At 45.8% G+C, this 121419-nt stretch overlaps 1 protein-coding gene across 2 annotated transcripts; it reads left to right on the top strand.

The window, feature by feature from the left end:
• Positions 1-28043: 28043 nt before the first annotated feature.
• Positions 28044-102860, top strand: CSDC2 (cold shock domain containing C2). Of its 2 annotated transcripts, none has more exons than XM_069231257.1 (4): positions 28044-28510; positions 51889-52121; positions 72159-72281; positions 100229-102860. In XM_069231257.1, exons 2-4 carry the CDS (start codon positions 51946-51948, stop codon positions 100392-100394), a joined length of 465 nt encoding a protein of 154 aa, XP_069087358.1. In that variant the 5' UTR covers positions 28044-28510; positions 51889-51945; the 3' UTR covers positions 100395-102860. The 2 variants fall into 2 exon arrangements, with proteins under 2 accessions (XP_069087358.1, XP_069087359.1); XM_069231258.1 differs by lacking the exon at positions 28044-28510 and adding an exon at positions 41080-41189.
• Positions 102861-121419: the final 18559 nt, after the last annotated feature.

The following is a 121419-nucleotide window of genomic DNA, read 5'->3' on the forward strand; positions in this document are numbered from 1 at the left end:
TATTTAGGGTCTCTGCTTTGGGGAATTCCTTAGATAACGAATGCAAGAGCTCATCAGAGTTCCTCTGCATCTCTCTCTTCACCTTCTGCCAAGGAATCGACTGCTGACTGTGCTGGAAGCCTGCAAAACTGCAACAAAGTAGCGAAGACGACTACTGCAACTCTGTAACGCTGATCCTGCCGCCTTCTCGACTGTTTTCCTGGTGGTGGATGCTGTGGGGGTAGTCTGCCTCCTCTCTGCACTAGAAGCTCCGAAGAAATCTCCCGTGGGTCGACGGAATCTTCCCCCTGCTACCGCAGGCACCAAAGAACTGCATCACCGGTCCCCTGGGTCTCCTCTCAGCACGACGAGCGAAGTCCCTTGAATCCAGCAACTCTATCCAAGTGACTCCCACAGTCCAGTGACTCTTCAGTCCAAGTTTGGTGGAGGTAAGTCCTTGCCTCCCCACGCCAGACTGCATTGCTGGGAACCGCGACTTTTGCAGCTACTCCGGCCTCTGTGCACTTCCGGCAGAAATCCTTTGTGCACAGCCAAGCCTGGGTCCACGGCACTCTAACCTGCATTGCACGACTTTCTAAGTTGTCCTCCGGCGACGTGGGACTCCTTTGTGTGACTTCGGGTGAGCACCGTTTCACTCCTCTTCGTAGTGCCTGTTCCGGCACTTCTGCGGGTGCTGCCTGCTTCTGAGAGGGCTCCTTGTCTTGCTCGACGCCCCCTCTGTCCTCAGACGCAATTGGCGACATCCTGGTCCCTCCTGGGCCACAGCAGCATCCAAAAACACTAACCGCAAGATTTGCAGCTAGCAAGGCTTGTTGGCGGTCTTTCGGCGGGAAAAAACTTCTGCACGACTCTCCACGGCGTGCGGGATCTATCCTCCAAAGGGGAAGTCTCTAGCCCTTGTCGTTCCTGCAGAATCCTCAGCTTCTACTGTCCAGTAGCAGCTTCTTTGCACCCACAGCTGACATTTCCTGGGCATCTGCCCATCTCCGACTTACTTGTGACTTTTGGACTTGGTCCCCTTGTTTCACAGGTACCCTTGACTGGAAATCCATCGTTGTTGCATTGCTGGTTTGTGTCTTTCCTGCAGAATTCCCCTATTACGACTTCTTTGTCCTTTGGGGAACTTTAGTGCACTTTGCACTCACTTTTCAGGGTCTTGGGGTGGGCTATTTTTCTAACCCTCACTGTTTTCTTACAGTCCCAGCGACCCTCTACAAGGTCACATAGGTTTGGGGTCCATTCGTGGTTCGCATTCCACTTTTGGAGTATATGGTTTGTGTTGCCCCTATCCCTATGTGTCCCCATTGCATCCTATTGTAACTATACATTGTTTGCACTGTTTTCTAATACTATACTGCATATTTTTGGTATTGTGTACATATATCTTGTGTATATTTGCTATCCTCATACTGAGGGTATTCACTGAGATACTTTTGGCATATTGTCATAAAAATAAAGTACCTTTATTTTTAGTATATCTGTGTATTGTGTTTTCTTATGATATTGTGCATATGACACTTGTGGTACTGTAGGAGCTTCACTCGTCTCCTAGTTCAGCCTAAGCTGCTCTGCTAAGCTACCATTATCTATCAGCCTAAGTTGCTAGACACCCCTATACACTAATAAGGGATACCTGGGCCTGGTGCAAGGTGTAAGTACCCCTTGGTACTCACTACAAGCCAGTCCAGCCTCCTACATCGGTTGTGCAGCGGTGGGATAAGTCCTTTGCAACTACTTACCACATTTGTCATTGTACTTTTCATAAGAGAAAAATAAACAAAACAAGTTCAGTGTATGTACACCTAACCAAAAAGTTTTGCATTTCCTCTTTTCACTCTTTTCTAAGTGCTCAAAAGTACCTCTAAACTTTCTAAAAGTTCTTAAAAAGTTTTAAAAGTTTTTTTTTCTGTCCTCTCAAAAGTTCTAAAAAACTTTTTCTCACTTTTTCTGTCACTTAAACACTTTCTAAAAATGTCTGGTACAGGCCAAACTGTTGATCTGTCCAAAATTGCTTATGATCACCTTAGCTGGAAAGGAGCAAGGAGTCTCTGCATAGAAAGAGGTTTAAGTGTAGGGAAGAATCCCCCCAGAGAACTATTGGTTAACATGCTTATAGAACAAGATAAGGCCAAGGATGCCCCATCTGTTGAGAAAGTAGCTAATGGTTCACAATCTGATCCAGGGACTCCCCTAGAAAAAGAGTCAGGAAAGAAACTTCCTAGCCTGCCCATTACTAGACAGCCTAGCATAGTTGGTACTGATGTAGAGTCACACCATACTGATAGTGTTGTCTCACATCATAGCAAGAGTATTCATTCTCACCACAGTAGAAGTGATATTTCTGTTAACCAAGCTGTTAGGATGCCTTCAGTAAGGGATGGGTCTCCTTCTGTCCATTCTCACCATACTTCTGTTTCCAGGAATGTCCCTCCCACCCACCCTGATGACAGATTGTTAGAAAGGGAGCTCAATAGATTGAGAGTGGAACAAACCAGACTGAAGCTCAAGAAGCAACAGCTGGATTTGGTTAGACAGTCCTTAGAAGTAGAGAAGGAGAGACAGAAATTGGGTTTAGAAACCCATGGTGGCAGCAGCAGTATTCCCAATAGTCATCCTGCAAAAGAGCATGATTCTAGGAATCTGCACAAGATAGTTACCCCTTATAAGGAGGGGGATGACATTAACAAGTTGTTTGCTGCACTTGAGAGGGCCTGTGTTGTACAGGATGTCCCTCAAAGGCAGTGGGCTGCTATCCTATGGCTATCATTTAGTGGAAAAGGTAGGGATAGGCTCCTTACTGTAAAAGAAAGTGAAGCCAATGATTTCAAAATTCTAAAGAATGCACTCCTGGATGGTTATGGCTTAACCACTGAACAGTACAGGATGAAGTTCAGAGAGACCAAAAAGGAGTCTTCACAAGACTGGGTTGATTTCATTGACCATTCAGTGAAGGCCTTGGAGGGGTGGTTACATGGCAGTAAAGTTACTGATTATGAAAGCCTGTATAACTTGATCCTGAGAGAGCATATTCTTAATAATTGTGTGTCTGATTTGCTGCACCAGTACTTGGTGGACTCTGATCTGACCTCTCCCCAAGAATTGGGAAAGAAGGCAGACAAATGGGTCAGAACAAGGGTGAACAGAAAAGTTCATACAGGGGGTGACAAAGATGGCAATAAGAAGAAGGATGGTAAGTCTTCTGACAAGGGTGGGGACAAAACTAAAAATAAGTCTTCATCAGGCCCACAAAAACACTCTGGTGGGGGTGGTGGGCCCAAATCCTCTTCAAATCAAAACAAAGAAAAGAAACCATGGTGCTATTTATGTAAAATAAAAGGCCATTGGACAACAGATCCCAGTTGTCCAAAGAAAAGCACCAAGCCTCCTACCACTACAACCCCTACTGCTACACCTAGTGTCCCTACTAATAGCAGTGGTGGTGGGAGCAAACCTACTAATAGCCAATCTAAGGGAGTAGCTGGGCTCACGTTTGGTAACTTAGTTGGGGTTGGTCTTGTTAGGGAGACCACAGAGGCTGTGTTAGTCTCTGAGGGGGCTATTGATTTAGCCACCTTAGTTGCTTGTCCCCTTAACATGGATAAGTACAAGCAACTACCCCTAATAAATGGTGTTGAGGTTTAGGCCTACAGGGACACAGGTGCCAGTGTTACAATGGTAATAGAGAAACTGGTCCTCCCTGAACAACACCTACTTGGTCACCAGTACCAAGTAACCGATGCTCATAACAACACCCTTAGCCACCCCATGGCTGTTGTGAATCTCAACTGGGGGGGGGTTACTGGCCCAAAGAAAGTTGTGGTTGCCTCAGATTTATCTGTAGACTGTCTATTAGGGAATGATTTAGAGACATCAGCTTGGGCAGAAGTGGAGTTGGAGGCTCATGCAGCAATGCTGGGCATTCCAGGGCATATTTCTGCTTTGACCAGGGCTCAGGCCAAAAAGCAAAAAGGACAGGGTGACTTGGATCCTGGAACAATGGACCAAGTGCTCCTTAAAGCTAGGGCTAGTAGAAGTAAAGCACTACCTACTATCCCTCCCTCTACAGTGGATTCTTGTTCTGAGGAAGAAGAATTTCCACCCTGTGCAGAACCTACACCAGAGGAGCTGGAAGCAGACACTGCTGAGCTTTTGGGTGAAGGGGGGGCTGCCAGGAAGGAGCTGAGTGTGGCACAGGAGACCTGTGCCACACTAGAGGGTCTAAGACAGCAAGCTGTCAAACAAGCAAATGGGGATGTCAGTGACTCTCACAGAGTTTACTGGGAGGACAACCTCTTGTACACTGAAGCAAGGGATCCAAAACCTGGAGCTGCCAGGAGATTGGTGATTCCTCAGGAGTACAGAAAGTTCCTCCTAACTCTTGCTCACGACATTCCCCTTGCTGGACATTTGGGGCAAATGAAAACTTGGGACAGGCTTGTTCCCTTGTTTCATTGGCCTAGAATGTCTGAGGACACAAAAGATTTTTGTAAGTCCTGTGAAACTTGTCAAGCCAGTGGCAAGACTGGTGGCACCCCAAAGGCACCCCTTATTCCACTGCCTGTGGTTGGGGTTCCCTTTGAAAGGGTAGGGGTTGACATAGTTGGCCCCCTTGACCCTCCTACTGCTTCAGGCAATAGGTTTATCTTGGTGGTAGTGGACCATGCCACAAGATATCCTGAAGCAATTCCTCTAAGGACCACTACAGCTCCTGCAGTGGCAAAGGCCCTTCTGGGAATCTTTTCCAGGGTGGGCTTCCCAAAAGAGGTGGTATCAGACAGAGGAAGCAATTTCATGTCTGCTTACTTAAAGGCCATGTGGAAGGAGTGTGGTGTGACATACAAGTTCACCACACCCTATCATCCACAAACAAATGGACTGGTGGAGAGATTTAACAAAACTCTCAAAGGCATGATTATGGGACTCCCTGAAAAACTCAGCAGGAGATGGGATATCCTCTTACCATGCCTCCTTTTTGCTTACAGGGAGGTACCCCAGAAAGGAGTGGGCTTCAGCCCCTTTGAACTTCTTTTTGGACACCCTGTGAAAGGTCCTCTAACACTTGTTAAGGAGGGTTGGGAACAACCTTTAAAAGCTCCAAAGCAAGACATAGTGGACTATGTACTTGGCCTCAGATCCAGGATGGCTGAGTACATGAAAAAGGCCAGTAAAAACCTTCAGGCCAGCCAAGAGCTCCAAAAGCAATGGCATGACCAGAAGGCTGTTTTGGTTCAGTACCAACCAGGGCAGAAAGTGTGGGTCTTGGAGCCTGTGGCCCCAAGAGCACTCCAAGATAAATGGAGTGGACCCCACACAATTGTTGAGAAAAAGGGTGAAGTCACCTACTTAGTTGACTTAGGCACTGCCAGGAGTCCCCTTAAGGTGCTCCATGTCAATCGCCTGAAACCCTACTATGACAGGGCTGATCTCACCCTGCTCATGGCAACTGATGAGGGGCAGGAAGAAGACAGTGATCCTCTTCCTGATCTCTTCTCTTCCACAGAACAAGATGCTCTAGTGGAAGGTGTTGTACTGGCAGATTGTCTTACTGCTGAGCAGAAAGACCACTGCATAAATCTCCTGGGTCAGTTTTCTGAACTCTTCTCTACTGTGCCAGGTACCACTTCTTAGTGTGAGCACACTATAGATACTGGAGACAGCTTGCCTGTCAAAAGTAAGATCTATAGGCAGCCTGACCATGTCAGAGACTGCATAAAGCAAGAGGTGCAGAAAATGTTTGAACTAGGAGTGGTTGAGCACTCTGAAAGTCCATGGGCCTCTCCTGTGGTACTTGTACCAAAACCTCATTCCAAGGATGGAAAGAAGGAAATGCGGTTTTGTGTAGACTACAGAGGTCTCATCCAGGTAACCAAAACTGACGCTCACCCTATACCCAGGGCAGATGAGCTCATAGATACACTGGCTTCTGCCAAGTATCTAAGCACTTTTGATTTGACTGCAGGGTATTGGCAGATCCAATTATCAGAAGATGCTAAAGCCAAAACTGCATTTTCAACCATTGGAGGCCATTACCAATTTACAGTAATGCCTTTTGGATTGAAAAATGCACCTGCCACTTTTCAGAGGTTGGTGAACACAGTCCTGCAAGGGCTGGAGGCTTTTAGTGCAGCATATTTGGACGATATAGCTGTCTTTAGCTCCAGCTGGGATGATCACCTGGTCCACCTATGGAAAGATTTGGAGGCCCTGCAAAAGGCAGGCCTCACTATCAAGGCTTCAAAGTGCCAGATAGGACAGGGAAAGGTGGTTTATCTGGGACACCTTGTTGGTGGGGAACAGATTGCACCACTTCAGGGGAAAATCCAAACTATTATAGATTGGGTTCCCCCCTACTACTCAGACTCAAGTGAAGCCTTTTTAGGCCTCACTGGGTACTATAGGAGGTTCATAAAGAACTATGGCTCCATTGCAGCCCCTCTTAATGACCTCACTTCAAAGAAAATGCCTAAAAAGGTATTATGGACAGCAAACTGTCAGAAAGCTTTTGAGGGGCTGAAGCAGGCCATGTGCTCTGCACCTGTCCTGAAAAGCCCTTGTTACTCTAAAAAATTATATGTCCAAACTGATGCATCTGAATTAGGAGTAGGGGCAGTCCTATCACAACTTAATTCTGAGGGCCAGGATCAACCTGTTGCTTTTATTAGTAGGAGGTTGACCCCTAGAGAAAAGCGTTGGTCTGCCATTGAGAGGGAGGCCTTTGCTGTGGTCTGGGCACTGAAGAAGTTGAGGCCATACCTGTTTGGCACTCACTTCATTGTTCAGACAGACCACAAACCTCTACTTTGGCTAAAACAAATGAAAGGTGAAAATCCTAAATTGTTGAGGTGGTCCATATCCCTACAGGGAATGGACTATACAGTGGAACATAGACCTGGGAGTACCCACTCCAATGCAGATGGACTCTCCAGATATTTCCACTTAGACAATGAAGACCCATCAGGTAATGACTAGTCTTATTGTCCTTCGTTTGGGGGTGGGGGGGTTGTGTAGGAAAGTACCATCTTGCCTGGCATGTTACCCCCAATTTTCACTGTATATATGTTGTTTTAGTTGTATGTGTCACTGGGACCCTGCCAGCCAGGGCCCCAGTGCTCATAAGTGTGCCCTGAATGTGTTACCTGTGTTATGACTAACTGTCTCACTGAGGCTCTGCTATCCAGAACCTCAGTGGTTATGCTCTCTCATTTCTTTCAAATTGTCACTAACAGGCTAGTGACCAATTTCACCAATTTACATTGGCATACTGGAACACCCTTATAATTCCCTAGTATATGGTACTGAGGTACCCAGGGTATTGGGGTTCCAGGAGATCCCTATGGGCTGCAGCATTTCTTTTGCCACCCATAGGGAGCTCTGACAATTCTTACACAGGCCTGCCACTGCAGCCTGAGTGAAATAACGTCCACGTTATTTCACAGCCATTTACCACTGCACTTAAGTAACTTATAAGTCACCTATATGTCTAACCTTTACCTGGTAAAGGTTAGGTGCAAAGTTACTTAGTGTGTGGGCACCCTGGCACTAGCCAAGGTGCCCCCACATTGTTCAGGGCAAATTCCCCGGACTTTGTGAGTGCGGGGACACAATTACATGCGTGCACTACACATAGGTCAATACCTATGTGTAGCTTCACAATGGTAACTCCGAATATGGCCATGTAACATGTCTATGATCATGGAATTGCCAACTCTATGCCATCCTGGCATTGTTGGCACAATCCCATGATCCCACAGGTCTGTAGCTCAGACCTGGGAACTGCCAAACTACCTTTCCCGGGGTTTCACTGCAGCTGCTGCTGCTGCCAACCCCTCAGACAGGTTTCTGCCCTCCTGGGGTCCAGCCAGGCTTGGCCCAGGATGGCCGAACAAAGGACTTCCTCAGAGAGAGGGTGTTACACCCTCTCCCTTTGGAAAAAGGTGTCAGGGCTGGGGAGGAGTAGCCTCCCCCAGCCTCTGGAAATGCTTTCATGGGCACAGATGGTGAACATTTCTGCATAAGCCAGTATACAACGGTTCAGGGACCCCTCAGCCCTGCTCTGGCGCGAAACTGGACAAAGGAAAGGGGAGTGACCACTCCCCTGACCTGCACCTCCCCTGGGAGGTGCCCAGAGCTCCTCAAGTGTGCTCCAGACCTCTGCCATCTTGGAAACAGAGGTGCTGCTGGCACACTGGACTGCTCTGAGTGGCCAGGGCCAGCAGGTGACGTCAGAAACTCCTTCTGATAGGCTCCTTCAGGTGTTGCTAGCCTATCCTCTCTCCTAAGTAGCCAAACCCTCTTTTCTGGCTATTTAGGGTCTCTGCTTTGGGGAATTCCTTAGATAACGAATGCAAGAGCTCATCAGAGTTCCTCTGCATCTCTCTCTTCACCTTCTGCCAAGGAATCGACTGCTGACCGCGCTGGAAGCCTGCAAAACTGCAACAAAGTAGCGAAGACGACTACTGCAACTCTGTAACGCTGATCCTGCCGCCTTCTCAACTGTTTTCCTGGTGGTGGATGCTGTGGGGGTAGTCTGCCTCCTCTCTGCACTAGAAGCTCCGAAGAAATCTCCCGTGGGTCGACGGAATCTTCCCCCTGCTACCGCAGGCACCAAAGAACTGCATCACCGGTCCCCTGGGTCTCCTCTCAGCACGACGAGCGAAGTCCCTTGAATCCAGCAACTCTATCCAAGTGACTCCCACAGTCCAGTGACTCTTCAGTCCAAGTTTGGTGGAGGTAAGTCCTTGCCTCCCCACGCCAGACTGCATTGCTGGGAACCGCGACTTTTGCAGCTACTCCGGCCTCTGTGCACTTCCGGCAGAAATCCTTTGTGCACAGCCAAGCCTGGGTCCACGGCACTCTAACCTGCATTGCACGACTTTCTAAGTTGTCCTCCGGCGACGTGGGACTCCTTTGTGTGACTTCGGGTGAGCACCGTTTCACTCCTCTTCGTAGTGCCTGTTCCGGCACTTCTGCGGGTGCTGCCTGCTTCTGAGAGGGCTCCTTGTCTTGCTCGACGCCCCCTCTGTCCTCAGACGCAATTGGCGACATCCTGGTCCCTCCTGGGCCACAGCAGCATCCAAAAACACTAACCGCAAGATTTGCAGCTAGCAAGGCTTGTTGGCGGTCTTTCGGCGGGAAAAAACTTCTGCACGACTCTCCACGGCGTGCGGGATCTATCCTCCAAAGGGGAAGTCTCTAGCCCTTGTCGTTCCTGCAGAATCCTCAGCTTCTACTGTCCAGTAGCAGCTTCTTTGCACCCACAGCTGACATTTCCTGGGCATCTGCCCATCTCCGACTTACTTGTGACTTTTGGACTTGGTCCCCTTGTTTCACAGGTACCCTTGACTGGAAATCCATCGTTGTTGCATTGCTGGTTTGTGTCTTTCCTGCAGAATTCCCCTATTACGACTTCTTTGTCCTTTGGGGAACTTTAGTGCACTTTGCACTCACTTTTCAGGGTCTTGGGGTGGGCTATTTTTCTAACCCTCACTGTTTTCTTACAGTCCCAGCGACCCTCTACAAGGTCACATAGGTTTGGGGTCCATTCGTGGTTCGCATTCCACTTTTGGAGTATATGGTTTGTGTTGCCCCTATCCCTATGTGTCCCCATTGCATCCTATTGTAACTATACATTGTTTGCACTGTTTTCTAATACTATACTGCATATTTTTGGTATTGTGTACATATATCTTGTGTATATTTGCTATCCTCATACTGAGGGTATTCACTGAGATACTTTTGGCATATTGTCATAAAAATAAAGTACCTTTATTTTTAGTATATCTGTGTATTGTGTTTTCTTATGATATTGTGCATATGACACTTGTGGTACTGTAGGAGCTTCACTCGTCTCCTAGTTCAGCCTAAGCTGCTCTGCTAAGCTACCATTATCTATCAGCCTAAGTTGCTAGACACCCCTATACACTAATAAGGGATACCTGGGCCTGGTGCAAGGTGTAAGTACCCCTTGGTACTCACTACAAGCCAGTCCAGCCTCCTACATCGGTTGTGCAGCGGTGGGATAAGTCCTTTGCAACTACTTACCACATTTGTCATTGTACTTTTCATAAGAGAAAAATAAACAAAACAAGTTCAGTGTATGTACACCTAACCAAAAAGTTTTGCATTTCCTCTTTTCACTCTTTTCTAAGTGCTCAAAAGTACCTCTAAACTTTCTAAAAGTTCTTAAAAAGTTTTAAAAGTTTTTTTTTCTGTCCTCTCAAAAGTTCTAAAAAACTTTTTCTCACTTTTTCTGTCACTTAAACACTTTCTAAAAATGTCTGGTACAGGCCAAACTGTTGATCTGTCCAAAATTGCTTATGATCACCTTAGCTGGAAAGGAGCAAGGAGTCTCTGCATAGAAAGAGGTTTAAGTGTAGGGAAGAATCCCCCCAGAGAACTATTGGTTAACATGCTTATAGAACAAGATAAGGCCAAGGATGCCCCATCTGTTGAGAAAGTAGCTAATGGTTCACAATCTGATCCAGGGACTCCCCTAGAAAAAGAGTCAGGAAAGAAACTTCCTAGCCTGCCCATTACTAGACAGCCTAGCATAGTTGGTACTGATGTAGAGTCACACCATACTGATAGTGTTGTCTCACATCATAGCAAGAGTATTCATTCTCACCACAGTAGAAGTGATATTTCTGTTAACCAAGCTGTTAGGATGCCTTCAGTAAGGGATGGGTCTCCTTCTGTCCATTCTCACCATACTTCTGTTTCCAGGAATGTCCCTCCCACCCACCCTGATGACAGATTGTTAGAAAGGGAGCTCAATAGATTGAGAGTGGAACAAACCAGACTGAAGCTCAAGAAGCAACAGCTGGATTTGGTTAGACAGTCCTTAGAAGTAGAGAAGGAGAGACAGAAATTGGGTTTAGAAACCCATGGTGGCAGCAGCAGTATTCCCAATAGTCATCCTGCAAAAGAGCATGATTCTAGGAATCTGCACAAGATAGTTACCCCTTATAAGGAGGGGGATGACATTAACAAGTTGTTTGCAGCACTTGAGAGGGCCTGTGTTGTACAGGATGTCCCTCAAAGGCAGTGGGCTGCTATCCTATGGCTATCATTTAGTGGAAAAGGTAGGGATAGGCTCCTTACTGTAAAAGAAAGTGAAGCCAATGATTTCAAAATTCTAAAGAATGCACTCCTGGATGGTTATGGCTTAACCACTGAACAGTACAGGATGAAGTTCAGAGAGACCAAAAAGGAGTCTTCACAAGACTGGGTTGATTTCATTGACCATTCAGTGAAGGCCTTGGAGGGGTGGTTACATGGCAGTAAAGTTACTGATTATGAAAGCCTGTATAACTTGATCCTGAGAGAGCATATTCTTAATAATTGTGTGTCTGATTTGCTGCACCAGTACTTGGTGGACTCTGATCTGACCTCTCCCCAAGAATTGGGAAAGAAGGCAGACAAATGGGTCAGAACAAGGGTGAACAGAAAAGTTCATACAGGGGGTGACAAAGATGGCAATAAGAAGAAGGATGGTAAGTCTTCTGACAAGGGTGGGGACAAAACTAAAAATAAGTCTTCATCAGGCCCACAAAAACACTCTGGTGGGGGTGGTGGGCCCAAATCCTCTTCAAATCAAAACAAAGAAAAGAAACCATGGTGCTATTTATGTAAAATAAAAGGCCATTGGACAACAGATCCCAGTTGTCCAAAGAAAAGCACCAAGCCTCCTACCACTACAACCCCTACTGCTACACCTAGTGTCCCTACTAATAGCAGTGGTGGTGGGAGCAAACCTACTAATAGCCAATCTAAGGGAGTAGCTGGGCTCACGTTTGGTAACTTAGTTGGGGTTGGTCTTGTTAGGGAGACCACAGAGGCTGTGTTAGTCTCTGAGGGGGCTATTGATTTAGCCACCTTAGTTGCTTGTCCCCTTAACATGGATAAGTACAAGCAACTACCCCTAATAAATGGTGTTGAGGTTTAGGCCTACAGGGACACAGGTGCCAGTGTTACAATGGTAATAGAGAAACTGGTCCTCCCTGAACAACACCTACTTGGTCACCAGTACCAAGTAACCGATGCTCATAACAACACCCTTAGCCACCCCATGGCTGTTGTGAATCTCAACTGGGGGGGGGTTACTGGCCCAAAGAAAGTTGTGGTTGCCTCAGATTTATCTGTAGACTGTCTATTAGGGAATGATTTAGAGACATCAGCTTGGGCAGAAGTGGAGTTGGAGGCTCATGCAGCAATGCTGGGCATTCCAGGGCATATTTCTGCTTTGACCAGGGCTCAGGCCAAAAAGCAAAAAGGACAGGGTGACTTGGATCCTGGAACAATGGACCAAGTGCTCCTTAAAGCTAGGGCTAGTAGAAGTAAAGCACTACCTACTATCCCTCCCTCTACAGTGGATTCTTGTTCTGAGGAAGAAGAATTTCCACCCTGTGCAGAACCTACACCAGAGGAGCTGGAAGCAGACACTGCTGAGCTTTTGGGTGAAGGGGGGGCTGCCAGGAAGGAGCTGAGTGTGGCACAGGAGACCTGTGCCACACTAGAGGGTCTAAGACAGCAAGCTGTCAAACAAGCAAATGGGGATGTCAGTGACTCTCACAGAGTTTACTGGGAGGACAACCTCTTGTACACTGAAGCAAGGGATCCAAAACCTGGAGCTGCCAGGAGATTGGTGATTCCTCAGGAGTACAGAAAGTTCCTCCTAACTCTTGCTCACGACATTCCCCTTGCTGGACATTTGGGGCAAATGAAAACTTGGGACAGGCTTGTTCCCTTGTTTCATTGGCCTAGAATGTCTGAGGACACAAAAGATTTTTGTAAGTCCTGTGAAACTTGTCAAGCCAGGGGCAAGACTGGTGGCACCCCAAAGGCACCCCTTATTCCACTGCCTGTGGTTGGGGTTCCCTTTGAAAGGGTAGGGGTTGACATAGTTGGCCCCCTTGACCCTCCTACTGCTTCAGGCAATAGGTTTATCTTGGTGGTAGTGGACCATGCCACAAGATATCCTGAAGCAATTCCTCTAAGGACCACTACAGCTCCTGCAGTGGCAAAGGCCCTTCTGGGAATCTTTTCCAGGGTGGGCTTCCCAAAAGAGGTGGTATCAGACAGAGGAAGCAATTTCATGTCTGCTTACTTAAAGGCCATGTGGAAGGAGTGTGGTGTGACATACAAGTTCACCACACCCTATCATCCACAAACAAATGGACTGGTGGAGAGATTTAACAAAACTCTCAAAGGCATGATTATGGGACTCCCTGAAAAACTCAGCAGGAGATGGGATATCCTCTTACCATGCCTCCTTTTTGCTTACAGGGAGGTACCCCAGAAAGGAGTGGGCTTCAGCCCCTTTGAACTTCTTTTTGGACACCCTGTGAAAGGTCCTCTAACACTTGTTAAGGAGGGTTGGGAACAACCTTTAAAAGCTCCAAAGCAAGACATAGTGGACTATGTACTTGGCCTCAGATCCAGGATGGCTGAGTACATGAAAAAGGCCAGTAAAAACCTTCAGGCCAGCCAAGAGCTCCAAAAGCAATGGCATGACCAGAAGGCTGTTTTGGTTCAGTACCAACCAGGGCAGAAAGTGTGGGTCTTGGAGCCTGTGGCCCCAAGAGCACTCCAAGATAAATGGAGTGGACCCCACACAATTGTTGAGAAAAAGGGTGAAGTCACCTACTTAGTTGACTTAGGCACTGCCAGGAGTCCCCTTAAGGTGCTCCATGTCAATCGCCTGAAACCCTACTATGACAGGGCTGATCTCACCCTGCTCATGGCAACTGATGAGGGGCAGGAAGAAGACAGTGATCCTCTTCCTGATCTCTTCTCTTCCACAGAACAAGATGCTCTAGTGGAAGGTGTTGTACTGGCAGATTGTCTTACTGCTGAGCAGAAAGACCACTGCATAAATCTCCTGGGTCAGTTTTCTGAACTCTTCTCTACTGTGCCAGGTACCACTTCTTAGTGTGAGCACACTATAGATACTGGAGACAGCTTGCCTGTCAAAAGTAAGATCTATAGGCAGCCTGACCATGTCAGAGACTGCATAAAGCAAGAGGTGCAGAAAATGTTTGAACTAGGAGTGGTTGAGCACTCTGAAAGTCCATGGGCCTCTCCTGTGGTACTTGTACCAAAACCTCATTCCAAGGATGGAAAGAAGGAAATGCGGTTTTGTGTAGACTACAGAGGTCTCATCCAGGTAACCAAAACTGACGCTCACCCTATACCCAGGGCAGATGAGCTCATAGATACACTGGCTTCTGCCAAGTATCTAAGCACTTTTGATTTGACTGCAGGGTACTGGCAGATCCAATTATCAGAAGATGCTAAAGCCAAAACTGCATTTTCAACCATTGGAGGCCATTACCAATTTACAGTAATGCCTTTTGGATTGAAAAATGCACCTGCCACTTTTCAGAGGTTGGTGAACACAGTCCTGCAAGGGCTGGAGGCTTTTAGTGCAGCATATTTGGACGATATAGCTGTCTTTAGCTCCAGCTGGGATGATCACCTGGTCCACCTATGGAAAGATTTGGAGGCCCTGCAAAAGGCAGGCCTCACTATCAAGGCTTCAAAGTGCCAGATAGGACAGGGAAAGGTGGTTTATCTGGGACACCTTGTTGGTGGGGAACAGATTGCACCACTTCAGGGGAAAATCCAAACTATTATAGATTGGGTTCCCCCCTACTACTCAGACTCAAGTGAAGCCTTTTTAGGCCTCATTGGGTACTATAGGAGGTTCATAAAGAACTATGGCTCCATTGCAGCCCCTCTTAATGACCTCACTTCAAAGAAAATGCCTAAAAAGGTATTATGGACAGCAAACTGTCAGAAAGCTTTTGAGGGGCTGAAGCAGGCCATGTGCTCTGCACCTGTCCTGAAAAGCCCTTGTTACTCTAAAAAATTATATGTCCAAACTGATGCATCTGAATTAGGAGTAGGGGCAGTCCTATCACAACTTAATTCTGAGGGCCAGGATCAACCTGTTGCTTTTATTAGTAGGAGGTTGACCCCTAGAGAAAAGCGTTGGTCTGCCATTGAGAGGGAGGCCTTTGCTGTGGTCTGGGCACTGAAGAAGTTGAGGCCATACCTGTTTGGCACTCACTTCATTGTTCAGACAGACCACAAACCTCTACTTTGGCTAAAACAAATGAAAGGTGAAAATCCTAAATTGTTGAGGTGGTCCATATCCCTACAGGGAATGGACTATACAGTGGAACATAGACCTGGGAGTACCCACTCCAATGCAGATGGACTCTCCAGATATTTCCACTTAGACAATGAAGACCCATCAGGTAATGACTAGTCTTATTGTCCTTCGTTTGGGGGTGGGGGGGTTGTGTAGGAAAGTACCATCTTGCCTGGCATGTTACCCCCAATTTTCACTGTATATATGTTGTTTTAGTTGTATGTGTCACTGGGACCCTGCCAGCCAGGGCCCCAGTGCTCATAAGTGTGCCCTGAATGTGTTACCTGTGTTATGACTAACTGTCTCACTGAGGCTCTGCTATCCAGAACCTCAGTGGTTATGCTCTCTCATTTCTTTCAAATTGTCACTAACAGGCTAGTGACCAATTTCACCAATTTACATTGGCATACTGGAACACCCTTATAATTCCCTAGTATATGGTACTGAGGTACCCAGGGTATTGGGGTTCCAGGAGATCCCTATGGGCTGCAGCATTTCTTTTGCCACCCATAGGGAGCTCTGACAATTCTTACACAGGCCTGCCACTGCAGCCTGAGTGAAATAACGTCCACGTTATTTCACAGCCATTTACCACTGCACTTAAGTAACTTATAAGTCACCTATATGTCTAACCTTTACCTGGTAAAGGTTAGGTGCAAAGTTACTTAGTGTGTGGGCACCCTGGCACTAGCCAAGGTGCCCCCACATTGTTCAGGGCAAATTCCCCGGACTTTGTGAGTGCGGGGACACAATTACATGCGTGCACTACACATAGGTCAATACCTATGTGTAGCTTCACAATGGTAACTCCGAATATGGCCATGTAACATGTCTATGATCATGGAATTGCCAACTCTATGCCATCCTGGCATTGTTGGCACAATCCCATGATCCCACAGGTCTGTAGCTCAGACCTGGGAACTGCCAAACTACCTTTCCCGGGGTTTCACTGCAGCTGCTGCTGCTGCCAACCCCTCAGACAGGTTTCTGCCCTCCTGGGGTCCAGCCAGGCTTGGCCCAGGATGGCCGAACAAAGGACTTCCTCAGAGAGAGGGTGTTACACCCTCTCCCTTTCGAAAAAGGTGTCAGGGCTGGGGAGGAGTAGCCTCCCCCAGCCTCTGGAAATGCTTTCCTGGGCACAGATGGTGCCCATTTCTGCATAAGCCAGTCTACACCAGTTCAGGGACTCCTCAGCCCTGCTCTAGCGTGAAACTGGACAAAGGAAAGGGGAGTGACCACTCCCCTGACCTGCACCTCCCCTGGGAGGTGCCCAGAGCTCCTCCAGTGTGCTCCAGACCTCTGCCATCTTGGAAACAGAGGTGCTGCTGGCACACTGGACTGCTCTGAGTGGCCAGGGCCAGCAGGTGACGCTAGAGACTCCTTCTGATAGGCTCCTTCAGGTGTTGCTAGCCTATCCTCTCTCCTAAGTAGCCAAAACCTCTTTTCTGGCTATTTAGGGTCTCTGCTTTGGGGAATTCCTTAGATAACGAATGCAAGAGCTCATCAGAGTTCCTCTGCATCTCTCTCTTCACCTTCTGCCAAGGAATCGACTGCTGACCGCGCTGGAAGCCTGCAAAACTGCAACAAAGTAGCGAAGACGACTACTGCAACTCTGTAACGCTGATCCTGCCGCCTTCTCAACTGTTTTCCTGGTGGTGCATGCTGTGGGGGTAGTCTGCCTCCTCTCTGCACTAGAAGCTCCGAAGAAATCTCCCGTGGGTCGACGGAATCTTCCCCCTGCTACCGCAGGCACCAAAGAACTGCATCACCGGTACCCTGGGTCTTCTCTCAGCACGACGAGCGAGGTCCCTTGAATCCAGCAACTCTGTCCAAGTGACTCCCACAGTCCAGTGACTCTTCAGTCCAAGTTTGGTGGAGGTAAGTCCTTGCCTCCCCACGCCAGACTGCATTGCTGGGAACCGCGACTTCTGCAACTACTCCGGCCTCTGTGCACTTCCGGCGGAAATCCTTTGTGCACAGCCAAGCCTGGATCCACGGCACTCTAACCTGCATTGCACGACTTTCTAAGTTGTCCTCCGGCGACGTGGGACTCCTTTGTGCAACTTTGGGTGAGCACCGTTTCACTCCTCTTTGTAGTGCCTGTTCCGGCACTTCTGCGGGTGCTGCCTGCTTCTGAGAGGGCTCCTTGTCTTGCTTGACGCCCCCTCTGTCCCCAGACGCAATTGGCGACATCCTGGTCCCTCCTGGGCCACAGCAGCATCCAAAAACACTTACCGCACGATTTGCAGCTAGCAAGGCTTGTTGGCGGTCTTTCGGCGGGAAAACACTTCTGCACGGCTCTCCACGGCGTGGGGGATCCATCCTCCAAAGGGGAAGTCTCTAGCCCTTGTCGTTCCTGCAGAATCCTCAGCTTCTACTGTCCAGTAGCAGCTTCTTTGCACCCACAGCTGGCATTTCCTGGGCATCTGCCCATCTCCGACTTGCTTGTGACTTTTGGACTTGGTCCCCTTGTTCCACAGGTACCCTCGACTGGAAATCCATCGTTGTTGCATTGCTGGTTTGTGTCTTTCCTGCAGAATTCCCCTATTACGACTTCTTTGTCCTTTAGGGAACTTTAGTGCACTTTGCACTCACTTTTCAGGGTCTTGGGGTGGGCTATTTTTCTAACCCTCACTGTTTTCTTACAGTCCCGGCGACCCTCTACAAGGTCACATAGGTTTGGGGTCCATTTGTGGTTCGCATTCCACTTTTGGAGTATATGGTTTGTGTTGCCCCTATCCCTATGTGTCCCCATTGCATCCTATTGTAACTATACATTGTTTGCACTGTTTTCTAATACTATACTGCATATTTTTGGTATTGTGTACATATATCTTGTGTATATTTGCTATCCTCATACTGAGGGTACTCACTGAGATACTTTTAGCATATTGTCATAAAAATAAAGTACCTTTATTTTTAGTATATCTGTGTATTGTGTTTTCTTATGATATTGTGCATATGACACTTGTGGTACTGTAGGAGCTTCACTCGTCTCCTAGTTCAGCCTAAGCTGCTCTGCTAAGCTACCATTATCTATCAGCCTAAGCTGCTAGACACCCCTATACACTAATAAGGGATACCTGGGCCTGGTGCAAGGTGTAAGTACCCCTTGGTACTCACTACAAGCCAGTCCAGCCTCCTACATTCCTTAGCTGGAAAGGAGCAAGGAGTCTCTGCATAGAAAGAGGTTTAAGTGTAGGGAAGAATCCCTCTAGAGAACTGTTAGTTAACATGCTTGTTGAACAGGATAAGGCCAGAGGTGCCACTTCTGTTGAAAAGTTAGCTGATGGTTCCCAATCTGACCCTGGGGCACCCCTAGCAAAAGATTTAGAAAGGAAACTTCCTAGCCTGCCCCTTATCAGACAACCTAGCATAGCTGGTACTGATGTAGAGTCACACCATACTGATAGTGTTGTCTCACATCATAGCAAGAGTATTCCTTCTCATCATAGTAGAAGTGATGTTTCTGTTAGCAAGGCTGTTAGGGTGCCATCTGTTAGGGACAGGTCTCCTTCTGTTCATTCTCACCATACTTCTGTTTCAAGGCATGTCCCACCCACCCACCCTGATGACAGAGTGTTAGAAAGGGAGCTCAATAGATTGAGAGTGGAACAAACCAGACTGAAGCTCAAGAAGCAACAGCTGGATTTGGATAGACAGTCCTTAGAAGTGGAAAGAGAAAGACAGAAATTGGGTTTAGAAACCCATGGTGGCAGCAGCAGTATACCCCATAGTCATCCTGCAAAAGAACATGATTCTAGGAATCTGTACAAGATAGTTCCCCCTTATAAGGAGGGGATGACATTAACAAGTGGTTTGCTGCACTTGAGAGGGCCTGTGTTGTACAGGATGTCCCTCAAAGGCAGTGGGCTGCTATCCTATGGCTATCATTTAGTGGAAAGGGTAGGGATAGGCTCCTTACTGTGAAAGAAAGTGAAGCCAATGATTTCAAAGTTCTTAAGAATGCACTCCTAGATGGTTATGGCTTAACCACTGAACAGTACAGGATGAAGTTCAGAGAAACCAAAAAGGAGTCTTCACAAGACTGGGTAGACTTTGTTGACCATTCAGTGAAGGCCTTGGAGGGGTGGTTACATGGCAGTAAAGTTACTGATTATGAAAGCCTGTATAACTTAATCTTGAGAGAGCATATTCTTAATAATTGTGTGTCTGATTTGTTGCACCAGTACCTGGTGGACTCTGATCTGACCTCTCCCCAAGAATTGGGAAAGAAGGCAGACAAATGGGTCAGAACAAGGGTGAACAGAAAAGTTCATACAGGGGGTGACAAAGATGGCAAGAAGAAGGATGGTAAGTCTTCTGACAAGGGTGAGGACAAATCTAAAAATGAGTCTTCATCAGGCCCACAAAAACACTCTGGTGGGGGTGGTGGGCCCAAATCCTCTTCAAATCAAAACAAAGAAAAGAAACCATGGTGCTATTTATGTAAAATAAAAGGCCATTGGACAACAGATCCCAGTTGTCCAAAGAAAAGCACCAAGCCTCCTACCACTACAACCCCTACTGCTACACCTAGTGTCCCTACTAATAGCAGTGGTGGTGGGAGCAAACCTACTAATAGTCAATCCAAGGGAGTAGCTGGGCTCACTATTGGTAACTTAGTTGGGGTTGGTCTGATTAGGGAGACCACAGAGGCTGTGTTAGTCTCTGAGGTGGCTATTGATTTAGCCACCTTGGTTGCTTGTCCCCTTAACATGGATAAGTACAAGCAACTACCCCTAATAAATGGTGTTGAGGTTCAGGCCTACAGGGACACTGGTGCCAGTGTTACAATGGTAATAGAGAAACTGGTCCACCCTGAACAACACCTACTTGGTCACCAGTACCAAGTAACCGATGCTCATAACAACACCCTTAGCCACCCCATGGCTGTTGTGAATCTCAACTGGGGGGGGGTTACTGGCCCAAATAAAGTTGTGGTTGCCTCAGATTTACCTGTAGACTGTCTATTAGGGAATGATTTAGAGACATCAGCTTGGGCAGAAGTGGAGTTGGAGGCTCATGCAGCAATGCTGGGCATTCCAGGGCATATTTTTGCTTTGACCAGGGCTCAGGCCAAAAAGCAAAAAGGACAGGGTGACTTGGATCCTGGAAGAATGGACCAAGTGCTCCCTAAAGCTAGGGTTAGTAAGAGTAAAGCAATACCTACTATCCCTCCCTCTACAGTGGATTCTAATTCTGAGGAAGAAGAATTTCCACCCTGTGCAGAACCTACACCAGAGAAGCTGGAAGCAGACACTGCTGAGCTTTTGGGTGAAGGGGGGCCTGCCAGGGAGGAGCTGAGTGTGGCACAGCATACCTGTCCCACACTAGAGGGTCTAAGGCAGCAAGCTGTCAAACAAGCAAATGGGGATGTCAGTGACTCTCACAGAGTTTACTGGGAGGACAACCTCTTGTACACTGAAGCAAGGGATCCAAAACCTGGAGCTGCCAGGAGATTGGTGATTCCTCAGGAGTACAGAAAGTTCCTCCTAACTCTAGCCCACGACATTCCCTTAGCTGGACATTTGGGGCAAATGAAAACTTGGGACAGGCTTGTTCCCTTGTTTCATTGGCCTAGAATGTCAAAGGACACAAAGGAATTTTGTAAGTCCTGTGAAACCTGTCAAGCCAGTGGCAAGACAGGTGGCACTCCAAAGGCACCCCTTATTCCACTGCCTGTGGTTGGGGTTCCCTTTGAAAGGGTAGGGGTTGACATAGTTGGCCCCCTTGACCCTCCTACTGCTTCAGGCAATAGGTTTATCTTGGTGGTAGTGGACCATGCCACCAGATATCCTGAAGCAATTCCTCTAAGGATCACTACAGCTCCTGCAGTGGCAAAGGCCCTCCTGGGAATCTTTTCCAGGGTGGGCTTCCCAAAAGAGGTGGTATCAGACAGGGGAAGCAATTTCATGTCTGCTTACTTAAATGCCATGTGGAAGGAGTGTGGTGTGACATACAAGTTCACCACACCCTATCCTCCACAAACAAATGGACTGGTGGAGAGATTTAACAAAACTCTCAAAGGCATGATTATGGGACTCCCTGAAAAACTCCGCATGAGATGGGATATCCTTTTACCATGCCTGCTTTTTGCTTACAGGGAGGTACCCCAGAAAGGAGTGGGCTTCAGCCCCTTTGAACTCCTATTTGGTCACCCTGTGAGAGGTCCTCTAACACTTGTTAAGGAGGGTTGGGAACAACCTTTAAAAGCTCCAAAGCAAGACATAGTGGACTATGTACTTGGCCTCAGATCAAGGATGGCTGAGTACATGAAAAAGGCCAGTAAAAACCTTCAGGCCAGCCAAGAGCTCCAGAAGCAATGGCATGACCAGAAGGCTGTTTTGGTTCAGTACCAACCAGGGCAGAAAGTGTGGGTCTTGGAGCCTGTGGCCCCAAGAGCACTCCAAGACAAATGGAGTGGACCCCACATAATTGTTGAAAAGAAGGGTGAAGTCACCTACTTAGTTGACTTAGGCACTGCCAGGAGTCCCCTTAGGGTGCTCCATGTCAATCTCCTGAAACCCTACTATGACAGGGCTGATCTCACCCTGCTCATGGCAACTGATGAGGGACAGGAAGAAGAGAGTGACCCTCTCCCTGATCTCTTCTCTTCCACAGAACAAGATGCTCTAGTGGAAGGTGTTGTACTGGCAGATTGTCTTACTGCTGAGCAGAAAGACCACTGCATAAATCTCCTGGGTCAGTTTTTTGAACTCTTCTCTACTGTGCCAGGTACCACTTCTTGGTGTGAGCACACTATAGATACTGGAGACAGCTTGCCTGTCAAAAGTAAGATCTATAGGCAGCCTGACCATGTCAGAGACTGCATAAAGCAAGAGGTGCAGAAAATGCTTGAACTGGGAGTGGTTGAGCACTCTGAAAGTCCATGGGCCTCTCCTGTGGTACTTGTACCAAAACCTCATTCCAAGGATGGAAAGAAGGAAATGCGGTTTTGTGTAGACTACTGAGGTCTCAACCAGGTAACCAAAACTGATGCTCACCCTATACCCAGGGCAGATGAGCTCATAGATACACTGGCATCTGCCAAGTATCTAAGCACTTTTGATTTGACTGCAGGGTATTGGCAGATCAAATTATCAGAAGATGCAAAAGCAAAAACTGCATTTTCAACCATTGGAGGCCATTACCAGTTCACAGTAATGCCTTTTGGATTGAAAAATGCACCTGCCACTTTTCAAAGGTTGGTGAACACAGTCCTGCAAGGGCTGGAAGCTTTTAGTGCAGCATATCTAGATGATACAGCTGTCTTTAGCTCCAGCTGGGATGATCACCTGGTCCACCTATGGAAAGTTTTAGAGGCCCTGCAAAAGGCAGGCCTCACTATCAAGGCTCCAAAGTGCCAGATAGGTCAGGGGAAGGTGGTTTATCTGGGACACCTGGTTGGTGGAGAACAGATTGCACCACTTCAGGGGAAAATCCAAACTATTATAGATTGGGTTCCCCCTACTACTCAGACTCAGGTGAGAGCCTTTTTAGGCCTCACTGGGTACTATAGGAGGTTCATAAAGAACTATGGCTCCATTGCAGCCCCTCTTAATGACCTCACTTCAAAGAAAATGCCTAAGAAGGTATTATGGACAGCAAACTGTCAGAAAGCTTTTGAGGAGCTGAAGCAGGCCATGTGCTCTGCACCTGTCCTGAAAAGCCCCTGTTACTCCAAGAAATTCATTGTCCAAACTGATGCATCTGAATTAGGGGTAGGGGCAGTCTTATCACAACTTAATTCTGAGGGCCAGGATCAACCTGTTGCTTTTATCAGCAGGAGGTTGACCCCTAGGGAAAAGCGTTGGTCTGCCATAGAGAGGGAGGCCTTTGCTGTGGTCTGGGCACTGAAGAAGTTGAGGCCATACCTGTTTGGCACCCACTTCATTGTTCAGACAGACCACAAACCTCTACTTTGGCTAAAACAAATGAAAGGTGAAAATCCTAAATTGTTGAGGTGGTCCATATCCCTACAGGGAATGGACTATACAGTGGAACATAGACCTGGGAGTACCCACTCCAATGCAGATGGACTCTCCAGATATTTCCACTTACACAATGAAGAGCCATCAGGTAATGACTAGTCTTATTGTCCTTCGTTTGGGGGGGGGGGGTTGTGTAGGAAAGTACCATCTTGCCTGGCATGTTACCCCAATTTTTCACTGTATATATGTTGCTTTAGTTGTATGTGTCACTGGGACCCTGCCAGCCAGGGCCCCAGTGCTCATAAGTGTGCCCTGAATGTGTTAACTGTGTTATGACTAACTGTCTCACTGAGGCTCTGCTATCCAGAACCTCAGTGGTTATGCTCTCTCATTTCTTTCCAAATTGTCACTAACAGGCTAGTGACCAATTTCACCAATTCACATTGGCATACTGGAACACCCTTATAATTCCCTAGTATATGGTACTGAGGTACCCAGGGTATTGGGGTTCCAGGAGATCCCTATGGGCTGCAGCATTTCTTTTGCCACCCATAGGGAGCTCTGACAATTCTTACACAGTCCTGCCACTGCAGCCTGAGTGAAATAACGTCCACGTTATTTCATAGCCATTTACCACTGCACTTAAGTAACTTATAAGTCACCTATATGTCTAACCTTTACCTGGTAAAGGTTAGGTGCAAAGTTACTTAGTGTGTGGGCACCCTGGCACTAGCCAAGGTGCCCCCACAATGTTCAGGGCAAATTCCCTGGACTTTGCGAGTGCGGGGACACCATTACACGCGTGCACTACACATAGGTCACTACCTATTTGTAGCTTCACAATGGTAACTCCGAATATGGCCATGTAACATGTCTATGATCATGGAATTGCCCCCTCTATGCCATCCTGGCATAGTTGGCACAATCCCATGATCCCACGGGTCTCTAGCACAGACCCGGGTACTGCCAAACTGCCTTTTCAGGGGTTTCACTGCAGCTGCTGGTGCTGCCAACCCCTTAGACAGGTTTCTGCCCTCCTGGGGTCCAGTCAGGCTTGGCCCAGGAAGGCAGAACAAAGGACTTCCTCAGAGAGAGGGTGTTACACCCTCTCCCTTTGCAAAAAGGTGTTAAGGCAGGGGAGGAGTAGCCTCCCCCAGCCTCTGGAAATGCTTTCATGGGCACAGATGGTGCCCATTTCTGCATAAGCCAGTCTACACCGGTTCAGGGACCCCTCAGCCCTGCTCTGGTGCGAAACTGGACAAAGGAAAGGGGAGTGACCACTCCCCTGACCTGCACCTCCCCTGGGAGGTGCCCAGAGCTCCTCCAGTGTGCTCCAGACCTCTGCCATCTTGGAAACAGAGGTGCTGCTGGCACACTGGACTGCTCTGAGTGGCCAGGGCCAGCAGGTGACATCAGAGACTCCTTCTGATAGGCTCCTTCAGGTGTTGCTAGCCTATCCTCTCTCCTAAGTAGCCAAACCCTCTTTTCTGGCTATTTAGGGTCTCTGCTTTGGGGAATTCCTTAGATAACGAATGCAAGAGCTCATCATTGTTCCTCTGCATCTCTCTCTTCACCTTCTGCCAAGGAATCGACTGCTGACCGTGCTGGAAGCCTGCAAAACTGCAACAAAGTAGCGAAGACGACTACTGCAACTCTGTAACGCTGATCCTGCCGCCTTCTCGACTGTTTTCCTGGTGGTGCATGCTGTGGGGGTAGTCTGCCTCCTCTCTGCACTAGAAGTTCCGAAGAAATCTCCTGTGGGTCGACGGAATCTTCCCCCTGCTACCGCAGGCACCAAAGAACTGCATCACTGGTCCCCTGGGTCTCCTCTCAGCACGACGAGCGAAGTCCCTTGAATCCAGCAACTCTATCCAAGTGACTCCCACAGTCCAGTGACTCTTCAGTCCAAGTTTGGTGGAGGTAAGTTCTTGCCTCCCCATGCCAGACTGCATTGCTGGGAACCGCGTATTTTGCAGCTACTCCGGCCTCTGTGCACTTCCGGCGGAAATCCTTTGTGCACAGCCAAGCCTGGGTCCACGGCACTCTAACCTGCATTGCACGACCTCCTGAGTTGTCGTTCGGCGGCGTGGGACTCCTTTGTGCAACTTCGGGTGAGCACCGTTTCACTCCTCTTCGTAGTGCCTGTTCCGGCACTTCTGCGGGTGCTGCCTGCTTCTGAGAGGGCTCGTTGTCTTGCTGGGCGCCCCCTCTGTCCCCTGACGCAATTGGCGACATCCTGGTCCTTCCTGGGCCACAGCAGCATCCAAAAACCCAAACCGCACGACTTGCAGCTAGCAAGGCTTGTTTGCGGTCTTTCTTCAGGAAAACACTTCTGCACGACTCTTCACGACGTGGGACATCCATCCTCCAAAGGGGAAGTTTCTAGCCCTTGTCGTTCCTGCAGAATCCTCAGCTTCTACTGCCTAGTAGCAGCTTCTTTGCACCCACAGCTGGCATTTCCTGGGCATCTGCCCACTTTTGACTTGATCGTGACTTTTGGACTTGGTCCCCTTGTTCCACAGGTACTCTAGTCTGGAAATCCATCGTTGTTGCATTGCTGGTGTTGGTCTTTCCTGCAGAATTCCCCTATCACGACTTCTGTGCTCTTTGGGGAACTTTAGTGCACTTTGCACTCACTTTTCAGGGTCTTGGGGTGGGCTATTTTTCTAACCCTCACTGTTTTCTTACAGTCCCAGCGACCCTCTACAAGGTCACATAGGTTTGGGGTCCATTCGTGGTTTGCATTCCACTTTTGGAGTATATGGTTTGTGTTGCCCCTATCCCTATGTGTCTCCATTGCATCCTATTGTAACTATACATTGTTTGCACTGTTTTCTAAGACTATACTGCAAATGTTTGGTATTGTGTACATATATCTTGTGTATATTTGCTATCCTCATACTGAGGGTACTCACTGAGATACTTTTGGCATATTGTCATAAAAATAAAGTACCTTTATTTTTAGTATATCTGTGTATTGTGTTTTCTTATGATATTGTGCAAGTGACAGTAGTGGTACTGTAGGAGCTTCACTCGTCTCCTAGTTCAGCCTAAGCTGCTCTGCTAAACTACCATTATCTATCAGCCTAAGCTGCTAGACACCCTATACACTAATAAGGGATGCCTGGTGCAAGGTGTAAGTACCCCTTGGTACTCACTACAAGCCAGTCCAGCCTCCTACAGCCTGTCACTGCTGCCTATCACAGCAGTCTTCTCCTTTCTACAGCCCGTCACTGAACGAGCTTCTCATCCTGTTGTCTCTCACTGGAATGCCATGTCACTGTGTGTCCCTTTAGCAGTTGCTGAATGGACAAACTGCAAGCTCCAGGTACAGGCTGAACAACAGTCATCAGAGTCCATCTCCTGTAGTCTTTCAGTGACATCCACCTTCTTACAGACTGTCACTTCCACTACCCGAAGGCTGTCATTGAGGCCTTCCCCTGCAGACTGTAACTGGAACAGGCTCTCCCATCATGGCCTGTCAGCGGACTAGCCTGTTAATGGCCATTCCCCGGTGGTCTGTCGGTTGACCCAAGAGTCTGCAGAGCGTGAATAGGCTGTCACAGGAGCAAGCTGTGTTTAGCAGCCACTCTCCGCAACTATTCCTGTTGCAGCCTATCTATCACTGGGGAAGCCTGTCGTCGAAGCAGCTTTTGCAGCAGCCTCTCCCCTGCTAGCCTCTCCCTGAAGCCTGCTAGTCCTTAATCCTACACGCCGTGAGTGAAGCAGGGCGTCCCTGGCAGTCCCTCCTTCACTGAAGCCCCTACCAATGCAAAAACAGATGATGGACGGAATGCAGAGCAAATCAAACATTCACCCCCAGTCACAAAGATCTGGCTTGAATCCATTGTTTTTTGCTCACCACCCCAGTTTGGACCCAGCCATATGCAAATCAGTCTTGACCCTGTTCCTCCTAATGGGAATAGTCCAGCCCGAACTACCAAGCCAGGTCCTCCCTGGACCGGAAACAAGGAAACAAGCATCAGGATATCACCCTTCATCAGCTAGGCTAGCTTTAATCCAGTGGTGCAGTGAGCACGGGACCCACGTCTGGGCATACCCTTCCCACTTGGGGCAACAAATGCAAAAAAAACAGATGATGGACGGAATGCAGAGCAGATCAAACATTCACCCCCAGTCACAAAGATCTGGCTTTAATCCATTGTTTTTTTGCTCACCACACCACCCTAGTTTGGCCCCAGCCATATGCAAATCAGTCTTGACCCTGTTCCTCATGGGAACAGTACAGCCCAAACAGAGAAGCCAGGTCCTCCCTGGATTAGAAACAAGCATCCTAGGACTGGTTTCAGGGTATCACCCTTCATCAGCTAGGCTAGCTTGAGTCTAGTGGCGCAGTGAGCACAGGACCGACGTCTGGGCACACCCTTCCCACTTGGGGTGACAAATGCAAAAAAAAAGATGATGGGCAGAATGCAGAGCAAATCAAGCATTCACCCCCAGTCACAAAGATCACGAAGCACCTACCAGGCAGTCCCTCCCTCTGCAGCCTGCTACTAGGAGCAGACTGTCCCTGGAGCCCCCCACCCCCTGCAGCCTGCCACTGAGTACCCCACCCCCTGCAGCTTGCCACTGGGAGCAGACTGTCCCTGGAGCCCCCTGCAGCCTGCCACTGAGAGAAGACCCTCCCTGCAGCTTGTCACTGGAAGCAGACTGATGCCCTGGTACCCCCCACCCCTCCGCGCGGTCTGCCACTGGAAGCAGACTGTCCCTGGAGGCCCTCCCCTGCAGCCTGTCCCAGTGCCCCCTGGCACCGGAGCCTACTTCATACAGAGCCAGTTGCAGTCTCCTGAAACCCCTCCCCCAGAGGCTGTCACTGGAAACCCTGGACTGCAGCCCGTCGCTGGAGCAAGCTTAGTGGTGGCCCTCCCCTAAGTCCGCCCCCTTGCTGCCTGTCACTCCAGTAGGCTGTCATTGTAGGCCCTCCCGCGTAGCCTGTTACCGGAGGTGCCTGTCCCTCCCAGACCCTCCCCTGCAGGCTATCCTCGGAGCAGCTTGTTCTCGGAGCCCACCGAGCCCGTCCCCTGCAGTCAGTGACTGCTCCTGGCAGCACCTCTTCTGTTCTCTGTTACTAGAAGCTTCTACCCTGCTGCTTGTCACTGGCGCCCCTCCCCTGCTTCTTGTCTCCTGAACCCCTCTCTTTCAGCCAGTCACTGGAGCGGGCTGTCACTGGCGCTGCTGATGTCAGCGGTAGGGGGAGGGGCCGAGGGCTGTGAGTCTGACCAGGAGGCAGAGGGAAGCTGAGCAGGCAGGAGGAGCGCCAGCGGAAAAACAACCCCCTTCCCTGCGACTGCCCCCCACCCCAGCTCAGAGAGACAGTCATTGCTGGGCGGGGGGTGCACAGAGCCCCCTCCCAGTGCTGGGGTACACTCCTCTCACCCCACCTGTCCGGGAGCACAGGCAGGTAAGAGGCAGCACCGCTTGCTGGCACGCCAGCTCTCAGCGGTGGGAGAAGATCGAAGCGGCGGGGGCGAACAGGCATTCATATGGTTTGCTATATGGTGATCTCTGCAAGAGGGGGGTAGCATGGGAGTGACAGCATGAATGCTAAAACAACCCCATTGTGGAGGTGGGCACATAAAACACCCCTTGCGCAATGTCTGAGCACCTCCCCCGTCACAGCAATGTGTTTATATACGTTCTGCCTGGCCTGCTTGCCAAACCTTTCTGCCTGTGTTATTATCATTAAGAGTCTGCTGATCGCTGTGTATCGATTGATTCGGGCACCCAAAGAAACACCCCTCTGTCTGAAATGTAAGCTCCCTCCTTCATGCAACCAGACATTGAAGCCCTCCACGTCTATGCCTCACCCTAAAAATAATGCTACCACCCTAATAATGACCCGCCGATAGTACTGTTCCTTAGCTCCGTATGATATGCCCCCTCCTCACCCCCGACGATATAGCTATCCACTTTGAAATGCCTCCTTCCTCCCCCAGACAGTGCGCCCTCCTTTGGGAAATGTCCCTGTTTTTTTTCTTCCAGAAACGTGTCCCCTCTTAGAGGCTTTGATCCGACCCACAATTTAGTTCCACCCCCTTAACCTGCCCCATCTTCCTCGCCAGTATTGCAGTTTGATCGCAGCGGAATGTCCCCGTTGTTCCCAATGACAGATTGAATTGCTCCTTCTCGTTTGTAGTGTAGTTCCTAACCTGAAAACATTCGCCGCTCGTCCCACTAATGAAGCTCCCATGAGAAAACGTCTCCCTTTCTCCCCATCAGTATGAGTCCATTAGACGTGATCATCTGCTCCATTTTGAAAGAACCCCCTTTCCTCCACAATAACTGCACTGACCATGAAATGTCCGCTCTCTCCTCCAATCGTACAGTTCGCTAAAATTGTACACACTTTTCTAAAGTACGGTTCAGCTTCTTGAAAAGCCCCCTGTTTTCCCTCTAAAGGCCTCAATTTCTTCCCAGTTATGTCATTCTGTACCTCTGAAATTACAGTTTACTCCCCGATGCGTGGATCCTGTCTTCCTGGGCAGTGACTGGGCACGGGGGTGTGTCCCTGCTGCACCAGTGTCCGCTCACTCACTGCCTCCCCAGTGCCATACTTTGATTAGACAGTAGGTGTCACTGCTGGCCAATGTCCTCATTTTCATGACCTCAGGTACTGCTCTATACCGAGGCTTGACACTGGGTGCCCCTACTGCACTATCGCTTGCTTCCTCCGGGACCTCACCCAATGCCATACTATGGACACTGGCAGTCACCGCTACAGACGCATCCCACGAGACTTCACCCACTGCCATACTGCTTTTAGACACAGGGTGTCGCTGCTGTTCCGGCATCTGCTCCCATCAGGTTCCTCCCCCAGCTTGTGCACCTTTCTGCCTTCACCCTGGATGTTACCACTGCACTTGTGTGTGCGCTCTCGATCCGTAGGGAATGCTGTAGTGACTGGAAACTGGGATATATCCCGCTGTCCGCTCCCTCCAGAATCTCATACAATCTCTTAATGTAACAGGACACTACAGATCCCCAGAAAGGACAACTTACTCGTGAATGAAACAATATTTCGGAGGACCCCCAGCTCTGAGCACCCACAGTCAGTTTATGGGAAACATAATTACTGGATTAAAGACAGCTAAAACAAGCACAGGCTAAGCCAGGGCCCGAGCTTTACAAGCCTGCAAGGCTTTTTTGGATCGCGTCTAGAGACAGCTTTAGTGGTATCGCCAACTTGTTGTAAAAGACAATCATGAATAAAAAACGCATATAAACATATAGGGGCTTTGGTTCAGCCCTCTTCATCCATTGGTTTGTTCATCTACATTCACATTTTGCTGATGACAAGCGGAGCACACAGCATGGAATGGCTCGCTTTTATTGTGAGTGACAGTATTTTGCCTCACACCCGGATAGCTACCTCAACAGAAGTGCATGTTACTGCTAAAATCGGTGGGCCAGCACTTTGCCATTTTTGTACTGTCCATTCTTTCGTTTTTAATTTTTTTAATCATGCCTGTGTTCAACGTGAGAGGATTACAGTAATTCAAAGCCAGTAGTATATTTTCTTTATACCAATAAAACTCACCGTCTTGACAGTTATCTGGATAGACTTAGAACCGTGAGATCAATAAATGCTTCACTTTAACTCAAACTGTTTGTATTAAGCAGTTTTCACCATCAGCTGAAATGTTTAAGTGGACCGATTCTTACCAAGCTCACAAAACGTGGCCTTTCCACTGAAACCAGACGCGCACATACTCCGCCAGTTCTGCTTGTTAACCAGAGGACTTACAGAAGTATTCTTTGGATTTTGCCAGGTGGGTGGGCCACCGTGTACCACTGGTGTATTCGCAGGCCCTTAAAAGCGCAAACAAGTAATTACAGTAACAGGGAAGGTAAAAATACAAAGCATATACATATGCATGCAAAATACAAGTGCGTTAAGCGTGAAATGTGTTTAGAGGAGAATGGTTGGTATACTGAGAAGGACAGAGAGCCGAGCAGTAGGAGAGTAATTTAAGAGTTACTCAGTTTGGGTATCCTGAGACTTGGCCAGTCGACAGCTATCTTTTCTTGATTGAGTCAAGGCAGTTGTCTAGTTTTTCTTTAGGTGTTTTAGTAAATGAATCGCCTTTGTGTGTAGTGGCAAAGCATGACATGTTTATATTTGTTGCTTGTGCCTTGTCCGAGGCACCTCCTTCCCCTTTCTCTCGAGCTATGCGGAAGGTGCAATGTTGATCTCGTTTTGGCTGAGGGCCCTCAAATTATTTTTATTTTTTTTACAAGTCAGTTTAACGAGTAGAGCAAAACGAGTTGAAACATGCACCCACTCGTCAATCCTGAACTATGAGAAATACACATTCCTCTTTGTAGCTCGGCCATTTCAAAATGAACCTTTTTTTTTTTTTTTGCAAACCAAAGTAACCTCTATCTTCTCAGTCTGTACGGGTTACTGCCGCGTCCGATCCACTGTGACTTTTTTCAAGCTTTATTTATACTTTTTTTCAATTTGTACTTTTAGGTCCTGTGTTGCTCGATCTTCCCTGCATCCGTTTGGTGGCTTTGCCTCCCTCCAATTTTTCCCTTTAGATGTCTTGTTTTGGCGTCCCGTTTAGAGCCCATCTCCCTACGCCGGCAGGCAGCCGTAAGAGACACAAACAACACTACAGACGCACAAGCAAATGTGAAGGGCTTGAATGTAGCCAGTGCTTGATTTGTTTAAAAAATTGCAGGGCACAGAGTGTTTCTTAATGGATGTGAGTGAGCCTCCGAATGCTCGAGGATGGTCGAGCCAAAAGCCTTCTCTGGCTTAGCTTGAGTTCTTCTTGGAACCTTCAGCCGAACAAAGCTTTCACTTGGCTTCTGCCTGCCACCCATGCACTATCCTCATGCGCCAAGGTTTAGAGACTAAGGGACCGATTTAGATATTGACGGAGGGGTTACTCCGTCACAACAATGACGGATGTCCTGTCCACCGAAATCTAAATCCCATAGGACATAATGGGTTTTAAGTTTCAGCGAATGGTATATCCTTCACAGTTGTGATGGAGTAACCCTTCCACCAGTATCTAAATCAAGCCCTAGAGTTTGGCAGAGGGGTTACTCCATCGCCAACGTGATGGCTATCCCTTCTACCGTAATGCCCGTAGGCTGTAATGGAATTGTATAGCAGGTGGGGTATCCATCATATTTGTGACAGAGTAACCACCTTCATCAAACTCTTAACCAGGTCCAAAGTTTTAACAGTTGATGTAAAAGGAGAGATGAAGGAATAGCCATTTAGTTGCTGATTTGCACAAAGTGAAACCAGAGAACCTGGGATCATCCCTGGCTTCCCTGCATTATCAGATTGTGTGATACTAGGCAAATGTGTTATTTCACAGAGCATCCGGTTTCTTCATTATCACTCCGGAGAGTGTGGGTACCAAAAACATTTGCTTTTGATTAAATAGACTATCTTGTTGCTCCACTTAGAAAAAGAAACTAGTCCCTAAACAGGGGGCACGTGAAAACTGACTTGCCTCTAAGTTCACTAATGGCATATTTCTCAGGGAAGGGGGTAAGGAATATATAAAAGTCGATGTTTAGAAACCATCACTTTCAATAAAAGCCTCTCTATGCCGTTAGATAATCTGCTGTTCTAAGGTGAGATGTTTTTGCTTGTGAAAAAAAAATACTCTTTTGAATTTCCAACAGAATTTATTATATTTTTACATAATGTTGCATGATTCCCTTGCCGAATATTTGCAAGGCCTAGCTTTTGCACAGGCTCCTAGAACCAAGCCAGGCTTGTTGGCTCGCCCACCACTATATCTTAGGAGCGAGCTGCCCAGCCTTGAGTCTACCTCATCTCGCTGTCTTCCACCCTATAGCTTCTATTTATCTCACCCTTGCAGGTTGTTTCTGCCTTGCTTTGTCCCTTTTTCACTGTTTTCCTGTCGTTCTCTTTTGACTTCCTTCTTCCTTTTATGCCGTTTTCTCTCTCACCCTGGGTAAAAGTCTGATGATGAAAAAAAAAAATCTCCGGTCCTTAAACGTGAGTGTTGGTACCTGCAACCACCGGCACAAAATAAGCACTACTGCTCCTCTCTTTACCCCCCTTTGTCCCTATCACTTTCTATTTCCATAGCTGTTTCCCAGTTTCATTCCACCCTTTCTCTCTCTTCCGTCCCTCTTTCTGTCAAACGCCTTTACCTTCCCTACTTCATGTCTTTCTCACCACTTCTCAAGTACTCTCTCTATGGTGACTGCGTCTTGACCGCTGCAGACTTGTTGTGGGAGTATTGTTTTCAAGTCTCCCAGATTCACCACAGACCAGGGGAATGGGCCACGTTTTCAGACATGGGTAAACCGATTGCTGCACTTTGGAGCCATAATTTAAAACTTAAGGCGTTCAGCCCCCGTCCCATACCTGGGATATGAGCTGTCATTTCAAAGTACTCATTATGTTTGCTAATTTTGTTTGGGAATGTAATCTGCGCAACATATTTTTGGGAGTATGTTACGCAATCTCCTATTTAAGTTTGTTGTACTACTTGTTCTTAAGTAACATTATTCTTCCTGGAGTGTAGTAAAACTCACCAGGGCAAAAATACGCTCAAACAGAGGGCTCTGCACTGCAAGTCATGGAAGGGCTATTGTATGAAACCTAGATTTAGAGCAGAATAACTAGCTAACTCGGGAATCGTCAGCCTAACACCAGTGCTTAATTTTCATGAACAAAATAAGTGCATGCTCCTAAATGGGCTATGCCACCTTATGCCTCTTTCTTCCACCACGCGACACTCCCTGTCTTTTTCTTTCATTTTGCAGTTTTTTCATTCCTTCTCTTTCTTAATATGCCACTCTTTTCCCACCTTCCTTTTCCTCCTCTGTTCATTCTGCTCTGCCTTTCTTGCTTTTGCTCTGTGTGAAAGTCTTATGGTGCAAAAGTAAGGCGAAGTCAACATAAATGAGTGGCGATGCTCACTCCCCGCAACCACAGCACAAAGTAAACACCGACTGATACCTCTGAAGGTGAATGTATCAGAACTCACTGGGTTTGAACACATCCAAGACCGAAGTCCTCTACAGTGTTCTGTCAACCTGACTTCACTTATGGTTGAGTGCACACCCTCTTACAGAAGTCCACCACGTCCTTCTCAGAAGATGCACAACCTGGAAGTCATCTCAAACTGAAGCGTACCACTGATCATTCAAGTTAGCATCATCTTCAAAGTGTACTTTACCTTCTGCCTAGCCTTCACCGCATCCTTCCTTAGCTACCACTGATTCAAAAGATCATCCTTATTCTGTCATCGGCCATCTTCAGAACTGAGTTGTTCAATGGACTTCAGGGAAGCTGATTTACCAAGTTCATAGAAAAGCTTCAAGTAGTCCGCACCTTGCCCCATGCCTTGTTCTTGGCTGATATACACATGTCACATCGTAGCATTCTCTAATGTATCTCCACAGGCTCCTGAAGAAGAAATATACTGATTACAGAGCTTTGCGGCTTGTTTGCAAGGCTCCTCAGTGTAATGTACTCCTGGATGTGCCCAACCAGGTGCTTAAGGTCAGCCAAACAAAAGAGACTGTCCACCTGGTGAGTATTTGGTGGTTTGTACATGGTATTAAGCGCCCAAGAGATGTATTCCTTTACTTTTGAGACAGTGGGCAGGTGCCCTCTGTGTAGCTGCATGTTTATGGTTTGGGGCCATTCCCGTTGGGTGTGGTGTGGTGATCCAACAGGTTCAACAGTTTCGCTACACCCTGTCAGCCAGTTGGCTTTACAGACCTCAAGGAGGTCAGCCTGAGTAATTTGGAAACAGCTCTGATCTCTGGAGGGCAGGTGCTCCTGGGGACGAATCATTTACACATTAGGTTTTGAGTACTTATACCTAGGCAGTGAATATGGCCAGTCCCTGCGTTTTTGAGCAGACCTGCAATACGTTTAATGGGAGAGTGAGATAACTAAGAAGGGATTCTGTACTAGTAACGGACTACAGCAGTACTTCTCATTAGAACTGATACACTTGTTACAGGCCCTATTTTACCTTCTCAGCAGGGGTGACAACTTCTCCATTGGGGTGCTTTACTGCTGATGGACACTAGCTACATATGTCAGCAGGAATGTTGTATTAGGCAGCACCAGCAGCTCTCATATGTTGCAATATGTAACTGGACCCTTCTCTATGACCTCATGCAACACGCAGCTGTTTCATGGCTGATGCCCTATTAGGAAATCCCTATTTGGGAAATGCAAAACCAAGGATGGCTATGGGCAAATGGCACCCCTTGCTGCTCCCCTAAAAAACATGGTTCACATGTAAAGTGCACACGTGCCCTAGGGGCATGTTTGCGCTTTTTTGCACTTTAAAAAAAGCATTTTCGGGTGCTTTTAAAAAAAAATCCACATGGTTACCATGGACTAGTAGACAGTAATTGCATTTCCTAAATCCTCATTTTGCATTTAGGACATGTTTTGTACATGTGCCGAGAAATCGTAAATAGGAAAACACTATTTGCGATTTCCTATTTAGGGAATTGCAAAATTTGATTTGTACAGGGAATAAACGCATTTTGCGATTCTCTAAAGTCCTTTGTACATAGTAAAAGGTTGGTTTGCATTTCTTAAGGGGCTGAAATTGCGATTCGGCCTGTTAAGAAATACAAAAGGCCTTTGTACATCTGGTCCCTTGCACCATTACTTAAGCCATTCTGTATCCACTGGTTGATGCCTAAATTGTAGTCCCACTTCTTTGTTTATAGAGTGTCCCAGTTTTTGGTTTTCGAAATATGGACATCCTATTCCGAAGGCACATTGTGCTGTAACAGATAGGTTTTGCCTTGTCTTCAGATGTGTATTCCAGAAGCCGAGAGCAACAGTATTGAATCTCCTTCCACCTCTTCTTTTACAACAATACTTTTGAACTGTCAATTAGAAGAGTCGAACAACAAACTCAGGTACTGGGGAAGAACCACTTTATTCAGGTGCGAGGCTGCCTCCGTGAATCCATGTGTCGCCGGTCTTTCTAGTCAGCAGTCAACATTGACCATTGCAGCAGAAAAAGTGGGAACCTGCTTTTCCCCTAACTATAAGGTGCAGAACAGCATTGTGAATGTTATGGCATCTTTCCAGCTCAAAGTCCAAGTAGTCATGGAGCAGTATTTGTGAGTATATGCTCAGATGACTGCCCCCCAGGACTTCTAAAGTTATTACCTTGGTGTCAGAGGGGCTCCTGAGACCCACAGAAATGGGTGGAGTGGCTACTCTCTAAACACAGGAATTCAGCAAGTTGTTACATCAGTAAGTAAAAGTTTCAAGTAATTGTTCAGCCATTTTATTCAACGCGTGCAGTGGCACACTAAAGTTCCCAGAACACTACGAAAAACCTCTGCTCAGGAGTGCTGGTGCACAGATGAACATGTAGAAATGGAACCGTGTAGTCTGCGTGCCGGAGCTGCCTTATTAATGAAGCATCCGCACCATTGAAAGACAGAGGAGAGTGCTGCTGGTGGACTGCAGTTGAGGTTTGTAGATGAAGATTCAATGTTTTCCTTTTACTAGGTGTTCCCTTTCAAGAATGATTATAACAATTTAAAGGATAACTGAACTCACAGATATCTGAGAACTTAGCCAAAGAGATCTTCAGGGTAAGGGGAGACTGCAAGATCTTCACAGGGCTACCCAATGCACATCTGCAGGGAGTGGATTGACTGCAGGTTTTCAAGGTGCACAGATGAGAGAATTTTAACTGAGAGCCATGTGCCTAGTCTCATCAGTGGTCCCGCAGATTTTGAGACGAGCCACCCTTCGTGGATGAAGGTTAGCACCCTTGTTTAACATAAGAAGTGGCGGATCACTTTCATGCCTCTGCCGGGGTATCATTGATCATTGCAAACAGGGGCTTCTCTGTGCCATTGTTACAGCAAACTGATAATGGTTAATATGACGTGCTGTTCCACAGAACTCTACTAGACGCTCTTCAAATTCAGCAATTTGCAAAATGTCATTCGGAATATTTGGATCATAGGAAAGCTTTTTTTTAATAGCTGTGTCATAAGAGATGTGTTAAAACTTATTCCACAACTTTAGCACATATATAATCAAGCAGTGATTGGTACATAGACGTTCTAAAAATAAAAATAAATGGTCATGACTAAATGTTAGCGTCGGTGATGAGCAGGGGAGGGTCTGAAAGATTTATCTGGGTCGTATATGACAAGATAGTGACAAGTCTGTCAAGCGCTGGGACGCCAGTGATGCTTATGAGTGATAGACAGATCCATTGCAGGAGTGTGAGGCAGCTTGACGACTGAATACCAGTTTTACATTAATCCTTTGCTTTAGCCTAATTTATATCTGAGGAGGCTTTGTTGTTTATTTTATCTGGATATTTTGGTGGCTTTGGTGCAGTCATCTGATGCCTACTCAAAGCCCTTGCAGAGAAATGGGAGTCTGGTACGAGCTAGATGTCCCGATTTTTCAGTAGCATGTGATGTGATAAAGGAATACTATGGAAATGTCGAGTCTTGTGGACGGATAGGACACCCAGTGTGGAGTGTAAATGCACCCTTGCGCAGAGGCTGACACCATCCCCTTGGTGAGCTGTAACAAATGGGGAACAGCAGATTCCACACTATCAACCTCAGTAACAACCTCTTGTGAGAGTGACTGACCGCTCTCAATTAGCAGCTTAACAGTTCAATAACTAGTCAACAAAGTGAACCCAGAGCACTCGGGTGCAGGGTTTATAAAGCAGTTTTATTTTAATCCACATTACAGGAACATAAGAATTATATTACGCAAAGAAAAAGTACCATTGAGTTTGAATTACTGTAACCTGAAGAAGTTTGAGAATGACTAAAATACATTTAAATAAAAGGTTTAAAAATGGAAATAAAAAAAAAACACATGGAAAGTAAAATATTGCACCACCAGCCCAGCCGCTGAAGTACACTTCTTTTTAGGTGGAGATACTCATGTGATCTGGAAGGGCTCGGGCAACAGATGAGCGGGAAACAACAGGGAGTTGGCGGGAGGAGGGGAAAAGCATCACACCAGGGAGAGAATGGGACATGTGGAGAAGTACACAAGGAAGAGCAACATGGATCGCAGGGGAGAAAAGCACGTGGGTGAGATAGAGCAACACTGGGCGCTGGGGGAGGGGAGCTCATAGATGATGAGAGAACATGGAGCACACGGGACCGAAGCACACAAGGGAGATGGCTGGAGATCACGTGGACTCTAATGGAGTGCTTATGCAAAAAAAAATAGTTCTCTGAAAGTGAGCCGGTAAAGGGCACAAGTAAATATGCTAAGCACCTGGGGAGGGACAAAAACAAGATGGACAAGGCAAGTCATCAAATTATAAGTAAGCAAATTAGAGTGACAATGAAGCCAACCAATTGTATGTAATGAATACGCTTGAAGCCAACTGTAAATTCTTGGTAAGCTGACAATACGTCTTTCAACCACACAGCTTCACTGTCTGGTAGGGTTGACCAAATAACTCTCTTAGCCGTAGTCCTGCCCCTAAATCTAAATCCTGCCCGTCGTCCTAACTGTAATCCTACCTTTTACACTAACCTGATTACCAATACTTATCCATTTTTACAGAATATATGTATTTTTTTACAAAGTGTTATATTATTGGTGTCTACCTAACTTTCCACTTTTCTATTTCTTCCTTTTATTTTCATAAAAGTATTTCTTCATTTAGGTTTCTTCAGTTTGCCAGATTTGCCTTATTTAAGACACACTGTTAGTGGTAATCTTTCTCCACGCCCACTGCTTGCCACTGAGTCATGTTTTCCTATCCGCCCGCGTCCCATCGTGCCACTACAGTTGTGATATAAATTGCAGATTTCACCCCTCTTTTAGGCTCATATGTCTCTATTTGTTTCCTGCTGAGCTGCCATCAGAGGTCTTCTGTTTTGCTTTTCTGCCTTGTCAGGCAAGGTTTTAATTGGGCGTCTTTCCAAAAGTGACTCAATTCCAAAGGGTGTCTATCTTGCATAGATCTATATAACAAACTTGTCTAGTATTTCAGTGTCTCTTAAGTGTGCCGGTCTCTCCATGCCCTTTTCTTCAAGGTGTGCCCAGGTCATTACTAGCATCTCTCAACAAGACTCAGATTTCTTTCGTAGGACAATAGTCACATCAATCAGAAGGACTGCCAGACTTTTAATGGCAATAGGCGCACTTCTTAGCAGGACTGCTGTGTTATTAACGGGCACTGGATGTATTCCTGAAGCTGAATGCCACACTTGGAATGGCATTACCAGCAGCTCCAAACAGGGTGCTACACTTCAGTTACTTTGTATTTATATAGTGCAGTGTCTGCACGTTACTGTGTCTTTTTACACTTTTTGCAGCCATTGGTCTGCGGTTGATTCATCCAGTGGGGGGGTTCTTCACTGAAGCATTTTCTTCTTAAATCCCACAGGTGTGCCAAGATAGTTTGGAGTCTGCTGATTCTTCTCAATGAGCTGTTCTATAAAGGGGTCAGGGGGGTGCAGGTCTTGTGACCTTCCATCCTAACCCATGACAACATTGTGTAAAATGAGCGGCCTCTGCATGGTGGTGGTGGGACATGTGCGCTTGCAAAGACCTAGGTGGTTGCATGTCAGAGCTTTGGAGTGCAGTGACTCCAGTTCTTCATCGGGATTGTATTGCTACTTATTTGGGTTTGGATCAGGGGCGTAACAAAGGCCCCCGCAGTGCGGTGGGGGCGAGCCTCAGGGGGCCCCCTCAGCACAGCACGCAGTGTACGGGCGACAGGCCCCTGACTGGATCCAGGAGAGTCCCCACAGGTACTTTGCAGGGGGTCCCCTTAAGTTTCGTTACGCTACTGGTTTTGATCTGGGTTCTAATGGAAACATTCCACCCCTGTCGCCTTGTAGTTAAATTAGTCCTGCCCCTGTTTTGCAATGATTCTGTTGTTCTTGGGTGTAACCTCTGTGTTTGTGTCTGATGGCTCCCAGCCTAATGTTGCTCCGTTGTGAGAATTCCACAGTCGCATGTTCCCAGCACACGTCTCTCTGTCACCTTCTTTTCCCTGTCTCTTTAGTCATCTCTAATGTCGATTTGTGACCAAGGCCACCTGCTCCGAAGTTCCCTGTCCACCAACAGAACAGGTAGTCAGACAGTCAGACAGGTATGCGCCTGTAGAGGAATATCTCAGCGGAGCAACGCATAATTCTGCTGCCTGTAACCTCACTGCAATTGCTCTGCTATCTGCAACAGGTAAGAGGTAGCGCTGCTGTCTTGAGACAGGCGATGGACAGTTTCGTTTCTGCACTGAGCATGAGGGCAGCAAGCAGAGCACGGGGATGATCTGCCAGATGCGAGGGGTCGCTCTAAGGTCTGTGGTATGTGAGGGACAGCCATTCTGACTGTGGCAAGTGAGGTCATCTCTGTGTAAGGTTGGTGAAAGTTCTGCTGTCAGTGCTGGCTGGACTGAGGAATAGTTCCGCTGACTAGAGGAGAGTGGACAAGTGGGGGTCCACTTTTCTCTGGACAAGGGATACTCTGTTAGCTGTCCCAGTGATGACGGTACCACGGAAGCATGCTCCGGAGGACAGGAGGACGGACCGGCCTAACTGCGCCCTGTCACTGGTTGATACATTCACCTGCAGACTCAGGCAGGGCCTTCCTGTCTCTTCTCTGTAACTGATACATTGATATATGCAAGTCAGAGTTGCAGAGATTTGTGCCAAACTGTGGTTTGCTTTAAGAGGTTGAACAGAGCCGAGGAGAGTGTCAGTTGTCAGAAGAGAGGCGCAGGCACACTCTGATCCAAGGGTAGCGGGCCGCCATACCTTGCACGGCTGGAACCTGACCCAAAATGGCCGTTGTCACCGTTCGCCAAGTGGGCAGCTGTCTAGCCCCGACCAGGGATGCTACAAGGGTTATGGCCGTGTTGGGACACAATAGAGCTCAACTCTTCCCATTTAATTCCAGGATTTTTGGGACAGGCAATGTGCCAGTAGCTGCGAGCGAGCAGCCCCCACGGCTTAGATACATGTACAAGTGCCGTTCTTCGGGTCCAGGCTTCCCTCCAGTGGCCAGTATTGGGACACTATTAACAGCGCGCTGCGGGGCTGCTACACTGTCGGGGGATGGGGATTCTGGCACGTCTAAGGTGGGTTTCTATATTTTTAACTGGACATTGTCTGCACTTTTCAGGACAGCTGCTGCACTTTTAATGGGACACGGTCACATTTCTCAGCAGGGGCGCTGAACAGCCCCACTCTTGCCTCCCTCAGGTAAACGTCAGGGGCCAGTGAGCTGGGGCTTTTGGCGGGGGAGTACTGTGTGTGCTGTACCACGAGGTCTGTCTGTAAACACTGGTGCAGGGCGGTGCCCTCTGGGAGTCGGCCAGGGTGCGTAGTTTCACAATGTTATGGGTTTGCACAATACTAGGAAGCTGGGTCTGACTGGGCCACTGCTCGGCGCCAGGAAAGCAGGCAGGGCAAAGGGGCGCTCTGGCCCTGCCTCTCTGGGTCTTGTTTAATGTTTTCCTAACGTCATTCTAGTCTTTAGCCGTCCTCCTGTTTTCATTTGTATTTTTCCTTCCATTTTTCCAAGTGTGTTGCAGGTCACGCGCACCGGTGGGTCCAGTCCTGGTGTTCAAATTACTGAGCAGCACAGTGTTCTGGGTCTCCAGGACAGAGAACTCAAAACCACTAGAACAGGCCGGGCTAGCCCCAGTGTTGAATATCGATAGGGGCGCAAAGCTCCAGGTCACTAGCACAGGTGATTCCAGTCCAGGTATTGAGCAAGGAAGCAGCATGCAAAAGTCCAGGTGATTAGTACAGTCCAGTCCTGGTATTAAAGAGGGTGGAAAGCAGAGGTCGAGGACACTAGGACAGTCCAGTCCTGGTATTAAAGAGGGTAGAATGCGGAGGTCCAGGACACTAGGACAGTCTAATCCTGGTAATAAAGAGAGTGGAATTATGTGGTCTATGACACTTGGACAGCCCAGTCCTGGTATTAAAGAGGGTGGATTGCAGAGGTCCAGGACACTAGGGCAGTCCAGTCCTGGTATTAAAGAGAGTGGAGTTCAGAGGTGCAGGACACTAGGACAGTCTAGTCTTGGTATTAAAGAGGGTGGAGTACAGAGGTCCAGGACACTAGGACAGTCCAATCCTGGTATTAAGGAGGGTGGAGTGCAGAGGTGCAGGGCTCTAGGGCAGCCCAGTCCTGGTATTAAAGTGAGTGGAGTTCAGAGGTGCAGGACACTAGGACAGTCTAGTCTTGGTATTAAAGAGGGTGGAGTACAGAGGTCCAGGACACTAGGACAGTCCAATCCTGGTATTAAGGAGGATGGAGTGCAGAGGTGCAGGACACTAGGGCAGTCCAGTCAGAGTAATAAAGATTGTGGAACACAGAGGTATTAAAGAGGGTGGAACACTAAAGTTCCAGGCAACCAGGACAGTCCAGTCTTGGATTTAAAGATAGTGGCGTTCAGAGGTGCAGGACACTAGGGCAGTCCAGTCAGGGTATTACAGAGAGTGGAGTACAGAGGTACAGGCCACTTGGACAGTCCAGTCCTGGTATTAAGGAGGGTGGAGTTCAGAGGTGCAGGACACTAGGACAGTCCAGTCTTGGATTTAAAGAGAGTGGAATGCAGAGGTCCAGGACACTAGGGCAGTCCAGTCCTGGTATTAAAGAGGGTGGAAAGCAGAGGTGCAGGACACTAGGACAGTCCAGCCCTGGTATTAAAGAGGGTGGAATGCATGGGTCTAGAACACTAGGATAGTCAGGTTCTGGTATTAAGGAGGGTGGAGTTCGGAGGTGCAGGACACTAGGGCAGGCCAGTCCTGGTATTAAGGAGGGTGGAGTTCAAATGCGCAGGACACTTGGGCAGTCCAGTCGGGGTATTAAAGAGGGTGGAGTGCAGAGGTGGAGGACACTAGTGCAGCCCAGTCGGGGTATTAAAGATTGAGGAACACAGATGTATTAAACAGGGTGGAACACAAAGGGCCAGGCAACTAGGACAGTCCAGTCTTGGTATTAAAGAAAGTGGAGTTCACAGGTGCAGGACACTAGGGCAGTCCAGTCGGGATATTAAAGAGGGTGGAGTGCAGAGGTGCAGGACACTAGGACAGTCCTTTCTTGGTATTAAAGAGAGTGGAATGCAGAGGTCCAGGACACTGGGACAGTCCAGTCGTGGTATTAAAGAGGGTGGAGTGCAGAGGTACAGGACACTAGGGCAGTCCAGTCGGGATATTAAAGAGGGTGGAGTGCAGAGGTGCAGGGCTCTAGGGCTGTCCAGTCGGGGTATTAAAGATTGTGGAAAACGGAGGTATTAAAGAGGGTGGAACACGGAGGTCCAGGTCACCAGGACAGTCCAGTGTCGGTATTAAAGAAGGATTGCAGAGGTGCAGGACACTAGGGCAGTCCAGTCCTGTTATTAAAGGGGGTGGAGTGCAGTGGTCCAGGACACTAGGAAAGTCCAATCCTGATATTAAGGAGGGTGGAGTTCAGAGGTTCAGGACACTAGGGTAGTCCAGTCGGGATATTAAAGAGGGTGGAGTGCAGAGGTGCAGGACTCTAGGGCAGTCCAGTCGGGGTATTAAAGATTGTGGAACACGAAGGTATTAAAGAGGGTGGAACACGGAGGTCCAGGTCACCAGGACAAGTCTTGGTATTAAAGAAGGAGTACAGAGGTCTATGACACTAGGATAGCCTAGTCCTGGTATTAAAGAGAGTGGAGTGCAGAGGTCCAGGACACGAGGGCAGTCCAGTCGGGGTACTAAGGGGGGGGGGGTAGAGTTCAGAGGTGCAGGATACTAGGGCAGTCCAGTCGGGGCATTAAAGAGGGTGGATTGCAGAGGTGCAGGACACTAGGGCAGGCCAGTCGCGGCATTAAAGAGGGTGGAACACGGAGGTCCAGTTCTCCAGGTCAGTCCAGTCCTGGTATTAAAGAGGGTGGAGTGCAGAGGTCCAAGACACTAATGCTGGTTGGTTCTATGCATTAAAGTTAGGGTCACACGGCTCCTGTACTTCTGGCTCCTCCGAGGACTTCCACCACTGTCACTACAGGTCCAAGGCCTATGCTTGCCTAGGGGCGTTCACCTCCCTTTGAAACATCTCATCGGCTCCAGAAAGAACCACCCCGGTCACCACAGCCGTGCCAACACTGCCTTTATTCTTTTTTTCTACCTATACATGAAGATTGGCAGAAGAACACACCCAGTGTCCTGCACCATTAATTTCTACCAAATAGAAGCAAAGCAGACCTGACTTCTTCAGCTGTAATGCCTGTTAGATTCTTCGCGAAAAATAGCACCTTCTGTGTACATATTCGTTTGTTTTGGTTTTGTTTTGCCTCTAATCTGTGAACTTCCTCTCATACCGATCACGGTGCCTCTGAAATGGCAGAAGCCAGCGGCCAGGGCGGAGTAAGTCGTTGCCAGGCAAAGGCAGAGTAGTGGCAGTCTCTGTCCTGGCTGTCCCCGCCATGGGTACATATATTTTAGAGCATAGCATCTTCCATGAATACGAAAACCTTGGCGCCTAGCGGTAGTTCAGTTTGTAAAGTAGTTACTATTCTATTCTAACGGGCTCTGGGAGCAGGCAGGATGGGGTTGCAGATCTTCCGTGGCTGGCAGAAGGTCTTGCCAGAGTCAAGCGAAGGTCTGTGCAGATTGGCAGAGAGAAAGAGGGCAAACTAAGAATTTCAGAAGGTTAAGTAAGGGTAATTTGGATCGCTTGCGTCAGCAGTCGGCTTCGGGGGCAGAGATCAAGTTGTGTGTGTGTGGCGGGGAGGGGGGAGGCAGAAACCCAGCAGAGAGGCTATTACAGCACTGTCAGAGTGAGTTTAACAACTGTCAGAAGGGGCCTGAAAGTCAGTTGAGGGTGACTGATGGAGGCCAACTGGGGATCACCGGCCTAAGCAGAAGGCCTCTGACACCCCTTCCTTACTCCGTAGACTTTTCGGAACAAACAACACCATAGTATGCCCCTACTCGCTCTCACGACTCACACCCTCCTTCCAACATGCAGTTAGTAACATAAAGGCCCCGTAGCAGATCACGTGCCTGCATGCACTGTTGGCGTTAGGATGTCATCACGGTTGGCCCTTTCGCCCACATTCACCTTGCACATGCTACACTGATCTGTCAGGTAAACTTACATAAATGCTGCCTCTGCTACACCTTTTGTGTGCAGAGGAAGCTTGCGCTCCTGTTACCTCTTATACACACACTCTGTGTTTGTAAAAGCTGCATAAGCTTCTGTTACTTGGTTAGCACCGCTGAATATCATGTTTGTTCTGAGATTTTTGAGTGTAGCTCCAAAGACTTTTTTATTTTTAACTTGCTGTGCCAACAATATTCAGAATATTACCATGTTGTGTCACTTGTAGAGTAGGATGAGCCTCTGAAAGCTTGAGCTGGATGTCCGGGTCATCTCGAGGTCTTCTTGCAACCTCAAACACAAAGCGAGCCGAGCTTTCATGTCTTCTGCCTGCCACCTATGTTCTAATCTCAGGTGCCAAGAACTAAAGACAAAGCATTACCCTTTGATCTAAAACATGATAGAGAAAGAGATAGTCAATAAGTGGCTGAACAGCACACAAAGTGAAATAAGAAAACCTGAGATCAACCCTGGGTCCTCTGCTTGCAAAATGTGTGGTCCTATAATAATGTAGACCACACATAGGGCACACTTGACTGATGACGTGCCTCTTAATTCACTGAAGCATTGTCATCGGGGCAGGGGGGATGCAGGAATGTTTCTAAGTTCATGTTTAGAAACTATAAATTTTGATATATACTTCTCAATGCTTTGAAATCCATGATATGATTTGATGTACTAAAATGACACACTTCCGCGTGTAATATAAATGCACTTTTTTAATTTTGAAGGGAAGTTGTGATATATTTGCATGATGTTTATTGCATAATTCACATGCAAAATATTTTCAATTCTTCGCTCTTGCGCATGCTGTTGGAGCCTTTGCTCGACTCGGCTCTTCCTGTTAATTTGTTGGCTCGTCTACCTATACTTTTATGCAAGAGAGCGAGCCTCGCAGTAACAAGGCTCCCCTCTTGTGTAAAGGACAGTAATACCAAAGGGAGGCTGAGGGTGGTCCTTTTTTTTGATTGCTTCTCTCTCCCCCCAATGACTTTTTATATCATCTACCTGTAGTCACTTGTGGTTTCCCACAGGCCCAATTCTAGTGGGTGGGCCAGGCCCACCCAAACATGACATTTGGCTCTTCCAGTCACGGCAGAAGAGGCCATGGAAAAAGCCCCTGTCAAGTGCTTCCTTCATCTGGAAGGCCAAACGGTGTGATTTGTTTTCACTTTGCGTACCTTAATTATAAGTCGGAGTTTTTCAAGGAACTTCTAGAATACATTTTAAAGTTCACTGTGTTAATAATAGCTGCTTTAATTATGTACTAATAGGGAGAAAAATACAGTCTTTAGACCACTTTCCCTATTTCTGTACTGGTTGAGACATTAAAATCCAAGGCAAACTACAGTGGGGAGGTGTGTTTTGGGGGAGAAGGCACAGGGGTTTCCCTGCTAATGATGCAGCAGGTGCAGGGCTGTGAACAGCCTTTGACACCTCGATTGTGGCTGTTTCTGTGTGGGGGTACTGAGAGTGTTATGAAGTTTAGTCTGTGTAGGATGCACACAGTAATATACTGTAGAATGGGGCATGTATTATACGATTCAGATAGTGGCAGGTTATGCCTCTTTTGATGAGCAGCTATAATGTGGAATTACAGTGCCTACTGGAAAACGTGCATTTGTCTGCTCTCTACAAGATGCTGCGGATAAGTAAATAACCTTTTTATCTCAAGTAAGACCTTGTGCTGGGCTAACTTTATTCTCACCAGTGTGGCAGGGTAAAAACATGCATTTCATATTGTGAAATCTTGTAACAGTACATCGCACATTCCCAGATTCTAGTCGGGACACCAAAATTATGCAATTTTGTGGCCACAGTGTGTTCTGCATAATTATGGATTTGCATCATTTGCCACATAATCTCCTACCTGATGCATAATCTGCTGATTTAAAAAATAATTGTAGCTCAAATGGATCAAAGGTTGGTAAAAATACTGCAACATGTATAGTTACACAGTTAAAGGCCCTTCGCAAAGGCTAACTGGTCACTTTTATGTTGCTTATTGCTATACTTGGGTGGTAACCTTGTACTACTGTGGTGCAACCGACGCCCAGATAGCGACAAGTGTTAAAATAGAAATTACAAAGTAATGAAGTAATACTAGCACAAAATATGAGGTGCCTCATAACCCCACATTATTTGTCTTTCCTTGCTGCTTAATTTAGTCAACCCTGTCACATAATTTGGTCCTTCCCACCGCATAATTTCAGAGGTCCTGCTTATAGCAATCTTAATCGTCATATGTACAAGTAATGGTACTGATCAAAATTCAATTCAATAAAAAGCTACCAAGAGTTATGTAATGTGGCACGATATACACATGGTGGCATTAAGGCTAATTATCCAAACGTACCGCAGAACTAAATAATTAATTCCACAGGAACATTTTAAAACTGATAACGCTAAAGGTTTGCCACAAACACAGTATGATTTTTCAGATGGATAGTCTCTGCGTACACTGCAGCATATACTTTATAAAGCTATGTTAAAACCAAATACGTACAATTTTTAAGACAAAATTTCATCTGTTCTGTTAGGTCACATTTTCTAAATATTGTTTGTATACTTATTTGCGTTTCACTGTGTAACACTAGGCTTAATAAGGTTTGATGTTACAGTGAGAGGTCGCACAGCTAATGATTCATGCACAGAAGCTGCAGAGCTTGTGGCATAGATTATATGGCATCGCATACACATTCTGAATATACATGCTGTCTGCTTGCCTCAAATAAGTTATTATGTAATTTTATCAATATCATTATGCACACTGATCCATTGTTTAATGAGCAACCAACACACCACACACAAGCACCCACCACATGCATAAACTCCATATTTAAACCCATACACAGAACACGTAAACACACTAATGCTAGGCTCAAATGAACGCTGCACAAGGAAACACCCACAGCAGAATGGCCATGCCCCACACACGAAAACACCACAGGCACGCACACACATACAATACTAACTCAAACTGCGCATTTACATACGTAGATCCCATATACTAAAGATACACAAGCACAAACAAACTGAAAGCCCCACAAGCTGCCAGTGCTTCTCTCCCCTTTCCTGAATCTGCCTAGAATATATATATCACAATAACCAATAAAAGATGGATGAAGTCCAGCTGCCGGCAATTGGACACTGAGAAGAGTGGCTTTTGGGAGAGCTCTTCTCCATGCAAATTCACTGGTGGCCAACAGAGCTAGGACATACTCCTACCCCAATCACCCATGCCAAAAACCTCTGGATTGTTACTGGCTGAAAACTTGACATGAAAGGCCAAGTCAGTGCTGTCACCACCTCATACTTCCACAACCTGAAGACAGATCAACTCAAGGAGCTACATTGGTGCCGGTATTGCCACCACTTGTGAACTAGTGATGATTATGCTGAAGTTTTTTCAGTACTTCATGAAACGTCTGTATCTGCAGGTGTTTTAGAGATTGCAGCTGCAGCCTGTGAGAAAACGTTTTCAACACTATCTCCTGTCCTCACACTTTTCCGTTGCACAGTGAGTTGAAACTGAATTTGACCCGTTTAGCGCATGAGATGTGGCTCACAGGAAACTTATACATAGGTGAGTTTGTAATAGAGTTTTCAAAGAGCAAAAGGGCTTGTATTACAGGCAGGAAGCAATGTCCCTGTGTGCATCACTGTGCACCTTTAAACAGGTGCTCTAGGATCAAACAGTGACAATGCACCCTGTTACAATTAATGCGCTATCCTCAGGGCAGATGAGAACCTGTGGCTGCCTTGGGGGTAGCACTTTCAGTGAAATACAGAATGGCTGTTCATAAGTATAGAAATCATGTGTTTCACAATGCAGGCCGCATGCTGCTTTCAATTTAAAGAGTGTAGAGGGATCCCTTTGAAGGCAGGTGCAGTCAGTGCCAGCACCTGGGTGGAGGGCGATGTCTGGGAGGTCCATGGTGGCCCTTTGGCACCTCCCAGATGGTTGGCCTAAGGAGGCACACAGACTGTGCACCACCTTTTTGTGGTGTATTGTCAGTGTGAATCCTGAGGGTCTATTTGCTTCTGCGTCCACATCCATGTGGCGTGCACAGAGGCAAAGTCATTCTCTCGTTTGCATGGGTCAATGCTCCCATGAAAACAAGGGTATACACTCTGAAGATAGTGCTGGTGCTACATGTGTGCCAGCGCTATCCGTATCACAGAAGGGGCTGCACAAGTGGCTCCTTTCTGTAATACCATAGTACCCCTTGGTGCAAAAAGCAGACCGATGCACCCTTAAGGCTTTCTATGTGGTGCACCCCAGAAGGTTACATCTTTGACTGCAGTACCAGTTTTACTTTTGCTAGGGTTGAAAACTGCTTTCCAGTATTAAGAATACTGCTTTCTTTTGTTCCAAACATTTTACTTGTGTTTTTTTTTTAAAGTTTATCAATGAAAGCAAAAGAATGACATGAAAATAAACAATTACAAAGATCACAGTGTGCAAAGAAATAAGTGTTGGACACATTGCAAGGAGTGAAAAGCAAGTCTTCCTAGTGAAAGATGCAGAGGGTTGCATGTGGTTACAGGGACCTCCTTACATTTGAACTACTATTACACTCTGCTTAGTATCCAGATGCTTTTATTGAAGCCTGGCCTGCTGGAAATTAAGAGGAGTGGGTCTGGCACACATAGACATATGTTTTTACTTTAAAATGAGTCTCCACATGCTCTATATGACTGGAAGAAAATATAATGTAAATCTAGCACTTGTCGGCTACTTGCAGAATTGCCAAGAAACTGGGCACATATTGGCCCGCCGGAATGCACTCATGGCCCAGCCAGATACAAATTCCTGGAACTGGACCTGGTTGCCCGGACAAATAGGTTTTTGACTCAAGGCGGTGGGGGTCGACAGGCATAAAAATGCAAATGTTGTGGTCCTAGAGTCAGAAGTGAACACTCCGTGGTTTGTCAAGGAACATTCTAAAGACAGCAAATGAGCGGCCGGCCGATGGTGAGCTCATGAAACTGAGTGAATATGAGGGATTCACAAACCTCCTTTCAAGAGGTTCTAGCTTGCGCTTCTCTTCCCCTGCAGAGTAAACCCAGAACCAGTTCCTTTTCTACAGATGCTCCAGCGCTAAAAGAGGGCAAGGCAGACGATATGTTCAAAATGACCTCAACTCTAGAGACGTGGTGTGGCAGAGCTGAGGTGCTGATGGTTGTACCTTAATAGAGCTAATGATGTTGATACATCTCTGTAGAGTGACGCTGTGACTGGAAAATTGATCGGTATTTGCAGTTGCTCCAACCAGCCCAGTGCGCTAAGTTGTGCAGTGCCTGAAGTAGAAGAATGGTAACCACCACCACCGAGGTAAAAGGCTCCCACCCTTACACGTGCCACATTCCGGAAGATAACCTTCAAAACTAAGACTGTGGCTAGAAGGCACCCTTTATACACGAAGCTTGCACAAGGTCACATCACCTGTCCGTTTTCATTTACTCGGAGCTTGCAAGTCACAACGCTTGTCGGTTTTCAGTTACTCAGCACTTGTTCAAGGTCACTTCGCCCATCAGTATTGAGGTACTCAGCTGGCTCAAGGTCACTCCGTATGTCCTCGTACTTGCACAAGGTCACATTAAGCCCTACCTGTAGAGCTTCGCAGAAGGCGTTGGGAAAACCAATAGGTATCAAGGGCAAAAGGTATTGGCTTTTGCCAATGCTTGTTTCAGTTACCCAGTACTCGCACGAGATCATAGAAGCAGTCTGCTTTGAATAATTCGACTCTTGCTCAGCGCTTGGCATGTCTGTTTACTGCTTCTTGGGTCTTGCTTAAGATCGCGTGACCTGTCGGTTTCTGTTATTGACTTTGGCACTAGTCACACGGCCTCTCAATATGGTTTACTCCGAGCTTGCTGAAGGTCATGTAGCCAGGCGCCTTTCAGTTTCACGGAGGCGGGACAAGGTCACACAGCTGGACAGAGTTCTCTTACCCAAATGTTAAAATCCACACATTTTACTCAGAGTTTACTGAAGATCACATAGCTTGTCAGTTTGTCCGTTTCTAAGCTCGCTTATGGTCACACGTCCGTCTCCGCGGACTTGTTCAAAGTTAGAAAAACTGTAAGTTTACAATTTACCCAGAGATTGCACAGTGCGTAAAGCCATTTCTTTCAGAGTTGCTCGACAGAACCTGCCAGTTTTCTGTTACTCTCAGCTCACTGTGTCACTGACTTGCAATGCAGTTTTGCTAGTTTTCAGTTACCTTGAGGTTGCAAGTCGTCCTTCGAGGCTAAACTGAAGAAAGCATCAGCTGCCTTTTTACAAGATATGGAGGGGTGTGGTGAGGCCGCCAGGGATACACGGGGACCCAGAGTTGCTGCCTCACATCATAGAGGGGCTTCCATCCACAACGTACATGTCTGCCTCAACCGAGGAAGTTGTTTAGAGGGTACACAATTTGGAAGAAGTCCTTACCTGAATTGTACATTTCCAAAGAGAGCTGGATCTGAGGCTAGCATGTTGCACCTGAGGAACCTGAAGACATGAGTACAAATCTTTGCTTCCGCACTTTACTTTATGTTGTGATCTTGGGCAAATGACATGTTTGGAAATTGAATAGATACCAGCATGAAAATATGTATTTCAACACGAGCACCCCTTTCTGGGTTCATTTGGTTTATTTTCAGATAGTTTCTTCGAGCCTATTAAAGTCTCTTTTTTATTTTCCTAGGTGGCAGTGTCATATTTGACAGCATCTACCGCCCTGGCTTCGTGGCCAACCTGAGCCATGTCTTCGAACCCTACAACCCCCACCTCCCAGCAGCCGGTGCACTCTCCCAAGTCCCCCATCTCGCCCTCTTTCCCGTTCCACAGGGAAGGGAGTCGCCTGTGGGAGAGGGGCCACCTACACTTTGGAGACTTGCCGAGCCCTCTCCCTACCAAGAGGAACCGGACGTACTCAGCGTAAGTAACATGATGATGGTGGAAAGGTAAAGCCAACTGGTTCTCTCTAGCCACAGTTCCACGACTCACGATCACAGGCCGTCGCTAGAACATTTGTAGATGGGGTTCGCACCCTTCTCTCCACCAGGGGGAGCACGATAAAACTCTATACTGCAGGGAGCTGCAGTCCCACTTCTGACCACCTGGAGACGGTAGCGCGAATTCATACTGCAGGAGGAGCTGCGAGATAGTCTGTAGCTGCTTCCCCACTTCTTACCCATAGATTTTGCGATATCTCCCTCATTACATGCAGAAGGCGGGCGGAGCCGAGGTAACCTGTAGCTGCAGTTCTTTCAGCCAATGGGTATCATGGCATATGAATGAAATTAAAAACATGTATTGTAATCGGAATCAAGCCATTATACAAATCACACAAAAGACGGAATTCAGCAGACTAAATAAACTCAATCGAATTCAGTTAGATTTTATTTTAGGGCATTTTATAGATACTGTCAGATGTGTGTACGTTCATGGTGAGCCCTTATTCTGAAACAAAAAGTCATTACTGGCGAGAAAAAGATTTGATCATTGTTCATTAACTCACTAATCCATCAACCCGGCTACTCTAAAACACCATTGCTCATTATAACCCCTAAACATTTCGAACTTGTTTTAATTCTAATCGGCCTTAATATAAACTCATTAACAACTGCTCGTGAATTTTGTGATCAGCTTGGGGGGACTTCTCTAAGACCCAGTATATAAATAAAAGAGAATAATCACCATAGAAATCTGAATAACATACCACTATATACATAAATTCAGGCAGTTCTAGTGCACTCTGGTAGTGTAGTGTAGGGTAGATAGTGTAGTGACTTTCCTTGGAGAGGTATGCACCAGATCAAAAACTTTTGTAGTACTGTGACAATCTGATTGTTCCCCCGCCCCACCTCCCTTAAACAGATTTGTACATACATTATCCATACCCCATTTATTAAATGTAACCATCAATATCCCCCAACCATGCCAGAGCATAATCTATTACAATGATGCACACACTCTTTAGCCAATGTGATTGGCATGGGGTGGGTCGCCATTTGTCAGTATGAGCTAAAATATTGTAATCTCAAGTACGAGTGACCTAAGCTTCCCAGCAGTTAGGACCGAAACTTATGCAACGTAGTGATTCACCTAACCATCTCGCTTAGTTTATTGAGGTCTTCAGTCTAGCTCCTTGCATATTATTCCCCTGTATTTGCCTTTGATAAAAAGTAAGAGATTAACAGCTGACCGAATTCCTTTACTCTTGTACATTGCAACCAGGCTATCAAAATGGAACAATAATGAATATGTTTTTGTGATATTAACTTAGTCGTAAGGACTTCATTGAGCAATGAGCGGAAATGCCTGCTGTTTGTAACCTGAAAAATCAGCTCAGTTTGGTCTTCCAGTTTGCTTATGGCCACACATCCACACTTCAATCTACTAAGAACTTGCGGAGTATAGATTTGGAAAAAAGGTCCTTGTTACAGATTACATTCTAAAATATCCACTCTGATGACATTTTCAGTTCAAAGTGGTAGCAGGGCAAAGCAGTACATTAGAGATTTTACTTAAACAAAACCAGTAGAACTGGATCACTCAGACACCTTCAGAGGGTAATTTAAAAGGAGAGAGGGCCAGGCTGGAATGACACATTTCTAGTGAGGTCTCCCCCCATTTTAAGTTTTCGATGCATAGTGGAACTAAAGATCAGTCTCAGATGAACATATTGGTGTACAATGTCAAGCTTTCTATAATTCACATACCTGTTTCCTTTCAGCATCTACATTCCAATGTCATAAGTTTAGTTTTTGAAATAGTCATGGTAAGATGATTTGCCTTGTTCTAGTGGCAGTTCAGTGGGTAGTTAACAACTTTGCAATCCAATGAGAGCCTTTTGAAATAACTCCAAATTAATGAATGATCATGCTCAGAGGAGTATCCTGGTGTTAAATAATGAACACATGGAAGAAAAGTAAACCTTTCCTTACCTAACTTTGGAGAAAAACAATTCAGTTATTGAAAGGCATGCACATATTACTGTATTTGAGGAGCTATGACATCTGTTCTAATCACTAGAGGGCAGTCTCTCTCTCTCTCTCTACATATATATATATATCTATATATATAGATATGTATATATACATATCTATATATATATATTCACTTAAAAAAACAAAGGTTATAGGGAATGTTACTGTTAGGTTCTGAATTTACTCGCACAAAACCGTAGAAATTCAGCTGTTATAGATGGAATTATTTCGAGTAACTCAGTACTTTAAATGGGCCAGTACTGTCCGGTACTGAGTTCCAGCACTTTTTTATTTTGGGAGGGAGTGTACCTGCTCTTCTCTAGAAAAATGTAATACTTTTAATTGCAGAGTACCGGGACTTATCAGAAATAAGCGGGTACTCTGATGCAGAGTACCTGCACTTCTATTTTTCTATTTCAAGCCCTGGAGTAACTATAACTCATACCCCAGTTAGGCACGTCTGTTTATGTTCGGTGTTTTATGGTTCACTTATATACAAATTTTCCTACAATTTTGGAAAGAAGTTTGCTTTGACCTCTTCCTCTATCCACATGGTGTCTTCTTTATTTTTGACTTCATTGATAAAGGTGCTGGGTCGCTTTGATCTGAGAAGATTTGCTAAGGGTTTGGCAGGTTTATTCCCTAAGTCATAAAAACGTTGTTCCATTCTTGTTATAATGTAGTTTGTTCTGTTTGTTTCCACCAATTTAATTTCCCCCCTTCTAGTGATTAATCTTCCTCCAGATCTTTTATTATTGTGCAGGTTCTGCAAATCCTTTCCTGGAAGACCTTTATTAGTATTGGTAGAGCAGTGCACAAAAGGATTTTATATAAAAAAGCGCTGTAAATCCATCCGCACATGCCACCTTGGAGGGTCGCAAAGTAGAGAGAGCTTTCAAGGCAAGCACTCATCATTCTTTATTAGTCGCTTCAATTTACCACTTTCACTTAGCGAAATCAGAGTTAAATGCGCTTCAGCCAGGCAAGTGTGTTCGTATTCAGTCTCTGAAGGTTCACTATTATACACATCTTCAAATAATTCATGGATACCTTTTGTTTTGCCCTCTTCCTCTGTTCTCACCATGCCTTCTCTGTTTTTGACTTAAGTGACAAAGGTGCTAAGTTGTTTTGATCTAAGAAGATTCGCTAAGAGTTTGTTTTTTTGAAGAAAAAAAATATTGGTGGGTGCCGACAGTACAGTAGCATCCCATTTTAAGAGAGTTTGCCTGGTGTATTCATTACGTTATAAAATATTAATTTCTTGTTATAAGATAGTCTGCTGTGTTTGTACCAATTTAATTTGCTTGCTAATAGCGATTATTTTTTCTCCAGATCTTTCAGCATTGCGTACGTTTATGGGTTTCTTCCAGGCTGCTCAAATCAGCTCTCAGAGTGACATGCAGGGGATCCCTAAGTTTGTTAATGCAGGCAGTCTTTGCTGTAAAGTGGCCCCTCATGACTGTCTTTAGGACATCCCAGGGGGGGAAGCACTTACTTCCCCGTTATCACTAAGGTCACATAATCCACAATGCCCTGATTCATGTTTTGGATAACTAAAGTGTCTTTTAACAGGGTGTCATTAACACCCCAACGGCCACTTCTCGGTTTGCACGAGTCTTAAGGTGTTTGTGAATACACATGAGGGGAGTCTGGCTGTGCCTGACTTCCTGTATATCTTACAAGAGTCATTTATCTAGGAGGAAGTAATTAGGTCTTGGATAGTTGTGTGCACTGCTGAGTAGTGTTTAGCCTGTCTTTAAAGCTTGCTGGTAACGCCAAACATCCACAAACCCCAGCTCTTCCAGATGGGCTCTTCCATCTGGCGAGATGACTACTTCCCTTGCTTTTATTTTGCATCCTATCTAAAGAGCTATCTACTACTAGGTTGAGATCACAACTTGTCGCGGCTGGCGACAGGGCAAATCAAAAGCACAAAAAAAACTTACCTTGACCCTGCCACACTTCTGCTCTCTGCTGCACTGCAGGCAGAGATAGGCTCCCAGCCTGCCCTGCGGCCAATCCTGGCACTGCTGATAGCATTGTTAGGATTGGCCTGATCGTCCTCGCTTCGTACTCCCAGGCACACTGGGAGCCTGTGCCTGCTCTCTCCAGCATGGCAACACAATGCTGGATTAGAGAGAGCTCAGTGCGCATGTGTGTTTGGCTGTCCTGAGATAGCCGGTCAAACACATGCTCACTGAGGGGAGTGTACACCAGTCCCCTCCATGGCTGTCATCCTCCCGTGGCCTGACCCTTTAAAAATAAAACGATAATAAACATCATTTATGATTATTTTATTTTTAAAGTTTTGCAGCTGCTGCTGGTGGCGGGGGATGGGAAGGCGATGCTCCTCTGCCATAGCAGAGGAGCCTGCGCTGATCACCAGCACTTGCTCTCCGGCCCTTTGCCCATGCAGTTAGATTTTGTGTTACCAGGACAAGGAACTGTTCTTGCCCCTGACTTGGACTGTAAACTGATGTTGTTGTTAAATGACCAACCTCATGCATTTTCCCCATTGCTACCCACCTACACACCTTGTCCTTAAGACAGCCCTCAACTTTGAAATCCTTTTTTTTTTTATTAACACCCCTACTCTTTTGATTTTTTTTTCTCAGTTGAGGAAATAAATTGCCCCTGGAAATCTCTGGATTTGAGGGGTTTCAGATCTGACTACAAATGGTTAAAGTCTGCATGTGGAATTGTGAGCTTGTGCAGTGCCCACTTTGCTTAGTGGGGCTGTTGAGTCATGTGCATTGTAAATGCTGATTGACGAGCTGGGCATCAGCCGGGCCAAACCTAGAGGACAGCAACATGTAGTAAGACTTGCATCAGTGGTGTACCTCCAGGGATACACCGTCCCACTGTTCCCCTACCTCCTTGAATGGCAACAATGCCTACTCTAAACAAGGACGAGCATTCTAAACAAAATGGAACCCTTGAAACCCTGTACCCTGCCCCTCTGTAATAGTATGATACCGGTTCCCATCTGGCCTGTACGTGGGGTGCATCTCTGTCCAGATGACGTCTCACTGTGATGTTGGAACCTAGCAGCATTCTTTCACATTTTCAGTTTGCTCCCCCACCTCCTGCTTTGCTCTTATCAAACTGGGCCCTCTTCCTTCTCAGTCCCCCTCCCGTATTACCTCTCGTCACTGCGTGTGATTATTATGGCTCAGTAGGGCCTCCATACCTGATACCTTGTGTATGAATTTTCCCGCTGTTGGTCTTTGCTGTCTTCTCGCCATGGGCTCAGTCCTAGTACGTTGCAGGCCTTTTCTAGTGATTGTTTTGTCCATTGTTTATCATCCTGCTTTAATATAATCTAAAATGCATGACCCCACCTAATTTTTATGCCTTTGTCTCATGGGAGAGTCGTAATTCATTTGAATGCTTCAATTGCGTGATAACGGAGAGGTTCTGGAAAATCTGCAGCTCTGCTCCATTTTAGGTTGAGTGTAGGCAGTGCCCAAGTGTTGTCTCTCAACATGTTGTAATCTACATCTGTGGGCTAGCAATACGCCCATCACTTTAATTAGTTCCTGGCCTGCCTTTCAAAATTCCCTTGATTTTGTAGGTAAATGCTTTACGTTTGTCCCTCCTTTAGGCTCCTTTGTTACAGCCTTGGAGACCAACCCTGTTACATGGATTACTGCATGATCGGCTATATACCTTAGTGTGGTGCACTGCTTTTTTCTTTTGCCTCACCGCTTTGCGCTGTGTGGCCGTATGTTGTTTCTTTGTCTTCCATGTTTCGGATATGCCACTGTTTCTTGGAGGTGTCTGTGCACAAAGGCTGGAAGCTGGAGGGGGGCTCTTTTTAATTTATTTGATCATTTAAAAAAAAATAAAAGCTTCATATAGCAAATTTGATCGAAGGAGCACTTTGCATGAGGACGTGAAGTTTTATAAGGTGCAAACTCAATCAGCGGAGCGCTTTACATGACTGCGTGAAATTTCAAACAGCGCAACCTCGATCTGAGGGGCCCTTTACATGAGTACCACTTAACAAGTTTAGCCATTGAAAAATATACAAACTGGATTATTTAACAGAGAAAAAAACACAGAAATCTTCAAAGCGGCTCTCCTGGCACAGCGGGAGAGCTGATACTACAATATTCACTGCACTCGGGAAACTTGCCCTATTATGCTTTGCAGGACATTTCTTTTTCAAAACATTTTTGCCCATAACTCAGCCTGTGGTGGTCCTACAACAGTAGGACCACCACCAAACTATTCAGCATGACAAACTCTTTCTGTCTAGGTCATCTCTGGGTCCCCCACACTAGGTTGGGGGGGGCAAAATAGTAACAACTACCACCATTCAATGTCTTTTTAAGCTCTCTCATGGCTGCAACTTTTGTTCTATAGCTGGGAATATTTTTTGTTTTAAGGGCTTTGTTTGTAATAGTATTCCAGGAGGCCTGCTAGACCTGAAATGTGTGAGTCATTATGTCCTCTAGGGGTTACATTACTTTCTGCCATTCTGTTTTCATGTTGTTATGTCCCCCAGGGGCTGACTATATAGTTACATGACCATGTTTCTTACAAATACTATTTTTTATTATAGTATCCTCTAAAGGTGGTTCTGAGCATTATAATCAAGATACTACAATATTTGCTGCACTCAGAAACTTGCCCCATAATGCTTTGCGGTGCATTCCTTTAACAAAACATTTTTTGTCCATAACTCACCGTGTGTTGGTCCTAGGGCAATGGGACCACCATCAAAATGTTCAGCACCACACACTCTTTCTGTCTGGGCCTCTGGGTCCCAACACTACGTCGAGGGGGCAAAATAGTAACCTCTCCCACCATTTAATGCCTTTTTAAGATCTTTCATGGCTGGAACATTTGTTTTTCAGCTGGAAATTGTTTGTGTTTTAAGTGTCTTCTTTGGAATATTATCCTAGTAGGCCTGCTAGGCCTGAAAATGTGTAATGCACTACACTCTCTAGGGTCTAAATATATGGTTGCACTGCATTACGTTCTGCCATTCTGTTTTCATGCTCTCTAAGAGCAGTCAGGCTTAACGTAGAAGGCAATATGTGAAGTATTTGTGCAACAACTCATACAGTAACACAGTGAAAACACCACAAAAATACAACTCACAGGTTTAGAAAAAAAGATAATATTTATCTGAATAAAATAAGGTAGAACGGTGAAAGTCCAATGTACACAAGTAAAGTTAACATTTCTTAAAGATTAAATCCCATTAAAGCGCTTAGAAACTCAATAGCTCCAACTGGGGCTATTATGGCATCGTTGATGGAGTCGTTCTCAATAATCTGATGTCACAGGCGCCGGTCACGGAGTCACATGGACCCCCAGGTACAGTACCTCTGAAAACAAAGAAACAAAGATGTCGCACAGAGTCGTGGAGATAAAGCGTCGCTTGAGCTGGTGTGGCGTCAGTCCCTTACAGCGTCCGGGGAGGTGAGGCATCCATTCCGCACTGCTTGGCAGGGGAGGCGAGGTGTCTGTTCCGTCCGGTTGCAGGGGGAGCTGGTGGGGCGTCAGTTCCTTGTGACCCAGCGGGGTCGATAAATCCAGTCTGTCAAGACATGATGAGTCCACTTCACAGTGTTGCGATCACACTGCGTGACCTCAGAGGCATTGCGGCAATGTCAGACTTGCGTTGCAGGCCGTGGTTGTTGCGTGCAGCGATGTCCACAGAGCGGGAGCCAGCTGCAGCCTTGTTGCTGGCATCGCTGAAGTCGTTCCTGGCATTGCTGAAGTCGGAAAACTAGCTAAAAGCTAGTAGATGACGTCTTTGCTGTCCCTTAGATTTAAGAGCACTTTGGGGAAGGCAGAGTCCTTCCAGCAAAGTCTGAGGCCAGCAGAGCAGCATTTCTTTTCAGCAAAGCAGGCCAGATGAGTCCTTTGGGCAGCCAGGCAGGTCCTCTGACAGAGTGTAGGTGTAGATCGAGAAGTGTCTGATTTGGTGGGGTCAGAGCCCCAGTTTATATACCCAAAAATGCCTTTGAAGTGGGGGATACTTCAAAGAGTTGTTTTCGAAGTGCACAAGTTCCCCTTTCAGCCCAGTTCTGTCTGCTAGGATCCCTGTTGGGGGTTATCAGTCCTTTGTGTGAGGGCAGGCCACTGACCTTTTTAAATTTAAGAGAGAGGCCCTCCACCCTTCCTGCCCAGGGAGACCCATTCATTATGCAGATGAATGCAGATGTGACTGAGTGTCCTCTGTTTATGGCTGTCTGGGTGTAATGTGCAAGGGGAGCTGTCAACCAGCACACACCAGACATGGATTGGAGACAGGCTGTAAGGCACAGATGGCAGTAAATGTAGAGAAATGCCTATTTTCTAAAAGTGGCATTTCTTAAATAGTAATATTAAATCCAGCTTCACCAGTAAGCAGGATTTTCTATTACCATTCTAGCAATACTAAACCTGACAGGTCACTGCTTCCAGATTGGAATCTACCACTCAAACGTATACGAGGGTAGTTCTAATGCTAGCCGATGAGAGTAACGGGCCTCACAGCAGTGGAAAACGACTTTATGAGTGTTTAACTACAAGGACATGTGAACTACACGAGTACATGTCCTGTCTTTTACCTACATAGCACCCTGCCCTATAGGTTACCTAGGGCCTATTTTAGGGGTGACATATACGTAGAAAAAGGGGAGTTTAAGGCTTGGCAAGTAGTTTTAAATGGCAAGTTGAAGTGGCAGTGAAACTGCACACAAATGAAACAGCAGGCCTCAGACATGGTTAAGGGCTTCTTATGTGGATGGCACATGTAATAATTTACAGGTCCAGGGCATATGTAGTGCACTTTACTAGGGTCCTACAAGTAAATTAATTATGTCAGGTGGGTAGGAACCAATGTTACCATGTTTAGGGGAGAGAGAGTATGCACTTTTGCACTAGACAGCAGTGGTAAAGTGCTCAGTGTCCTAAAACCAGCAAAAACAGGGTCAGAAAAGTGGAGGGAGGCAGGCAGAAAGTTGGGGGATAACACGGGGCCACTGGAATTATGTGGCAGAGAGGACCAAATTATGCGGCAGAGTTGACTAATTTATGTGGCATGAAAAGTCCATTTGTGCATTTGCAACACCAGTAGCTCTAACTCAAGCAAATGCGAGACATATTACATTACAAATGCTTGTTAGAAGATTTGTCCTCCTCTACAGGCAGCCTGCATTCCTTTCTCCTTATCTTCATAGCAGTGCAGGCCTGTATATCTGGTGGGGTGAGCTTTATCTTGTGAAGTCACCATCACTTCTGTCCGGAAGGGCATCCAGCAGGTCCTGCACATAGGTAGTTGTGTTGTTACCCTCCACCCCCTTTCACACATCTCTGATGCGGATATTGCAGTGCCTTCAATGATCTTCCAAATACCTTGCTTCTGTGAACAAGATTAGCTTTGATCCAAGGATATGAGTCTGATCTGTGCTCCTCAAACTCCAGCGCTCAATCATCACTTTATTGTCCAGGTCATCTGTCTCTTCTATCACTTCTGCCAGGCCTTGTTTGTTATCAGCTTTGACTGCACTTAGATCGCCCTTTCATTTTTGAAGGAATTGTTTCATGAAGATTTGGTAACCTTCTGTTCACCCTCTCTTATAGGGTCCACAGTATCCAGAGTCTCACTGTCTCCCTGACTTGTTGAATGTGTTGGAGTCTCATCTTTGTTGCTGGCCCCTGCTGGAGCAACACTTTGATTTAATTGTCCCTCTTCCTTCTCCCCTTTGCCATGTCTGAGTGTACAGAAAGAAATTGGGTGCCGCTCAGTGCACCGGTCTCTGGTTAGGAGGGGCGTGGAGGTGGCTCGTTCCCATCCAACACCTGCCGCCAAGCTCCGGCGGTCCCTATACTGTCAGGGTGGCCTTCTGGAGGACCAATGTGTACTTTGAGGGACCTGCTATCATGTCTCTGGCGCGGGTCAACGGATCGGGCTACATGTGTCGCCATCTTGACCCAGGCCCAGCACCCGGCCATTGATTTTAAAGAAATTATCTTCTGATTGTGCCTCATCGTCATGGATGCTGTGTTTATCCGGGTGAAGGTTTTCATATAAAGCAGTAACACCTCACTGTTTATTTCAGAAGAGGGATGTCTGCAGGTTTCTCCTGCAGGGTTCACCTTTCTCAACATCTCAGGTGCAGAATCCCAAAGGGAACTCATAGGTAGCTCGATACTTCAAGACAGTATGCGAGCTACTGGTAGCCCATAACATAGTCCATGACCTATGAGATGCAGACTCCTGCGCTGTAGTGTCTTTTCCATTACCCACCATCATAGGCCTAAACAAGACAAACTATCAGATCCCTGTCCAATCCCTCATAGTTGCAGTTTCACGTCTCCCCACCAGAGGAACATAAAACGTTCCCACTGTAGCAGAAGCTAGGTACATTTTCACATCTCACCAATAGGATACAGAAATTTTTACCCTCCCCACTGCAAGATCAACTGTGAACGCTACTTTAGCTGCAGTTTATTTAGAATCTCACCGCCAGAGTGCATCGCACTCTTCCCTTGGCAGGTGAAACTGCGGGCACCCCTTTTTTCGCATCTCCCCACCAGAAAGAAAAGCAGAAGCTGCGAGTGCTTCTATAGCTGCACTTTGACATGTCACCACAGGATGGCAGAGCGTGCAATCTCTCCAAAAGGAAGAGAAGCTGTGTGATAACTGCATTACCAGTTCTCACCATCAGAGTGAAGAGCATTACATCTTTTCCACCACAGCAGCAATTCGATAATCTATATGGCTGCACTTTCATATTCCGCATCCCGTCAACAACAATGTTCCACTTATTGAGAAGCTGTGATATTCCCTGTCGCTGTAGTTTTAAATTTCACCATCAGAAGACATAGCAGACACTTCTCTCTCCGGGTTGCCAAGACCAACTACAGCTGGATTTTCACTATTTCTCCAGCAGAAGTCAGGTCATCACCCCCGTCCCACTGCGCCAGAAGCTAGGATTGTCTACAGCCCCCGTTTCACTCCTCGCCGCTACAGAAGAGGGCATGGACCCTCTCCCACTGCAAGAAGAGCCGTGGAACTCTGCATAGTGCAGTTTCACTCCTCATTACCAGAGGGCAAGGCTTACACTCGTCTCACTTCAGTGCAGGAGACATTGTGAGAATATTTTCCTTGCATGTTCTTGGTTTTTTTCACTTTACATTCAGAGCTCAACAGGGTGATAATATGACATTTTTTTGCAGGGTTTGTGCCTGATGTATATTGAGCTACAGTGCCTAGCTTGTTCCTGGTAGTAATAATGATATCATCGTGTGAATATTTATTCAGCTATACTGCCATAAAAGCACATAAAACACGACGCTATATAAAAAACATAAAATCTATTAAATACTAATGCAATAAAAATAAGTACAAAAAAAACTATAGTTTTTATCTGATTACAATCCAGTGTGCAAATCCCATGCAGTAGTCCATAAGGATTGAAAATTCCCCTGCTACACCAATGGTGACCCGCAACCAGTACATGATGCTAACCTGGTCTATAGACCAGTACACTCTTACAAAACTAGAGGAGGCGGAAGACGAGGGCAACCCTTCAGCATGCAAGCCTTTTTTGCCTAACCCTCCACATATGCAACAGGAAATGTGAAACAGGGAATACAGTAGATTTTCTGACATTGCTTCTCACAATTCTAATTGCTGCTCTGTAGTCCTTATTCCTAAATTGCGACCTAACAGAAGGACCTACTTCCTTCTGAACCCTTGATATGTTGGGCAGAATGAAACTATTGAACATGCTGTAATAATCACCTGAGAACAAAAGGGACAGAACCCATCAGACTCCTTTGGAACACACTGCCATTTTGCCATAACAGAACAGAGTGGTAAGATCCCTAGCTGGAATTTTATTTAAAGTGTCGTGTCTTTGGGTTGAGGGGGGATTAAATCTCGCCAAAGAAGACATTTACACTGCATTTGTCTTTAAGCTCAAGAAAAGAGGCTGTAAGGGTATCTACCTTGGAGTGCCCTAAAATTGAGTCATCAGTATGCCGCCAGTTTAGGCCCTTTAACATTGCTTCCGATACCCCAGAGCATTCCGCAGGATGGACCATAGGTTCCCGCACCCGATCTGGAGCAGGCGGTGATTATCATATCTAAGCCAAGAAATCTTAGATGTCCCCAGGCAACCAGAATACATCCTCCAGACCCCACGATAGGGTAAGAGTTCAAGAGTCGCCCAAAGTCTTCACCTTCCAATAAAGGTCTCAATTCCCATTTTGTCAACAATGGATCTAAGGTAAGGTTAAGATCGAGCCATAAGGGGACCAGCTTGGTACTAAGAGGGAGAATGACTATCAGTCATATAAAACGATTTTCCTCTTTCTCCAAAGATCTTACATCTTTATGATCCCATAACTCCCCACCATATAGGACCACCCAAGAGCTTGGAGGTTATACATTTGAAGGGCTGGAGAATAGTCAGACGAATTAAAGAACCTCATTGTGATCTCACATTTCCCCCTTACTACTGTTCTAATTTTAGACTACACAGCAGAATTTGAAGTAACCAATCAAACTGCTCAGTGTGGACTACCCCTCGATAGTCAAATACCTGAACTCTCTCCTTCGGAACCCCATTAAGAGTCTGATTAGATCTGGGCGATGCACAGGGATTAAAAACCATATACTTTGTTTTACTGATGTTGATCTCCAAGCCCCTCAGTTTGGCCAGACTGGTCAAGAAGCTCCTGCAACCCCGTAGTTGTTCTTGAAATCAAGAGTGTATCGTCTGCAAACAAAAGGGCCGGATCTTTCCAGTCGGCTTGGGGCATCATTCTCAGACTTCTCTTGAAAGGTCACCAGGTAATTGATGAATAAGATAAATAGGGTTGGGGCTAGCATGCACCCTTGCCTCATGTCCTGTTCAACTGGAACGGGGACTGTCCGCTTACCCTGGGACGCACATCCGACTGGAGCAAAGTTATTAGCGTGCAGCCTGATAATAACACTCAAAAGGTACTTGAGGATCACAATTCCCGGTAGCACTTTCCACAAAGACTCCCTGGGTACTAGGATAAAAGCAGATCGTAGGTCCACAAAGATCACATATAGATGATCACGCCCAAAGTAACATATTTCCAAAAAATCAGCTGGAGTCGGAACACCTGATCAATGGTACTAATACCATCCCTAAAACCAGCTTGTAACGATGTCAGCATTCCGGAGTTGGCGATCCAGTCAAGCAATCTATCCAAGATAATCCAGCTAAAGAGTTTTGGGGAACTATCATGAAGGCTGATGGGCCTATAACTTGATGGAAGTGCCCTAGAACCCTTTGTGAAGATCCTAATTATCTCTGCCCCACCCTGTGTAAGAGTCGGTGCCCCTCTCATTATGGCAATTAAAAAAACCAATACGAAATAAGGACACCAATTATCTTGTCCAACATAGGGGCTTTGTTGGGGTAATCCAGTGTATTGCCACACTCCTTTCAACGCTGGAAATATAACTAACATCTTGGCCTTGCACCACACTGAGAAACTATATCCTGCAGCTCAGTGGTCCCACTCTGGAAAGATTCCAGCCCTGTGGTGCAAGAGCACAGCTTTGAGAAGTGGTCCAACTAGCCAGCAGCGGAGAGGTGGTTATTGATTGAAGAATGATCGTCAGGGCCACCACTGGCAAGAATGCGCTAGAAGGAACAATAGCCCTTTCCTTAAATGGCGCATAACATAGATTCCCACCTTGCATACTCCCAGCCTCTTTTAGCAGCTTTGTAGGAGAGCCTGGCTTCTTGGATCGAGTTCCTGTTCTGACCTTTTATGGCTTTGGATTGTGAACGCCTGGCAATTCTACACAGTTTGGAGTACCAGGGTCTTGTTTTTCCCTTTTAGGAATGCTCTTTGACTCCACCAAGAAAAGATTCCTTAAGGAGATAAACCTAGAGTTGTGAATTGTGCTAATTCTCATCAGGAAATCAGCTTGCCTCAGGGACACCTCCCGCAACCTGTACAGCTTTGAGACCAGCAGTTACTGCCTCGTAGACCTTCCTCAGAGCTGCCAGGGATTCTATCAAAGAACTCTATTCTAACCTATGCCGATTGTTAGAAGGTACAAGCCCTCTATCGAAGGGTTATGCCAGGGAGTTACATAATGAAGTGCATTCAAAGCATTATGGTCACTATCCTGCTGGGGGTCACACACACATGTCGACCAATATATGCAAGACTCTAATGTCCAGCAAAATGTAGTCAGGTCTCCTATTGCAGGCTCGAAGTTCATTATTCAGAATGAAAGCATTAGGTTGGGTTACAGCGGCTGTCCATTTCTTATGGGGGGGAAGTGTAAACCCAGGGACTGAACAAACCTGATCCTCATCACCTGTAAGGGCTTCAAAATTAGTGCCAAGTGCCTCAAATTTGTAGTTGAAATCACCCGCCGTAATTTTATAACATCCAGCAAGGAGGGCTGCCATATGAGAATCTATTAGGCCTGTAATTGCTAGTTCGACTCTATTACCCCCTGGCCTGCCATAGACCTTATATATTTACATATAATAGATATCATTATTAGGTAACCGCAAACTAACACACAATGCATCAGGCGTTGAGGGAATAGAACCAGCAGTAGTTGTAAGAGCTGGCGAAATAGAAGAGATACCCGATTCCTCTGACCCATTTGTATCAGGCTCACTAACAACTGTTGTGGTTTGGCGTCAGTCAATGGCATACAGGTATGCCAAGGGGGAGGAATCTGTTTGAAGTAGGGATAGAGAACTCGTTTGCTACAACAGCCCTTAATGACGGGGGTCTGCGCTCAGCCATCTGCCTGGGTATCAGGCGTTTGTAGAAAAAGCCTAAAGGGACAATGTGAATATCAGCTCCCAACAGATACCCCCTGGCACCGCATTGGATTAAGCGGGGGGCCAGACCTGTTTTTTTACAATTAATAATAACACAGTTCCCTCTCAAGTGCATAGCCAATGGACCAACCCACCCAACCCTTCTTACAATCAAAATATTGGTATATTCAGTGATATTAAAATAAGTATGCAGAGTCTACCATTGACAAACTTTGTTTTCAAGCTAAAGAGTTGATTCCTCCCCAGGGTGATTTAGATATGGGACTCCAGTCAAGATGGCCACATACGGGCAACCGTCCGGAGGAAGATTCAAGCTAGACTGGTTAGCGAGCAGCTGGGCCTTCAGGATAGGTCCTTGGTTAGACAAAATATACGTGACTCCTCGTCTCCCTCGTAGGCCTCCTCCATCTCTCGCCACAGAACAAAAGGCACACACAGCTTGCAGGAAGAGGACTGGACACTCTTCGCAGGCGTCACTCTGTGTGATGGTAATAGGTTTGAGGTAGGGTCAGTGCTTGGGACTAGAGTCCTGTCATGGTTAGACATAGTTGGATGGACATAGCCTGGTGAACTAACGAATTTTAGTAATGTGTGGCTAGCTGGGTTATAGTATCTTCAAAGCTACGAAGACTCTCTACCAAGGGGGTAATACACACTATCACCAGAGAGTTACATTTCTCGAAGACACAATCCCAGTCAGTATTCGAGGCTTCGGAAATCACAGTTGAGAAGTCCAGACTAAACTGCAACAGAGTGGGCTCAACAGCTTCAGTAGATCTATCAATGAGCCTTTGGGCTTTGGATAATCCGGGTCTGGCCCCTTGCTTGGGTTTGCGTTTCGGTTTGGCGGAAGGACCACTGTCGCTAGCATTCATGAGGTTCGAATTATTAAGCAAGCTAGTTGTAGGTGATGAATGAGCTAGCTCGACAGACATGGAGGGTTGTGAGCCACAAATTACAGAGGGGTCCTTTCCAACCACTCCAAAGTGAGGCTCCATCAGTCTCAGTGAGGGACTACTAGAGCCCTCTCTCAAGTCTAAAGATAAGCACCTTTCAGCGAAACCAATTTATTTGGCAATTACACCGACCGTGCAGGCCAAAAAAGAATCAAGCGTGGTTCCTCCAAGCGGCTTGTAAGTGGCATTGTCTCTGTCCTCAAGCAGGTTACCTTGCCCATTGTTCCCCCTAAATAACTCTATCAATAGTGACAAAAAGGGATATACAGGTCCAACAGCAATAGGGGTGGCCCAGCCTCTTCTGGGTGAAGATGGGCCCAGTCTTTGCCCCGGCGCGCACCCTCCTGGCACTGGAATAGTCGTTTGTGGCACCTGCCACTTCTGAAAGTTTCCTCGGGCCTCAGGTCCGTAAACATACTTCCCTGTGCTGCAGGAGCTGGCGTGGTCTCCTCAAGAGCTCTCCTGGCACAGAAAGGCTTGTTTGATATCACTCAGCCTGGTATGTATGATATGCCTGATTCTGGTATAAGTGATGTTAATATAGTGCAAGCCTTGCATTGAGTATTTATGATAGTATTACACTTGGTACCTCGCTGGTGTTGACCTAGTACTTTGTGTTATTACGCTGACTGGCTTCTGTTTTAAGACTAATGGTATTTAACTTCATGGCTTCGGCCTGGTATCTAATCACACTTCTTGGTGCATGAGTGAATTCATTAGTGAGTGGGTTACTACTCCTAGGTAGGATACTACACCACCTGAAGGGTCCCTGGTCACTGGTGCCAGACCACCACAGACTAGATTAAAAGTGTCAGATTTAGGTTTTCACTTGGCATCTGAATGACCGGTAGGAAGGAATTCACCAAACGTGAAATGAGGGAGGGTTCCATGTTTACACCTTCTGAATCCCACATTGTTTCTTCCCTACAGAGACCCGTTTGAAAGGAGGGACGGTGAGGTTCATGTTGTGACAGCCTTTGAGCACATAACTTGGGAGTTTTATAAAATAAGGGGGGGGTCGAGGCACGGAGACATGTAAATGCTTACCTAACTTACTTATGTTTCGGTGACTTTAAGATGTCCTAGATCTGGAGATGTCATCTGTCTGAGCCCAAGGGCTGGGTTTGGGGCTAAGATGCCCTGCCCAGAGACCACTGCAAGAGTCCAGAAGGTAACTCCCACCACCTTTGCAGGGTTCAACACGGGTCTAAAAGGCTGCTTAAGCTTTTCAAAAAAACAAAATCATGTACTATTAACTGTGATTACCTCAGAGCAAATGTGCATACCAGCTGTGAGGCCTCTTCTCTGGGTCATAAGACATTCAGAGGATACTAGCTAGTATCCCTAGTCGGGACTGTCAGCTATCACGGGTTCCTAAGGATCGTGCATGCTTTTGCATTCCAATTGAACCACGGAGCCAGACCACTTGGGTGCTTGACCTTGTAAGGAAAATGAGTGAAGCTTATTCTAAGAGGTAGTAGAGTCCAGCATGTAAAATGGTGCAGCACAAAATGACTGTAGGAATTACATTGTCCAGCCACGTCGACAGAATATATTGTTAGTGGCACAGCATAACCATCCACAATATGCCTTGGCCCTGAGCTAAAAATAGATATTTCATTATATGTAGGGCAGTTGAAATGATAATCACCAAAAGAAACTATAAGATTCTAGCAACTATCTACTGAAACAGTTTTAAAGCGCTTATATCATAAGGTGAGATAATTGACATGGGGGCACATGGACATAATTACCCATTGGGGCAGAGATAACATGCCATTTTCAAACTTCAAAATTCTTCTGGTTTTAGTATTTTTTCAGTTGTAATCTTTCTCAGAGTCCAAAGACGTAGAATGTGACGAGACAGCAAGGGTACGTTGATAGGTCTGACCTTAGTTCTGATTTCTCAGCAGTCCAGGGTGCAAGAAGGGACTACTGTGTGAGTTTATACCTATGTGCCTGAGAATCTACAAAATATTTTAGAATTCCCCAAAACACATCACCCAAAAGTGAATTTGGATTCCAAAACATACACCAGATTAAGAAACCTGAAAAACGTGTTTCTAAGTCAAAGTTCAAGTATCCGGTGAAACGGGCTCCCTGGTGATCAGGGGCTGCTGGACGCAGCTCAAGTGTGACCAGTTACAGCCCTAACTGGGCCCACAGACAGTGTTTGAAAAGGGGACTACAGAAGCGGGAAATGTGGTTTCTCCCAAGGTAGGCCAAGGGCGGTCTTTTTGAGAAAAACAATGTTGGACCCTAGGTCTGATTAACAGCTGGCTACAGTTTAAATTTTCTGGTAGCAGAGTCACCCACTATTTTCCACTCTCAGGTGTCAAACTGATATTTATGTTATTAGTTCTACTTCACTTTTAAATTGCACTTCACAACCTTAGGCTGTAGAGAGATTGCACAGGCAGTTTCTTAATCAGGATAACTTGTTTGAGCCAATGGGATCCAACTCTAAGTCCCTCTGTGTAAGGTAAAAATGTTTGTGTCCTTCTCAGGTGTGTAATGGGAATACACCTTACCAAAACGTCAGTGGGGTTACAAGTAAATGCAGACTTCCGTCCAGGGGCAATCAATACCTAGTCCAACCAAGCATGCTATCACCCTTCAGGTGAAGTATATTTTTTGGGCAACGGCATGATGAGCTGGCTGCAGATTCTCCAGAGCTTGCGCCATTCCTTAAGTCATTCTTCAGGCCAATCAAGAGCGCTGGGTCTGGACCTTATGCAAATTTCAGACAGCTACTCTTTAGAGTAGTGCAGCTCCAGTGTTTTCAGCAGAGCCCATAAGGGCTCCTCTGAATACCTAGTTGTTGGCTCGCAGGCAGTAGTACAGGGTGTGCTTGCTCTGATCAGACAGACATCTATCTGTGTTGGTGTTGCAGAGCCTCTTCTGAAGTCTAGACGAATAAATAGAACTCTTGCTGGATTGCCAGCAACCTATTCAGTTCAGAGGGGCACTGAGGGAGACCAGGACCCATGAACGCTAGCGCAGTCATTAAAATCTAGAACTGTGGGCGTGGTCACATCTTCACAGATGTGTTTTTAGTAGAGAAGGGGTAGGCATCAAATGGTTCAATATATATATATATATATATATATATATATATATATATATATATATATATATATATATATATATATATATATATATGACGGGAGAGACCAGCCAGCTTTCCCTCATTTCTAGACAGCTACCGCCACAACTTTAAAGACGTCAACATATAGAGCCGCAAGGAAGTTCAATGGTGCCTGACAGACCAAACACCCCAAAGAGGGATGAGCTGTTTGTGGGCGAATCTGCTGGCAGAGCTGCTGTGTTCGCCAAAGATGTTTGGTTTAGCCCTTGGTCCTCAGGATAGCAGAAGCCTGCAGTGTCGTTGTGGATTCCTCCAGGCAGGTCTCCGAGATAGGCTACAAGCACTTTATAGGAGCAACCCACAATGTGGGGTGTGAAGGGTCTCCTACCTACAGGGGTAACATGGAGGAATACCACTGATGCACTGACTATTGAAAGCACCGTTGCAGATCTAGCCAAAAAACAGAGTCGTACTGGCACAGAAAGTAGGCTTTCGCAGTAAAATAAAAGTGGCCCCATTGGTGAATTAGAAATAAAAAGTAGCCAATGTTTGCAAATCGAGGCAATTTAGAACTTGTAAGACAAGCTGTATAAATGTTTTGCGAGACATAGAAGAATGCATAGATTTCAGCTTACTATAAGCAATATTTATTTTAATATCGGGGAAATTAACAGTAAAAAATGACCCGGAAGACCATAAAAGCGACCCAGAAACAGACAGACAATCAGCCCACACACTGATCTGTCAGACCAGCCCATCGTCACTGCCTGATTGCCCTATAGGCCAGTCCGATCGTGTAAAATAAGTTTGGTTGATCGGTCCAGAGTGTGAGAGGCAGAGCAGAAGGGGTGCTCCACGTAAGTAGTGTTTACCAACCACAAACAGGGACTGCTTTCGGGATACCCACCCAACAACTGTGGGGACATGTCCATGAGGTTATTACATTGTTTCGTATCAATGATGTTATTACACTGCCCAACTATAATGGTGTTATTATTCTGCCTGGCCTCTGAATGGTGTCTAATATTACGGAGCCCAGCTTGTGTGTAGTCTTTCTGATGTTTTTTCAGCCCCTAGCACAATGGTGTTATAACACTCCCTGCCCCTGTATGACTTCCATTCTCTCTCGCCCACAGCACTGCCCGGGCCTCCGCCGGACCCCTGTACAAGGGCGTCTGTAAGCAGTTCTCTCGCTGCCAGGGCCACGGATTCATCACACCGGAGAATGGCGGAGATGACATCTTTGTCCACATCTCAGAGTGAGTACTGAGTCGGGAGAGGTGGGCGAGGTGCCCAGGATGTCTCCCAGCGCTGAGGATGGAATGGCTGAAAAGACGCCTTGGAATGGGCTGTCAGCACAGTGGAGGGACAGGCATGAGAGGGACTAGCTTAGAAGAGAGTGTGCTAAAGTCTAGGACGGCCTCCTGAAGAGAACATCGTGTAAGGGGGGAAAGACTGCCTGTCTGTAAACTGGACAGTAAAAACTCAGTACTGTCCCGCCTTCTTCGAGAATATGTCACCTCTGAAAGCAGTCCAACAAGCTGCAGCTCACCTAGTGCCAGGGCCCTGCCACTCTAATCACTTAACGTCTGCCCCTGTAGCCTTACACTGGACGCACATCTTAGCTTGCGCCATATTCAAACTAGCCTGTTTAACCGTAAAGCATCCACCATTAGACAGCGAGTTAATCTGGCCAAAACATTTTGTAGTAGAGAACTTCAGAAGAAATACCTGTCACCCTAAAAAATCACGAAGGTCTGGAAATTAGAAATTCATAACCAGTCCTTCATTGGCTCTGCTCCAGAATCTGAAACATACACCGACCCCTGTCTTCTACAGGCCGAAAGGCAAGATCTGTCCTGGATCTGTTAATTTTAGAAAAGAACTACAAATTCACCTTATCAGGCAATATGTCACCTAGAAGTGGTTTAGTCTTAGATACATAAAGCCGCTACGGGACGTTTCCATTTTTGTGCCTTCCGTGTGTTTATTTGGGTGAAAGTAGTTTCTTTAGGATTAATCTAGGAAAGGTAATCTTGCAGAATGAAAATGTCACTTACCCAGTGTACATCTGTTCGTGGCATCAGTCGCAGTAGATTCGCATGTTCTGCAATAGCTCGCCATCTGGTGTTGGGCCGGAGTGTTACAAGTTGTTTTTCTTCGAAGAAGTCTTTCGAGTCACGGGACCGAGTGACTCCTCCTTTTGTCTCCATTGCGCATGGGCGTCGACTCCATCTTCGATTGTTTTTCCCCGCAGAGGGTGAGGTAGGAGTTGAATTGTAGTAATAGTGCCCATGCAATGGAGTGACTAAGTATGCACCTATTTAAGGTTGAGATGATACATATATAAATAATTGAAGGTAACTTCCAAACTGCTACAGGCTCCCGGGGAGGCGGGTGGGCACATGCGAATCTACTGCGACTGATGCCACGAACAGATGTACACTGGGTAAGTGACATTTTCAGTTCGATGGCATCTGTCGCTGTAGATACGCATGTTCTGCATAGACTAGTAAGCAGTTATTTCCCCAAAAGCGGTGGATCAGCCTGTAGGAGTGGAAGTAGTCTGAAATAATGTCCTTAATACGGCTTGACCTACTGTGGCTTGCAGTGCGGATAACATGTCTACACAGTAGTGCTTGGTGAATGTGTGAGGCGTAGACCATGTGGCTGCCTTACATATTTCTTGCATTGGGATGTTTCCTAGAAAGGCCATGGTAGCACCTTTCTTTCTGGTTGAGTGTGCCCTTGGTGTAATGGGCAGCTGTCGTTTAGCTTTAAGGTAGCAGATTTGGATGCATTTAACTATCCATCTGGCTATACCTTGTTTTGAAATTGGGTTTCCTGCGTGAGGTTTTTGAAAGGCAATAAAGAGTTGTTTAGTCTTTCTGATGTTTTTTGTTCTGTCAATGTAATACATCAATGCTCTTTTGACATCTAATGTATGTAGTGCCCTTTCAGCTACGGTATCTGGCTGTGGAAAGAACACTGGAAGTTCCACTGTTTGATTTAGATGGAACGGTGAAATAACCTTAGGCAAAAATTTAGGATTGGTCCTTAGGACGACTTTATTTTTGTTTATTTGTATAAAAGGTTCCTGTATAGTAAACGCCTGAATCTCGCTTACTCTTCTTAGGGAAGTAATGGCGATGAGAAATGCCACCTTCCAGGTTAGGAACTGTATTTCGCAGGAGTGCATGGGTTCAAAAGGTGGACCCATAAGTCTAGTTAGGACAACAATTAGGTTCCATGAAGGAACAGGTAGTGTTCTTGGTGGTATAATTCTCCTAAGGCCCTCCATGAACGCTTTAATGACTGGTATCTTATATAGGGAAGTTGAATAGGTAGTCTGCAGGTATGCAGATATTGCTGCAAGGTGAATCTTGATGGAAGAGAAAGCTAGGTTAGATTTTTGTAAGTGAAGCAAGTAACCCACTACATGTTCTGGAGTTGTGTGTAATGGTTGTATTTGATTAATATGGCAGTAGCAAACAAACCTCTTCCATTTACTTGCATAGCAGTGCCTGGTGGATGGCCTTCTGGCTTGTTTTATGACTTCCATACATTCTTGGGTAAGTTGTAAGTGCCCGAATTCTAGGATTTCAGGAGCCAGATTGCTAGATTCAGCGATGCTGGATCTGGGTGTCTGATCTTTTGGTTGTGCTGTGTCAACAGATCTGGCCTGTTGGGCAATTTGATGCAGGGTACCACTGATAGGTCTAGCAGCGTTGTGTACCAGGGTTGCCTTGCCCAAGTTGGTGCTATCAATATGAGTTTGAGTTTGCTTTGACTGAGTTTGTTTACCAGGTAAGGAAGGAGAGGGAGAGGAGGAAAAGCGTAAGCAAATATCCCTGACCAGTTCATCCATAGGGCATTGCCTTGGGATTGTTTGTGTGGGTATCTGGATGCAAAGTTTTGGCATTTTGCGTTCTCCCTTGTCGCAAACAAGTCTATCTGAGGTGTTCCCCAGAGTTTGAAATAAGTGTTCAGAATTTGGGGGTGAATTTCCCATTCGTGGACCTGTTGGTGATCTCGAGAGAGATTGTCTGCGAGTTGATTTTGGATCCCTGGTATAAACTGTGCAATTAGGCGAATTTGGTTGTGAATTGCCCAATGCCAAATTTTCTGTGCTAGCAGGCTTAACTGCGTGGAGTGCGTCCCTCCCTGCTTGTTTAGATAATACATTGTTGTCATGTTGTCTGTTTTGACGAGAATGTATTTGTGAACTATTATTGGTTGGAAAGCTTTTAGTGCTTGAAAAACTGCTAGAAGTTCTAGGTGATTGATATGCAGTTTTGTTTGATGTACGTTCCATTGTCCTTGTATGCTGTGTTGATCGAGGTGTGCTCCCCACCCTATCATGGAAGCATCTGTTGTTATTACGTATTGTGGCACTGGGTCTTGGAAAGGCCGCCCCTTGTTTAAATTTATGTTGTTCCACCACAGAAGCGAGAGGTAAGTTTGGCGGTCTATTAACACCAGATCTAGAAGGTGACCCTGTGCTTGAGACCACTGTGATGCTAGGCATTGTTGTAAGGGCCTCATGTGCAGTCTTGCGTTTGGGACAATGGCTATGCATGATGACATCATGCCTAGGAGTTGTAATACCATCTTTGCCTGTATCTTTTGTGTTGGATACATGCGTTGTATGATGGTGTTGAAATTTAGAATTCTTTGTGGACTTGGAGTGGCTACTCCCTTTGATGTGTCTATTATGGCTCCTAGGTATTGTTGTACCTTGCGCGGCAGAATGTTGGATTTTGTAAAGTTGACGGTGAACCCGAGTTTGAAGAGGGTTTGTATGATCTGATTTGTGTGATTTGAGCACTGTATGAACGAATGGGCCTTGATTAGCCAGTCGTCCAAATATGGGAACACATGTATTTGCTGCCTTCTTATGTGTGCAGCGACTACCGCTAGACATTTGGTAAAGACTCTTGGTGCGGTTGTTAATCCGAAAGGCAGTACCTTGAATTGGTAATGTATTCCTTTGAATACAAACCTTAGGTATTTCCTGTGCGATGGGTGTATTGGTATATGGAAATAAGCATCCTTGAGGTCTAAAGTTGCCATGTAGTCGTGTAGTTTTAGCAATGGCAATACTTCTTGTAGTGTGACCATGTGGAAGTGGTCTGATTTGATGAAAGTGTTCACTACTCTGAGGTCTAGGATTGGTCTCAGCGTTTTGTCCTTCTTTGGTATCAGAAAGTACAGTGAGTAAACTCCTGTGTTTATTTGTGTGTTTGGCACTAATTCGATTGCATTCTTTTGCAATAGTGCCTGCACTTCTATCTCCAGGAGATTGGAATGGTGTGTTGTTAAATTTTGTGCTTTTGGTGGTATGTTTGGAGGGAATTGTAGAAATTCTATGCAATAACCATGTTGGATAATTGCTAGAACCCAAGTGTCTGTAGTGATTTCCTCCCATGCTTTGTAATAATGACCTATTCTTCCCCCCACTGGTGTTGTGTGGAGGGGGTGAGTGACCTGTGAGTCATTGTTTAGTAGTAGGGGTTTTGGGGCTTTGAAATCTCCCTCTATTTCTAGGGAATTGGCCTCCTCTATATTGTCCCCGAAAACCTCCTCTATACTGTCCCTGGTAAGTGGACGGTGTTGCTTGTGAGGTGCTGGCTTGTGTGCTTTGACCCCGAAACCCCCCTCGAAAGGGCGTTTTACGGAATGTGCTGTAATTCCCTCTGCTCTGCGGGGAGTAGAGTGCGCCCATGGCTTTGGCAGTGTCCGTATCTTTTTTGAGTTTCTCAATCGCTGTGTCCACTTCTGGACCGAACAGTTCTTTTTCATTAAAAGGCATATTGAGAACTGCTTGTTGAATCTCTGGTTTAAATCCAGACGTTCGGAGCCATGCATGCCTTCTGATAGTTACAGATGTATTAATTGTCCGTGCAGCTGTATCTGCAGCGTCCATGGAGGAACGTATCTGGTTGTTGGAGATGGTTTTGGAAGTCCTTGGGCAGATGTTCAATGAGATGTTGCATCTCGTCCCAGTGGGCTCTGTCATAGCGCGCAAGTAGTGCCTGGGAGTTCGCGATGCGCCACTGGTTTGCAGCTTGTGCTGCGACTCTTTTACCAGCTGCATCGAACTTGCGGCTTTCTTTATCTGGGGGTGGTGCATCTCCAGATGTGTGAGAGTTGGCCCTTTTCCTAGCTGCTCCTACAACAACAGAGTCTGGTGGCAGCTGTGTAGTGATGAAAACCGGGTCCGTAGGAGGCGGCTTGTACTTTTTTTCCACCCTTGGTGTGATTGCCCTACTTTTGACCGGCTCCTTAAATATGTCTTTTGCGTGCCGGAGCATACCAGGGAGCATAGGCAGGCTTTGGTATGAGCTGTGGGTGGAGGAGAGTGTGTTGAACAAGAAATCATCCTCGACCTGTTCTGAGTGGAGGCTTACGTTGTGAAATTGTGCCGCTCTAGCCACCACCTGAGAGTACGCGGTGCTGTCTTCTGGTGGAGATGGCTTTGTAGGGTATGCCTCCGGGCTGTTATCTGACACTGGGGCGTCGTATAGGTCCCATGCGTCCTGATCTTGGTCACCCTGGCTCATGGTGGTGTGAGCTGGGGAGTGTGATGGAGTTTGTGCTGGTGAAACGTTAATCACGGGCGGAGGAGAGGGTGGTGGTGTAACTCTTTTCACCACTTTTGGTTGTGGTGCTTGTTCCGTCTGGAACTCCAACCTTCTCTTTCTCCTAATGGGGGGAAGGGTGCTTATTTTTCCTGTCCCCTGCTGAATGAAGATACGCTTTTGCGTATGGTCCACATCAGTTGCTTGTAGCTCTTCCTCAAACCTATGCTTTTGCATTTGGGAGGTTAGCGAGTGCTCTTCTGTATAAGAGCCTGAAGCTGGGTCGCTTGCAGTTTGTTTCGGCATCGAAACTTTGTCTGCGTGTTTTTTCGGCTCCGAGGTGACTTTTTTCCTTTTCGGGGCCGAAACCTCTCGGCGTCGATCTGTTTCGGTGCCGCTGTCTCGGCGTCGAGCCGTGTCCACACCGGCATCTCGGTGTCGAGGCTTGTCTCCAGCACTTTCTCGGTCCCGAGAAGGCTGCGTGCCGGTGTCTCGACCGGAGTCGGACGATCTCGGCACTGTTTGGGCCTTTTTCGGTGCCGACGGTCGGTCACCGAATTTATGGGTCGAGCCATGGCCTGGTGGCAGTGGCGTCCCCTGGGCCTTGTAAATGTTTCTTTGTGTGGTTTTCGACGTCTTACTCACGGTTTGTGTGTCGTCGAATCCTTCGGAGTCTGAGTCTTGGATCGAGAAGGTACCTTCTTCTTCCTGTTCCTCGAACTCCCGTTGGGCTGTCGGTGCGGACGCCATTTGAAGTCTTCTGGCTCGACGGTCTCGGAGTGTTTTTCGGGACCGGAACGCACGACAGGCCTCGCAGGTGTCTTCGCTGTGCTCAGGTGACAGGCACAGGTTGCAGACCAAGTGTTGGTCTGTGTAAGGGTACTTATTGTGGCATTTGGGGCAGAAACGGAACGGGGTCCGTTCCATCGGCGTTCTTCAGCACGCGGTCGGGCCGACCAGGCCCCGACGGAGGATCGAAAAAACTACCCCGAAGGGCACCGGAGCTCTTCGATCTTCGATGCGGTGTGGAATCTAAGTACGCCGATCCCGAACGCAACAATACCGACGAAAATCTTCCGAAATTAGCTAATTTTCCGTTCCGAAACTCGGAGCGACAGGAACACGTCCGAACCCGATGGCGGAAAAAAAACAATCGAAGATGGAGTCGACGCCCATGCGCAATGGAGACAAAAGGAGGAGTCACTCGGTCCCGTGACTCGAAAGACTTCTTCGAAGAAAAACAACTTGTAACACTCCGGCCCAACACCAGATGGCGAGCTATTGCAGAACATGCGTATCTACAGCGACAGATGCCATCGAACATTTATTTATAGTCCCTATTTTTGTTTCGGTCTGGCCTAAAGGCAGCTTTATCTTTTTCACTGCTCTCATGTTTTCCCAAAAAATCATAATACAAATGCATACAAATATACATGCATGTAGGGACTTGCGATCAGCCTTTGTCATCCATTGATCAGTTCACGTGTCATTCCCCTCTTGCATCCGCTCACCACAACATGGAGCAGTGGGCCATCCTCTTTCTGTCAGTGGGTGTCTTGCACTGTGATAACAACATTTTGCTTGATCATGTGTGTGAGAAGGTAGCCTCTTTCTAGCCTTGTTACCCCCACTTTTGGCCTGTTTGTGAGTGTATGTCAGGGTGTTTGTCACTGTTTTCACTGTCTCACTGGGATCCTGATAGCTAGGCCTCAGTGCTCATAGTGAAAACACCATGTTTTCAGTATGGTTGTTATGTGTCACTGGGATCCTGCTAGTCAGGACCCCAGTGCTCATAGGTTTGTGGCCTATATGTATGTGTCACTGGGACCCTGTCACACAGGGCCCCAGTGCTCATAGGTGTGCATGTATATGTTCCCTGTGTGGTGCCTAACTGTCTCACTGAGGCTCTGCTAACCAGAACCTCAGTGGTTATGCTCTCTCATTACTTTTAAATTGTCACTAACAGGCTAGTGACCATTTTTACCAATTTACATTGGCTTACTGGAACACCCTTATAATTCCCTAGTATATGGTACTGAGGTACCCAGGGTATTGGGGTTCCAGGAGATCCCTATGGGCTGCAGCATTTCTTTTGCCACCCATAGGGAGCTCTGACAATTCTTACACAGGCCTGCCACTGCAGCCTGAGTGAAATAACGTCCACGTTATTTCACAGCCATTTTACACTGCACTTAAGTAACTTATAAGTCACCTATATGTCTAACCTTTACCTGGTAAAGGTTAGGTGCAAAGTTACTTAGTGTGAGGGCACCCTGGCACTAGCCAAGGTGCCCCCACATTGTTCAGAGCCAATTCACTGAACTTTGTGAGTGCGGGGACACCATTACACGCGTGCACTACATATAGGTCACTACCTATATGTAGCTTCACCATGGTAACTCCGAATATGGCCATGTAACATGTCTATGATCATGGAATTGCCCCCTCTATGCCATCCTGGCATTGTTGGTACAATTCCATGATCCCAGTGGTCTGTAGCACAGACCCTGGTACTGCCAGACTGCCCTTCCTGGGGTTTCACTACAGCTGCTGCTGCTGCCAACCCCTCAGACAGGCAGCTGCCCTCCTGGGGTCCAGCCAGGCCTGGCCCAGGATGGCAGAACAAAGAACTTCCTCTGAGAGAGGGTGTGACACCCTCTCCCTTTGGAAAATGGTGTGAAGGCAGGGGAGGAGTAGCCTCCCCCAGCCTCTGGAAATGCTTTGTTGGGCACAGAGGTGCCCAATTCTGCATAAGCCAGTCTACACCGGTTCAGGGACCCCTTAGCCCCTGCTCTGGCGCGAAACTGGACAAAAGAAAGGGGAGTGACCACTCCCCTGACCTGCACCTCCCCTGGGAGGTGTCCAGAGCTCCTCCAGTGTGCTCCAGACCTCTGCCATCTTGGAAACAGAGGTGCTGCTGGCACACTGGACTGCTCTGAGTGGCCAGTGCCACCAGGTGACGTCAGAGACTCCTGCTGATAGGCTCCTTCAGGTGTTAGTAGCCTTTCCTCTCTCCTAGGTAGCCAAACCCTCTTTTCTGGCTATTTAGGGTCTCTGTCTCTGGGGAAACTTTAGATAACGAATGCATGAGCTCAGCCGAGTTCCTCTGCATCTCTCTCTTCACCTTCTGATAAGGAAACGACCGCTGACCGCGCTGGAAGCCTGCAAACCTGCAACATAGTAGCAAAGACGACTACTGCAACTCTGTAACGCTGATCCTGCCGCCTTCTCGACTGTTTTCCTGCTTGTGCATGCTGGGGGGGTAGTCTGCCTCCTCTCTGCACCAGAAGCTCCGAAGAAATCTCCCGTGGGTCGACGGAATCTTCCCCCTGCAACCGCAGGCACCAAAAAGCTGCATTACCGGTCCCTTGGGTCTCCTCTCAGCACGACGAGCGAGGTCCCTCGAATCCAGCGACACCGTCCAAGTGACCCCCACAGTCCAGTGACTCTTCAGCCCAAGTTTGGTGGAGGTAAGTCCTTGCCTCACCTCGCTGGGCTGCATTGCTGGGAACCGCGACTTTGCAAGCTACTCCGGCCCCTGTGCACTTCCGGCGGAAATCCTTCGTGCACAGCCAAGCCTGGGTCCACGGCACTCTAACCTGCATTGCACGACTTTCTAAGTTGGTCTCCGGCGACGTGGGACTCCTTTGTGCAACTTCGGCGAGCACCGTTTCACGCATCCTCGTAGTGCCTGTTTCTGGCACTTCTCCGGGTGCTACCTGCTTCAGTGAGGGCTCTTTGTCTTGCTCGACGTCCCCTCTCTTTGCAGGTCCAATTTGCGACCTTCTGGTCCCTCCTGGGCCCCAGCAGCGTCCAAAAACGCCAAACGCACGATTTGCGTGTAGCAAGGCTTGTTGGCGTCCATCCGGCGGGAAAACACTTCTGCACGACTCTCCAAGGCGTGGGGGATCCATCCTCCAAAGGGGAAGTCTCTAGCCCTTGTCGTTCCTGCAGTATTCACAGTTCTTCAGCCTAGTAAGAGCTTCTTTGCACCAACCGCTGGCATTTCTTGGGCATCTGCCCATCTCCGAGCTGCTTGTGACTTTTGGACTTGGTCCCCTTGTTCCACAGGTACCCTCAGACAGGAATCCATCGTTGTTGCATTGCTGATTTGTGTTTTCCTTGCATTCTCCCTCTAACACGACTATTTTGTCCTTAGGGGAACTTTAGTGCACTTTGCACTCACTTTTCAGGGTCTTGGGGAGGGTTATTTTTCTAACTCTCACTATTTTCTAATAGTCCCAGCGACCCTCTACAAGGTCACATAGGTTTGGGGTCCATTCGTGGTTCGCATTCCACTTCTGGAGTATATGGTTTGTGTTGCCCCTATCCCTATGTTTCCCCATTGCATCCTATTGTAACTATACATTGTTTGCACTGTTTTCTAAGACTATACTGCATATTTTTTCTATTGTGTATATATATCTTGTGTATATTTCCTATCCTCTCACTGAGGGTACACTCTAAGATACTTTGGCATATTGTCATAAAAATAAAGTACCTTTATTTTTAGTATAACTGTGTATTGTGTTTTCTTATGATATTGTGCATATGACACTAAGTGGTACTGTAGTAGCTTCACACGTCTCCTAGTTCAGCCTGAGCTGCTTTGCTAAGCTACCATTATCTATCAGCCTAAGCTGCTAGACACCCTATACACTAATAAGGGATAACTGGGCCTGGTGCAAGGTGCAAGTACCCCTTGGTACTCACTACAAGCCAGTCCAGCCTCCTACATTGGTTGTGCAGCGGTGGGATAAGTGCTTTGAGACTACTTACCACTCTTGTCATTGTACTTTTCATAAGAGAAAAATATACAAAACAAGGTCAGTGTATATACACATAGCCAAAAAGTTTTGCATTTCCTCTTTTCACTCATTTCTAAGTGCTGAAAAGTACTTCTAAACTTTCAAAAAGTTCTTAAAAGTTTAAAAAGTTTTTTTCTGTCTTTCCAAAAAGTTCTGAAAACTTTTTTCTCTTTGTCTATCACTTTATCTCTCTAAAAATGTCTGGCACAGGCCAAAAAGTTGAACTGTCCAAACTTGCATATGATCACCTTAGCTGGAAAGGAGCAAGGAGTCTCTGCATAGAGAGAGGTTTGAGTGTAGGGAAGAATCCTTCCTTAGAACTGTTAATTAATATGCTTAGAGTACAGGATAAGGCCATAAGTGCCCAATCTGTAGAAAAAGTAGCTAATGGTTCTCAATCTGATCCAGGGACTCCCCCAGGAAAAGGTTCAGGAAAGAAACTTCTCAGCCTGCCCATTACTAGACAGTCTAGCATAGTTGGTACAGAGGTTGAATCACATCATACTGATGATGTGCTCTCACATTATGCTGGTAGCCAAGCTGTTAGGGTGCCCCTTGTAAGGGACAGGTCTCCTTCTGTTCATTCCCATCATACCTCTGTATCTAGAAATGTCCCTCCCACCCACCCTGATGACAGATTGTTAGAAAGGGAGCTCAATAGATTGAGAGTGGAGCAAACCAGACTGAAGCTCAAGAAGCAACAGCTGGATTTGGATAGACAGTCTTTAGAATTAGAGAAGGAAAGACAGAAGTTGGGTTTAGATACCCATGGTGGCAGCAGCAGTATTCCCCATAGTCATCCTGCAAAAGAGCATGATTCCAGGAATCTGCACAAGATAGTTCCCCCTTATAAGGAGGGGGATGACATTAACAAGTGGTTTGCTGCACTTGAGAGGGCCTGTGTTGTACAGGATGTCCCTCAAAGGCAGTGGGCTGCTATCCTATGGCTATCATTTAGTGGAAAGGGTAGGGATAGACTCCTTACTGTGAAAGAAAGTGATGCCAATAATTTTACAGTTCTTAAGAATGCACTCCTGGATGGTTATGGCTTAACCACTGAACAGTACAGGATAAAGTTCAGAGAGACCAAAAAGGAGTCTTCACAAGACTGGGTTGATTTCATTGACCATTCAGTGAAGGCCTTGGAGGGGTGGTTACATGGCAGTAAAGTTACTGATTATGAAAGCCTGTATAACACAATCCTGAGAGAGCATATACTTAATAATTGTGTGTCTGATTTGTTGCACCAGTACCTGGTAGACTCTGATCTGACCTCTCCCCAAGAATTGGGAAAGAAGGCAGACAAATGGGTCAGAACAAGGGTGAACAGAAAAGTTCATACAGGGGGTGACAAAGATGGCAATAAGAAGAAAGATGGTGAAAAATCTCAAGATAAGCATGGGGATAAAGGTAAAACCAAAGATCCCACTTCAAATCTTAAACATTCTTCAGAGGGTGGGGATAAAACAAATTCTTCCTCTTCTTCCCAACCTGCACACATTAAAAAGCCTTGGTGCTTTGTGTGTAAAAACAGAGGCCATAGGCCAGGGGATAAGTCCTGTCCAGGTAAACCCCCTGAGCCTACCACCACTAATACATCAAGCTCTAGTGCCCCTAGCAGTAGTGGTACTAGTGGTGGGACTGCTGGCAACAGTCAAGCAAAGGGTGTAGTTGGGTTCACTTATGGGTCCATAGTGGAAACTGATGTAATCAGTCCCAAGACAGTTTCTGTCACACCTAGTGGCATTGGCCTTGCCACACTGGCTGCTTGTCCCCTTACAATGGATAAGTACAGGCAGACAGTTTCAATAAATGGTGTTGAGGCCTTGGCCTACAGGGACACAGGTGCCAGTTTCACTTTGGTGACTGAAAACCTAGTGCCTCCTGAACAACACATCATTGGACAACAGTATAAGATTATTGATGTCCATAACTCCACCAAGTTTCTTCCCTTAGCTATAATTCAGTTTAGTTGGGGTGGAGTTACTGGCCCTAAGCAGGTGGTGGTATCACCTAGCTTGCCTGTAGACTGTCTCTTAGGTAATGACCTAGAGGCCTCAGGTTGGGCTGATGTAGAGTTTTATGCCCATGCAGCCATGCTGGGCATCCCTGAGGAATTGTTCCCTCTCATTTCAAGTGAAATGAAAAAGCAAAGGAGAGAAGGCCTGAAAACTCAGGATCCCTCTCCATCAACAGGTAAAAAGGGTATCACAGTATCCCCTAACCACCCTACCATTCAGGATACTATTCCTGTGGTGGGAGAAACCTCTCCTGGGGTGGCACCTGTTCCAAGGGAATCATCAGCTGGCAAAGCTGGACTCCCTGAGGTGGAAGTACCTCTCTGTGGGATAACTAACATTGGTGAGAAAAAGAGCACCATTTTAGTTAACATGGAGCATCCCTCCAACCCTCCCAGAGAAACTTTAGTGCAGAAACTCTGCACTGCCTCACAACACTTAGGACAGCATCCCTGCCCTAGTGTGGAGCTGATAGGACAGCATCCCTGCCCTGCTCCAACCCAAGAGAAACAGCATCCCTGTTCTCTCTTCCAGCCATATGGACAAAGTTTTTGCCCAGCTATGGCTTTTCTGAGACAGCATCCCTGTCTGGCATTTCCATCACTACAAATAGGTTCAGTGGACAATTCCCACTGCTCTAAACTAAAACTTACTGATAGAAACTCTGAAAATACATCTTCACATTGTTGCTTAGCTAAAAAACTTCAAACAGGGTGGTTTACATCCCCACAGGGAAATAACCATATAGTGGATGATAAAGGGAGTAACCAGTCTATTGCAGAGCTACTCTCTACTTATCACCACTTAGACAATAAAGTCTCAACTGGCCAAGGTTAGCCTTATTGTCCTTCGTTTGGGGGGGGGTTGTGTGAGAAGGTAGCCTCTTTCTAGCCTTGTTACCCCCACTTTTGGCCTGTTTGTGAGTGTATGTCAGGGTGTTTGTCACTGTTTTCACTGTCTCACTGGGATCCTGATAGCTAGGCCTCAGTGCTCATAGTGAAAACACCATGTTTTCAGTATGGTTGTTATGTGTCACTGGGATCCTGCTAGTCAGGACCCCAGTGCTCATAGGTTTGTGGCCTATATGTATGTGTCACTGGGACCCTGTCACACAGGGCCCCAGTGCTCATAGGTGTGCATGTATATGTTCCCTGTGTGGTGCCTAACTGTCTCACTGAGGCTCTGCTAACCAGAACCTCAGTGGTTATGCTCTCTCATTACTTTTAAATTGTCACTAACAGGCTAGTGACCATTTTTACCAATTTACATTGGCTTACTGGAACACCCTTATAATTCCCTAGTATATGGTACTGAGGTACCCAGGGTATTGGGGTTCCAGGAGATCCCTATGGGCTGCAGCATTTCTTTTGCCACCCATAGGGAGCTCTGACAATTCTTACACAGGCCTGCCACTGCAGCCTGAGTGAAATAACGTCCACGTTATTTCACAGCCATTTTACACTGCACTTAAGTAACTTATAAGTCACCTATATGTCTAACCTTTACCTGGTAAAGGTTAGGTGCAAAGTTACTTAGTGTGAGGGCACCCTGGCACTAGCCAAGGTGCCCCCACATTGTTCAGAGCCAATTCACTGAACTTTGTGAGTGCGGGGACACCATTACACGCGTGCACTACATATAGGTCACTACCTATATGTAGCTTCACCATGGTAACTCCGAATATGGCCATGTAACATGTCTATGATCATGGAATTGCCCCCTCTATGCCATCCTGGCATTGTTGGTACAATTCCATGATCCCAGTGGTCTGTAGCACAGACCCTGGTACTGCCAGACTGCCCTTCCTGGGGTTTCACTACAGCTGCTGCTGCTGCCAACCCCTCAGACAGGCAGCTGCCCTCCTGGGGTCCAGCCAGGCCTGGCCCAGGATGGCAGAACAAAGAACTTCCTCTGAGAGAGGGTGTGACACCCTCTCCCTTTGGAAAATGGTGTGAAGGCAGGGGAGGAGTAGCCTCCCCCAGCCTCTGGAAATGCTTTGTTGGGCACAGAGGTGCCCAATTCTGCATAAGCCAGTCTACACCGGTTCAGGGACCCCTTAGCCCCTGCTCTGGCGCGAAACTGGACAAAAGAAAGGGGAGTGACCACTCCCCTGACCTGCACCTCCCCTGGGAGGTGTCCAGAGCTCCTCCAGTGTGCTCCAGACCTCTGCCATCTTGGAAACAGAGGTGCTGCTGGCACACTGGACTGCTCTGAGTGGCCAGTGCCACCAGGTGACGTCAGAGACTCCTGCTGATAGGCTCCTTCAGGTGTTAGTAGCCTTTCCTCTCTCCTAGGTAGCCAAACCCTCTTTTCTGGCTATTTAGGGTCTCTGTCTCTGGGGAAACTTTAGATAACGAATGCATGAGCTCAGCCGAGTTCCTCTGCATCTCTCTCTTCACCTTCTGATAAGGAAACGACCGCTGACCGCGCTGGAAGCCTGCAAACCTGCAACATAGTAGCAAAGACGACTACTGCAACTCTGTAACGCTGATCCTGCCGCCTTCTCGACTGTTTTCCTGCTTGTGCATGCTGGGGGGGTAGTCTGCCTCCTCTCTGCACCAGAAGCTCCGAAGAAATCTCCCGTGGGTCGACGGAATCTTCCCCCTGCAACCGCAGGCACCAAAAAGCTGCATTACCGGTCCCTTGGGTCTCCTCTCAGCACGACGAGCGAGGTCCCTCGAATCCAGCGACACCGTCCAAGTGACCCCCACAGTCCAGTGACTCTTCAGCCCAAGTTTGGTGGAGGTAAGTCCTTGCCTCACCTCGCTGGGCTGCATTGCTGGGAACCGCGACTTTGCAAGCTACTCCGGCCCCTGTGCACTTCCGGCGGAAATCCTTCGTGCACAGCCAAGCCTGGGTCCACGGCACTCTAACCTGCATTGCACGACTTTCTAAGTTGGTCTCCGGCGACGTGGGACTCCTTTGTGCAACTTCGGCGAGCACCGTTTCACGCATCCTCGTAGTGCCTGTTTCTGGCACTTCTCCGGGTGCTACCTGCTTCAGTGAGGGCTCTTTGTCTTGCTCGACGTCCCCTCTCTTTGCAGGTCCAATTTGCGACCTTCTGGTCCCTCCTGGGCCCCAGCAGCGTCCAAAAACGCCAAACGCACGATTTGCGTGTAGCAAGGCTTGTTGGCGTCCATCCGGCGGGAAAACACTTCTGCACGACTCTCCAAGGCGTGGGGGATCCATCCTCCAAAGGGGAAGTCTCTAGCCCTTGTCGTTCCTGCAGTATTCACAGTTCTTCAGCCTAGTAAGAGCTTCTTTGCACCAACCGCTGGCATTTCTTGGGCATCTGCCCATCTCCGAGCTGCTTGTGACTTTTGGACTTGGTCCCCTTGTTACACAGGTACCCTCAGACAGGAATCCATCGTTGTTGCATTGCTGATTTGTGTTTTCCTTGCATTCTCCCTCTAACACGACTATTTTGTCCTTAGGGGAACTTTAGTGCACTTTGCACTCACTTTTCAGGGTCTTGGGGAGGGTTATTTTTCTAACTCTCACTATTTTCTAATAGTCCCAGCGACCCTCTACAAGGTCACATAGGTTTGGGGTCCATTCGTGGTTCGCATTCCACTTCTGGAGTATATGGTTTGTGTTGCCCCTATCCCTATGTTTCCCCATTGCATCCTATTGTAACTATACATTGTTTGCACTGTTTTCTAAGACTATACTGCATATTTTTTCTATTGTGTATATATATCTTGTGTATATTTCCTATCCTCTCACTGAGGGTACACTCTAAGATACTTTGGCATATTGTCATAAAAATAAAGTACCTTTATTTTTAGTATAACTGTGTATTGTGTTTTCTTATGATATTGTGCATATGACACTAAGTGGTACTGTAGTAGCTTCACACGTCTCCTAGTTCAGCCTGAGCTGCTTTGCTAAGCTACCATTATCTATCAGCCTAAGCTGCTAGACACCCTATACACTAATAAGGGATAACTGGGCCTGGTGCAAGGTGCAAGTACCCCTTGGTACTCACTACAAGCCAGTCCAGCCTCCTACAATGTGCGCAGCTGACAGAAAAGGAGCGCACTCCTTGAGTATCAGTGTTTGTGTGCCTGGGCTTTTGAGCCACAACTTTGTTTCAATATCATTAATTTTTTGCCATTTTTGTGTGTATTGCTTATGTTTTGCAAACTTAATTAAATAAAAACATTGCATGTTTGCCTAGGTCAGACCTGTTAGCTTTGCTTATGCTTTTTATTTGTCTTGGAGTAATATCGAATGAATTATCTCTTCTTCATCCAATGTTATTTTGCTTTCACCGGCGATGGCAGTGTTGTGCAATGATATATATATATATATATATATATATATATATATATATATGTATATATATATATATATATATATATATATATATATATATATATGTATATATATATATATATATATATATCACCTACTGGCGGTCAGCAGTAGATAGATATAGTTAGGACCGAGTTTCCATAGAAAAAGCATTTTTTGACTTACCTTTATCTTTGGCAGCGTTTGACGAATCTTCACAAAACTTTCCAAAAAAAGTGGCGTGTGATTCTTGTTGCTCACTGGAAGTTTCGGTGGGATCCGTCAAGTGGGGGCCGAGAAAAAGAGGGCTAAAAAAATGTTGCGTTTTCCATGTTAATTCCCATAGGACCCGTCAACACGTCTACAGCCCAAACTACTGGACGGAATTATACCCAGTTTGGCAGAGAGCTGAACGCCGGTACTTAGATTGTGCTTTTTGTTATTTGGTACAAATCCGTTCAGTAGTTTAAGGGATATTTAAGGGCAAATAAATTTGTATATCTCTGGCCGCAAATACTTTGAGAATTTTTGCAACCATGTTTGCAAAAAGAAGTGTTGCAATTGGCTGACCGCAGGCCTGACTAGAAAGTTGCAGCCGCCATTTTATTTCACAGGACATGGTCCCCGGGGATAAAAATTCCAATTGAAAGTTGCGTAAGGGGTCAGAGTGAAGTTACCCTGAACCCAGGGGTGTGATATAGGTGTGTTTTAGAGGCAAATTATAGGTTTAATATAATTTTGCATCCCAGCACACAATTTTCTTGAAAATTTCCGAATGTTCGTGAATTATTTGCAAAATATTCATGATTATGGAAAAATTTGAAAGGAAAACCACAGACTCAGTCATACACTCATTAATTCACTTATACATGCACTCAGAGGCTCAGGTGCCCACTCACACACCCACTCAGACATTCATGCACACACTCAGACCCACTCATAGACTCACACACCTACTTTCAGACCCACTCAGACACTCACGCACCCACTTACACATCTACTGACAGAGAGGCCCTGTGGCCAACCTGCTTGCGCACGGCCAAAGGCCATGCGTGGCGTGGGGTTGGGTGGTTAGAAGTGCTTGGATGCAAGGCCAGGCTGCAAGGCCAGGCCTTGCGACCAACCCCGCCACCCACGGTCTTACACCGTGCACGGCGGGGGTTGGAATGACATATAGTAATTAAAATTAATTTATGTTAAAAAGCATAGAAATTCACTGAAAAAAACAATAGTACAGGGACATTATAGTTAGGTTCTGAATTTACTCATACAAAACCATTGAAATTCAGCAGTTATAGTTGGAGTTCTCTCAAGTAACTATAACTTGCGCCATAGTCATGCACAACTAATTACTCCACATATTATGTCATTGATGAGATCTTGTATGGCATCTTTGATATCACTGCAACACTTGCATTAGCAATATTGGTAAGAAAACTGTGCATAGCAAGGGCACGAGTAATAGTTACCTTAGGGTACAGGTTTTAGTTGCTTGAAAGAACTCTAACTGTAATTGCTGAATTTCTATGGTTGCGTCCCTGTAACCTTTATATATATTTATATATTTCCATGTTTCCCTTTTTGTCAGGAAATGAACCCCACTCCAAAGATGTTGCACACTCTCCTGCTTTATTGCAGAGCTCCTTTATTCAATACATTTTAAAATGACCAACACGTTTCGGTCACCTAGACCTTGTTCACAAGCATATATATATATCTCCAAGCAACGTCGCACTCCCAAGTGGCAACATTTCTGAAATAGTCACCTTCCAAATACACCTGATGCATTTCGTTCACCAGGACCTTGATCACAGGTTATTTTTCATCAGACCTACAACACTTATTACTTGTATTTTCCCTTTTTAGACATAGTGACATAAAATCTTATCACAATTCTGCAACATTTTTAAATCATTTGTTATATTTCCTCAATCTATTGAATCAATTAAAAACATTGTATGAAGCTCCATTCAATTGTGTTGGATTTCGTGAGGATTTTTGTGTTGCGAAGTGAATTCGAAGCGCGCTGAGCACAACTGTTCATTTAGTTTTTCAGTGTTTCTATCTGTTAGTTCAGGAAACAGAATAGAGTTTACAAACACACCCTCAAGGTGCTTTAAAAACTAAATTGACTCTGTTTTTAGACGCAAGATACTGAACCATTCAGTTTGTTTTTTGTGCAGTTCTGTCTTGTAGTTCTGTGTGCGATGCACTGTGGTCCCACCAGAGGGTTTGATTGCTTGAGGAGCAAATCAATTGAATTCAATTCAGAGAATGTAATCCTAACCAACAACAATCACCTTCCCCATTGAATGGTATTGTAATAAAATTTCATCAGGCAGCAATCATGCATTACAACAAAATCCTGGTATAGTGAGTAAAAAATGCTCAGGGACCCTCAAAACCCCAGAATGAATTGTGATATAACTACAAAGGCCACAGTGCATTGCGCATGGAACTGTAAGAACAGTTGCACACTGCGCGCTTCGCATTCTCTTTGCAACATAAATAACCCCATCGAAATGTGAAATCAGACACAACTGAATTGAGCTTCACACAATGTTATGTAAACCATAACTCACAATTTGTTTTAAAAAGTTGGAGATTAAACAAAAATATAATTACATACACACACACAATGATGTATGTAATTATTTTTAAAATTAACTTAACCCTCCTTTTTTGTTGGCGACCTCTGTAAATACACCGCTTTTAGTTCCATTTTCCCCATACCTAGTCTATTATGTCTTTTCATTGTTTTCACTCCCAGGTCTTTTAATATTTGAATTCAGTTGCCCCAAACATTTTGTATCATGAACGAATTAAACCGGAACTAACAAATCACTTGATGAACTCCTTTGAGTAAATATTGCTAAGTTCCTATTCTGTTGCTATGTATATCTTTTGTTATGCTTGTGAATCTTTTAAGACAATGTGTTTGTCACCTGGTGACAATGGAACCTTCTGCACAACGCTTTAACTGTTCTGTTAAAAGTTCCCCTTCCCCGAATCCTTTTGTTTGAACCAGTTTTAAGTGTACATGATATGCAGCTGACATAATTGTTGCCCACACGGTACCAACTGTTTCTGCCATTCGTTCACCTATTTAAGATTGTGTGGCTGTATTTCTGCACAAAGCTCATGTGGTAAGATGTAGCTTTATTGTAACACACTGCTTAAATAGTTACTTTGACTTTCCTCAGTACAGCAGTTACTCTGCTCTGTACTTTGCCTGTATGTTGTAATCATGCAGTGATATTCCTAAATACTGTTATACTGTAGTCAGCTGTTTGAACTGACCAGGGCTACTGGTGTTATACAAAGTCTCCTAAATAAATCAGATGATGACATATTTTCCTAGAGCACTCCCTCCAATTAATGCATTGCCCACATGCGTCCAACTACCCCTGCTGCTAGTTCCTGTATCCTGAGTTCTGATATACATTTGCTTCTATTTTTATGCCTTTACTTCTTGTTTTTAGATAATGGTCTTGACGTCCTTCTGTAAAGTGTGCCAAAGCGTGAAATTGCTTGGGTCATTATTAGCAAAAATTTACAGAAATACAAGGTCTCTTATTGATGTGCGTTTGAATAGACTGTCCCTTTTTACGTTCGGTCATCGGCTGTCTAATCATCTAACCACATCATTGAAAGTGCTGTGTTGGCTCTCATTATAACAATGAGACCGCTGGATTTGAGCGACAGCTCTATCGGATTGTGGGGGACTGAGTCCAACTTCACACTGTGTGACAACTGTCAGCCTAACCCTTCCAGCCAGCTAGCAGTACCTCACCAGTACCTGAATGTGGCAGTGATTTGTGGCAGCTGTGCGCATGACACTCTGATTTCTCAGGGAAACCGTGATGGGACAGATCTCATCCTTTTCTCTCAGTTACACTTGTCTCACACATGCAAAGACAAGCAGAAGCAGAAGGCTGGTTCAATGTATTTTATTAAATCAACTGCATTCTAGATAAAATATCATGTACTACAATGATTAGGATAATGAAACATAATAATAGCAGAGCGGTGACAAAGAAAGTGAAACATAAGAAAAGTCCCACCATAGTGTCAAAATGCTAGATATTAGAATTCCTACCTACCTAAGGTTCTGAAATAGAGCACAGCAGTGTTAGCCCTAATCTGCCTTTCAGGACCCCTGGGAAGACACCATCTCCCATACCTGAAATATGGTAGTAGCGAAGAGGGCTGTTGGTCTACCCAGAGTCCTCTCCCATGTAGACGGAAAAGACGTCAAGTCTCAGCAGACAACTACAATGAATCAACAGCATGCAGTGGTAGATTCTAGCTGGAACTTCCCTCCAACGTATAGGGGGCAGAAAGATGTTTTATAATAAAACAGCTGGTGTTCCAAGAAAACTGCCCTAATGTAAAAACACATGTTTCCGTGTAGTGGCAGAGATTGTGGTGTTCCACTTTGTACTGACAACAAAATTGCATACAGTCTTGAGCAAAGCACAGATCAAATTGTCAAGCTAAAAAGAATGAAACAGTTTCTAGGCCAAAAGTGTATGAGATAAAAAAAAATAAAACCACCGCAGAGTGAAGCTTCTGCTCATAAAATAAAATGAATTAAAATTAATCATCACTAGCCCAAAAGGCACAAGCTGCAGGGCTATGGCTATGGCGAAAATAACGTGCCCATACAATACTGCTAAAATAGCCTCCCCTTGTTGATTCAAAGTGTACAGGTTAGTTTAGGTATACTATGTTAAAAACAAATCTAAAATATGTACGTACGTGTTGAAGTTTACAAGTAAATCACACAAAAGCAGGCGAAAATTAAAAACTGTCAGTTTAGAATTTAGTCATATTAACCAAAGAAAGCTAAAACCTGAACATTATATTAAAAGTGATTGCCAGCTTGAAAATCACCAATTGTATCCATGACAATTGAATCATAGAACGATCCCACTTTGGCAGGTGTTAATGAAACCAAATCAGTGCCAAGGAAAACCAAAGAGTTCAGTTGTCCCAAAACCCAGCTCCAGCCAAGGTGTCAGCATTCCATGTAGTTCTAGATGTTAAAGTGCCAAGAGCCACTTTATCCACAAAGGGTGGCTCATAGGAGCCTTCCCGTAGCAAACACACCCTCAAAGCACATGTCTGGTAATGAGCCCTCGGCAAGAACATCAACAGATCAGTGTCCTGTGAAAGTAAGGGTAGCGAAGAAAGCCACAATTGCAGTGCACATTCAAAAAGGCACAAAAGGCAACAAAACACGGACTGCACACAAGCCAGGGGCCAGTCTATATGACAAAGATTAGTTGCATTCCAGTTCTTCAAGGAGTGGTGCTCAGAAATACTGCATCATGCGTTCACAACACAGTTGTGCTGGTAGATGCTCCATCAGTCCTCCTTGTTGAGATGGGGCAGCCATTGCGAATAAAAAACAGCAACAGCAAAATGGCACCAACTAAGGCCAAAGTAATTGGGAATCCCCCCAAAATGCCCAAAAATATTGAGTGTATGGCTGAAGGTATTATACCAAATATAGATGCGAAGGTGCTGACAAACCCAGAACCAACAGCCTTAAAGAAATGTACAATCCTGGGCATATTGGATTCATTAAATATTTGTCCCATTAGTTTACTGAAGTGTCTCGGAAAGTTTGTATTTAAAACAAACTTTTTCTCTGCAGGTGACCTTGGTACCTGGAGCGCATAGGTCACGCGGGCAGATGTCGGCGTTACATGTTTCGGAAACAACACAGCCTTTAGTCTTCTCAACTTGTCAAAATTTACATTAGAAGTAGCAATATGAGGCCAAATGTCTGCTACTTTTGTCTGTTGTTGGGGGGGAAAAGGACGTTACAGCAACAAGTTACAACTTTGTAGACGGAAACTACGTAGGCAATATTCCGGCTCGCGTTCCACAACAGCTCTCAGCACATACATTTAATTTGAGAGCACCTGGAACACTGGTCGAATCAGGGGGACATTATCTCTTTTCAGATAGCAGCCCAAATTCGCTGCAGAAGCATTACAAGCTCTGTGCAAGGACAGTTGTTTGCAAAGCATCGATTGGCTCATTGAGGTTCCACATTCGCTGCCACTAATAGAGACCTCTTTCATGTCATTGAAACATTTGTACGAGAAGGGTAGCTCCCACACTTCATGAATGTAGCTTTCTTCTTGCCTTTCATATTTGCCTACTGGAGTGTGTTTCAAGCAAGAAGTAAATTGGAGTTAGGCAGATTGACAACCCCATAAATTAACCAGAATGCAGATGGTATTTCTACCACAGTGAAAGGCAACTTTTCTAACTTCCCGGTGTTCAGAATAAGATAAGTCGCTTCTTTCTTAGCCATTATTTGTTGTTGTCACATCAAATGAAATGCGGCAAACAGGTCTTTTGCTCTGACATAATGCCATGGAACACGACCATTTTTCTGTATCTGTAGTGTCCAACCTAACTGCATAATGGACCTAAGTTTACTCCGTCCATGTTGTAAAGATGGCATATCAGTTTGCATAAAGTCAACTGCAGAAGAAATTATGTTGTTAAGATTGTATATGCGGTCAGACAAGGTGTTAATCCCATTATGTACAATGGCTAATACTTTCTGTACATTTTCCTGATCTATTAGCCTTAACCGGGCAGCGGCTTCTTAGTGTGAAAGTTTCCAAATTTCATTGTAAGTTGCATATAAGAATCGCTTATTATGTTGTCTTCTGGGGCCTAACAGAAGATCTTGTAACTCTGTATTAATTGACAGGAGACTGAGGTTTTCTTTTACAGCATCTAGTGAGGAACTTTTTAACCATTGCTGGCATAACTTTCCTACACTATATGTTGTCACAATACCCGAGCGTTCTGATGACACATACCGAGGGCCTGGTCTGTTCGTTCTGAAACCCCACATGGAAGTTACAAAATGCCATGACACCCATTTGTGTCCACTGGCCACAATAACCATGCGCCAGGACTTGAAAGTATTGTGTTAAAAGTACCATTATGGACCCACCCATCGAGCTGTTCTGCAGTCGCATTAATGCATTTTTGCCATTTGTACAATTTTGCAGGAGTGGGGATACTGGGTGCATTCAATTCTTTAATTTTTGCCATGCCTAGGGAACTCGTTTGCTGCACGGTGTCATTTAAAACTATAATTTGTAAAGGTATCAGGCATGCTCTAATTAAAGCTTCCCTTCCCTGTATTTGCCAGTTTTTAGTTCCTCAAACACTCTTTAAGTCAACTGAATTCATCCAATATTCATAGCTTTCTATAGCCAACCAGGAAACAAAAGGAATCAGAATAAATACATTTTGTGTCTGTTAACAGTACATTGTGCATTTCTTTTGGAGGCAATATAAAATTATAAGACTCAACATTTCTAATATTATGCCCAGAAAAATATGGACATTTTTCCATATATGTTTTAGAACTCCCTTCTGGTGGGGTAGGACAATGTTCCCATTATATGTAATTAAAAACAGTATTTAGGGTGCTAGCTCTATGAATAATGTCCATAATAATTATAACTGAACATCTCCATAGTTTTCTTTTGTCTGGGAAATATCTTCACTTTCAAACACAGTAAAATACTCTAGCTCAGAAAACATGGAATCAACTGTTTTTACATCCCAGCTATCAGAAACAACCCCAGGTGTTATTCATTGAAAGTTTTAAACCGTATGCGTTTTGACAAACCTCCATCGGACCAAGTATATCAAAAGATACTTTATCCCAAACAATCCCATCAGGAATTGGTATAGCTGAAATGTTCACTAGGGACAAGTCCTGACTGACTTATGTGAGGAAAAATGTGGTTTCAGGACCTAATCCACCAGTTCGACTGCAAAGCATTCAGGAAGGTAATGATCATATATCAGTAAGAAAAAGATGGTGACAAACCCAGTCCAAAGAAGAAAGGCAAGTACAGTTAGTCATTTCGATCAGCAAAATATCCCGAAGCAGTTAGTGCAAAAGCTGGAGCCGTGTGAGGAAGTGGAGAACCAGCAGAAGTCTCCTCCCGTGGCTTTTAGTAAATGATTCCATCAGTTTTAGTTGCATTTGAGTAGTATTGCTCATTAACTTGGTTGTTTTTTGTCGCAGATGACGATAGTGGTACTAATGAAAGATAATTTTCAACCCTTCCCTAGCTCAGGGAAGTTCCAGCATCACTGCTCAAAACCTGTAGAGGAACTTCCTGGTCTGTAGTGAGGGAGATTCTGGAGCTACCCAGGAGTCCTCTAGGTCTGCTGTGTAGGATCGGCCAAATGGTGTAACTTGACATTTTCAATTGAGACAAAGCGGTTTTCTTTTGGTCCAGGCAGTGATGGTAGAATAACAGTTCTGGTACAGTGGTTTCCCTGGACTGGAACCAGTGTACGCTATGAAGGGCCAAACACTTTTTTCACAGCAATCTTTTCTCACACTAGATCTCCAACTTTTGGAATCCATCCGGTAGGTGTATCTCTTACTTCCAAGGAGGCGGCACAGGCAGATGTGTTTTCATCACAGAACTGTTGTAATTCCTGTAAGACAGTAACACGTTCATTTATGTCAAAAGGTGTGTCTGACGCCTCCGCGCCAGAGTCATTGAGATCTGGAACATACATTTTGGTCCCAAACAGCACCTCTTATAGAATGCGCTATCCCAGGGACCTTCTGGACAGATTTTTAAGTGCTCTCTGCACTCTATACAGGTCATTAAGCCAACTATGATCCATGCCTAATACTCTCGCTGTTAAGGATTGCTTTAAGTCTCAATTCTTCCGCTCCACTACTATGTTACCCTCAGGATTGTAGGGGGACGAGAAATGAAGTTGGACCCCTTACGAAGCCATGGTGTCCCTAATTGCCCTTGAGGCAAAGGCAGGGCCTTGGTCCGAGTGGAGCAGTGTAGCCCTAATCCGCCCTTTAGGACCCCTGGGAAGACACCATCCCCTATACCTGAATATGATAGTAGCGAAGGGGGCTGTTGGTCTACCAAGAGTCCTCTCCCATTTAGGCGGAAAATATGTCAAGTCTCAGCAGACAGCTGCAATGAAGCAACAGCATGTAGTGGCAATTTCTGGCTGGAACTTCCCTCTAACGTATAGGAGGCAGATAGGTGTTTTATAATAAAACAGCTGGTGTTCTAACAAAACTGCCCTAACGTAAGAACACATATGTTTCCGTGTAATGGCAGAGATTGTAGTGTTCCACCTTGTACCGTCAACAAAATCGTGTACAGCCTTGAGCAAAGCACAGAACTAAATGTCAAGCTAAAAAGAATGTAAACAGTTTCTAGGCTAAAAGTGTATGAGATAAAAGAAATAAAGCATCACTGCAGAATTAAGCTTTTGGTCAGAAACTAAAATGAAATATCACAAGGCCACAGGGCACAAGCTGCAGGCCTATGGCTAAAATAACATGCCCATAAAATACTGCTAAAATAACCTCACGACAAAAGAAGACTGCTGATCTCTGAGATCTATTATTGCTAGTATTTCCTCACTTCTATCTCGGTGAAATTGTTGGATGGCCAGACTGTCCATCCCTATGACTTGTTATTGGTAGTTTATCTTCTCTCTTTTCCTACTGGCATATAGTTATGTAATCAGACAGTCCATCTCTGTGTAATGTTATTGGCAATCAGTTCACTGCTGTCTGGTTGTCATAGGGCATGGTCTATTATTGACTTTTTACCCTCCTGTCTCGATCACTTGTGGTTGGACAGCTAGACTGCTCATCTATATGAACTGTTATTGACAGTCTATCCTATCTCCTTTCTCAGTGGTGTGCTTGTATAGCTGGATTGTCCATCCCCATGCTCTGCACTGACCTTCTACTCTCCTATCCGACCAACTTGTAGTTGGATATATAGACTGTCTATCTCCATGTTCTGTTACTGACAGCCTGTTCTTCTTCACTGACGTGGTGAGATGGCCAGACTTTCTGTGCCTCTCAGCTGTTATTGACAATCTACCTGTTCTCTTGTCTCAGCAAAATGGATGATTGGATAGACTGGTCATACTTGTGGTTGCTTACTGACAGCAATGCCCTCTATCCCAATTCATTCACATGTGGTGGGATATCAAAACTTTCCACATACATGGTCGGCTATTGGCATGCAATCCTATAAGGTTTCTGTGTTGGGATGCGACCTAGCTAAGAAAAGGGACAGCCAGAGTAACCTGCATCAGGAAAGAAACACTTGTCAGACTTTCTGAAGTTTATGTTGGTGGTACAAAAGAATTTCTGGATAGCGTTGGTTGAAAGGGTCAATTAATATGTATGATCCTACTGCTCAACCGGTTGAAGGGAATTAACTGTTGCAGCTCGGGGGTCTTGGCTCCTATTTTATTTTAGTGTGGTCACATTAAGTTAGCCCTATGCATCTTGTGGGCTAGGCATTGATTTTAGGTGTAGCTTGTTGGCTGTCTGTTACTGCACCTTACACTTTGTCACTGAAATAATTACATCCCTGTATCTTTTAACATTGTATGCATAATGGCCTTTTTATTACTGAGTCTTATGTATTGTCTTTTCTGCACTGTAATAGGTTTTAATTAAATAATGCACTTATTAATATTATTAGGACAGAAACGTTAATCCGCAGAAGGCTCTTCGCCAATGGTCCACTCCCTAATAATGTTTCTCATTCACTGTGCAGTGTAGTTGAAAGTAACAGCCAACAGTTTGAACAGTATGGGTTCAATAGTCTGTCTTTGCAGTGTGGAGATGAGAATCCTTTGTAATGTTGACCATAGGATAATATAATGTAATTTCCCCGGAAAGAATTGACGTTAAATACATGGAGTTTTTCATTTTTTTAAACTTGTCTGTATGTCATGCAAATTCAGTTTATTACTTTTTGATCAACCATACTTAGCAATACATATTTTAATATTATAGTAACACAGTATTTGAAATTTTAATTATTAGGTGTAACAAAGTTTTGTTCTAAAATAATTGATATAATATAATATGTATATCATTCATATATTGTCCATTTATATTTAAATACGATTTAAAAAAAATGTAAATGAACAATTGTTTAATTCATTTCTCAAAATATCTGTATTATTGTATTTATTTTTCAAATTACAAGAGTTGTTTATTTGGTACAATGTAATATATTCAGGCATGTTCACATTTTAATTTGTTGTAACTTTTTATTTAATTTGATGTTTTCATTAAGTTGAATAACTGATTAATTTTATTCAATTATGTTGAGTTTTTCACATTTTCACTCGTGGGTGTTGCTTTATTTTAGTTTAGGTTTTTGTACCTAATGCTCCTATTTGTATATTATTAACATTTAACACGTGTTTAATATTATTATCTATGTTTTATATATGTAAAAATGTTATTAACTTGTATATTTTATTTCATTCTCATTAATTTATCGTACATGCTTTTATGAAATTAACTTAAATTACTTTATCTTGTGATTGACTGAATGTACTTCAGAGTGCTCAGTTTATTGAACATTTGACTTTGCAATTGTTTTTTTAACATAATGTATTTTCCATTATTCTGCCTTGCCAGTATCGAGGGGGAGTATGTTCCAGTAGAAGGCGATGAAGTGTCCTACAAAATGTGCCCGGTGCCCCCAAAAAACCTCAAGTTCCAAGCGGTTGAGGTGGTTATAACTCATCTCTCCCCACACTCCAAGCATGAGACGTGGTCAGGCCAGGTCATCGGCTCTGGGTGACCATTGCCAGCTCGTACCCCCCAAAGTGGAAGGAAAGCCGCAGCTGAGGAAAACCAGATGGACAGTTCTGAATGGTTGGCCGAGTAACACCTGAGTGTGAAGTCAAACCCAACCCTTCTTCAATTTATTGTGTTTTGGGTGATGCTGATCCTTTTTTGTGGGCCTCTCGTGGGGGTCCTCCTTTCATGCATTTCCTAGAATGTCCAGACTCAAGAGCTGTAAAGTTTTTTCCCCCCTGCTTTAAGAATTCTACAGCTTTGTTCATTTTTTGGTCTTCTAATGTGTCCTGTGATGTTTGTTAGCATCAAGTGGGAACCAAGAGGCTGTCTTACATGTCTGCACTGGATTATAGTAAGAGACCAAAAGGACTGTTGAAGTTGCAGAAACATTTTTATTACCAGCACAGAAATTCTTCAGTCTGTGGGTGTTTGGCTGGATGTCAATTGTCAAATGAATATTTTGTTCAGGTAGAGTTAAAGCAGAAAAGGTACACAACATCCTCACTCATAAACCGAATCTGAACAGCGAATTGAGAGTGTAATGCATTTTAATAGCTTTTGTCTATGTGAGATTCTTCGCCAGACTTCCTAAAAGTTCTGCTGACCAGAAGATATGTGCGTTTGGATTGGTTTGCTTACAACATTACAAATGCTTTAAAAGTAATGACAGTACGGGAAGTAGTAATGCTCTCACAATAGCCTTAGAACATCTCAGAAATAAATATGAACACATAATTTGTTCATTTTACTGTTGACAAATGGAATGTGAATGTATTGTTTTAATTGGGTTTCCTGTACTTTTAAGAAGTTCATCCCATTTTCCAGACTTCCCTCTTGAAAATACTAGTATATTTGCGCAGAGAATGTAATTCATAATCCACACAGGGTAGCCTACTTTGTTTCATAGTTTTTAAGAATCTGCTCATTGCTTGATGCACAAAGGTAATGTAGGCCTCGCCAAGTTTTTGTACTAGTGCACTTTCTTTCATAAACCTGTCAGTTTTCTTCTGATTTGTTTTGGGCACCTTAATTGCTTGTTGTCTTAGAGGTGATGTGGAGAACCTGCCAGAGCATGTGATGGGGGCAGCTGGGGGTAGCTCGCTGTAAAATGCACTGTTTTTTAAAACCCTCTCAAATGTGTTTTGTATGTACATAGGACACCGCGCTAATTTACCCCCGTCACACCGAAGGACTGTGCAAATTAATGAAAAAAAAATTCTGAATAGCAGCCGCTTTCCGTGCGTGCATCCTGTCCTACTGATGTTCCCTTATTCTGCTGCTTAAAGTATGCCCATTTCCGGGAACCAACTTGGCTTAGGGGCATTGGAAGGTAAATCTTCTAAACCCTTTTGGCAGCCCTGCTGTCTCCCAGACGTGTGTCACAGTATACAGACTACTTTCTGTACCAGAGGCACTGCCTAAATGGTGTCTAATGTGATTGACTGCTGCCACCTTGTGGAGGTGTACACACAGTTATTTCCCCAAAGGCCTGACCGCCCAGGGGGCCCATAATTGTGAGGTTGGGGGCACCGAGGTTGCCTAGAACTGCTCAGTGCACTTGTTACCCTTGCTCAGTCACATTCGCTAAATGGTACATAAAAAACCGGGGTGTCTTAAAAATATAGTCTTCCTTTCCTTGCATAGGGGTGAGCGTTGCTGGAATTGTCTCTTGATTGCTTTGCAGCAGTATTTGCGTTCTTAAATGTCCTAGCAGCAGACATGGCCACCCAAGTGTACTGCGTGTGGCTTAGAACAGATGGTTCCAGTCCAACTTGAGCCATGCCATCCAGTGGCCTTTGGTGCTGGGTTGTGAAACTATAGCTATGACGCTGTTACAGTTCCTTCTGCAGTGAGACGAGATGTGTCTCTGCCATTCGGCGGTGGGAAGTGGGAATGCAGGTATAGGGAGCTGCCCAGTTCACTCTGCAGTGGGGAGTTGTCATTCTGTACCAAGAAGTGGAACTGCGGCAGGGAAAAGTCAGACAGCGCCTCCTGCTTTGCGCGTGACGTCAGGCTCTGTGCCCTGGTTTTAGAAGGGGAAGCTACAGAAAATCTCCCAGTTCACTCGGTGTGTTAGGCTTCGCACCCTAGTGGTAGGAAGTGGTTAGGCATCGAAAAAAAGCATGGATGCTTCTTCTGGCGGCGGGGATACCTGTCAATCTTACCTTGTCCTTGACCAAAGTCTCTTGCCAAAATATGAGAGTCTAGGAGAACTCCACAAGCAGAGATGTTGGCAGGTGTTGCTCTGAAAACTGATTTCGTAACAGTGTGTAGACAGAAGAGTGAGAAGCGCTGTAACCCCACCAACAGATGGCTAGAGACATACTCTCTGAGATCAGAACATATTGGGCATAGGAGAGGGATCTGCATCTTGAAAATGTGTTTTTGTGCGTGAACGCTGGTGTTCTTCAAGTCTTCAGACTTTGTGTTTTATTGTAAGTTGGCAATAATAAAAGATGATGCAATACACTTGCCTCTTGTTGCCGTTTTTCTTCTAAGTTCGTTAAATCCACGCTGTCTACGCAGTTCCTCACTTTAATTAAGTCTATGCCATTTCAGATCCATTTTGCTGTGCCTCTTTGTACTGTTTATCAGTGAGTGTGGGACTGTACTGTAGGCCACATTACGTGCCGTTACTGTCTTTTGAGATGTTGTGTTAAGAATAATTTCAGCTGAGGCTTCATTCACAGGACATCCCACTTCTAACACGTGAAGGATTCACAAACACTGCTGCTCACACTGTGGGACAAGAATGTTCCCTGCATGGTAGACAGGTGTGTATCCTGCCTTGAGAGAGCCAACTGCATGTGATATCTGGTATTCAGAACCTTTGTGGCCTAGCTCACGTGCTAGTGAAGGGTGCGCGCTGAGGCCCAGGGGTGATTCTGAGGTCCAGAGTCTGGTCTGGGACCTGGAGGGGCACATCAAGCATGCCCTCTAGCTGACACAGGACTACTGCCCATGTTCTTGGTGGTCGACATCAAGCGGTGATAGCAGTATACTTTTGTTATAATCCTAGCTTTGACTAAACATTTTTCTCTGACTCAGTAGGAGTGTGGCAACCGCTGGCCACACTTGTGTGAAGCTCTGCTTGTATGAGACACCCAGACCATTGCGTGGACATCCCTGTGTGAATGTCGAGTGTGTGTTGTGTAACACATGCATGGTAGTAGAACTCCATGTGGATGTGCACAGGAGACTGGTAGGATCCATTTTGGATTTCCCCCGGCTTGATAGCGCTTGTGGTACAGCCTCCTTAGCCACGAGAAGTTTAGAGCCTGCATAACTCTAGACACTTAAGAGTGGGATTATGGATAAAGTGTTGCCTCTAGAAGTTCTCCAATGGCCCTTTCAGAAGGGGGTTTCTGATTGGTCTTTCCCGTTTACTTCCATTTGGGATTATAGTGGGGTAGGACGAGTGAGTCATCAGGTTTTGTTGTTAAAGGGAGCGCAGCTTCTAGGCAGAACAAACTTATGTTACCCCTCGCCATGATTTTTACCTCAGGAAAGCTAAGAACAGCCAGTTGCAATGGTTTCACAAACCGTGGTGCTCTTGTTGTGGAAACTACTGCCCAGAGCCAGAATTGTCACTATCCCCTAGGGGAACCATTACCTTTCAAAAAGACTGTGCTGCAGAAGGATCATAGAACATGAAAAGGAACCACCCCAAACTGGTTCATGTGCGTTAAAGTGGGATCAATATACCCTGTCTGGGAACTGTTTGTAAAAGTGATGCCCAACTAGCCCATATGGTTCCAGTTCCAAGATTTCCTACACAAGAAAGGAACTGCTTTGCTGAATACTCGAAATGCTGAAGTCCAGGGCTATGGTCTTTTGAACAAACAGTTTACCAGAGATGAGGGGACAACACCTGAAGTCTGCACATCTTGCTGGAAAAGCTGTGGATCTGCCAGAGACCTGGGAACCTCCCTGACCAGCTGAGAAGGTGGGGCAGCCAGCATTACTGACTTCGCAGGAGCTGACTCCAAAAGGAAGCTGCAGCGCCTGGAACACCGGTAGCCCATGAGTGGACATTTTGTGGGCGAGTAATCAAAGTTGACATGAGTCTGCCCGAAGGTCTCTTGGCTTCCCTGAGTGTTTATTCACTCAAGCAAAGTGAGCCAAACCCTCCCCCTCAACCTTCCATGCATGCATGCAACCGAGACCTCCAACAGAGAAGGACCAGGGACTTGTGCTGACTCTGCCTTGAGTGACTGGGATCTGCCTAATCAGAGCAAACTTCCCCATACCCCCTGCTCCGGCATGGGATCGCCTGGCCCAGTCGCTGCATCCGCGAGCACTTGTGTGCAGCTGAGGCTCGCAAGCTTATGTATCCAGCCTGACACGTGCCCTACAGCTGAGATAAAAGCACCATCTTAACTAAACATTGTCGGTTACCTTTACTATAGATTTATGAGAGATCCACGCTCCACAATAAGAAGAGGATTATTCAGCAAAGGAAATACTTTAGGTTCTACAGGTTACAGAAACCAGGGAGGCTGCACATCTGCATCCATAGTGAACCCGTACCAGCAATTTAATCTAAACAATTGATTTCTCTGTAGATAATCCCTGAGGATCACTCTCCCATGTCACCCTCAGTTTCTGGAGGCAGTCTGGCTTGTTACTGAGGGTTTTGTATATTAGCGAGACCGCCTTTTTGTTCAGCCCCTCCATTAGTAGTTTACTTTCTAATGGGGTGCAGTCTGGTATTTCATGCCAGTCAACTGCGTCTGTATTTAAGCTGTGCCTGAGTTGGGCATGTTTATATATCTTCATTGACAATTTGTATCCTTCTCGTAATTTCGGGAACATTTTATATTTTGTCCCCATCTAGTACAGCTTTCTCCTTGGATATCCCTATGAAATACCACTGCTTGAAGCTGCCCTGTTTGCGCAGCTCTTTTAGTAGGTCCTCTTTCCACAAAGGGGTCTCTTTTGTAAATTCCCTTATTACCAGGTTATATTTTTCTCTAACCCAGTCTCCTAGGCCATTAGTGTTGGCATCAGGGTATTCTCCCCCTTTGCTCCATTAGATTTATACCATAGATCAGTAGTTCAGAACCTTTGGTGTGGGGACCCCCGGGGGCCTGCAAAGCCTACTAGGGTGTCTTAGACTGTTTAGAAAACCAAATATTATTAACAGATTAATAAAGTATAGATAAAGGAAGAATCAAATAGAACATTTTAAAAGTTTCTGTAAATGTGAAGGAAGGAGGCTAAAATTAAATTCGTATCCTTAGATTGATTAGTGGAATTAGCGCAATTGCATCAAACAGAATATAGTGGGTACCATGAATGACCTCAGTTGAATTTAGAAAAATTCCAACTTTCCAGTTAAAATTAACATTTAAATTTTTTATATTTGTTTGTAAATTAAATAAAATATTTCAGCATTTGTGTATTTGTTTGATGAATCCTTGTTTTTGTATTTTTGAGAATTGTTTTGCCTTTCAAATAATCGAAAATGCTGAGTCCGGGGTCCATGGCTTCCATTAAAGATGTGTGTGTGGAGGCGGGGGGAGTCAAAAGGTTAAGAACCACTGGTGTAGACAGTGTGGACGCTCTCTGACATTATTTCTAACCTTGTCGTGGGGGTCATCTCTTGGAACCTAGGTCCAGTTATTTATGACCTATAAGTGGATGGCCCAACAATAGGCCCCTACATCTTACAGAGCCATTTTACTGCTGTACACTGATCCACAGAGCATTTGCAATGCTCTTCTGGGTGTACATGCATCCCATAATAAGTTGCGTAATTCTTTGTCCAGCATTAGGATTCTCCGATTAATAATGGAGTGTTTTGCATCACATAAATTAGCCTCAGTAGAGGGACCATTTGAAAAATTGATGCTTTTCCTATTGTGAGTGGCAAAGCGTACCACATCTGCATGTCGGTTTAAACTTATTCAGCAGAACTTCAGGTTTGCTTTCTAGGCTTAATGTTGTCTAATAGTTACGTTAATTCCCAAGTATCTGAAGTCATCCATTGTCACTTCGTTAACCTGGGCACTTCCATTGCTGATTCCAGTTCATTCATTTTAAACAGAACTGATTTACCCAATTTATTTTATATCATGCATAGTTCCCACATTTGTAAACAGTGAGAATATCATCAGTATTGATACTGTTGGATTTGCTACACACAGAAGAACATTGTCAGCATGCAACAAATTATTCTCTGACCTGACTGTTTCCATTCGGAATCCTTCCACATTGTCACAACCTGACCCAGCAGGCCAGTGGTTTTATACACAGGATGAAAAGTAATATAGAGTTGACATTCCAGTTTGATGCCCCATATTAGGGCAAACAATGCTAATGTAATCCCATTAAGTGTAACTACATCAAATCAATTGCAGATGTAGTGTTAATGTTCTTACCCTTATGTTTCTGATGGATACATCTAACTGCAGATTCCTCACCTTTTGAATATTCCCCAGGCATCAGACTGGATCCGGAAAATCTTTAGCGGTACCTCTGTGCGCAAGTAGGTGGAATCACGCAGCTCCACACATATAAGCCCCACCCGTATGCACTGATGTTGATTTCATTCTTTGCGCGTCACTGTAAGCGGATGCAGAACTAGGCCTCATCTCTTCACAAGACTGTTTCCTACAAAATTTACAACTAACTAGCCAGTGTACAAGGGAAATGTTACACCCTAAAATACAGGTTTCAAACATTCTAGGGTCTGTCACCAGCAAATGTCTGTGGCAGATCCCTATCATATTTGGTTTTAGTGCTGGGGGCATATCACAACTCCAAGACTATGCCATTATGCCTTAATCAATCCAAAGGCCATTTGAAACATTGAGGCAATGCTATACGTCGCTGAATACCGTAAGACTCAACACCGTGACCGGTCTAAGTCAAGGAGAGGTCCCATTCCTGAAGTCATTCCTGCGGCAGATCTTTATTGCTCTCAAAGTCCTTGGGTAAAGCAAAAAAAGAAGCATAAGATCTCCAACTTGGCGCCTTCCTGCCAATCTCAAACTGTTCAGAAGGCAAGAGGGTGTAAACGTGCCTTTGGGTCTTGCTTCTAAAAAATCTTTTGAGCAAATTCCAACTCTCCTCCTGGGGCAATCCAACTTTCCAGGTCCCTCAGCATGCCAAAGCAATCCAAAAGTTGCACAAAGCTGCATCTCTTCAGCCCACCTCTAACGCCATCTGGAAAGTCTAGACTGGTTTTGGACCTTGCACCAGCTTCGATGCAGATGTTTGTTTTGATGCCATAACCCATACAGAACCTGGAGCACTGATGCCGATGCTGTTGATGTTATACAACAAACCACAACCAATGTTTCTTTCCTGTCAGAGCTGTCTCCGCTTTGACTTTGACCAAGGCTGCACCCTTATCCCATTGGGCAGCTGCATTCTGGCAATCCATCAGGCGATGGTACAATGTCCTTGCATTAAGGAAGGTCCCAGATCATCCACAATCTTTTTAGTACAGTGTAGGAAACTGTCACTTGTTGCAAGTATCCCCCTCCCCCCACCCTACCACTTTTTGCCTGATATTGATGCGGACCTGACTGAGAGTGTGCTGGGATCCTGCTAATCAGGCCCCAGCACCAGTGTTCTTTCACTAAAAATGTACCATTGCTTCCACAATTGGCACACCTCCGGCACACAGTTATGTCCTTTGTGAAAGGTACCAGTGGTACCAAGGGCCATGTGACCATGGAAGGTCCCTAAGGGCTGCAGCATGTGTTGTGCCACCCTAAGGGGCCCCTCACCTAACACATGCACACTGCCATTGCAGATTGTGTGTGTTAGTGGGAGGGGAAGGCAAAGTCGACATTGCATCCCCCTCAGGGTGCCATGCCCACATAGGTAAGTCACCCCTCTAGCAGGTCTTACAGCCCTAAGGCAGGGTGGCCTATGCTACAGGTGAGGGCATAGCTGCAGGAGCAATATGCCCCTACAGGTCTAAGTCCATTCTTAGACATTGTAAGTACAGTGTGGCCATATTAAGTATAAGGTCTAGGAGTTTGTCAAAACGAACTCCACAGTTCCACAATGGCTACACTGAATACTGGTAAGTTTGGTATCAAACTTCTCAGCACAATAAACCCACAGAGATGCCAGTGTTGGATTTATTAAAAAAATTTACACAGAGGGCATCTTAGAGATGCCCCCTGTATTTTACCCTATCCTCTAGTGTAGGACTGACTGGTCTGTGCCAGCCTGCCACTAAGAGGCGAGTTTCTGCGCCCCTGGGGTGAGAGCCTTTGTGCTCTCTGAGGCCAGAAACAAAGCCTGCTCTGGGTGGAGGTGCTTCACACATCCCCCCTGCAGGAACTGTAACACCTGGCGGTGAGCCTCAAAGGTTCAGACCTCATGTTACAGTGCCCCAGGGCACTCCAGCTAGTGGTGATTCCCACCCTCTGGACAAGCCCCCACTTTGGGCGGCCAGTTCGGCGGCAAATTTAAGAAAAACAAGGAGGAGTGACCACTTCAGCTGGGACTACCCCTAAGGTGTCCAGAACTGAAGTGAGCCCCTCCCTGTAGTATCCTCCATCATGGTTTGGAGGTCAGGGACCAGTAGGGATAGGAATGTGCCCCCCCCCCCCAAAGGGAGTGGACAGAAGGAGGGTGTAGCCACCCTCAGGGACAGTAGCCATTGGCTACTGCCCTCTGACCTCTAAAACACCCCTAAATCTTGTATTTAAGGGCTTCCTGAACCAAGCTAGTCAGATTCCTGATGACCTCACAAGAAGAAGAAGGACTGCTTAGCGGAAACCCCAGAAAAGAATGAAAAGAGACAACGGATAACTTGGCCCCAGCCCTACCGGCCTGTCTCCTGCTTCAAAGAACCTGCAGAAGAAAAGCAACGCGTCCTGCAGGTCCAGCGACCTCTGAAAACCTCCAGAGGACTGCCTGCATCACAGAGGATCAAGAATTCCCGTGGACAGCGGCCCTGTTCAAAGAAGAACGGAAGAATAAACCTCTTCTAAAGGCCTCCCATCTCACTCCAGAACCGTGAGTCCTGACCACTCTGCACCCGGCAGTATGCAGGCCCATATCCAGGTGCTCTGCCCATCCAGAGAGGGTCCCCAGGCGATTCCGAGCAGGTGCTCACCCCGGGTTGACCTGTGTACGATGATGCCTGCAGAGGGAGTCCCGAGGACCCCCCTGACCGTGAATAATCCAGAGTAAGATTTCCGACGCCAAAGGACCCATTGCACCCGCAGCCCCCAGGCCTTGGAGAAACCGACACCTTGTGGAGCAACGATCAACAGGCGGCCCTCTTCCCTGTCCGACCGGTGGTGTGCCTGAAACACCCCCCTGGACCTCACCTGCAGCCTCTGAGCGACTCCTGGGGTCCCCTCATAGAGCAGCATTGGGAGCCCGATGCCCTGTTTGCACCCGGCCGCCTCTGTGCCGCTGAGGGTGCGTGTTGGTGCCTTCTTGTGACCCCTCCCCCCCCCCCCACTGCTCTTCTAATCCCCCCCTGGTCTGCCCTCAGAGCCGCGGGTACTTACCTGCTGGTAGACCGAATTCCGAGTACCCCCATCTCCATAGGAGCCCACGTTAAAATTGCTCAGCTTTGACCTCTGCCCCTGACCAGCCCATGTTGCTGGTGGCCGGTGTTTGGGGTTAACTTGAACCTCCAATGGTGGACTACCTATAACCTGGAGACTGGAACTGTAAGTCATATACTTACCTCTAAAACTTTTTCTTCCCCCTGGAACTGATCAGAAAATGCACTGTGTCCACTTTTAAAATAGATATTCTCTGTTTTCTTAAAAAGTGTTTATTTGACTAAAGTGAAACAAAGTTACATTGATGTCTATGATAAGTACTTATCTGCAACAGTATTTGATTCTGAACTGAATCTTGTGGTTCTAGTAATAAAGTAACAAAAATATATTTTTCTATGTAAAATCCTATCGGTCTGGAGTTAAGTTATTTAGTGTGTGTTTCTTCTGTTGCTTTTGTGTGCAACAAATGCTTAACACTACCCTCTGATAAGCCTAACTGCTCGACCACACTACCACAAATAGAGCATTAGTATTATCTATTTTTGCCTCTGTCAAGCCTCTGGGGAACCCCTGGACTCTGTGCACACTGTATCTCATTTTGATATAGTATATACAGAGCCAGATTCCTACAGACAGATTCCAGTAACAGCCACTATGATGAAGCGGACAGATTTGCTCAACTCTATACTAAAAACAACTGGTATGACTAACTGTAAGATGCCAGTAACCTGGACACTTCTCTAAACACTAAGCTTATTTCTCAACCTGGGCCGGTTACTGAAAAAAGTGCCTGCTGTGCAGTAGTGATGTGGAGGGCAACTGAGGTTGACTTCCAGTTGCCCACCAAGGAGGTGAAAACCAGTGGCCTCAGTCAAGTCCTCCGGCCTGGACAAACTAATACTGAGCCCCTACTGCCTCTCAATGAGGCCTTCTCAGACACACTTCGTGCTACATGGGCAAAGTCATGTTCTGGACTCACGGTAAAGAGGCAGAAAATGCGGCACCACCGCCCTGCCCGCGCAATCCGGCCTTTCTAAATCAACATCAGACTCTGGAATGCTCGATTGTGAAGCTATCCATAAGCAAGGTCAACTGCTGCGCCTTTCCTGCCACTTCACCTGACATGAGCTTTCCAAGGGTTTCAATGCACTTGGGTTCTCTGTTTTCTTTAGCCAGCTTGGCCTTGCGATTTGTCAAATCCAGCTGCCTGCTGGGCAGCTAAACTCATGCCATTTAGGATTTCTTTGTTCAGGTCCTGCATGCTGTACCAGATGACTTGTGCACCACCCTTACACAAGCTGTTCAAGACAGCAGTGAATACAAAATTCACAATTCATTGTGGACAACAGCATAACACTTTGGACATTTCCAGTGAAGCCCATAGACTTCATCCACGTGTGTTTCCCATCTTCTGTAATGGACATGCTGTCACCTCTTTAGCCAGAAGGCTCTCTTTGCTCTCAAGTGCTTTGAAGACAACAGTGCCACAGTTCGCTTTTTGGGCCTTTCTGCCCAGTGCATCCATTCCACGTGCCGTTCTTTCCCCTCTGTGGTTCTTAGAAAACTCAATTGTTACTTATCAATCTAAAGCAGGTTTTTGATAACCACATCTTGTGACAAAAATAACTGACAGTCGCCGATTCAGGGACATGTGCTCTTTCTAGGCTCACTTATTTTGTGGAGCTGGGGCACCAAGAATTAGACATCGTGCACAGATTTAAATTGCTTTGACATGAAATTACATCTTTAATGCATTTCTACCACTCTAATGAACCTATGGAGCAGATTTAAGAGCCCCTAGCGCCTCCTTGCACTACATAAGCGTCATTATGTTTTACGCTAATGTGGCCCAACGAGCCCAAAATCGATGCACCAGATTTACATAGTGGCCTGTGCCAGGCATAATGTATGCAAAGGGGGCGATCCTTCAATGGGGGGGGGGGGGGGGTGACAAAATGGCGCAAAGACATGAGATTAACTTGTGTGACGTGTCAGGGGTCCTAGGCGAAAACATGGTCCATATGTCGACCTATGAGGCTATCAGGTGGCACCTGCAGCCCAATATCTTTGGAAGAGCTTGTGAAAAGCACGAAGCAGCAGTGTATCCTGCAGACACTTTGCCTATCTTGAGCCACCAGGTATATCATCAAACTAATAAGTGAGGAAGTGTGTCTGCTTAATTCGTACAATTGGACAACATTCTGACTGAGTTCCTAAAGTCAGTTGCTTCACCCACAACACATCCTTTAGGATCCATCCGACTTGGAAAGGTCAGTAGTTGTGCTGAAGCAGTAGACCCCATACCTGCTGTTCACCAAACATTCCTTTCAGGTGTTCCCTCATCTTCCCTTGAAGGAACTTAAAATGTATAGGGAGAGTATAGCATACAAACTCTTATTTTGGGTTTTGCAGGGATTGGATGTAGAGGCGACTTCTGCCTCCTCGGTGTTTGTCTTCTTGGTCTGAGAAGGGATGCCTCTAGAGATGTTGATTTAAGAGGTCAAACCCAGTGGCCACTCATTCCTTGGCTTCATGCTTTGAGTAGACCTACTCCCTCTTGGCAAAGACAACATCTTTGCTCCCTGCCGCAGAGTCTTCATGGAAAGAAGCAGGACTAGGTGGCCATAGGGAGGAAACGTCCTGGTAGGCTAGGGTCAGAGGGCAGCTTTCAGGGATGGAGAAGTCTGAGGTATTGGCACAAACGCAAAGACCCATATTTATACTTTTTCAGCGCCGCATGTGCGTCATTTTTTTATGCAAAAGTGGCGCAAACTTACAAAATACAATTCGATTTTGTAAGTTGGTGCCACTTTTGCATCAAAAAATGACGCAAATGCGGCGCTAAAAAAGTATAAATATGGGCCAAAGTCCCCAGTATCCACTGCAGCAAAATCTGCAGGGAGCGGACCTCGACTGCCCATAGGAACACTGGGATTAAGGGTACTGCTTAGCTGGGCAACCCTGAGTGCTAAATACAGGATTTGCAAGTCTTTAGAAATTAAGGGCCATGTTTATACTTTTTGACGCACAACTGCGCCAACGCAGTTGTGCGTCAAAAATGTTAACGCCATTCCAAAGCACCATGCGGGCGCCTAATTTATGGAATGACGTTAGCCGGCGGAGCTGACTGGTGTGCGTCAAAAAAAATGACCCACACCAGGCAGCCCCGGCATAGGGGAAAATGGAGCTTGGGTGTCAAAAAATGGGGCAAGTCGGTCTGAGGCAAAAAATCTGCCTCAACCCGATTAGCGCCATTTTTTTTGACTCCCACCCTCCATTGACATGACTCCTGTCTTAGCAAAGACAGGAGTCATGCCCCCTTGCCCAAAGGCCATGCCCAGGGGACTTATGTCCCCTGGGCATGGTCATTGGGCATAGTGGCATGTAGGGGGGCACAAATCAGGCCCCCCTATGCCACAATAAATTTTTTAAAAAAATACTCACCTGAACTTACATTAAATTCCCTGGGATGGGTCCCTCCATCCTTGGGCGTCCTCCTGGGGTGGGCAAGGGTGGCAGGGGGTGTCCCTGGGGAAATGGGAGGGCACCTCTGGGCTCCTTCTGAGCCCACAGGTCCCTTAACGCCTGCCCTGACCAGGCGTTAAGAAATGACGCAAAAGCGGCTGGACGTCATTTTTTTTGACCCGCCCACTCCCGTGCGCCATTTTTGCACGGGAGTTTAAATAAGGCGCACATGCCTTGGAGTCATTTTTTAGACGGGAACGCCTACCTTGCATATCATTAACGCAAGGTAGGTGTCCACGCTAAAAAATGACGCAAACTCCAAGATCTTTGGTGCTAGACGGGTCTAACGCCAAAGTATAAATATGGAGTTAGCTTTGCGTCGGATTTGCGTAAAAAAAAAAAACGCAATTCCGGCGCAAACAGAGTATAAATATGCCCCTAAGTTCTTAGTCAGTGTGCCAGGACCCGTAGTACTCGACTACTTGAAGACTTTACAACAAGAACTGCCTTCATAGTTTATGGCTTTTTGGCCAAAATATTTGTAAAAATTGAGCTGCAAAACTAATCAGTTTGCTATTTTTTTTTTAAACTAATTTATTGGAGGATATGAACTCTTCTGAAGTGGTGGGGGTTAAGCTCCACCATCTCTGTAGACTACAGAACCAAGACCTAACTTTACTAAAGGTTGCACAGGCAGTTGTGTGGCGTTGGACAATTTTGCAATGCACCCACATGCTTTTATGCTTCGTACCATACAAGCACCTGCACAAAATCTTAGAAAATAAAAAAATATATTATTGGGTTTTGTTAGAAATTGGGTCTCTGGTTGGCAGTCAGGTTACCCCCTGTCCAAGCAAGGAACCTCACTCTAGTCAGGGTAGGTCACACACAATCCAAATTATCCTGTGCCCACCCTCTGGTAGCTTGGCACTGAGCAGTCGGGCTTAACTTACAAGGTAATGTGTAAAGAATTTGTGCAATAAATCATGCAATAACACAGTATAACACCACAAAAATACACCACACATGTTTAGAAAAATATAGAATATTTATCTGAGTAGATTAAGGTCAAAACGATCAAGATTTGATAAATACCAGTTAAAATATCACTTTTGTAATGATAAATAGAGTCTTTAGTTCTTAAAAACAACAGTGGTCTCTTCAAGCACAAAGTACCTGGTTTCCGTCTAAATTATCCGCACAGGACCGCAGAGGAGAAGATGCGTGGAAAACGGGGAAGTGTGCGCCAGTTTCTCCGGGCGCACACAGACAATGCGTCAATGCTTTTCCACGGAGCAAGGACATTGCGTTGACTTCCGGCATGCAGACTTGGATCCTCTTCAGGTTGCGGGGTATTTGGACACCCCAGGGATGATGCGGAGAAATCCTGGGTGTGCAGGACAAAGACACAGGAGCTGCATCGATCCTGTGGGTGATGCAGGGAAATTTCTGTTGCATGGCAGGTGCTGTGTCGATTCCTCTCGTAGGAAGCTGTGTTGTTCCGGCTCGCGATGCGTCGATCCAGTGGGCCGTGTGTCGAAGTTCCGGTCGCAACGCTGGCGCTGCTTTGATCTTCACTCGGGTAGCCGGGCTGCGTCGTTCCGGTTCGGCGATGCAGTGATTATCTCACCGCAGGGCAGGATGTGCAATGTTTCCAGCAGGCTGTGTGTCGATTTTCACTGCACAAGGAGTTCTTTGCAGAGATGAAGTCTTTTTGGCCCTGAGACTTCAGGAAACAGAAGGTAAGCTCAATCCAAGCCATTGGAGAGCACTTCTCAGCAGAGCCAGAGGGCAGCAAGTCAGCAGGGCAACAGCAAGGCAGCAGTCCTTTACAGCAATGCAGTCAGGCGAGTCCTTTGGGGTAGCCAGGCAGCTTCTCTTAGCAGGTTTCAGGTTCTGGTTCAGGGTTTCTTTCCCAGGAGATATCTTGTCAAGAAGTGTCTGAGTTGGTAGGGCCGGGGGCCCAGTTTATATACCTAAATGTGCCTTTGAAGTGGAGGGGACTTCAAAGAGTGGCTAAAAAGTGCACAAGGTCCGCTTTCAGTACAATCGTGTCTGCCAGGGTCCCAGTAGGGGATTTGGCAGTCCATTGTGTGAGGGCTGTCTACTGTCCTTTCAAATGTAAGTTTCAGGCCCTCCACCCTTCCAGACCCGGAAGACCCAATCAGTATGCAAATGTGTGCAGGTGTGACTGAGCATCCTGTGTTTGTGGTTGTCTGGGTGAAATGCACAAGGGAGCTGTCAACCAGCCCAGCCAGACGTGGACTGGAGACAGGCTGTAAGGCACAGGATTTGAGCGTAGAGAAATGCTCACTTTCTAAAAGTGGCATTTCTAGAATAGCAATATTAAATCCAACTTCACCAATAAACAGGATTTTCTATTACCATTCTGGCCATACTAAACATGACCTGGTTACCCCTTTCAGATCAGAACCTACCACTCAAACGGTATATGAGGGTAGTCCTAATGCTATCCTATGAAAGGAGCAGGCCTCACAGTAGTGGAAAACAAATGTAGGGATTTTACACTACCAGGACGTATAAACTACCGAGGTACATGTCCTGCCTTATACCTACATAGCACCCTGCCCTATGAGTTACCTAGGGCCTATCTTAGGGTGACTTGTGTAGAAAAAGGGGAGTTTAAGGCTGCTTGGGAAGTAATTTTAAATGCCAAGTCGAAGTGGCAGTGAAACTGCACACACAGGCCTTGCAATGGCAGGCCTGAGACATGATTAAGGGGCTACTTATGTGGGTGGCACAATCAGTGCTGCAGGCCCACTAGTAGCATTTAATCTACAGGCCCTGGGCACATGTAGTGCACTTTACTAGGGACTTATAAGTAAATTAAATAAGCCAATTGGGTATGAGCGAATGTCACCATGTTTTAAGGGAGAGAGCATATGCACTTTAGCACTGGTTAGAAGTGGTAAAGTACGTAGAGTCCTAAAACCAGCAAAAACAGTGTCAAAAAGTGGAGAGAGGCAGGCAGAAAGTTGAGGGTGACCACCCTAAGGCTGTCAGGTCTAACAGGCATCCCAACTAGTGATAATAAATTACGGGGCTTTTGCCTCCCAGCAAGAGTGCTTTTTAATGGCAGGTAGACTTGCCTTTAGAGATATATTGTCAAACCCCGTTTTGGGGGCAGGGGCTACTGGGCCACAACTTTCGTGTTTGTTTGTCACTGGTGTCCTTGGGTCCTCCTGTGGCTCTACAAACTGAGCCAAACACACTCTTTTCACACTTGACTACAAGGATAGAGTGCAAGCAGTTTAAGGCATCTCAGGGAGGTAGTGTGGGAGGCCAGAACTCAGCAATCAACAGACACAATAACATTTGTCCAGCCCACTGCTTGTCTTTTCATTAAAAGTACTTTAATTTCACAGAAAAGAAAATATCACACAGTTCAATAGAAGCCTTGGGTACAAAATAATCTGTGATTATTATGTGATCCCCATTGTAGGAGTTTGCAAATGTCTGCAGTTCCCATTATTATGTAGCATGAGTATATGTATTAATTAGGCAGAGACACAGGTGACTCCGGATTACCACACTGGCTAGATGCATAAATAGGTTCACTGGCTTTTGCTGGTTCACGTTCAGCCAGGCAAAAGCTTCAAGTTCATGCTGGAGGTCAGTCAGCATATTGTTTATTCGGTACAAACAGATTGTATACTTTGCTCTTTTATGGTCAATCATCAATAAATATAATAAATGATATCCAACATAAAAAGCATTTACGAACATCAGACAGTTTTGCTAAGAATGATGGTAAATACCCAAATGCAATACTTGGATAAAATTGAGTCATACCATCTTATAGAACAATGTTCTTCCTAATATTCACCGCACCCCATATCAAAGAAGCAACGCCAAAACAGAGGGGTGGATCTATCAGGGTGCATAGGATTTTTAAAACAGTTTTATAGTCTCTTATATTATTCTTTATAAATAAGGGTTTCAGATAAAATCGCCTCACCCCATCATAAAATCCACAAAAAAGAATTAAGTGCTGGGTGCTTTGTTTAGATGTCCCATCAAATGAGCAGGGAGACATCTCTCCAGGTCTTTGTTTCATAACCGGAAAGGTCACTAGATAATGCACAAATCCCAACTGCAACCTCGTTAAAACAAATTGATCCTGGGGGTGCATAACTATGGACAAGTAGGGTCGGAAACCTTCTCTGTGTGAATATATCATGTTTAAACAGATCGTATATGGCTCAACAGGAGAGCTTTCAACTTGCTTTTTTGAAATTTTAGTACACCATCTGCTACATCCAATGAGACAGGTCCACAAACCTTTTTAAATTTTAATAATATAATCAAGCCACGTTATGTTAAAAGCTAATCGAGTGTAAGACACTCCTTTATAACAGTTTTTGTAAAACTCATATCGGGCTTAGACCATATTAATCCCCAGAGCAAAATAGGTTGTAAGAGCAATCAATCTTCTAAATAGTTGAGCCCAACTTCCTTATGGGTAACGCTTGTTGAAACCGAAGTTGGAATACTCAACAACCGCTTCAGGAAGGTGTTCTCCTCAACCTGTAAGGGGACGCTCTTCGCATAGCCCCAAATAACTCCACCGTATGTGGCAGAGGACAATGCTTTTGCTTGATAGATATTAATCCTTCCTTTAATGGGGCGTCTTCTAAGCTTATGTGAAAACGTAAAAATGCCATAGCAAACCCTCCTCATTTGAAGTCTAGCACCTTGGATATGTGTATCCTAAGAGCCATCACTGGTAAACAATACACCCAAGTAGGTAAACGTTTTAACCCCCATCATTGGGGATCTTTTGATGAAAAAGGTTTGATTCCTCTGGGACCTCTTACGACATACCATAACGAGGGTCTTAGTAGTATTTACCACTGGTTTCCTTCCTTCCATAAAATCTATAAAAGCATTCATTAGCCTCTGCTGGAGGTATCTCTATGCACTCAGTGGCTGATTTAAGAAAAGTGGTGCTGCACCCCCTACCGCCACAATGTGTGCGCCGTTTTTAAAATACTGCACACCATGGTGCAGGGTAGGGGGCAATTGCATCAGAATTCCGGACGCTATTGATGTACTCTGCTGGAGTTGTGCCAAAATCTTGGCGCTACTCCTGCAGAGTACATAGGGGCCCATTTTATTCAATGGCATGTACCCTTTTAATGCCTGCTCTAAGCAGGTGTTAAAAGTGCTGAAAAAAATGGCACAAGAAAATCTCTTCGATTTCCTTGTGCCATTTTTTCAGCCCCCCCTAACGGGGGAACGCCCCCCCTTCCATACATTATGCCTGGCACAGGCATAATAAATATGCCACAATGGTTTACAAAAGTGGCGCAATGCGGCACTTTGTAAATATGGAGCCTGTAAAAAGTCACTGTAGCGCTGCCGTACCTTAAAAAAAAAATGACGCTAAGGTGGCACTAGGGCCTCTTAAATCAGGCCCTCAGTGTCTTTCAGTTCACAGCAAAGCCCCACTTTTATCTGTTTGGTAGTGATGCAGCCCTGGTGGTTCTCTTTATCCACTGCTGCAGCAGCTGCTTCATTGATACAGCAGTGAGCTCTTTTATGACAGAAGCCTCAGTAGGCATCAGTTTCAGTGTGTCAGGCCTGCACTTGTCTTTGGCAGATGTATCCTCTCAGACAGTGTGCACACGGGTGCTCAGGTGTGGCAGTTATAGCCTATGGGACTCATTATCAACAGATGTGCATCTTTGGCATTTGTGACCTATGGGCTAATCAGGGCTTCCACATCAGCTGTGAAAAACGATCTTCAGCTCTGATGTCAGGTAGCAGAAGATTCTCTGTCACACCGCAGGATGCCGGACAACGCAATGAGGTTTTGGTCTTGGAAGACTTAATGCAGTTCACGACACTGCTCAGCAGACAGGGATCCACTTGATAAAACAGACTGTTTTGGCTTTGCTCCCGTTAGCAGTCAGCTCTTCTGACTAAGCGAACATACTGGCAAGTATCTCCTCCTGCACGGGTAGACACTTTCCTTCCTCTCAGAAGCTATGCCAGCATCCAGGCATTAGGCAGAACCTCAGCTTCTCAGTTAACTACAGACTTAAGGTCATGTCCCCTCACTTCTGGAAGACTGGGTGTCACGCAGACACCAACCATAGTCACACAGCAGGGGATGTGTGTTTGGATGTCTAAAGTTCTGGAACCAGTTTGGAATGGTTCTCTATCAAAGTCATGCTCACATTCATTCTCAGTCTTTGTGCAAGGTAATAGCTCTCACAGCAGTTTGAAATGATGGTGGCTCCAACCAGTAGTTGTAAAAACAAGGGCACAATGAAGTATGACATCTCTGTACTTAGCTGTCATCAACCGTTCTGAAGCCATAATCAGGGACAGACAAAAGAGAAAGGCCTGTGTGGAAACTTCATCATATTTAACAACATATACTGCAGTCTGATCCCTCGTACCTACAATCCATCAACTGCCAGAGCTCGGGAAGAAATAATCGACAGCCCTTTGCTACAGGAGATCCTCAGGGAATTTCTTAAGGTAATTGTCTCCACTTCAAGCCACAGGAATTCAGTCAATACATGTCAAATGTCTATCAAAGCTGCATCCAGCCTCCATCTTATGCCATGCTAAAGCAGGGCCTACCCAAAATGAATCCCACTGGCCCTAGTACTCAGACTCTACCCACACACAGTCTTACTACCACACGTGCTACACAGCTGCACATACATGCATTCAACATACACACTGAATCTTAGTGCAAGGGTCTGGGGTTCACATAAAGTGGAATTTTTAAGTAGACCACACTCTCCTTTGACCACCCTACTCTAATTATTCATGAAAACGTGGTACCAGTACTTTACATGACTCCTGTGACATGAACAATAGTACCCTGTCAGCCATGAGGCTAAGCGTGGTATGACCCTCCAAGTTTCAGAATAGCTCATGGACCAAGTCTTACAATGAGCAGTCCAAAATTACCGTGGGCACTCTGGTCCTGAAATCACGCTAACCTAAACAAAAAAAACAGGAAAGCAGTTTAACATGTAGTCGGACACTCAGGGCAGGTGTACATACCCATTTACTAAACATGGGGTATTCCTGCTCCAAAGGTGGCAAGGTGCTAATGACACTGCCTGACAGCACAATCATTTTCACAAAAACAACCACTAGAAATCTGTGGAGGCAGAGGATATTGACTCTTGAAACCCCCTCTTTAATACTGTTGCCAGACTTCTGAGGTCTGGTGGGCTTCCCGAAGTGGGACATCAAATGCTAATGTACATGTTGTGTCTGAATGCTATCCTACTGGACTCCTCAAAGCAGAATTCACTTTCAATGACTCTCAAACACCTACAGTTAAAACATGTTTTACTAAAATACTCAATGCTCCTGACTGAAGTACAAGATGGATCTCCATCAGAGTATAGAATTTTGTGGGCTCGCAGATAAAATAAGTGATATCTGTGTTCCATAAGACCATGATGAACAGCTCTCAGGGGACATTACTATAAATTCTAAATGGGAAGCAGATATAGATTTGCTAGATGAGGGAGACTGGTTTATGTTATGTATGAACCCAACAAAAGTGACCATCAGGCCTGGATTACAACTGATTCAATTCAAAATACTACACCAGCTGATTAAATTTGGGGACATAATCAGAGACCTATGTTTGAGAAGATCTGGCTCACTCGGTTCCTTTCTTCTTATGTTGTCGGGCTGTCCCATGAGCTAGTGTTTTTGGAAGGGGACTTTCTACCTGCATGTCAAATGTACAGAAAATTCATGTTGACCTGATGCCATGACTAGCACTTTTGGGGATCTGCGATGAAGAGACTGTTTCTAATACGTCTGCAATATAACCATGATAGTGAGGATGATTTTGCAGATGGCTGTTCACTGCCTGTTGGCACAGATAAGCTAAACAAATAAAAGTGATGAAATGGAAAGAGCCCAAAGGCATTTACAGTAGTTCAGCCTGAGTATTTCCATTAGTCATTAGGTCTCGCCTAACAGGGGGCATGCGCTATTTGCTGTGATGGGTATTGTTTACAGTAAAGGGCTTAGTGTCCGCCCTTACTTGCCATTGGTTCGCTGCAT

This window comes from Pleurodeles waltl, chromosome 4_2, assembly GCF_031143425.1.
Source record: "Pleurodeles waltl isolate 20211129_DDA chromosome 4_2, aPleWal1.hap1.20221129, whole genome shotgun sequence".
NCBI classification, from domain to species: domain Eukaryota; kingdom Metazoa; phylum Chordata; class Amphibia; order Caudata; family Salamandridae; genus Pleurodeles; species Pleurodeles waltl.

Coding starts and splice junctions, on each gene's coding strand:
- CSDC2 (XM_069231257.1), top strand. CDS start 51,946: ATGTCTTCGAACCCTACAACCCCCACCTCCCAGCAGCCGGTGCACTCT. Junction 52,122..72,158: donor AGGAACCGGACGTACTCAGC/GTAAGTAACATG, acceptor TCTCGCCCACAG/CACTGCCCGGGCCTCCGCCG. Junction 72,282..100,228: donor ATCTTTGTCCACATCTCAGA/GTGAGTACTGAG, acceptor CTGCCTTGCCAG/TATCGAGGGGGAGTATGTTC.